This window comes from Lepidothrix coronata, unplaced genomic scaffold, assembly GCF_001604755.1.
Source record: "Lepidothrix coronata isolate B3197 unplaced genomic scaffold, Lepidothrix_coronata-1.0 Scaffold70, whole genome shotgun sequence".
NCBI classification, from domain to species: Eukaryota; Metazoa; Chordata; class Aves; order Passeriformes; family Pipridae; genus Lepidothrix; species Lepidothrix coronata.
The window spans coordinates 4,358,042-4,502,220 of NW_016690250.1; the positions used below are offsets into that span (position 1 = coordinate 4,358,042).

The window sequence follows — 144,179 nt, forward strand, 5'->3', positions numbered from 1 at the left end:
GATTTTGCAGAAGTCTTTCAGCCTTACTGTCCGTGTTGTGGATATATAGTGCACTTATATGAGCTTAGATCAGGCTCCCATTATGGTCAGTGGAGACTTAGGGCTGCATCTAAGTGCCCAGACATGAGCACCTAAGGCCACATGAAGTGCCTAGAAGTATCCCGGCCAACTCCTACTGCCTCTTCAGTGCACTGTGGGTCTCCTGCCTGGGTTGTATCCAGCAGCGCTGTGTGGATAAGCAGATAACCCCAGGCATCTCAGATGGCTTATCTGTCGTGCTGGTTTTGGCTGAGATAGTTAATTTTCTTTATGGTAGCTGGTATGGGTCTATGGTTGCGATTTATGCTGGAAATGGTGTTGGTAACAAAGGGACATTTTAGCTACTGCTGAGTGGTGCTTGCAGAGAGTCAAGGCCTTTTCCGCCTCTCACACCACTCCGCCAGAGAGGAGGCTGGGGGTACACAGGGAGTTGTGAGGGGGCACAACTGGGACAGGTGACCCCAATTGACCACAGAGATATTCTATACCATGTGGCACCATGCTCAGCTGTATTAATTTGGCTTGACTCTCCCACCAAGTCCAAGTTGTTTCCTGCCCCCTCTTGCTCTCCTCAAGCAAGGAAAAAAAAACGAACCACAGGAAAAAAACCTGAAAGAAGTCCAAACGAAACGGGATTATATAAAAGATATATATATTACATATATTTACAATTATATATACAATTTGAATATATTATACACAGTAGGGAGCTCCCAAGGGGGAAAAAGGGAAAAGGGAGAGGGAAATAGGGATAAAAAAACCTAAAAACAAATATCCTCCAAATATACCTGTTAATAGAGAGCTAGTGAATAAATACCAAAAAATGAATTAAATACTTCCCTGAACGGGACAGCAGAACTAACTCCCCACGCCTCCTGAATGGAATGGACATAATGGCAGGTCAGAGCAGGCAGGCTTTGGCCTATACAAACAAAACTGTCTGTGAGAGGGACCTGTCGTCTTCAGCCACCGGAAGAGTGAAGAGGAGCGAACTCTCTTATCTATGCCTTTTTATATGTTGTGTTACGGAAAGGGATGATATGGAATACTTCCTTAGATTTCTGACCCCGTTGCTAAGGAAGGCTTGGAAAATCCAAAAAACCAACCCACTACATCACTTTTACCCTTCTGGGTCTCTCCCTCACTCCAGCGGGGAGAAGTGGGAACGTGGCTGTGGGAGGCTGAGTTCCAGGCTGGGGTTAAACCATGACACATGTAGGCATCTAAATTTAGGTGTCACCCTGAAGCTGGCATTCTGCCAGGAGACGGTTTCAGGTGCCCAGATGTAAGAAGGTTGTTCAGTTTGAGATGCCCAAGGATGTCTGTGATGTCTGTGTAGGGATGGCACATACCTCCCAAGACATGGAGAACCTGCACTCTTTGGGAGAGCATTTGGAGGCTGAGGCAATGCCTGAAAGCATCTCAAATGTTGCTAAACATCTATGTATGGGCAACTGAACTGGTCTCCTAATGACACATCATTGAACTGGCATTTTTAGTAATCACAGAAGAGCTCATCTGACACAAGGGCTACACAGGGCATAATATGTTAATTTTCTAGGTCTTTTAAAAATATGTCTTGTGTGTGTGTGTGTGTGTGTGTGTGTGTGTGTGTGCGCGCGCACCACAGGACTATAAAGCACACACACTTGCTAGCTGAATTACATTTGAGCAGGGGGCCTTAGCAGGCTTCATGCAGTCTCCATTCTCTGTTTTGTTTATCTGTAACCTTATTTTTTCCTAGTCCCATTTCCCCCCTCTACTTATGAAAGAAACTGCTGAAAACACTCTGGGGAAGTGTAAATCATTGTAGCTAGCTTGAATTTGATGAAATTAGAAGAATTTTTATAGGGAAGGATTTTGCCTTTTCATCTTCAGCTGTCATGAATTCCTCCAACTCTCTTTGCTATAAAACCCCAGAGGTGCAAACTTATGTGGTGAAACAGTATTGTGTAGTTTATTCAGATGGTTAAGATTTATCTGTTTATTATAAATGACAGATTTCTGTTCCAAATTTATTAGGCTGAAAGATTTTGAGAAAAAATATTTTCTCTGTGATATTTTGATTAATTCTGATGTGATGTGAAAGTCGTCATGTGTCTTCCACAGAACATGCTGTCATATTAGATGAAAGACTTGGAGAGGAATAATGGGTATGTTGTCTTAGAGTAACTGCACTGATGTGGAAGAATATTCTTTGTGGAACAGAAGCATCACAGCCTTCAAGACATAATTTTTTGTGTACAGAAAATACAAGATCACTTTTTCCTTTTCCATATAATGGACTCTTGTCAGGAATTATGAGGCACAATTTTTCTTTTCCAGGTTTTAACACATTGCTAAAGAAATGGAATTTTTTGTTTATGACAGCAGTAATTGCTAATACTTCACTATGCATGAAAATAACACTAAGATTGGACAAATCTGCAAAAGATTTTGTTAACAGAGCTGACAACAGCAGTTAATCTTAACATTTGTTTTGCAGCCGGTAAACTAAAAGATATTTTCCATGTGTCTATGAGATTCATTGTAGCACTATGGTAAATGGGAAAGAATGAACTCAAAATGGGATGGTATAACCTGAATTGTCTGAAAGGCTCAGGAGAAACCTTCTGGTAGACTGCTCATAAGTTTGTCTTCCAGTGTCTTTAAACTAAGCTTGGTGCGCACATCTTCCAGTAATGTTACTGGGAAACACAGCATGGTGGTAACAGCATCCCAACGTCCATTTTACTGCTGGAATCGTTCCTGCCTTTCCCTGCACGTCCATGGAACCTGCAGCATCACCACTCTTTCTGATAGGAAAGGCAGCCCTTCATTGAATGAGTTTGGGTGACCACTAGTGGAAAGTGTCACTGGTGGGAGATGAGGTACCCAGGCCCTGGACATGACGCCTGAGCACAGCAGGACTCAGCTGCCATGGAGGGACCACAGAACCCTGGGAGGCTGAGGGCTCCTGTGCCGCTACTGCTATGTAGCTGGGTCAGGTTTTGTTTCCTGAAAAATGGAAATGATGAAGGAGGTTGAAACCCACAATTTCTCACTACTGTTTCAGATTATCCTTGAAGATTGGAGTTTTCCCTGCTGCGTCTGTCTGAGATTGTAAGAGAAAGGGAAACCAAAGCATGCAGAATGGGGGAAAAAAGAAAACATGCTTCCCCTGTGATGCTAACCCATTGTATATGTAGTAGCTGTACGAGGGGTCAAAGTCAGTTTTAATCCATTGGGATACACATCTGAAGATGAGACAACAGGGTGAAAACTTGCAGCCAAACACGAACTTAGGAAGACCAAAATGTAACTGCTACAAATCCAACAGAGGATACATGGGGAAGTCTCTCAATTCAGCAAAATTATCACTGCAGTGAAAATAATAAGCAAGAGGTCATTGACTATGAATAGAGTCTGAGAAATATTTCCCCAAGTGCTGTTCTGAACTGGCAAGAATTTGGCCGGAAACACTGATTAATGCTATTGTGCACTGCTGTAGAGACCTTATAAGTTTTTAGCAGCAATGTGGTAGCAAAAAACAGAGGGCCAGAAGCAGACCTATTCTTTGAGGAAGACTTATAAAACTAAAGGTGGAACCACACCAAAAATCTCTCACAGATTTACAATGCTTTAGGAAAAGCTTGGGAGTCTTATGGTAATGTAGGATTATTTACAGCATGAAAGATATTGAAGGGCAACAACGTGCACAAACAGGACTCCATATTTTAGGATCACATGTTGGAAAACAACCTCACAAAATGCTGGCAAAGTCAAGTAATTTCATTTTCGAATTGCCTCCCTTTTGTGATAGATGTGCTTAATTTTTTTTTCCTGGACAAATGACACATTTTCTTCCATTAAATATGAATTTTAGGACATGCATTTCAATGAGGAAAAAAAAAGACATTGAACCCATTATATCTGAGTTTGACCAAAAACCTGAAAACCAGGTTTTGCACAAATAGAAAATGGAAATGAAAAGGCAGAGACCACTGGCATCAATGTTACCATCTACAGTGCAGTTAGTTAAGTCAGAAGAGAGAAAGAAAAAAAAATGAAAGGAAATCAGGTTAATTGTCAGTTGTCAAACTATCTTATAATTAAGTGTGAGGAGACCAAAAGATGTGCAGGTGTTTAAAGGCATTTCTAGTAATAAGATGGGATCAAAAGCTTGGGTTTGTTTTGATCAGAAAGCAAAGAGCTCAGAAAACTCCTTGATAGACTCTTTCATGAATTCAAGTGGTAAAGGAGCAGTAATGCACAGGTATGTACATGGCTCTTTGCACAAAACCATCTTTGAGCATTTCACCTTTTCTCTTTCAAAATGCTGTGCTGCTCAACCTTTCCACAGGCTAGAAAACCATCTCAGATCATCACAGGGGATGAAGACACGCAAGGATTGATTACAGAAGTGCATCCGTTTGGTTGAAAAAACCCATCAGTGGTGGGGTGTCACATTCAAAGAAAACATGATCTTACTCCTCATAATCTTATTTCTTTTTAAATGTTAAATGGCTTCAGTCACTTTCTGCTATGGCTCTTTTATCTTGCAGAGGGTGCAAGGGCTGAAAAGGGTTTTAAGAATGAAGGAAAATGTTTCCTTTTTACAACCACTTCCTCACTTTTCTCCCACCATATCTCTATCCTGGTTGCATCATGAAGACTTGAGAATGATCCTGCCTTTTTTTTTTCTTTTCTATTTCAACAGTAAATTGTACATAAAAGTGTTTGGCTCCAGTTCAAAGGGGATTGTCCACACTTTTGTGGTAAGGTTCAGAGTTCCCAGGACTTGAAATGAGGAGATGCAGCAGGGTGTCAGGATGCCACTTTTCTAATGCTGAGCTTCCCTCAGGGGCAGGGCTGAGAAGGAGATCCTAAGTTAGGAAATCCTGCAGGGCTCCCTAGGGTGAGCTGCTGGCATTGAGCCAGCTGGGGAGCATCCTGAGGACAGGGCACAGGTCCCGGCCCCTTCCCTGTGGCACAGACCCTTTACCGGCCATCCTCTAACATGTGCTCTCACCTGCCCCCTCACTGAGGGTGGCTGTGATAATTAATGACCTGCAGTTCCCAGATTGTTCAAGGACTTAGTTAAATACAGGCACAAAATTAGCAATGGCAGAACTGCCCTAGTAAGGTATACTGAAATATCTCAACAGGTGTTTGAGGGTCCTTTTGTACCATCTATGCTGCGAATTCAAAATTACACTAGTATGAAAATTTCCCTGCTGTTATGGGGTCTGATCTGAAAATTCATTGCCAAAATGGGAAGATTTGCACTTTGTTTTGCTTTGGATGAGGACTGTCTTCTGCTGCCAGTCATTTTTCAGCTTCCAGTACTGAAAACCCTGGGTTGGGGAGATGCTGGGTCACTTTGAGGGATCTCCAAACTTCTCCATTCTGTTGGATTTTGTTTGTTTTAGACCTTGCTGGCTGTGCTTTCCTGAAATGAGAATAGGGAAATGTAGTGCCAGACATACTATTTATGTGTCCGCAAAAGATGCAGTAATGAAAACAGCATGGAGTTTGCAGGAGGAGAAGCCCACATCGTGTCAGGGGGCCTGTGTCTCTAAGACAATTACTGGAACAAGTGGCTGCTGCAGAGGCAAAATCACCATCAGGGCTGAAAGCTCTGTCAGCTGCCCATCTTCCAACATGGAAAGCAGACTTAGACAATGTGTTTTCATTGGCAACTTCAAGGAACAAGATGAAGGAGATGCACAAGAGATGACAGAAGTCTGTGAGGACAGCTTGCCCTGGTGAAATAACGAAGGAAAGGAAAAAACGACAGAAGCTAAACCACAGCTAGTTCCAGCTAGAGGAGCTAATTAAACAGACCAGGAGGAAGTTCAGAGCAGCAGTATGTCTCAGGCACTGGCTGTTTGTTAACTAGCAACACCCAATTCTCACAGAAGCACCTGGAGAGGTGGTTTTCCAGAGCCATAGCTAATGTTCCAAAAGTGTTTCTTTAAAAGCCGACAGCTGGAGTTAGCAACAGATGGTGAAAGCATAGAGAAAGCAGAAATTAAAACCAGAGGGCAAAATGGGAATTGTAATGCTAGTACCAAACATTCCTGTCGGGTGAGATTCAGTCATCCGTGGATAATAAGCATGCTGTTGCAAGTCCCCGTTGCATCCCAGAACTAAAGTTTGAGTGAAACATAGTCCTTTGGAGGGCCATGTATGTGGGAACCATATGTCACCCAAGGAGAACAGCTAGTCTTAAGAAATTGGCTCAAGGGATTTCTGAATTTCTAATAAGTGATCTGGAGCAAAGCAGAGAGAAAATGAAGCAAGATCCCAAGGAAAGGTCTTCCTCTGCATATGTGTGTGTGTGTTAGCCTGCAGCTTGTTTGTTTTGCCATAAGATTTGTAGTGATTCCCACATGCTGAAGCTCCAGGTGATTCAATGAGTAGACAAGGTTAAAAAGCAAGAAGGTCAAAGAATGAAAAATGAGCAGATGTAGTGTGATTAGGAAAGATGAGAACACCTTATGGAGCTCAAAGCAGGTAAAGAAAGTAAGGTATTCCTTAACATGCAACACAGTGTAGAGAGAATGGGATGGGAGAATGAGAAGAGTGAAGCTGCTGCTGTTAAGGGCTCAGAGTCCATAGGAGAATCTCTATGTCAGAAAGTCTTTAGGTTCCTAAGTCTGAAACTATGATTCAGAAAATCCTGTCAACTCATTGCTTCCCTCCATAAATGTCCCTCATGCAAGCCAGAAAGCTCCCTTGGTAGCTAAAGGTCTCCATTGTGCCAAGGGCCTGACCTGAGCAGGACTTTTGCTTTGCGATGAGTGACAGGCCTTGGTCGTTCAGTGGCAGGGGTAGGTTCCTGCCAGCCTTATGCTTTACAGAACAGATGGACAGCTCAAACAAATGAACAAGTAGTAGAATTTTGGTAAGTCCTGGAGGCACTGGGGCTCCCCAGTTTCCTTGCCTTGGCTGCCATTGCTGGTTCAAGGAATCTCTTTGCTTGCTGAGTCTCCATTATCCATAAGTCTCTGTGGGTCCTGGATTGGCAAGCCAAGGAGATCAGCTCCATGTTTCCATCGTAAGGAGAAAGATTCCTGGGAAGCTGGCTTCTAAGCTAAACTAGAATTGTCATCAAAATTTGTGCTAGAGACAAGGATGACATGCTCTCCCAAAAGGCTTGCACAGCCTTCTAGGGCTTGGCAGAAGAGCGATTAGCTTCCCTAGACATCTATTGTCATCTTGAACAGTGGAGAAAAACCCACAAATGCGATGAGTAAGCTAATAAACTTGAAAAAAATAGCTTTGAGTGCAGGACATGTTTATACTTAAAGGAAAAGAAAGGTAGCGCTCCCTTTGCTGAAGCAGGGCAGGTGATCCTCGAGACCTCATGCTTCAAATATATTTCCTGAGTTCCCATGTAAGCCCGTTTTTCTCTGCAGCCAAGACTCACATTACAGGATCAGTCACACAGAATCACAAAGAATCATTTATGTAGGAAAAGACCTCCAAAATCATTGAGTCCAACCTTTGACCAATCACCACCTCATCAACTAGACCATAGCACTAAGTGCTATTCCAGTTGTTTCCTGAACATTTCCGGGGATTGTGACTCCACCACTTCCCCGGGCGTTCCATTCCAATGCTCAACAATCCTTTCCATGAAGAAATTCTTCCTGATGTACAACCTGAACCTCCCCTGATGCAGCTTGAGGTGAGACCCTCTGAATTTTATCATGGCAGCCAGGCAAAAATGATTAACACAAGACTTCTGCCTTGGGACTAGTGTCAGCTGGAAGAATATCAAATCTGGGGACAAAGGAGAAGGAGAAAAGAAATATTTTTTTTCCCCAGAATGATTTATCACCATCTATTTGAGTCTGACCAGATGGCTGCAATGTTAGAAGCTGTCTTGAGGAAGGAGAATTTATTTATTTAAAGAGGTACAAAACCTTTCACAGTGGGCCATATTTGTTAAAGACAAGACTAACTCAGGAGCTGCCAGGCACAGCCTTTAGCTGCTTGGCTGAGTGTTCACCTACGGGTGTGTGCAGCCTGAGCAGACGTCCTCTTCTTGCCTGTTACTCAAAAAAGCAGTTGCCTTTGGTCTGGGACAAGTAGAGGATTTCAAGACCCAGAAAGAAAAAAATAAAAAAAGAGCAATCCCAACCCTGCAGTTTAGTATTTACTAGCAAATGGGAATTTGCTTAGCCCATATTGGCATTTTACATTTACATCACGGGATGAAACAAGATAAGAGTTTTGGATGCTGGGGCCAGAGCCCATGGCATCCCTATGGAGAGCAAGTGGCTGCTGTGTGTTGTCTGTGGTACAACAGCTTATGTTTATCACTGCAGTGTGTGTCACACAGCCAGGGAGGGCTACAGGGTCACTCAACCCCAAACTCCTCTCCCTGGGGAGGGTCCCAGCCATAAGGTTGCTGCATTTGGAAAGGCAAAAAGGGGAAAGCTGTGATTCACAGAGAGCTCTGTCCTGGTAGACTGTTTGTGAAAACGTGCTCTGAGAATGCCTGTTGAATCACATTCCCAAAATACTAAACCAGAGCAAACAGCTAGTACCTAGCCTGAAGTGAGGTGCTGAATTGTCTGAATGGAGTAAACAGCCCAGACAGAAGCTTTACTAAAAGTCCTCAAAGGATTATACAGTCAAGTGGAGATGCCTTGGGCTAACTCTGGTGTGGGATTTAAATGCCAGCTAAGCTGGGTGTATGAATACCTAATTTTAGGAGCTAGGCTTTCCAAAAGATGTCAGAAGTGCCTGCCAGAACTTTATGAGAACAGAGGAAAAGTAAACTTAGATCTCAAAACAGGATTCAGAGTAGCTATCAGGTTAAGCATTAAGTCACAGCAGGTCAAACCATACATGTGAGGCACCTGGAGGGGCTGAAGTCCTGCAGCACCCAGGGCACCCACACCAACATCTATGTCTGAATTCCCCATTCTCTCCCTGGAACAGGGTCTATGTCTGCTCCTGAAAAGGAGGGGCCTCTATTTATCTAGTGACTGGGAAATAACTAACTAATCCTGCAAGTGTTCATCTCAAGTGCTGGGTAACCCATTTCTGTATCTACACTATGGGTAGCCTGTCTCTTCCATGAACTCCTTGGATGGGCACTGCATCTTCTCTTCAGCCTGTCTCTGACCCCATCTCCTCTTGATCCTGTCTGGAGCCCGGGGCTGGACACTGGACCTGGTACACTGCCCATGTCAGGGGTTGTTGATGGCTCCCATTCCCAGCTCCCAGATCTGCCGACCATGGTCCAACCCTGTGGGACTGCACCCATCAGCGAGGGCATGGTCTGTGCTGGTGTCCCCCTTGCTCCCAGATCCCTCATCTAACAACTGAGGCCACTATTGGCTGCCCCAAAGGGAAATTGGGCTGTCCAGAGGAACTCAGCCTTAGCGACCACATCACTTGGCACAGGCTGCAGCTGACATGTAGGATAAGGGAGCTGCTAAACAGAGCACCTATATCTTTCGGGGGACACTGAGATGGGGCAGCACCTGGGCACTGTCCCAGTCTTGGAGGATTCCCCCATTGCTGGAGTCTAGATCCCTGTCAGCCATTTGGTGGTGGCCAAAAGGGAGGCTCAGCTAGAGGCTGCCATGCCTTTTCAGCTGGTTAGAGAGAGCCAACTCTCCTGACCAAAACCTGTCCTCCATTCCAACTCAGCTGCCCTCAGCCACCAATGGAGGCCACTGCTATTGCAACACAATAAAGCCCATCTGCACCACGGCCTTCAGAGCAGGGTGAAGTGGCTGAGGGGTTAAATGATTCAGTCTATCACATCCCTCCTCAAATTACTGGTACATCATCCTCAGCTCCCTAAGTAAGAGCCAAAGAGAGAACTTGCATGGTTCAGTGACTACAGCTAAGCACCAGCCTGATGGCTGTTGTAGGACCTTGGGATGAGCTACATGTCTCAAAAACAGCCTTTGACAGCTGAGGGGAACAGCTCTTCCTTAGGCTTCATAAGCAGGAACTCCATCAGCCTGTGCCTCTGAAAACAAAGATACACAGTTCTTATCCCCATCATCTCCTGAGACGTGACATGTCTGTATTTCCCTGGTGACTGCTCCCCTTTTTTTCAACAGGTCCCGCTACAATGGGTGTCTTGCCCCCCCTCAGTCACTCCGAGGGACTGAAGAGGCCACGACATCCCTCTGCAGTTAATGCTCTGATGGATACTCCCTTGCACCTGATTAGATCAGTAAAGCAGAAACCAGTGTATATTGTTGTTAAACCCTGAGGTACAATAAACATGTTTTCACAGAAAGAATGCCTCTCCAGCATGTCCACCATCAGGGTGATTCTTTCTCTGACCCAGAATTGCTGTCTCTAGTTGGCAGAAAAAGCTGCCCGATTCTCAGCACAGGGAATGTTAGCAGTCAAAGAGGATGGTTACTTGTCTCAAACACTGTTAAGGCCACAGAAGAGAGGAATTTGTGACAGGAGGGTGCTAATTCCAGGTCTGGCAAAGGTAAGATCTGGTTAGCACATCCTGGTTAACACATCTGGACAAAATTCGCCCATTGTGACAGACTCTGAAAAAGATCAACTGCTTATACGCATACCACCAGTCAAAGAAAGATCATCCCAGGCTGTGGGACAGACGGCATCTGTGACCACAAAGAGCAATGGAAGCCCCCTGAATATGGCTCTGTGGATACCCAAAACTTGGACTGTATAAAGGTGGTACTGTTTTCCAGGCGTTAGGAAGATAAATTCCATTATCTCAGACCTAGGGGGGTTAACAAAGCTTGGGGAGAAGGACGTATCGCTATCAGTAGATACAAAGAATACAGCATTTAGGGGCCACAAGGACATCTGGCAGAACTTCCAAGATAAGGAAAAAACTAATAAAACCAACTCAACAACTGTGCTGAAATCAGGTCTGACTGAGTAAAAGATAATTCCGGCAGGGGCAGATGGCAACCACTGACTCATGGCCACTGACTCAAAAGAAGAGAGAGACTGAGCATGCAGACTAATCAGCATCAGAAGCAAGAGAATCATTTAACCAATAGAAGATAGAATACTAATTAATATGAGAACTATGTAACTTGTAGCCAACAAGCATTAATTCCTTTGTTTGCTAAAATGTATCAACAATGAAAAGATTTGATAGTTGGCAGTGGGCTTTGTGGACTTGCTACTGAGCACCCTTTTCTGTGCATAATTACAAACAGGGCCCCCCTCCCTACCACTGAGAAGCCTAGGGTGAAGAAGGGCCACTGGGATGCCGCTGGAGCCACGGGTGATGACTATCTCTCTCTCTCTCCCCCCGCTTCCATCTGCAATTTTCTACTTATTTCTATCTCTCTACATCACATTTATTGTTAAATAAAATCCGTATTGTTGACTTCGATATACGGTCTCGTGAGCCCCTCGATTCGGGCAGAGCCATCTCTCACTCATCAGATCTTAACAGGGAACAAGCACCAAAAATAATGAAAGCAGTCCAAAATCTAATGAAATGGTCACGACAACTGTAGCATTCATTAGATGGAAGCAATTTTGTAACTTTGATACCCCTCCCCCTCAATCGACTTCCTCTGGCAAGAGCAGCAGCCCTGGGAGGCTCCAGCAGGCAGAAAGAATGGGCAGCAGGCCCACAGCAGCAAACTGTTTAATGACTGGGTTGTTGTGCAAGTGACTGTCATCTGTTGAGAGGAGGATGTTTTCCAATTTGTCCTTGGCAGCCAAAGCTTTGCTGGAGGATAACCACATTGCAAATACGAGGAATTTCAAGAATTTCTACTTTTGCTTTTGCGCATTTTGAGTAACGGGTGCTCTTGTGAAGATCAGATTTGGATCTGCATTTCCTTGAAGCTCAAGGAGGGCTAAGCATCTCTAATCAGGAAAAGTAATCTCTTTAATTTAAAAATACAGCTGGAGGTTTGTTTACATAGAGTCAAAAATAGAGGTTTCCCAAGCTCTTCAATTTATAGGCAGTGATTATAAATGGTCATTTCACTTTTTTACTGTAATGCAAAGTTTTCCTAGTACCTGTGTCTACCTGGTGAAACACAAAATGAAACACAAAATTCAAGAGCTGAAGCTTGGGTCCTTGTGAATGGTCATAGGTCTCAGCTTTATGCCATTCATGATGAAAACACAGTTCTCATACTAAGAAGCTTTCAACTAAACCAAGAAGCAGTTTCAGCAGAATGTTAATTATCAACACTAAATATATGAAGTAGGAATTAACAGTATTTAACAGCTTGGCCCAGCTACTGAAAGAGATACCTGCACATACCTACATTAAAAAGCTTGTTCTACTACAGCAGAGCTTCCTCTGAAATACAGCACTACCAAAAAACAGCATATTCTGTTGAGCAGTGACACTGTTTCATTTGAAACAATCAGAAGACAATAAGTTTGAAACAATCAGAAGACAATGGTTTATCTGCTCCTGTTACTGCTCCAAAGGATTCTAAATAGTGAAATGCCTGAGCCCTTTATTCAGTTTCTTTCTCAGGAAGGAAACAAGTCCATGTTACAGCACTCCATCACTTGCTGTCACAATGACATGCTGTTGTTGCACACCAGAAATGGCCTGAAAGCATAAAGCAGCACAGAGAACAGTTTTTCACCAGCTAAGCATTCTCACCCAAACTTCTAAAAATTTGCAATAACTGATGTATAACTAACTGATGAATAAATTCCTCTGTTATTTAGTATGGTCATGGTTGTTCAATGACTGCTAGGTGGCAAAGCAAACATTAATTTTTTTTCTCTTGTTCTTGCCTTCTGACACTCTTGAAGTCCCACAGGAGAAGAGAATATATTATTGATGGCATCATGGAAATGCAATGAATCTTCATGTTTATCTGTTCTTCTGCTGAGGAGACATCAGAGGTTAAGCACAGCTCTTAGCAGGGAAAGAAAAGCAGCATGAAAATTATGGTGCTAAGAACTAAATGGAATTGCCACCTATGAGTTCAGGTGACCCGCTGAATTAAGGCATTTCATGCAGCTCAACCTACAGCTGGTCTGTAGCTTCACTGTGTGCAATCTTACATTGTAATACAATCTTGTTTCCTAAACCCAGGAAATTCCACTCCCCTCCATGTCTGGGAGAATGCTTATTTTGGAGCCCACACAGCGAACATTCACATAGTCTCCTGAAGTACTGAAAGGAGTCAATACAAATGCTACAAACTCAAGACCTTTCTATTGCTTTTATTCTGATTATTTCCCTAGTATTTTGACAGTGAGGATAAGATGAAAATTATAGATAATATTTTGGGCCTAATAATGCCCTGTGTAGATTATAGACAAATATCTAATTTACTGCTTAGTTAGTCCTATCAGATACCTACGTAATATGTGTGTTGTTTACAACCGCATGCGTTTCCATACTTTAGGAGCTTCAAGAATGAGATCTCCTTCCTTTTTTGCACATAGAAGGCATGAGAGGCATTGAAAGTAGTGCATACACACAAATTGTAGTCTTCTGAGCAGCACATGGCAGGCTGGTAATGTCACAATGGCAGGGACATAACTGATACATTGACTCCAGCTGTGGAAGCTGGAAATGTTTAGGGATAGCACCACATATGACTCTTGCTATTCAGACTTTCAGCATTAAGCTTACCCTGCGTTGGTTTAAGGGCATGAGCACCAAGTTTGTTCCTTGTCCCTGCTACTCTTGCTAGAAAGCCAGAGGGATGTCTACAGAACAGAGATTCTCACTGACACGTTACTGCTTAGCTTTGGTTTTAAATGTTGAATTTTCAGCTGCTGTTACAGAAAATTAGGAGAAACAGCCAAATTACAGTCCTCCTAGTCCAGAATTTCAGTTCATTTCTGTGGATGACAGTAGCTAGTCTAGCTTCCACTAAGGGACCCCGCCACAAGGATTTCTCTACCATGAATAAACTGAATACACAAGCTTATTCAGAAATGCCTATTCAGAAATGTTATCTTGAGGACACACTGTAGTTATCTTCAGGGACATGAGAACTGGAAGGCTACCTCACCTCCCCCTCCTGCCAGGGCAAGGCCAAAAAAACGCCCGAGGAATGCTTTTTCTTTTCCTGGCATGCAGTATAGAAAAGTAGAAGTAATTAAAAGAACATATGGAGAAATGTACAAAGTTGCCAAACCTGGCTGTTTAAACAGCATGGCCTATCCAAATCTTGAAAGGTCTGCACAGGGAGACAAATGCACAAAAGCTGTCTACTGCAGATTTTCAAAACAGAAGAGCTTGGCAGAAATTGGGTGCTTGTTATTAGTTTGACTTCCAAGTCCCTCCCTTGGCCCTTCCCCCTAAATCCTACTCAGCTTGGAAAACCCCTTTCACAGGAGAGGCTGTCAGGAAGAGTCTATAAGCAGACCTTTAGGCAATCCTGAGGGGCAACCTCAGGCTAAAAATAAATAAATGACCTGACAACACAGATGTCTGAAAGCTGCTGCTTGCCATAGCAAATCCAAAAGTACTGCTGCTCATGTTACTGCCTTCCTACAGACAGATGGTAAAGTAGAGCCAAGTCAAGAAAATCCTGGTGAAAGAGGAGAAACCCTAGGTGTCAGGAACAGGTGCCTCCAAACTCTGTCTTGAGTGTCCTTTATACTTACATACCCACAGATCAGCTGCCCTTCTTCCACCGCTAGACAAAAAACGCAGCACCCAGCTGAAGTCCGTATATATTTTTTTTTTGCAGCTACCAAAATGTAAATTAACTCTGTTGCAAAGGAATTCAAATATCTCTCTCCATGAAGAATATGAAGACTCTCAGGTTTTAAAAATACTTCTGACCTTTTTCACATAAATCAACTCTGATGCAAATATATACTCATGGGAGCAAAGACAACTAAGATATCTTTACATCAGTTCTGAAGAGTATCAGAAGGAGCAATATGTAAAAAGTTCATTTATTTCCACTTAAAACCGGATTTTACTTCATGTAGCATGAGCCTCTTACAGGATTTTTTCCTTGATCTTGGTGCAAAACATTAGTATCTATTTTCTAAGAAACATGATTTTGAAAAAGCAGATAGTTGTAAGGAGGTTACTTTGCCCAGCTAGTGAATTTTGCTTCAGGTACTGGAAATAAAAGCCACAAAATACAGAGCATCTTCATAAGATAGCAATTCCACTACAGAGAAAAGAACTTAACCTTGAAACTAGACTAACAGAAATTTCATTAAGTTTTATACAGCAGGAACGGTTTGGCTCCAGGTCTATTTAATCCAAGCCCTGAAGGTTTAAATCCCACTATATTACAAGAGCATTACTAGCTCAGACTTAATTACAGATTCCAGTTGGAGCATGACCCTTTCTGCCCCAAAAGCAGCAACTTAGCTAATAAGACAGCTCTGCAACATCACTCTTTTGGCACCAAATCTTGAACTTGGCACACCTGATTATATAAAATAAATGCCAACATTAATACCGTGTTACGGAAATGCCTTCCTGGTACTGATACCAGCATTCTACAAGGGATACTCTTGAACACCTATTTTGTGAGTGGTTCTCCAGAAAGCCAGCTCCACCTTCAATATTACTGATTGTCACTCAATGAGAAATTTTGGTTCCAAACTCTCCAGATTATGTGTCATCTGTCCTGACACTGAGTCATTCAGTGCAGAAGGCTTCAGGAGGAAAAGGAGTTATTTTTAACTTGTGCCAGAAGTTTTGTGTTTGAACAACTGGAGAACAAGGAAAAGCATTTTTAGGAACAAAGACATGGACAGATGACTGAGGTGGCTGTGCCCAAACCACGCACCGACACAGTTGTGTGTCTATTTCTTGAATGTCCATTCTTGAATGACCATTTTTTCCACACACCCTATCCTGCAAAGCTCTGTATCAGACGTGAAGTTCTGCCCTCTTGATGATAACTACAAATTTAATAGAAGGCCACATGCCACAACTGTCAGGTGTTACAAGTGGACATGGCACTGCTTCATGGGCTGTTCTTGCCACGTGGTTAAGCTGTTGAAAATTTTCAGATGACCACAGAGAGCAGTTCACATACCTCTGGGAAAAGGAGGGTGCTGAACCGGAACCCTGTTTTCAGAGCCTGGAGGGGAAAAAGCCACCCCTCCTCCAACTCCCTATTCTGATTGTTTTAATGCAATGCTGTGATCAGAATACATCAGTCCACAGAGAATCTTGTAAACAACTGTTAACACCCACAGATCACAAATAAACCCCAGATCACATACAGGTTTTAGTGTGGTATTTCACAGGAAAGCAGAAAGCCTCTATTATTTTCCTCCTAAAATCAAATTACGTATAATAAGGGCCTGAAGGGGGTGATCCTTCCTGGATTGCAGAGGGAATCAAAAGAAGTCCAGATCATGAGGGAAACACAGAGTGAATCTGATATAAATTTATTTTTAGTTTTGATGATGTTTAGAGCACCTCCTCCTCTTTTAAATACCAGTCCCTCCTCCTTTTGCACTGAGACACTGTTTGCTTAGAGATGAAACTCCCGAGAGATGAGCCTGGAGTTAAAATACAGGCCTTAGACCCTAAGTGTGAATACAATGATAATCATGATTCTGGAAGAATATATCAGTTCATCCAAAACTGAGAAGCAGTGATGTCTTCTGGAAGGGCAATAATAATAATAATAATAATAATAATAATAATCAGTAAAATACTTTTTTCTCTGCAACATCAAACTCTAATTGCTGCAGTGCATCGGAGTTTAGACAGTTAGTAGGCAAATACTCACATCTACTTTATAGCTCTACAGCCTGGATGGGAACAATGGCAGTTCAAATACTGTATCTGTGTCAAATTATTAGGGAGTCTGACTACAAGCTCTTCTCGTTTTGCAGGCAAAACTTGGTTACATATATATGTTCAGATTTTGGCTTGTTAGAGAACCTTCTGAAAAAGGCATCAGGAAAAAGTGAACTTTAAAAATCCAGACAAAGTTGTGGGTTTGAGGTGATTTTTTTGGTTATGTTTTGTGGGTTTTTTTGTTTATTTGTTTAAATCAGTGTCTGGTCTACTCTTCAGAAACAATTAAAGACAGAACTTCTGATGGGTTGTTGAAGAGTATCTATATAGCTTGACTGAGATTACAATGAGAATATAAGAATTCTTCAAGTTTTCCAGCCTCTATAATGGCCTCTTCTGCCATTTATTCCCACACAGAAGACAAAACTGGTGACATTTTGATGTCTCTTTGGAAAGAAAGAACAATTTAGCAACATCATTATTATAGATTGTAACATGTCTATGAACAGCATGTAACAGAAGGTTTTTAATAATATTTTACTTAATCAGATTACTGTCTCTTCAGTACTTCACGCTTATCACTGAACATCTTCAATTTACATTCTAAAATAAATTACCGTGTAAATAAAGTATGCTCACAGTTCTTGTATGTGGACAGTACTTACATTTAATTACAAATGATCTGGATATGTTTGTAGGTGTGAAATACATTAAAATTGTTTACAGAAAATAAACTAGCACTAACTTTGGAATCTAATTTTCACAACAGTACCAAGATTAGCTCAGTTATTTATTTGAACATGCTTTTCAAAATGTATTTTGGAATGCAGTAAAAAAGAAATTCAAAGAAATGCCAAAAAAAGAGAAGCACAGAAGATCAAAACTCCATAGCAGGTCAGATCAATAAAATATTAAACTGCACTTCTTAAATGTAAGTACTACACCAAGTAGTAGTGTGGCTGTTCTTAAATGGTGTTAAAGCCCTTGTTTTCTAAAGGAGACAGTAATATGCATTTTGCCTATTCAATCCAATCAAGATTTAGACATTGTGCTATAAAAGCAAACATATCTGACACTTCTTCTATAACTTTAGCAGTTGGCTTTCCTGCTCCATGCCCAGCCTTGGTGTCAACATGGATGAGAAGTGGATTGGTTTGTTTACGGCTTCGGCCCACAATATATTGCAGAGTAGCGATAAACTTCAGTGAATGCAGAGGGACCACACGATCATCATGATCCGCTGTGAGCAGCAGCATAGAGGGGTACTGGATGCCATCTTCTTCTGGTAGCTTGACATTGTGGAGTGGAGAGTACCTGAGAAAAGCACACAAATGTTTACATATTTTTTTTCTTAAGACCCAAAAAGAAGGATCTCTGGCTCTCAAATGTGAAGCGTGTTTCTTTAATTTCAGAAGACATATGTGTACATCTCACAGAAATGTCCAAAATATCAGGAAGGATAAGAGGGAAACTGCAGCTGAAGCTATCAAGTCCATAGCAGGATCCATCCTGCTGGAAACAGGGAAATTGAGACTTTTCCCCAGCATACATATCCCCAGCAGTCTATGTCTGCATGTGGATGGCTTCATCCCATGCAAATCTGGAAACAGTCTCTGATGGTAAGCCACAAGTGCTGTACAGTTACTAAATTTACTCTCTCCCTCCAATATTTAGGCCACCTTTGAACATACATATATGCTGAGGAAATGCCATGCAGGAAACATAAAGAACTGTAAGTTTTTCTGCTTTCAATAGGTGACTTTGATTCCTAGTTTTTGAGCAATGAATAATCTAACTTTCAAAATCTGCCTTCTTTTCAGGAGAATTTGCATCTCTCAGTCATTGTAACATACCATAAAAGGTGTATCTACAACACAAAGTGGTCTCTAACATTAGAAATAAAACGTTACAAAAAATTCCATCTAACCATTTCATTCTTTATTTAGGCAAAGTTACACCTAAGAAGAATGTTACATTTCTTAAATCATGAGTAGGATGCTGTTTCCCCCCCTATTTCATAACTGGAAGTACAGAAGGAAATTTTGCTTTATTTTTGAATGAACTTTGCCCTTGGAGGAGTACCCATTAAGTAAGTTCAAATTATTTCTAAGAATACATGACAATATTTGAGTGTCTAACCTAACAGATTCCTTGTTTCCTCACTTTCATCTAAGGAACAATGTAAGTATATGTAAAGGCACCATCTAAGCAACATTACATATATATCTTAATTGACAAGAAATTGCCAGCACTTGAAAAGGAGACAAAGGTATATTTCAGGTATTGCCATATGAGATGTTTCTAAAATTGTGCATTTAGATTTTGTGAGTAAGTATGTGAGTAAATAGGTATGGAGTGTTCATGCGGCCCATGTTCTTTTTAATATCTAAACATCTATTTTATATCTTTATATTTAGATATATTTAATATATAAATATCTATTTAATATCTAAAGACCAGTCAAATTGTTTAGTATGTATGAAGCACTTTTCTGGAATGTCAATCTTCATTATTGAAGAGACACAAATGCAGTAACTGAAGATGAGGTTCCACAAAAAATATTTTAAAATGATGGCACTTACTCTAACACACCATGTTAGCCATAGCCAATATGTAGATAATTTCTGTTCCCGCACAGCTGCCTGTCCCATATATTTTTAATTTTTCTTAAAATAATCTTTCTAGACCTCTCAGCAAGGAGTTAAGAAATTAATTAATATCCTGCTATGGTCTACTGCCATTCAATTCCTACAAATACATCCCATCCATATTGTATAACACAATTCACAGTGGTGACTCTCTCTCCCTTACAATAAAAAGTACAATTTATGTCCTGGTTCACTTGAGAATATTCTGTTGTAATAGCCTAAAGGAGTCATTATCCAGAAAGAAAACCTTCTGAGTTGGTAAAATCTGCTAGGAGAACAAGCTCTTTGAAAATATGACCAGTTGACTCAACAGGACTTCGAAGACAGTCTTTAATTCAAAACCAACTTGTAAGGAAATGCAGAACTCCCCAAATTCAGTGGAGGACAGGATGAAATAATTGCTCGAATAGATATTGATCATGACAACCTGAAACTTTTGAGCAGACTGTGCTTTTTAACAACCACAGGAGTACTTAAAGGCACTTACTTGCGCAGCCATTCAAACTGCTCTTTACAGTCGGAGCAACCGTAGTCACTGGTCCAAGCATGGCCAATGGTGTACTTGTGGAACTTGAGCATGTCCATCACTCCCACTTGGGCAATAACACAACCAAATAGGTCAGGGTGTTGATTGGCACAGGCAGCTTCAACAGAAAAACAATTGTATTAGTATTCATATCTCAAAGAATTAAGGTCAGCAGTAAAAGGTCCACTGCCAAGTTCGTGAAAGACCAACTTCCAAAAAGCTTTCATAAACTCAAAGTTTATTAAAAAAAAAAAGAAAGTAAACCTGTTAAAATAATGTGAAAAAATAAGATTACCATATAATACCTGGAGCCAAAAAACCTTAAATATAAAATATCTGATATAAACCAAATCACACTGAGAGAAGAATGCCAGTGAATATGAATTCAAATAGGACTTTCGAGCAAAACTGGAAGCGAATACACAAATGGATAAAAAATGTAACTTCCAAAGATGGTATGTTCAAAGGAGCTTAAGAGCTATTTCTCTGGTCTTCAGGCACCAAACATGCTGTTCTTTGAAAAATGCCTTTCAAACTAGCAAACTGGGTTTGAAGAAGTGAAATTTGAAAATATGTGAGATTTTCAACTACGGAACTGAAGGTGCCTAAACCATTCCCTGTCTAAGCTTTTAATATTAGCATCAAGAAAGAAAAGGATCAAAAGTCCTCCATTTACTGAAGAAAGTTTTCTTCCATAATTATTATTATAAACCCTTACGGAAAGAGTTTTGATAAAAGCAGACTGCTACAAAATCAGAGGAATAACCTCAACTTAACTTGCATTTTCTTGTTTTATGATTTCCATCTTCTTACAAATGGAAGGGACAAGTTCTTTAATAACGCTTGCCTCCGATATTTTAAAAATAACTGCAGTAGGTCCTTCTAGCTCAGTGTTCAATTTATAAGAGTGGCAACTGGCAGATGCTCTGGGAGAAGGCATTAAACAAATACTGGAAGATCTCTCTTGTAAATTATCAGCTTATAAACTAGTTGTTTAAGCTTTCTCTCAGTTGGAGTTCTCTTTATCCACCCTGTTAAACAGCCATCAAAATACTCATCCTCTGTAAACACATCTATTTCCTTTCTTAATGTTTATTCATCTAGTGTTCATCATATCCTGTAGCAGTAAGTTCTTCAATTCCAATTTCTGTTGCTTGATTTAAACCTGGTTTTTCACGATTTTACAAATTCCCTTGCTTTTTTTGAATTTTAAGAAATAAGAGCACTGAAATTTGCACATAACTACTACAATGGATCACAGAATCCGTTTTGTAATTCAGAATTATTCACTGTGCATCCACATGTAGGTATACTCTTTCCCAAATTCTTGTATCTCCTCATTTTTGTCCATTTTGAAAATGGATTGTTTATTCCCATTCTTTGCCTCCTGCAAACCAGGATATTGCTATCCCATGACCTTGCTTCCAGCTCAGGAAGAACTTTCTTTCATAGCCTTATGTGAGGGCCCTTGTCAAAAGCATTTCAAAATCCAAGAATAATTCTTCACCTAGATCACTGTTACAAGCACCATATGCTCCTTCAAAATAGCCTAAACAGATTTGAAAGATGCAACTTCAGCCTGCAAAATTCTTCCTTTTATGTCAGCTATTATTTATTGGTTCCAACTAGTTTGCCCGTTAGAGAAGTCAGATTTACTCATCTGCAGCTTGCGGATCACCATGAACCATTTGAAAACTTGGCATTACACTTGCCCCCTTCTGTTCCTCAGATATTTAGACTTAGTAGCCTGCAATTTCATACTGGAATTCACTTAGGATCTTGCATGTGCACCATCTGGTCCTGGCAACACGCTACTTTTCATTGGATTGATTAATTCCAAAACCTCTTCTGCTGATGCTCCAGTTGGAGTCAGCTCCCCAGAATATTCCTCATGAAAACACAATGGTGCAGGGAACCCCCCACACTCCTCAGGAGGGAACATCAATACAAACAGACCATTTAGTTGTTCTGCTTTGCCATTATATTTCTTTAATGCTCCTTTTACATCTCCTTAAACCTGCAAGTCCCACAGATTCTCGAGCCAGCTTCCTGCCTCTGATGTGCATAGAAAGATTTCGCTGCTAATTTTACATTAGAGGCAATTTGCTCATCAGTCTCCTGTGGTCTGTCAGTCCCTGCCAAGAGTTTATACTTTACCCTATTTTCTTTATTTGAACATGAATTCTGTTTTCTGAAAGATGTGATTTTACTTCTGGTCATCTCTGATATGTAACCATGCTAACTCTTCCTGGTTTGTTCCCAAGACATTTTTGTAAGGTATATATAGTGCCTTAAACAGATGCTATGTAAAAGAGGTTGATGTTTTTAACTGAAGCTTTTGATCAGATCCCTCCCCCTCATGTTATTTCCTTTTATGAACATAAATTATATTCTGGTAGGAAAAAAAGCCAAAACAACTATCACGACATTTCATTTTAATACTCTTTATTTTAGAGTGTCTCTTGAAGCACTGTCTGTTGCTCAGGATTTTGTAAGCAATGGCTGCTTCCTACTTCCTTAAGTAGTTACTTCAGTAAGAAATCACTTGTGGAGATATTCACCCATTCCCACTGCACCCCTCTAATTAGCCACAATACTTAATTAAATGCATTAATAAAGTGTAATCCAGATCAACAATTTATTCATTAATTTTACCCCTCTACATATAAGTTGAGCTTTAAAATTCGGTATGAAAGTAAGCCTTCAAAACATCGGAACTGGTTTTGACTAAGCAAACATGAGGGATCAAACATGGCATTTGCATAAAGGAGGTTTTCAGCTTGCAGCTGTGCTGCTTTGCTCAGTTTGGGGATCACATTGCAGGACAAAAAAGTCTTGTTTTGCGATTGAATGAGGCAAGAGCTCAGGGCTCTGTAGTCCTTAGAGTCACCTCCTGTTAGTCTGACTGAAAGGAAACAGAATTTTGGAAGAGTGACAATACTCTTCCTTGTCAGCTTTTTCTTCTATAAATAAGAACTGAGAAAGTCTGGCAGTGGGTCCTTGCACCTAAAGGATGAGTTATGATCTCTAGTGTTGCATGAACAACTATTGCAAAATTTATTCTTGCTTTGATGAAAAAGCACTTACAAGAATTTTCTAAATTGACCTAATTGCACCCAGTCAAAAAAAATCCCTATCTGGCTCATCAAGAGCATGGAAATCCAGCTGGATTGTAAGTGCAAAGGAAGGTTTCTAAAAAGATTTTTCAGAGCAGGGAGGTCTAGATTCCTAATACCTGTCTCCTGCCAGAATGATGTACGCCCTGCAGATGTGACTTGCTTCCTCTTATCAAAACAAGGAGCCCAGCTGACTCGTTCAGCCAGAAAAACAGGGTATTTTATTACTAAAGCTAGGTAGGATGAATCTCATCCTAACTGAAACTGAAGTCCATATAACCACATATATATATAACAGTATTTTCGGAAGGTATGTAATATGTTGAAAGTTTAACTGCATTTCCAAATATATATCTACACTCACATAAAACTGACTTGTGCAATGCATGCACTCTCAAACGGAGTGCAAACCCTTTAATCCTTTATCATATTCATCCATTTCTATTTTCAATGCACAAATACCTCCTGCCACCTGTTATCGAGAAGAATATAAGCAGAAAGCAAAAATACAACTTTAGATGTACTTGTTACTTTATCTTTAAAACAACTGCTTTTTAAAAATAATAATGCAGGAATAGCCAAGATGGCTTAGACAAAAGACCTACATAATGTCAAATTCTGTTTTCTTATGCTGGATGCTAATACACTGAAAAATAGAATAAAATCAATAGGGCCAGTATTCAGAAGCAGATAAACAGGAAGGAGTACAAAAAGAAGAGCAAGTAAAGAGCGGGTCGTGTAAATCTGCTCATTTTCTATATATCTATGCATTCTATATATCTATGGTTTATGCATTTGAAGTGTCTTTTTTCCCCTTCTCACATAAGTAACTCAAGCTACTGTCACATGCCTTTCATGCTGTTTAAAAAAAGAGGCAGATAAACCCCAATTTCTCATCAGAGACATTCATGATTTTATTTGTGGTCCTATTTTATCTACACAATGAAAGCTGAGTCAACTTGTAATACTCTTCTGTACAAGGGCTTTATTTGCAGAACTGCTATGTTCTCACTCGTTCTCTAAGAACAAGAATGCATGACTACAGAAGGAGTGAATGAGAAACTCAAGATGGAGGATTGCAGGACATGGGCTCCTGGCTTACATTACAGATCACATACAGTTTCCCCAATATGCTACATAATAGAATTCTGGTTCAATAGTAATTTTGTAGTGATTAGCCTTGAGAAAGAAAAATAAAAAAATGCAAATGTTTCTTAAACCATTTTTACTTACTGTGTGATTCTACCACAAGATTAGCTCTTACCACACAAGACTCTAAGTATGGCTTTCATCCTTTGCTAGAGACTGCAGAATCCCAATGTTCCATGCAAACAGCAAATTAAGTACAATTGTATACATTTAACAGCTGTATATATTAATGCATTGACATTCTGGCAACTTTGGACAAGCAGATTTCATAAATTTTTGTCTGGTTACTTGAATAAACCCAGAAGCAAACCCGGGAAATATACGAGCAGTTCTTACCAACTAAGAGGCCCCCATTTGAGCCCCCGTTAATAGTCAGTTTCTTTGGGGATGTGTAGCCTTCCTTGATGAGGTATTTGGCAGCACACTGGAAGTCATCAAAGCAATTTTGTTTGTTGGCCAAGATACCACCTAGCACAGAAACAAAACAAATCAGCTGATGCCATAAAATCCATTTGATACCATCTCTTCAGAAAAAACATGTGTGCAAAAATACCTGGGAACAATTCCAGTTTCATGAACATTTTAATAATTGATGGAGCTCAGAAAGACAGCAAAAATAAAAGATTCTTTCAACACAGAGAGGGTTGAAAGATGGTTCTGTCAATAACCCTGATGCTTTAAGAAATTCTGAATAATATATACCTATACTGGGGAGTGAAAGCCAGGTAATGTTCCAATCACTAAAATGAAAGCTAAAACCTTTGCATAGCAAAATATATACAAAATGACCACATACAGTCCACTTGAGGCTTGATCTAATGGGACTTTGATATCATTAAACTCAGTTACAGTTTCTTAAGGCAATAAAGCTTCAGCTTATAAAATAAGCTATATAAAATAAGCACTTCTAATTTCCTGGACATATAATATGTGGCTGGTAATCTACTTTTTTTCCTATTAGTTTTTTTCAAATCACATGATATATAGCTATGGTGAAAAAGGAACTTCAGAGTTGCATTCTTGGTTTGAAATTTTATTAATTAATTTTCAATACGGAAATGCTTAAGATACCGCCATCCTGTCGAACAGAATTCCAAATGTCCTCAGATGTATGAGGGAATAAATCATGACTGAAAATATAGGTCCAGATGACATCACTGATGAGACTTCCAGTTTGGAAAATAAAAAATTTTGCAGGGTGGGATAGGGAAAGAAAAGCATAGTTTTCCCTACAATTTTCAATCATTTTAATAGAAGAATATCAACCTTGAGAACTCAAAGTTGCCCAAATCTCATAATCTTCCCACTTGTTTGGCGACAGACTAAAACTAGCTCTTCTTCAAAGGTTACCCAACCTTAAGACCATGGTAATCTCAGGCAATTAAATGCTAGTAAGAAATGGGAACTAGGAAGAAAATCCTTGTATTTGTGTAGCAAAGGCTGTGGTCCAGCCAGGTAAAAGGGACTCAAAGGATACAGAAATCTAACTCCAGTTCCTTTTACTTTGTTTAAAGGGTGGATGTTTATTCTAAGTGGATTGCCTAAGGTTCCCACTATGGTCTAGGAACCTCCAGGACAATTAATTTTACCCTAAAATAAGTGAGATGAGCTACATCTCTTTAACTGGAGGTGTCTCTTTAACTCCACTGCCCATCCAGTGATCCTGGACACCCAGTTTACAATGGTTGCTTTATTTCTGTGTTGCAGAAGTTTGGCAAGATAACTCTGACATTTAGTCATACAGATCTTGTAGAACTGGAACCATTACACTTTTTGTATTTTTTTTAACAAATACACATCATTATCACATTAACAACATCATTGTAGAGAGATATACTGGGACAACAGAAAAGTCTTCAAATATGTGGCAATAAAGGAGAAATAAATCTTACTCGTTGCTCAAAATCCTGGGCTGGTCTAAGGTCAGAATCCTATCTATCTAATTAAACCTAAGTAAAAAGACTTTCGTAATTGGTTCTGGAAGTAACAAAGAAGAGATACATATCATATTTGCAACTGCAATAAAAGACTCGGGTCAAAATCAAGCAGGAAATAGGTGGACCAAAGAAGCATTATCATATTAAGATAAATTTTATTAAAATCTATTACAAATCAATCAGCAAATTAAAATTAATGAAGGATACTTCATCTTTAGCAATAATATCCTGTATCTGCAAGCACATACAGCTTCTATTTATGAAGCTATTACATAATTAACTCAATTGTGAGGAAATGACCCAGACAAATAGTTACCACAGATGAAACAGTAAAATCAAGATGCAATGATCTGGAAATACCATTTTGTTTGATAAAAAGTTATTATGGATTACTGCCATGGCAAATTGCTACATCATAAACACCACTGTTTTGGTACATTTGCCTTGCTGACAACATCTCCAGCAACTTATCTTCCAGATTCTTGGATATGAGTAAAGCGTCACTATTAAATAATGATGGGTATGTTACAGAAATAAGTAGGACTTTTCCAAGCTTTTTTCTCTGGTGAAGGGATGCAGACAATTGTCAGCAATAAGGCAAGTGGACAAAGACAATCAAAGGACTAAGACAAAGACTGGATGGGAAAAACATGGACAGAAATAAAGCAAAAATATTAAGAAAAGGGGCAAGGAGATTTATGGAGCTTTGCAGTGAGTGACTTGGTTTCCCTGTAGCACAAAAGTCAGCTTAAAAAAACCTGAAGTTGGATCCCCTATGAGCGTGCAGGGAATCACATGTCACTGTACTTCCAGAGCTGACTGTTTTCATATGAACTTCACTCACAGAATCATAGAATCATTTAGATTGGAAAAGATCTTCAAGCTCAACTGTTAACCCAGCACTGCCATGTCCCTAATGACACACCTACATGTCTTTTAAATGTCTCCTGGGATGGTGACTCAACCACTTCCCTGGGTAGCCAGTTCCAGTGCTTGACAGCCCTTTTGGAGAAGAAGTTTTTCCTATCACATTCATTAAATATCAAAAAAAAGGTCTATTCATAAATTATGCAAAAACAGTCTGGAAGAGTTACATTCTGAACTCAAGCATTCACACCTTCTGTAAGGTTCTGCAAATGATTTTTTTTTGGTATGATACCAAGAGAGTCTAAATAGTCAGTGTTGTTGTCTTGGGGATTTAGAATTGTAGGGCCATGTGCACTTGCAAATTGTGACGGAGGTTTCTGAAATCCAGACAGGTCTTCTGCAATACAGAAAATTTTCTGAAAGTCTAGGGAACTTGATCTTGGCTTAAAAAAAAATATTTTCTTGGAAAATATTGTCTTTGTGCAAAGCTATTTTTAAGAAGTTGCAAAAATTAAAAGAATCTACGAAAACTATCAGATTAACGCTGGACAATGTACAGATCTAACAGGTAAGTAAGGAAAAAAAATTACTTTTCTACAGAACAAATAAAATGAAAAAGGAGATCTGAACATGAAAAAAGGAATGAAGAGAAAATGTTGCAATTTTCATTGCTAAGCCTGCAGTTTTGTTTCCCTGCTTTGACTGACTTACCTTTGTGCCAGGTCTCTCCATATTCACCACCTCCCCTAATGTTTGCCACTGCTAGAACACCTCCTAGGTGTCGCACAAATATAAGTCTCGACACACTGAAAAAGCAAATCGACAGAGGATTATTTTTAATTTCCAATTTTTATACACCTACCACTTCTGTAAAAATACTTTGAGGGAAAGATCTCTCCCAAAATCAATTATGAAATTGTGAATGAAGTCCCCCCTTGATAGCAAACCTGAATAATCTGTAGAGGCAGTAGCTTAACTTAGCAGAAGCTCCAGAAGACCAATCGCACATATGCCAAGGAGATAGGTAAAATATTAAAATTTAACAAGTCTTTTTTTTTCCCCCTCTGGTAGGTTTAAATTTCTTATTTATTTGAAATCTTTGCTCATGCAAGAAACCACTGTTTGCAGAAATTAATTTTGTTCAACCACAAGAAAAAAGATTGGGTCTTGTTACCTTTAAGTCCTACTACTGCTTATCAGAAATGGCTTGAAAGATGGTAGTCCTACAGTGTGTCTCATGTGGACGTAGTATCAAAACAGGTAAAATCTTCCTACCTCCCAAAGCAATTACCTATGTAGTAGCACATGTTCTTAAAAGTATATACTAAGGATTAAGGAAAAAAAAGAAAAGCAGAAGGATAACTGATAAGAGATTTCGGTGTTTTCATAATCCATCAAAGGAAAAACTTTCTACCTAGGCTGGTTATCTGGCCACCAGATTGCTCAGAATGCATGAATTATCTCTGCTTCTGTAAAATCAATACTTAAGTCCGTCACTGTGAATTGCATTTTCCTTAAATTGCTGTGACATGCTGATCAGATGCAAGATTGATATTCTATAAGCACATTGTGCAAACATCAGAGGGAATTATTCTGTCAAACTCCAGGATGCCTAATTTCAACAGGTTGCTGCACTGCTAATGTGGAGTAGCCTGACAGTAGGTTTCCTCATTAGATTGTGGTTCCTTAATTTTTGGTATGTTAGAGTCACAAAACCTCTCAGAATATTCTGTACTTTTTTACTCTGTCTCTGTCTCAAACTTTGGGCCTCTTGGTCCAAAGTTATTTGATTCTCAATAATTAAAGGTAGCAAGTATAAGAAAGTATTACAGGTAAGGCAAGAGCTTGCTACCCAAATTTATTGCCTGAAAATATTTTAAAAATAAAAAATTCTGGAACAGAGTCCGTCTTCTTCCATCTGCTGAAATAAACTGTGCCCACTGAGGGATCACCATATTTAACAAGTGAAGTACCCATGAGCAATGCAAAACCAAAGTGCATCCTATCCTGCCTGTGGACTCCTCTAACAGAGATAGTACTTTGATGATGAATTTTGGAGGGGTCTAAGTAACATACGATCTCATAGGATATGAAGTACTCTTGTTATAGGTAGCCAGTCCCCATTTCCACAAGCAAACTATTTTCCTGATGCACAGACCCTCAACAGGATAAAGTTCAGAGTTTGGTAACAACCACTATACTGCCCAAATTATAAGCAAGGTTAGGCTATGTGTGCTCACTCTCAGTAATACTACTGGGATTTAGGCACTTCAGAACACATTACCCCGTATACCTCAACATAAACAACTAGTCATGTCACTGCCAGTGGTGATTAATTAATACCCACCCCCATATGGTCAGTAGTAAGTTGAGTCAGGACCCTTACTTGACCAATTCTTTGAGGTAAATGTGCCTCAAGCTTAAAACAAGCTTTCCTAAAGGGACTTTAAAGTTCAAGGAACCAGGTTTTATAAGTAGAGAATCAGAATTTATTAACTTTTTTAAAAAGTGAAAATTCCAAGTGATCAGCCAGCACAAAACTCAACTTTCACACACAGCCCTGCTACTGCCTTCTATGTCTTTCCAGGTGTATTCTTGCTTCCAGATTTGATTTCCAGTCAACCTGGTGTCTGAGTCACAGCAAACTGCCCAGTCGCCCTGGATGGCAATGAAATGTCTCATTCTGCAGAGGGAAGTCTGGCTTCCTGCTCTTCCCAACAGTCTCTGTAGCTTTTTGCTCATTATCCCTGTTTTTCCTTCCCTCCTGGGAGCAGAGTAAATGAAAGGGCAAAAGGGTCAGGAAGGAGACAGTAGAGAGAGCAGAAAATCTGCTGTCAAGTATTACAGCTGACAGAGAAATGCAGGCTAGTGCACTGGTGGTGGGAAAAAAGTCCTGAGTCACAGGACTTCGTTGCTTTCCTGGCTTTTGTGGAGCAGAAGGGAGCAGTAACAGAGTAACCGAAAAGAGTAATCTTCCACTCCACACCCAGGGCTGCTATGTTGCTTGACCTTTCTCTGGGCTTACAGTCTCTCCCTGTACCACCTCTTTGCTTTAAAGGCTGGGTACAAACTGCCAGTGAAATGCAATTTCACAGTCTGCTGCACAACCAGCTATATTCCAGGATGCATTAGAAATTGCTTCTCCTGTACCCACACAGGCACATATGGAACAGTGAAGGGGAACATGTTGGTTCCTATAGGGTAATTAGCCAAATCTGAGGCATTAGTGGTAGGTTTGTGATGGCATTTTCCCAGCGGCTCTCTGGGTATTGGTTCCATCAGCCTTCACTTGCACTCACTATGCCAGCTGTATAATTAATGATAATGCTCTGGCAAATACCGTCTTGAAATGTAGCTCTCCAGTCCAGAGAAGCATATGAAAGATGCATGCTTGCATTCAGAAATAAATCCCTACTGTAACTGACTTCATGACTTCAGGCTATCGTTCTTGTAGTTATTTCTGGACCCTGTAACCTGTTGGTTTGTTTCTACTGCTTTCAGTGAAAAGAAATTTATTTTAATTTTTGGTGTTGGAGAAAAAAGAAAGAGGAACACTAGTTTCTGATTTAAGCAGAAATAAGATCCCCAAGTCAGAGAGTTGGCTCATGTTAATGGGAGTGAAATACCAATGAGAAAACATTGTACTGTCTGGAAGAAATACAGGACAGAACTGAACCACCGGAAAGGAGAAAATGAAATGCTTTGTGAAAAGAGCCTTAAGCTTAAATAAAAAAAACCACAGAAATATTTATCCAGTAGTTTTTGTTTTGTTTTTTTTTTTTGTTTTGTTTTAAAGGTAATCTGGCTACCACTTGGTTGCATTTCCATAGCTATGTTTCAGCTCAGCATCAGGTGAATGATGTGGCAAGCCTCAGCCTTGACCATCCTGTGGTTGCTTTCTAGCACTCCTGCCTGTGGTCATCTAAAAAAAAAAGATCAAATCATGGTGTTGGGCTGTGTTTGGAACAGCACTTGGACTGGGGAAGTCCTTGTGGAGTAATGCAGTATATAGTAACAAGGACGTAGTAAAACATTACTGGAATTTACCAGGTAAAGGGTGAACTGGATATTCTGCCTTCCTGGCAAAAATTCTCTCACAATTACCTTTCCCTGATCTTTCTTGCCTACTTTTGGAACATAGTTCCTCGCCAAGTACTCAGTTCTCAAGTTATTAACCATAAAGATGCATTTGAAGGCTTCTGCTATCCTTATTTTTCTTTTAGAAAGAGAAAGCTGACAAAAGGCTATGTTGATAATACAGGGATAGAATTAGGAGGGAGGTATGGGCAATCATGTTTTATTTATATTGTCAGTGGGATAATGTATTTTGAACTGGAGGTCACTGGTAGTTCTCTGTGCACTTAATTTTAAGAGATTGTTACAAATTCATATTCTTATTTTATGAACTGTATAAAAAAGGCTTCATAGGGTTCAGGAAAACATAGGTCACTGCTCACACCTCCCATCTTCATCTCTTCTGACTGTCAGCTGCACCCTCTTGCTGCTGTTTGCTGGACTCCTACGAGAATCAATTTTTAACTTGCCAAAATGGCAGAAAACCACCCACTCCATTTTGCTGGGATAGTTTTATGTCATTCTTGCAATATAAATCAGCTTAGCAAAGGTTCCAACAAGCACCAGGGCCAATGGGAAGTGGAAGTAGGCACTGTGAAATACCTTCTCCTTTTGCTAACAGCCCGCTCGTGTCAGCTCTGCAGAATGTGAAATTTTACCTTAAATCAACAGATACATGATATTTATTTTACATTCTTTAAAAAAGAAAACCTGGTAAGTTCTATCACAGTTTTCAGCATCTACAATAAACTGTAATAAATCTGTGGTTGAACCTAACTAAACAGGAATTTAAAAACTATTTGGATTATATAATTGTGTCTCTCAAAAACCACAGGAAATTAAAAATGTAGCTTTATGAGGCAGATAAAAGGCTTATAAATAATCACAGAACAAAAGATGGGAGGTCCATTGTTTGAAAAAGTATTTGCTATTCGGATGAGAAACTTTAAATGGTAGTCAGAAATACAATCACTGCGACCTGGAAAAGTGAGCACTGCAAAGGATTTCTTGAAATGTGCTGCTTCTAAAGCAAGACTAGTAGTACCTTAGCTTAATAGGATTGTTTCATAGTAGATTATTTTTCTGTTGGTGAGCTCTCTTCTGCTATCTGAAAAACTGCTCTCTATTCAATCCTTTCCCTTTCTGTTTTCCTCTGCCTCACCTAGGAGCCTGTCTTAGGTATTCAGAAAATCGCTGCCTCTCGGCAAGTCTATTCAAATTCCCTTGCTGAAGAAATAAGCCTTTTCTCTAAAAAGATCATCTATTCAATAAAGCTTATGGCTTTTGAGGGCTACAAATCCTGTTTTGCACACAGCATTTTCGATTTACAATGTGTTGCTTTGCATTTGCAGAGATCACATCATTTACTTCTCAAGACAGAATCATCTTTCGTCTTTCCCAATCCTTTGGGACACAGTAGGATTTTGCTTCTGATGTAATCTCCTCTAAAGTATTATATGAAAATGCTGTGAAATTTTAATTATTTACATTAATTTAGACAAACATTTGATCTTCTATAATATGTAGACATAGGTAATTAACTTGGAAAAAAAAAAACTTCCAATGACATTAGTTCAGCAAAGGGTTCAAATATTTGCTTAATATATGTCCATATGCTTTTCCGTTGAGCTCAGTGACAGAGCAGGAAGAAGCCGAGGTATAATCCTAAGGGCAGGGTGCCTGTTGTAAACCTTAGAAGAGCAGAGCACTTCTCTACTCTGACATAAATTTCTTTTGTGAGCCTGGGCAAAACCCTTGAATTCAGAACTAACAAAGCAGACAAATGGCGCCTGGGCACTGATGTGCAGTCCTTATGGCCCTCACCTTGTGTCTCAAGGACCTGAAATGCATCCTGTCAGATCCATCATCCACCCTGCTCTCAGTCTGTGACAGCTGTTAATACCAGATACTTCAGAAGAAGGTATGAAATACCCCGCTTACCTGTAGCTTGGTGTAATTGATATGTTGAAGCCTCCATATCCATACAAAAAGGCAGGATGAGAACCATCTAATTTAATTCCTTTCTTGTGAATAATAAACATAGGGATCTTAGTACCATCTTTGCTAGGGTAGAAAACCTAAGAGGAGAAAAAGAAATCGGTAATGATCTTAAGTGCCGTAACTTTCCACAACTGCTGTTGACAAGAATCAGAGGTGATCCCTTCTAAGGTGTCCTAGGGGTGAAACTTTCCAGGCAATCTGTGCCAATGGCCCAGGTCAGGTTCAGTAATGGCCATCACCTAATTGGTTGCTTAACAGCTCTGGAAAATGTATCAAAATGAGACAGTACAAAGAGTATGACAGTATCATGTTTATGTACCTTATACATTAATTCTACATACAAAAGGGTTAAAGAAAATGTTACAAAAAGAATACAATTCTCTGCAAGGGAAGATTGGCATTGTGAAAACACAAGGGCTGCATGGTCCATCATAGTGAAAGCAGCAAAGACTTGAGCTGGCACAGAGAACAAATAGAACTAAAATCAGATTTCCAATCTAAATTTATAATTTCTAAAATTTCTCCTTTTTAAAAATTCAAACTTCAGACACTAGAGAACAGCAGACAAGAGAAGAAACTCATGCATTGCACTGTTTCACACATGAGAGAGCTGTTAGTACAAATAAATAGGTAAAACTCTCTGAAGATCTGGTCTTGTGCTTCTGAAATCACCGAAAATTCCTTCATATCAGTTGATGCAGCAGTCTTTGCTTGTAAGAACATAAATTTCACCACAAGTTTAAGGCCACAGATATTAAAAAGTCAGAGTATTTTGGTTTTCTTATTAATACGTTAGCATTAATATATTAGCATTAACATTTCTCAGTGGAGTCACTTCACACATGAATTCAAGTGCAAAGATAAAAAACTTTGAATAGCTGAAGACACTGTTTTTTCAGCCTTGTGAAAACAGCAAAAAGCTGACTACTCAACTCTTGCACATGCAGCATGAATTCACCAAAGCAAGTCTGTATCCAGCAAAAGTGGACTCAGCATTGCCCAGTCTTTCACGGTTGTCTGAACGACCAGTTCACCTCACCACGGTGGTAACATAAGCCATATGACAGAAACTTTTGTAGCACTTGGTGAATTCCAGACACTACCAGGCAACTAGAACCAGGAGCCCCAATGTTGCAGAATCTCCAATCCACCCAGCAAGACTTCTGAACTGCCCACTGGCTTTCAGGAAATCAGCTCCCAAAACACCAAGTATCCACATAGCACGTGCTTTCAGATATCTTTCTATTACTGCCACAGCACTGTGTGAAGTTAAAAGCTGAACTCCACGTACACAAACATAGATTGTAGTTGCTTAACACAGTTCTCACATCTTGTTGTTTTGATGTATGTATCTGCCTGCATACTCTAATTTAGAATCCAGCCTGTCATATTTTACCAGTCAAGCAAAACATGTGGGTGTGAATGGAGTTTGCGGGATGTCCTAAAGTTCTGGTTGATTAGTTTTCATTCCTTTGTTTTAGCATCATTAGTTGCAGCTTCAACTCTAATTAGAACAAAAACGTAGTAAATGAAAAATGACACATTCTTATAATTTTGTTGTGTGTTTTTAATTTCTGTGCTTTTAAAGGAAATAGTCCTAGCATGCTTTATAAAGCACACAATCAACAGGATCTATTTTTACAACACATGAACCTCAACAGTAATATGAACCTGCACAACACATTTATTCTGAGCATTGCCTGTAATGTGAAACATGTAAATCCACACGGCACATTGAAAACAAAATAATCACATTTAATTTTAATCATTGCTAATGAAATGCGAGAAATTTCAAACAAAACCACATCTACCTCTGAAGGTTTCACTAAAACCTGTAGACATATTACAGATAAAAATTCAGTATTTCAATATCCAGCAGATGGGAAAAAAAAATCAAAACGAAAGCCTAAGGGCATTTTTACACAGATTAAATCACTGTTTCCAACTACTGCCATAACTGTATCTTTGCTGACAAAGTGCTTGCAGAACAGTAGAATACAAAGAATTTTCACTTTAAGTAATTAGTTGAACACTATAAACAAATAAAGTAAACAATAAACAGGAGAACCATTGAGGTTGGTAATGAGGAGTTCCAGAGACTCTTCCCTAAAATGCCATCCATCAACTCCAGTTGTTGCTGGCAACTCACATGAAGTGAGCACCTGGCCTTTCTACATTTCCGGAAACTTACTGCAATTGGCCAGTCCTTTCCTGATGATTAAAGAATGCCACTAATTTTACTTCTTCTTTCTGAAAAAGGGCCTTTTTTTTTTTTTTAAATAGCTCTCTAAAAACTGACTTCAGTAGGGATTTTATTGTCATCAGTTTAGATAAAATAACATAGCATTAAATGAAAACTAAAAAAAAATAAAAGATGTATGTCAAGATGACATTTGCAATTTAAGAGTTTTCACTCCTATCTTTGCTAAAATAATGATTACCTCTCCCACCAAGATGAACGCACGAAAGTGGGATGGAAATCAATTCAGTGAGACACTAAGATACGTGAAGGTATTTAAGCTTCTCCAAATAGACTATTTTCAGCAACTGATTCAATCTCATCTTTAAATTAGGTGTTATTTTTGAAGCAAGTCCAATGGTTTATTCACATAACCGATAAATGGATGTGCTTCTATCTCAAAGATTAAGGTAAACCACAAAGGGCAAGCCCTAAAAAGAAGAATTTCCCAAGATGGTGTTTCAGCCTAATTTTAGAAGCCCTCAGCTTTTACAGTGGTAAATGCTCATGAAAGGGTACTCCTGTTTTCTGTTTTATCACAGATAGGAGTGATCCACTTGTGCCAGTCACATTATATTACTTCTTGCTCATATATTTTCAAATAAGGACTCATGTCACTATAGTCAGCATATATAAGAGGACAAGTTAGCAAAGTGATTTTGGAGGGAAAAGGATGGAGAAAAACACTTCAGAAACATTATTATGAATGCTGGAACTCACCATTCAAGGGGGGAGATGCCAAAAATAAGTATCTTCAGCCTTTAGGAATGCACCAGCAATGCTGTGTGGTTGACAGGGCACTCCTGCTGCATTCAACCCTTGGTGCTATTCTAGGAGCTGGAGCAGTACAACAGCCCCAAAATAGTTGTAGCTCACTTTGTCTCACACTGAAGTCCCTATCTGTCACATGCCAGAGGGGTCTCAGTGCCAGAAAGAATCACTTTTGATTAAGATGCTGGAACCTGAGGCATAAATTTACAGCCTCTAGTGTACTTATTGTGACTCAGGCAGAAAGCAACACTGCTTGCACAGTTAGTCATTACTACAAACTACATGAAGATTAAGCTATATAAGCTACACAAAAACGAATCTCAGTCATTCTTCCTTCATGCATAGATATATATTTATAGAGTGGTGTGTTATTTTGTTTTTTAAACTTAGCATTTGAAAGCAATTTACATTCCATTTTCATGGACTAAAAAAGTCAATGGAAGTTTACCTCTAAGACAGTTTACAGAGTAAATTTTACACCTAAATACAGTTAATGGTTGTGTGATTGGGCTTCTAAATTTACTTTGGAGTTAAACAGGATTAAAAGGTTCTATACATTCATTCCTGGAAAGGTCTTCATCCTCTTAATTATTATTTGTCTTAAATGTGCAGTATTTATGTTAGGTGAATCTTTACTTAAGGAAGATAGGAACAATCAGCTGGCATTGTAGACAGAGACCTAAATTCAGAAAGACTATGTTTATCCACCTCTGCCTCTGCAGTGACAAGAAGCATCCTCTCCATCTCAGGTCACAAGGAGGCAAAACTAAGTATTTTAAAAAAACTAAGAGAATTTCGAAGTAAGAGGTTGAAGACAAAGATTTTCTTTCATTTGTCTATAGAGATAATACAGACAGACATTTATACTTACACACAGAACTAAAAATAATTTTGGCAATCATCCATTATGCATTTCTTTTGTGAGTAAATATGAAACCAGTATCTATGAATATTAAATGAAATGACGCAATCATCACAACAGATAAATAAACCTAATCTGTCTGAATACTCATATTGTGTCACATAATTAAAAATACTGAAGACTACTGACATTGAATAGAAACTTCCATTTTTAAAAAACTCATCCACTTGTGAGTATTTAGTTTCACTTTTTCTTGCTTTCAGAAATATTTTCTCTGTTTATATAATGGTCAGATTAAAGGATGTAATTATAGCTGTTTGGTGAAGAAAACTGAATGTACATGTGAAATCATCTTGCTTTTACAAAACCTAAAATCCTTCTATGCAAAAACCAACTCCAAAATTGCACACATTTAAAATTAACCTTTTAAGGTGAGATTCAACACAGGTTTTGAAATACTGCTGTAAAACACAAATTCAAGAAATATTATCCATATGGGTCTAATGCATATATTTTTAAACTGTGAATAATATCGGAATGTTTAGAAACATTTTATCATTTTTCTGACTTGCTCATTAATGGCAGAGAATTAAAATCCAGTTAAAAAGTGTTAGTTTGGCTTTTCAGAAAGGATTATTTCCTGCAGATAAAACATGAAATTTACACATGAAAAGAAACTTTGATTTCTGGGACTCGAAAACATCCCCTAAGCCACAGTTGGCTAATTATTCTTAGAAAGCCAGTAGTGATTCTAATAATGTCTCTCCCAAACCCTCTTTCAAGATTAGATATTACATATCAGAAATAGCAATTCTTTCCATGTCTTTGTGTGCTTGATCAAAACCAGGTAAGAGTTACACTTTTCATTAGATTGACATTCATTGTGTAAAATCCCAAAGAATTATACAAAGAGCAACTAAAAAGGCATATAAATCAAGCCTGAATACTCCTTATTAAAAATGCTTGTTCGATAATTTAGGTTTAATAATGCCACAACAATGCCTTTAAAATTAGTTTTGTTCCAAAGTTCCCTATATACTTTCCCTGAGAGAACTTCTTTTCATGTGAAACAAACACAGGATTTAGCAGTCTTGGTGAAATGTAGCAATTGTTTTCTGCTTCTAGATAAGTGTGGTTGCCCCCACACTGCCTTGGCCACCACAAGGTCACAGACAGTGCTGGGGAAGCAAAACACCCTGTTCAGTCTCAGCAGCCACAGGCATGGCTATGCTGAGCAGCCGACTATAGGGAATGCCTACTTCAGTTTTTACTCCTTGGAACTGCATTTCAAGCATCCAGTTTCACACAAAGCATTTCCTTCATTAAGTGAGAGATGAAGACTTCTCATCACACTTTGGTTTTTGTATTCCTATAAACAGCAAGAATCAGAAGTCAGGAGAAATAATAGAGAACTATTACCACTACAGAGCAAATCCACAGGATCTGTGGCTTCCCTTCTTCAGAGGGGAATCCTCATCAGTCTTAAAGTCTATTAAATTAGCTTCAAAGCAATTCTGTGTGGGTTGCAAAGCTTGCTTAACACAGTGCTGGACATGGGCCAAGGTAACTCAGCACAGTAAAAATTCATGCAGGTAAAACTCAGAAAGAAGAACATCTCCTACAGATGTTTGCAAAGGCACTATGAAAATAATCAAGGAACCTTTTAGAAGAAATTGTTTCACCACCTACCCACTAGCACAAAAAGCAGACTCATGCTGACAGAGGCAAAGTGCCAGGAGACGGTCTTTTAGAAGAAATGCCTTGCTAATAAGTTCAGCTGCTGAGATGTATTTGATTGCAGGGAGGTATCTAACAGGATGGGGGGAGGATGTAGGGGAAGACGAGAAAAATACAAGTGAAAAATCAGAAATCCTGTAAGATTGGCATGGCAGATACTTCTTTTAAACCCCACTTTTCTAGATTAGTTAAAAGGCAACATACCCCTTCACATAAAGCCTTAGTGGTAAATGGGATCCAATGAGACCCCCCTCATCCACTTGAAAGACTTCTTGCCTCTTTAGTGGTTAGGGTGCAGGACTCTCACCGCTGCGACCCGGGTTCGATTCCCAGCCCCCCGGGCAGATGGAGCTCATTAGCCCTGTAAGGCAATCCATCTAAGAGAAGGTCACTCTAAACAAACCTACGTTCTGAGGACCTCACTGCCACTGTCCAAGTTTGCTTGGCCCCGGCAGATGAACCTCAGGATTAAAGGGTGGGCTCAGTTCAGCGCAAGCTGTGTCTCACCTAAAAAATCCACTGCGCAGGCTCGAAGGGTTAATGACCTTTCCCAAATCTTCGCTTGCGAAGACTGGGTCGCGAAGACTGGCCATTATTATTATCCTTTCAGTGGGATCTCCAAGCTTCCTGAAGTAGAATAATTAGCATCTGCCACACAGTTATTCCTTGTCTTTCATCAATTTGCCTTGAAGATGACTTGGTGTACAGTGTACATGCAGGCAGATACCAGATAGATAATATTTACCTTTTCATTAAAAATTATGTTGTAGTCATGTTGAATAGAAAAACATCCCAGGAGCCTTTGTAAGTGTCTCAGTCTGAACCGACTAGACTCTTTGCTAAAGAGGATGAGTTATGAGGTAGACTAAACTCCTCTCTCTCTGCAATTGTAATGTCAAATTAAGGGGCTTTACTCGAGGAAAATGTGAAAAAACAGAAGAAATAACAACCCTTTATTGAAAGATATATGTATGTTGGCAAAAGAAACAGTAACAAGAAACAACAACAACAATAACAAGTCTAAATGAATACTCCTCTGAAACTCCCCTCCTCTGTCCTTTAGCACAGTCCTACTTGTGGTCGGCAGGGGCGCTGTTGGATCGCTGGAAGGTGCAGGGTCTGCAGTACCTGGTCGTGGTCGGCAGGGGGTGCTGTGGGCTCCAGCAGTCACCCCGCAGGAAGAGGGGGCTGGGGAGAGAGGTCCCGGACCGCGTGGGGAAGCCGAGAAGGAGATGGGGAGGTCCTTCCCTCCGTGGGGACGAAAAGGAAGGCAGGCAGTACACTCCCACGGGAACTCACCGCTGTCCCAAGTGGTGGTGTCTCAGAAAAAAAAAAACTCCCCCTCCTCTCCCGCGGGCAAGCAAACTCTCCGTTGAGGCACAGCAGCTCCGGGGAGCGGGACAGTCAGGCAGTTCGAAGCCAGCAGGAATGAAAAGTCCAGCTCACCAGGATGAACAGCCAAAAGAAAAACTGGACCTCTGGCCCCCCTCCCCAAAGATGCCTCTGCACCCAGGGAGCCAGCCACGCAGTCTGCCCCTCACCTCCTCGAACAGAACCCACCCCCCACCTCCCTGTCTCCTCTCTCCAAATAGGCCATTAACTAGGCTGGCTACATCTTTTGTAACGCTAATGACCTCCCTCCCCCCCCCCTCCGTTTTTCTCTTGGAGTGGGGCAGGGAGAAGAAAAATTCCTCCAATTTCCTAATCTATAACAGTAAGTTACAGTCTATTTTCTGAATTACCTCTGTCCTTATGTATTCAAGAAATCTAGTACTATGAAGTAGTATAGCATGAGATAAACAAAGGGATGTCTTGATGGAAGTAGCACACCTTTTTGAATAAAAACATAAATAACAGCTGCTGGCTAGTCCAATTTCTGTCATTAAATCAAGCTTTACTTCGTTGAGTAAACTGCCCTGACAGGAGACAGACAACTCACTGTAAGAGTATGTAGGCATTAGAAAGTAAACACTACTTATTTTTACCATGTTGGAAATCAGTTCAAGTTGTAATGAGAAACACTGTAAGAATAAAAATGTAGAGGCAACTTACATGAGGTAGAGCAAGGGAGAGAACTTACCTTCTCCAAACTACTGCACAATAACTATTCTTATTTATTATGCTGTGGTAGGGGCACACATGTAATCCAATGGGCTGAGAAAGAGACACATTCACTCAAACAGTAATTAGCTAATTCAGCTTTTCTGTTTCTGACCCCATCTTGCTCAAAACTTGCTTGGTATCTCCACACAGCCCCACTTCTGAGTGTTTACAAGCTTCAAAAAGATGACACAACCACTGCTGGATTTTCTCCCCAACACAGAGGCATCTACTGAGTTCAGGGTGCTCAAATATCAGGTGTAAACCTGTATTCAAAAATTCCTGCACAGAAAAAACTCAGTTTTGACACTGGTGATGTCATGTACCCAGATTCTGTGAAAAGTCCCAAGAAGACCAATGTATTCCCCTTATATTGCCAAGAAGTTTTGTTTGTGACTTTCCACAGCCAGGCAATTTCAGAGGGCTCTACTCTCTCTTCCTTAGAGAATCATGTTTATAGATGTCAAGTTGGTTACCCAAAATCAGAGGTGCTATAAATCACTAAACACCTACAAAAATTCTGCATGTGGCTAGTATAATAATAGAAAAAATAGTTGATACTCTTCGTTCCTGCTTTTTGGTTTGAGAGGAAACAGAGATCATCTGCACTGGGCAGTGCATGTTTCAAAATCAGTTCCAAATCACTTATCCTGTGCATATTTTTTCTGAAGTACTTACTGACATAAACAGGTCAATATAAGTATTGTGAAGCACTTCCATGTGTGTTTTCTCGCTCAATTTATAGCTACATAAATTTACTTTCTAAAGCTTAAGCCTGAATTTAAAGTTACCCATTTGTGCCCCTACATGATTAAAAAAACACCAAAATGGTAGCAAAGGGAAAAAAGCCCTTGAGAATGGTCAAGGTAAAACTAAAGCTCTAGAAAATATCTGTGGTGCTATCTTCGAAAAAATAATTCTAAGGATCAGATGCTATTGATTTCAACAGTTCTGTCTTGGTGACCACCTCCTTGCCTTGGAGACAGTATTATTGTTTCCAGATTTGCAGTACTCATTTGTACAATGAAGGAAAAATCACTCAGTGAGTAGCAAGAAGCAGAAGAGAATTATGCGGATGTGTTTTCATTCACTGTTGTAACAATACTTCAGGAAAAAAATTAAACCAAATCCAGTATAAAGCAAGCCAGCAAAAAGTTCAATTGCTGGTGTAATTTTCAGACAGATGCCAAAACAAAAACTTTGAAGATAATTCATAACAGAAACACCAAGGAATGTGCTGATGCACCCTTGTAATACTGTTAGAACAGAGCAGAGATAAACAAGTAACAAAAAAGGAATGCTTTTTGGTTTTTTTTTAAGCTCAGGACAGTTTGCAGCAATCTTTTCTTTCTTGGGCAAAATGTGAACAAGACAACAAAATTCAACAAACTTGTTTCATACATAAGGAAATCCACAACTAATAATCAACTACTAATAAGATCAAGTATCTAATGATGTCAAATCAACTCGAGTGAGTGCTAACAGTTCAAAAACCACCAGTAAGCAGAAAGAAAATGTCACAGATGTCATTGTTAATAAAAGATTTCCTGATTTCAGGCATTCTACAATTACGCTTTGAAGCTTTTCTGCATCTTGTCTATTTTTAGCTGTTAGCAGGGATAACTGTGCACTATTACTTTCAAAAGTAATTGACAAATTGGTTGAAAAGCAAGCAGTTCAGGGAGTTGTCAAGGAGAATTTATGTATCAATTTTTCCCTGTCTGTGAGAATGGAAGCCAGAATTAAGGAAATCATCTATTTCTTTATATCATTCATCTACACAGTTGAAAAACTAGTTACTGTGAATAACAATGATAGTTCTTAGAGGCTTCCCTTGTCCCATAAATCTCCTGGGAGATGTCTCAAGGACAGAGCAGAAATTATTAATCTAAGGAAAGATAATATTCTATCACTACTTCTGAGCAGTGTTGATAAAATCAAATCAACGGCTAAATGAAGATGCAAACTAGATTACCCTTAATAAAACTGCACACTGATGAATTTGTGCTGCATCATAAGCAGAAAAAAGTCAAGAGAAAAAAGCTCACATAATTAGTGATTGAACTGTTTCTGAGTAGAAAGTGAAGTGCTATCTTCCTTTCTTTTCCTTTGAAAAAATGTTCTTTCAGAATGCTCCAAGATTTTGTGATTTCTAAGTTTTTACTACTTCAGTTCTTATACTGAAGATGAACAGAGAGGTCTCCTGAACAATCCCACTCACATATGTTCCATTTACACAAGTCTACATCTGCATCTCTGGATACTTATCAAAGCACTTTGCATTTAACTAGTCCTCTCTCTTCAGCAGTGAATGCCAATTAAGAAAAACAACCCACAAAATCTGTTGACACAACTATTAACTAAGAAGATTTTTTAGCTCTTCCTTACCTGTTATTAGTGCAATTTTTTTCTGTTTGGTACAAACAGTGACTACGTCCTTGAAAGTGGCCAGCAACACCAATGTATTATTAAGAGGTGTGATTGTGCCATAGAAAACTGATAGGAGAGGTTCTCCAAAACCTCCTCATTACTATTTATTAAAATTATTTTCTCAGTACAAACTGAACTGCTCATAACTATTATATGTTTATCTTGATTAATATGTATCCTTTTCTACGGTAATCATTTTCACACTGAATGCAAGAGTCATAACTTAAGGTTATAAGATATGCTACAATTTGCTTCCCTTTTTCCCTCTCAACAGCAGAGTCTGCTCCCAGGAGTGGCCACACAGACTCATTTACTTTGCAGAGGCTCTCATCTTACATATGTCTATGTAAAATCTCACCAACATTTGAAATGGCTGTTTTCCACTCTCAACTCTATTCATCTGTTTTCCACCATGATGATGAATGTTAAATTAACAACAACAAAAATCCTAATCCACCAAGTAGTTTTGACCCTGGGTAAAGGCAGTAAGTATAATTTTATTGGGCTGCAGTGATTACGAGTATAATTATAACTCAGAATATCTCTGAGATATACATTATCTCAGAAGTTTATCTGCATTTTTAATTAGCTTTAAATATTAGCAATTCGAATTTGTTTTTATCTCCTTTATGTAGTTAATGTATAACAATCTTTAATAATCTTCCAAACATAATATATCTCTCTGTTCTGCTTCAAGCTGTGGTTGAAGAGCCTTGTGATGGTTTTCATTTCTATGCCATCCACCACACGGTTGAATGTGGTCTGCAACTAAGACTCCAAAGAGCTGCAATAATGCAAGTAAATAAAGGAGCAACAACCTTCTAATTTGTTCTCTGCAGGCTGCTCTACTATCTTAAACATCTTTGTAACAGTTATATGCAAAGCATAATAAATAACTGCATAAAATAGTTATCAACTTGTGTGTGTTTGGAGGCTTGGAGCTCTGAAACACAAACCTCCCAGCTCTGCCAGAGCCATGTCTATTCTGAAAGCACTCCAGTCCCCCGGTAGCCTACAGGGACACCATTCAGAACGAGAGATGCATTCACTGTAAAGTATTTAAATGGAGTATGGAGCTGCGGTGAAGCTTAATTACTAACAGGAAACATTGAGACACTGCAGAAAAGAGGGAGTGCTTTTTTGAAAGAGTAACAAACAGAAGACAAAACTACCTGAAAAGGTAAAACTCAATCCAGCAAGGCCAGAAATGTAACATACTGTACTCTGACAGGTGCAATCACATACACGATAGCAAACAACTGACTAAAAAGTAATTTAGAAAAGTATTTTGGAATTGCAGTGCATGCCAAACTGAACTTGAACAAACAGTGAATCGTTAGAGAAAAGGCAAACTCTACATGGAGACATATAAAGCAGTCTCAACCACAAGACATATGAAATAACCCCTTCTGCTGCATTCAACATTTGCAAAGCCTCAGACAGAATGTCGTGTTTAGTCGAAACCATGGCACACCGTATGTGTGTATGAGCATCTAAACAGATTCCAGGGAGGAGAAAGAAGCGTGACAGAGGCCCAGGAAGTAGAATCCACTAGAAAAACCCAACAGAGTGCAGATTTTTCTTTTGTTTGGTCTGGTATTAGTCTAAAGGAAAATAAAATTGAGGGACACATGGTGACAGTCTCTAAATATACAGAAGCTTGCTGTAACTAGAAGAGAACTACTTGTCTTCCACGTCAGTGAGGGACACAAAGCAGTGCATTTCAGCTGCAACAAGGGAGTTTAGGTGAGACCTTGTGGCATATACCCTGCTCCCTCCAAAAGCTTTTTAACAGTAAATTCAGTGAGAACCTGGGATAGATTGCCTAGGGAGTCTGAAGGCTTTTAAGAATAAGGCAGACAAAGAACCAGTCATGAATGGTACAGGCAGAAGTGGCCTGTCACAATGCCCAGGACAGATCAGCATGCTCCAATTGAGCTTTGAGATTGTTTTTATACAGGTTTTATATGATATCAAGAAGAGAAGCTTCAAAACCAGAAGTGGAGAAGACAGACTCTGAAAGAGAACAAGTGCCTCCATTCTCACTGCCTTTTGCCTTTCACAAAACCACGACTATTCGAGGAACATGAAGGCCATCCAGGGAGTTTACATATGTAACAAAAACTACAGGAGCAGCTGGTGAGAACAGAGATACATTCAAAAATTCACCACTTGAATTATGAATCTGTATTAGTTAAATTTCAGAAAATGGTTTAAATATTTATATATTAAACATTTACATGTTAAAATGAAAGAAAATATTTTTAAAACTTGCCCATACAGAATGGGTAAATACTTATTAACAGAGTGCACAATATTTTATTCTCAAGTAATATAAGCTTCACTAAGAAATAAATGACTATAATTACTATTATTCTGGAAATCTGTTTGAATTTAAAAACCATTCTCTGGCAGAGACAGATACATACCTGTGTAATTAACTCTTACTAAATGTAATTCCCTTCTTCAGAAATCCAATGACTATTAAACAGACTTACATGACACTGCTAGCACAGTACTGAAAAATATAACCAGAAAAGTTGTTATCTTGGTGACCTGGTAAAGGAATTCAATGTGTCTCCCTGCTAGATCAGTGGCTCAAATGCTGGCCCACACTAGTGATGACTGACAACTGCAATCATCTAATGACCTTTTGCCAGCTGTGTGAATAAAACCAACAATTTTTGTCCCAGAGCAATCTGTCCTCAATGAAGCATTATCAGCACAATTTAACAACCCCCCAGCCAGGCTCCATGAGGCAAAGTTACGGGTAGGCAGATGGATAGAAAAATTCCCACACTGAAAAGGAGCACTCTCATTCTGAACAATGCTGGCATGCCAAAATTTGACATTTAGTCTCAAAAAAGTGATCAAGAAAAGAAAAGGAGCAGCTACCACTTCTTACTCTCAGCAGAGGACTATGCAGGCAGTCCTCAGTCTGCCAAAATTTCCCATTTTTATGACTACTTAGTCTGAGCAAGAATTAAACAGCCACAAAGAAGCTTCAGAGCAGTTTTTCTGTAGAAGCATTCTGTATGTCTGATCCTCCACCAGTGATGGTATTGGCCATTCAATCTGCACTACACAAGACACACAAACACCAGAGTGATCAAAAGACAGTGTTTTGTCAGCATTTATTACTATTAGAGATATCAAGATGGTGGCTTTTTATTGATGCTGAAGTTGTATGAACTGCCATTTGTGTAAGATTTTAATAACTGTCTTGATTAAGTTTTCAAACCACACCTGAAGACTCAACTCTGAGGATTAGCAAACCAGTGCTATCAGAACAGCAAAGAATATCCCCTGTGCAACACCTCATCATTGTGCAGCCACGGACAAATTTCATTCTGAATGAAGTTAATAATACTCACTACCTTTGAGAAATAACATTGATAAGCCTATACAAATGGGAGAAGAAAAGTTGAAAGCAGATTCCTACTGAGAAACAATAAACAGAATTTTTATTTATCTTGTGAGTAAGAAAGTTAATTAAAACAGTAATGTGTTCATGCTTAATTATTGGAGGTGCATTCAATCACAGGAGTGAATATGAAAGCTGGAGGAAAAATAGAAGGGAAGAAAATCTTCACTGACTTATTCAGAAAAAGGACAAAACCTAAGCATTTTCACTACAACAACATTATCATTTTAGTATCTCTATATTGGCAAAGAATCTACCTACTGAGATTCCTGAAGGCTCAACAACACATGCTCATTTCAGGTGTCTAAGTGAACAAGTTTTTAAATCATTTTCCTGATGGCGAAAATATATTTTGTAATTTATTGTAAAAATCAAAACTATTTATTTATGATTAACAATGCAATTATTTAAGACACGGGAGGCAATTCTTTTAGCTCTACTACAACTGCTTAAGCTCTTGTTTGAAACTCCTGTGTTTAAAAAGGGATTCTCTACACTGTGTTCAATGGTTACAGGTCTGTTTTAGGCCATGCTATTTTGCCTTGTGTTTTAAGGAATTCTGACAAGGAAATGGAGCATGGAATGCAGCTTGGGTTAAGTAAATCAAGTAACATCTCTATTCACTAGAAAAGTGAAAAACAAATCACTGCAAGTTCAAACAAGAGTTCTACTGAGCAAGGTACAAGAATAATATTTCATAATGAGTTTTAGTTAAACTACTAAGCAATTGCTTCTCTCAAAAGCTTAAAACGAATGCTTTTATAAAGTCTAGAGCATGAAGGTTCTACAGAATCTTACATTTTAAGAAGCTCTCCCATTCCTTGCACACTTAGCAGAAAAAATAAACAATGTACTATTGCAAGCTTGGAACTAGTGAATCACAAAGTCTATATGATGATCCAAATGAACACAGAGAATACTATTTTAGTATTTTAGCATTACTCTCCACATTGTGTGGACTAGCATTGTGTTAATTCTTCCTAAAAGCAGTTTTGTACTCCTCCATCCCAAACCACATTTCCATTGTGCATTCTGCTAAACAAAAGCTCCCAACTTCCTAAACTGTGCATCAATCCCCTGTGGTATAGAAGAAGGGGACAAAGCAAATCCAGACATTTAGACCTTAAACCAGGATTTGAACTGGACTGGTGAAGAAAGCAATGCAAAGTCTATCCCTTCACCCTCTTACTTGAAATAGAGAGATCTTGTTCCTATCCCAGATACTTAAGGAATATCTGAACTGCATTCAATGGAATTGCTCAAATATGAGTGTAGAATCAACTTAAATGGGTATAGAGACAACTGCTACTCTGCTGCTCCAGCATATGGATTTCACAGTTCAAGGACATGTAAGGTCATCATCAGAAATCTTTTACTTGATACTCTTTCTAGACATAAACTCCTTGATTCTGACAATTTCGACCCTTAAAAAGGCGTGTACTGTGGCTGCAAATCCGTAACATATTTAATATACAATCTCTTGGCTTTCAAGAACTATGGGGCCTTAAAACTAGAGCACTACATTTTCAGTTAGTGTTTCTTCACTCACCTCCAATTAGAAGAGGTAGTGGCAGATTAAAGTGGTGTTTGTAACAACCATATGCCAAGGGTGTAAGATGCTAAATTCACATAGGTAAACTGCCAATGCTGTCACAGTTGTCACTATCATTTTGTTGATGTCCTCCAGAGCCAGACTGGTGCCCTGGTGCCAAAACCACAGTCACTGCCAAAACACTAGGTGAGATCAGAGCTGAAGACTTCAGCCCTCTTCTTGGGAGCTCTGAAAGAAGTGGCTCAAAGTTTATTTTCTCCCTGCAAGAGGGCAGGTGTCTACCACACTGTGGTGAGCACTAAAACTGTGGTGCTTGTCACATTCCTTCCTCCCCCCAATATTTCTTCATTTTCTTCCTTACTGCAATATGAAATCCCAAAGAAAATAAAAGGAATAAACCAGAAACAAATAACAATATGCAACTTGTTTTCCTCAAGTATTGATTCTACCCTCCCATCCCATGAGACTAGGGAAGGATTCTAACCTCAAATACTGTTAGAAGAAAGAAAGTCCAACTCTTCAAAAATCAATCCCTTTTTGCTTGTGATGGACTCTTAGGAGAGGGATGAAAATGATGCCAAAATAACTTACTCTTCTGAAGAGGAGAATTATTTGTCTCTGCTGAGAATCCATGTAAAAAGTACATGCCTTTATCCTCTGGCATGAGGGTGCTTTCTCTCAACAGAGAGATTCAAAGCCACTGAATGTTTCTCCAACTTCCAGTGACTATCCATATAGATAGTCACACTCAGAGTTATGGTCAACGGCTTGATGTCCAAGTGGAGAGCAGTGATGAGTGGAGTTTCTCAGGTGTTGGCATTTGGGCTGGCGCTGCATAACATCTTTGTCAGCAACACAGTCAGTGGGATTGAGTGCACCCTCAGCAAGTCTGCCTATGACACCAAGCTGTGTGGTGCAGTTGATGCACTGGAGGGAAGGGATGCCACTCAGTGGGACCATGACAGGAAGTTCAACATGGCCAAGTGCAAGGTCCTGCACATAGGTCAGGAAAACACCAAGCACAAATATAGGCTGGGTGGAGAATGAACTGAGAGCAGCCCTGAGGAGAAAGACTTGAGGGTCTTGGTTGACAAGAAGGTCAACATGACCCAGCAATATGCACTCGCAGCTCAGAAAGCCAATTGTGTTCTGGGCTGCATCAAAAGAAGCATTGCCAGCAGGTCACCACTGGTGATGCCCCACCTGGAGTGCTGTACTCAGCTCTGGGGCCCCCACCATATGCAGGACACAGACCTCTTTCAGTGGGTCCAGAGGAGAGACATGAAGATGATCAGAGGGCTGGAGCTCCTCTTCTATGAAGACAGGCGAAGAGAGCTGGGATTGTTCAGCCTGGAGAAGAGAAGGCTCTGGGGTGACCTAATTGTGGCCTTCCAGTAGCTAAAGAGGGTCTGTAAGAGAGCTGCAGAGGTACCTTTTACAAGGGCATGTTGTAATAGAACAAGGTGAAATGGCTTTAAACTGAAAGAGGGCAGGTTTAAATTAGATATTAGGAAGAAATTCTTTACTGTGAGGGTGGTGAGGCACTGCAACAGGTTGCCCCAGAGAAGCTGTGGATGTGCCATCCCTGGAACTGTTCAAGGTCAGGCTGAATGGGGCTTTAAGTAACTTGGTCTAGTGGAAGATGTCTCTGCCCATGGCAGCAGGGTTGGAACTAGGTGATCTTTGAAGTCCCTTCCAACTCAAACCATTCTTTAATTGTATGATATATTTGTGCATAAGGAAAAGAAACAACATTAAGACCATCTCTATAACCATACCAAAAAAATGAGAGCTGATTATATCATCAGCTCTTGCATTGCTTAGCAGGTCGAGCTTACTACAGTTTTCAGAGGACACTGCTTTCCTCTGCTTCTCTCTGTTATTTTTTATACTAATGAGGGAATCTAATGCTCATGGAATGACACCACTGGCAGTGGTAAGATCCAGGAATAGCATGGGCAGGTGCTGTAACACAAGTTTCTCCCACAGCTCTGCCAATCAACCCCAAGCCTGACTCATCTTCTCTCAGTATTGTATTTTCCTGAAGCAGAGAATAACGACTGTGACAAACTGTATAGTGTCAAGTTCCGCTTGGAATGAGAATGACTATAGACAAATTTTCCCTATCAATGCCTCATAACTTGAAATCAGTGCTGTAAGGGCTTGAAGATGCGAGTGAAAGACTGAAAAAGAAAACAAACTCAGGAAAATTACTTCACCTAGAAAACTTCCTGCAAAAGAAATCGGAAGAAATTCATCCCAGCCCCAAGATGAGAAATATCCTTTTAAAGACTTGTCCTTCTTTCATTTCTGCAACAATATCTAAATGGCAGCTGCTTTTAAATCAAACTAAGTTGTAAAAGCAAGTTGCATTATTAAATTCCATCTTTCTTCTGCAAGAGCTAATCCAAAGTCCATCTGTCAATAGCAACATCTATTTTTGGTTCATCTCAAACTATTTTAAGGACAGTACTAGAAGGTATTCAAAGAATGGCAAAAGGAGCCAAACAACAATTTTGTTGCTGCAATTTTAACACTTATAAGCCTACATATCAGCCTAGAAGTAGGTGAGCTGTGAGCCAGACCAGAAGACTCTTTATCCATGATTAAGTGTCACTGTGAGGTGCTAATATGGAGAGGCATATAAGAACTTAGTTGGCAACTTTGTAAGGATAAAATAAAGGCTTTTTATTTAAAACAACAGTTGAGTTAATGCAGTAAACACCTTAGAGCAAGTGCTGTTTTTAAGTCCTTGCAAAAGTATTTCTTCCTTCTGTAAAACCCACCCCAGGCTATTTCCTGAAAAAGTCTGTCATTATGATAGATGGAAGTAAGCAGGGAAGCAAAAACAAATCTCAAGAAGTGCTTGGCAGCAGAAAAGTTATTAATGCAACTTAATGTATCATTCAACAAGACTAGCCAGGATAAATTTTTGATGTGTGGCAAGCATTTTAATCAGTTTGACTTTTTCATGAAGGTCACAGAGTCTTTCAAGGTAAGGGCATATGTACAAGCTACAGCACAGTTAGGCTATGTACTTGCAGGGAGTCATATAGAGCCAACAACTTACAGGCATGCTCTTACCCTGGTTGTGTCAAGTATATTGAAACAGCTCTCCCTTCAGTGCAAGGTAAGGTGGGTAATTTGTTCTTCCTTTGGGCTGTCAAAGTGTAAGATCTTAAACTTAGGTACAACACTGCAGCTGCTCTACCACAAATTTTCTTAGTGTAGTAATTTTTATCACTGGTCCACCCCTGCACTGTACAACATCTGTGTAATAAATCTTTGAAAAGCAAAAGACAGGCATTGTGGCATTTTCCAATTGCCATTAATTCAGGTTTCATATACATGACACCTTACATTTCAGTTCAAATCTTGACTCAGTTATATTCAAAGACTGCTAAAGAACAACAACTCATTAAAGTTCCGTGTATGTTACATAGCAAAGCTAGAAAGATTGCTAGTATTAGTAGGTATTTCTTCAGGTATATGAGAATAAAGGAAGAACCTTGGCAGGATACCTGCCTTTCATTAAGGACACGGATCAGGACAGATTTTTCTTTACTACTTAGTAATTCTGACAGAAATTAAAACTATTCAATAAATTCTGCAGCACTGTTCATTCTCCTATAGTCATCAGTTTTTGCCTACTCTCAGTATACTTCTTGTATTCCTAATTTTGAGGTTTTGTCACAATTCCCTGCAATGTTGCCCAGGTTTTGGAATGGCTGTGCAAAGGTTTCATCTAGGCTGATAGCCATTTATACACTGCTTCGATAAGCTTCCATCTCCCCTTCCCTCCTCCAAGCAGAAGTACCATCAAGGCTCTAAGTGGGACTCCACAAATGGAAATGAGGACTGCAGTCTGGCTGAAGTGTGTAGCACTGACAGGCTGAGTTACCACAACAGTGACCATGCAGTCTCAGTCCTGGCTCTTACAAATAGTCTTTTTCACAGTTCAGCTGAGATTTCTCCATGTATTTGAATGAAAGCTATCAGAAACTAATTTCCAAGATGTTGCCATATCGAGATAATTTGTTGGTAAAAGGCAAAACTGGATGATTGGTGAGCCAAGAGTACTCCTTAGAAGCACTGATCCCAGTGTAACTACACAGGTCACGTTTCCCTAGAGCTGGAACTGAGCAGAAGTAAGTAAGGAGAAAACCAGAATCAGTGATACTGACTTCCATGCTATTACAGCCTAGCATTGAAGCTCTGCCAGTGCTTTGCAAACTGAAGGTTTACCAGGCCATAGCAACAGCATGCTTCCTCCTTGAATTATTTGTATTACTGCTCTACTTTACCTTAATTTAGCATGTAATTGATTTAAATATAAAACGAGATTTTGTTTTTTTGGACATTTATTTTATAAAATTATATTTACTAAAAAAATACATTATTTCTAATTCACAGCAACATCTTCTATACCCTTTCTAATTACATGGGTATTTGTGTTCCATTATTATACTTTTGGGTTTGATGGCAGTATTATAATTGCAGCAAGTTCTTTCCTAAAGAGAATGCAGTTTTCTTTCTTTTATTCAGCTTACTATGCCCTGAAGTTATCCTGCAAAGTCCATTTATGAATTTAAGTGAAGCAGTAAAAACACATTTTCTGCCCTGTGCATGTGCCAGAGGTAAAATTAAAAGTAAGATATTAAGAAAAATATCTAATCTCCTTTCAAAGACTCCAAGCCATGCTGTCACATTGCTGCTCATCTTCTACGTAATTTCACTTTTTTCCAGGCTAAGTTTATTTAAATTCCACTTTTGGCACTAGATCCTGTTATACCTTTGTCTATAGAAGAAAAAGCTTCTATTCTACTCTTACTCTTCAGATGAAAAATCCTACATAGAAAATAATGAATCTACCTTCCCATATTTTTTCTATAAATTTTAGATATTAAATATGTTAAGCATCACAATATAATGACTGTTTTTCTAGATCCCTAATTATTTTGGTTGAGTCACCATCCCTGGAGGTTTTTAAAAGACATGCAGATGGGGCACTTAGGGGCACGATTTAGTGATGGAGTTGGCAATCTTAGGTTTATGGTTGGACTCCATGATCTTAAAAGGTCATCAAGTCCAGCCTTTGACTGATCATCACCTTGTCAATTAGACCATAGCACTAAGTGCCACATCCAGTCGTTTCTTGAACACTTCCAGGAATGCTGAACTCTATCACCTCCCTGGGCAGCCTGTTCCAATGCTTGACAATCCTTTCCATGAAGAAATTCTTCCTGAATAACAGTAAAAATTCTTAGACATTTATAATAACTGCTTCATGGAGTTTTATATTAGAAATTATAATTACATATATGTATGTATTTTAAACTCCTTTCATCTTTTGCTCCTTGTTCTAGTCCTCCCAGCACTGTAAACAAAGGGTCTAATCCTGTTCTTAGGATAACCAAAGTGAGTTGCTCCATGTCTAACTGCACTGATGCATTAATGAACAAAATGCTATGGCACTCCTTGGTAAGGTGAACAGAATGGGAAATTCTTACATAACATGAATTAATATGATTTTTGTTCACATCACTAGATATTTTCTTACTTTCTGTCCTAGTAAGACCTTTCATAGTTCTATGGCAGATTTTATATTTGATACAAGTTAAAAATTAATCAATGCATTTCCTTCTTTCTTCTCAGTTTCTTCCTGAGGTCTTAATAGCGATCCACAGCATGAACTTGTGGCAAAAATTATCACTATTTTTATACAAGAGTGGTGAAGACTGAAGTGTTTTATCTATTGTTGTCACTTCCCACGATGGGCCACGGAATACTGTGGAAGTGCTGAGAAGACAACAGGTTATTCCAAGTTTCCTCTATTTTTCCACTGCCTTTTAAATCTTATCCTATCACTTGCCTATGGGAGCCATATCAAGTTGTCCTGATGGAAGAGATACATAAACATGAAAAGAATACCGTAACATGCAAAAAAAATTAAAGAACATATTGCCTCCTAATATAAGATGATGGGAGTACTGAGTCTGTCCTGGTTACTTGCAGTGGCATCTTTCAGTTTCTCTGTCAAGACTTGGTGGGATTCCTTCAGCATGCACATAGACCTGAATTCAGGAGCTAATCAGAGCCCTCTCACTCACAGTCAAGCACAAATTTAAACTCTTGCATAAGTGATTAGAGCAAGACAGCAGGGTTCATGTTTATTACCTGAACTGTCTGATAAACCGAAGGATCAAATCCTTTCACTGTCACCTCTCGGAAAACTCTTGGCTCCAGTTCCTCTTTGGTCAGATCACAGTGATATATAATACCTAAAATACAAAATACAGTGCAAGTTTATCAATTTAGTATATATCCACCATTAAAAGGATGCCAGTTTACACACTGTGACACAGTAATGAATGAATGGTAAAGGTAACTTGGCAAGGTGAAAAACAGTAGCTTCTGACATTTTTTCATTTATTATATAATTTAACACATTTGAGTACGTGCCATACAGTGCGACTATCATGTTTGCACACTGGTTAACATACTACAAAACCCTAATATTCATGGCTACACTAGAGATACATATGATCCATAAACAAACTTGATTGCTAATTATTCTATGTTTTTCTCCTTTACAGCAAGCTGGTCCCTGCAAAATTAGAAACATATATTAGGGAAAATAATACTAAAAGTTAAGGCAACAAGTATTCTACTAGGATCCTCAAGGTAATAAAACTAACCAATGTGGACAGGACTTGACTGAAATAATGCCATATTGTATTGTGTACATTTTAGATACTTTCAGGAAACCAGATGTAATTAATACAAAGGTTACAGTTATAAAAATTTATACTGAAACATGAAATGATGAGGAAACATATCTGATACAAGGGAATTGCCTCATTAAATCGCTTTTATAGACTGTGGAAGATCAGGAAGTTACAGATTGGCAAAGAATACAGATATAAATCAACATTTCTAATAACTGATAAAGGCTTTTTCTATAATGGTGAATTAATAGGAGACTAAAAGTAGGACTACCCTAATCTGCTGGGATTTTTTTTTTTTCATTTATCACAAAATGACTAGCAAACCTAATCAGGGTGACAGATGCAAACAAGCATTAAAGCAGTGTTTCCCTTAAAGATTAGGATCCAGAAAATGATGTGAAAGAGCAATGTAAAGCACTGGAGGCAGTAACAGGCAGAGCAGCCAACTGACATAAATGCAGCTGCCCAAGCTGGATAAGGTACTGGCAAATATTACACACAGAGCAGGCAGAATAGCTGAATCTTAGTAAACCACATGATGAAGTATAAGCACAGTCACAGACTGCATTTCAGGAGCCAATCAGCCTAATGTTACAGTAACGTGAAATTCAGCCCCTGGTACTGAATCTTTTCTTCTATTTTTAGTGTCACAGCAGTTATATCAAGAAACATTGTAATATTGGGGCCTGCGTTCTTTTTCAGTGTTCTAAATAAATAAAAATACCAGAGTGGTCACCTAAATGTCTGATTGGAGTGGACAGCAGGGATAACCATATTTTTCAGGGAATAACGAAAATTATTTTTATGGTATCAACATCTATGGTTTTAGAACTACTTTATTCATTATTTCATATATATGTTTACTATTACTTTTGCTGTAAGTATTAAACACCAGTATGTTAATTTGTTTCTCATTAGAAAAAAAAAATTGTACAAGTGCAAATTGTATTGATTTCTAACAGTAAAGTAGAAAGATCTAGGTTAATCAAGGATCAGCCCCATACCCTTTGTCAGACTATTCCAGTGATTGGGTGAATGGAGGTTGCATGCAAATTAAAAAATATCCATACACCTTCCTAAAAATTACCTCTCTGCTCTGCTTTCCTCACCCGTTCCTTATTCCCATACAGTCTGCCTCCATTTCTTACCTTCCATTTTAATTCTAGGTTCCAGGTCACTCTGCCCCAGTTAACAGAGCTATGCCATGGCGAATTCTTTGTAGATGCTAAGCAAACGAATCAAAAGGAGAAAAAAATTCTGCCTAAGCAACCAGCAGGCAGTGAGAGCAGCCATTGCTGACTGGTTGGCAAGCCATGGGCTCAAACAGATCTCCGGGCTCTTCCCCTACGCGTTTAGCAGCCACAGAGACTCTACTGGCTCAGCTGAAATGAACAGTGGAGGTTTGTAAGACTGGCCCATGAGGCAGGACATGAGCAAGTGAACTATCTGCACCATCAAGCTGGATGAAGTCAGAAGTAAATGCTAGAGTGTCAAGCTACTATCCAGCTGCAATGATCTGAATGTTGTTTAAAAGACGAACTGAAAACATAAGGTACCTTATTCCTGGTTATGTAAACAGTAAGATAACAGGAAATTAATCACACTTCTTGTAGAGAAGCAAGATTCAGGATGGGAACAGTTCCAGGCATGGAGAAAAGCATACAGCAATTGGCAGGACTTTCATATGGACTTTACTGTTATTATGTGGTTTCATTGTATTCATGCTACACAGTGCACAACTGCACATGCCCAGGCTTCCTCCTCCCCCTTTTGCCTGTGCCCTATTCTGATTTGCTCCCCCGTTTGCCTGTCTGATAGCCCACCCTATGTTCTGCCCCCTTTCCCTGGCGGGACGGTTAAGAATCGGGCGCACACCTGAATAAACAACTCTGCTTGCACCCTTCCTTGTGTCCTGTCCCCCCTTCGGACCACGACAACTTCTTATCTGCTAAGAAAGATAATTTTGATAATTTCACATGATCCTTTCTAGCAAAACCAGCAAACCTATCAAAACTGCAATATGGCCATTTTGAAATGTAATGTTGCTGTGCTCTAACTGAAACAGAGCAAAAATATATGTCAGATACTATAAGAACGTTTTTGATTATCTTATGATTCCCAACCTTGGAAGAAGATAAAGATCCTGAAGCCTATCTCCCCCTCCATATTTGAATCCTGTCTTTTATTAGCTATTGAAGAAGAGGAATTAAAAAGAGTGAACAGCAAACACATTTTCTTGTCATATACTAGCTAGACTATTGCGTAGAAACTCCCTTCCTATGCAGAATTCTAGAACATTTATTGGTGTGCCACATATGCATTACATAATGCTTTGGACATCTCCGGCTTTGCAGGATTGTAGAAGACAGATTTCTACAGCAATCCAACAACAGCAAGTGCTGTAAGGACACATAGTAAGGTTGCTCTAATGAGCTATGCATAAATGAATCACTAAACTTTCAGAGAAAGAATTTCTGTGACTTTTATTAATGTTCTTTAAAATTTTGATAAAAATCACATTAAATACATTAACAATCGTCTTCAACAGCATTTGTCAACTTATATCTTGCTGTATAAAGCAAGAATTGTGAGAATGCTACAATTTCATCTCCACTACAAGTCTGTCTTGACTAATTTCTTAACGCAGGCCTCTAAAATACTAGTAGGCATATTATTTAGGCTTGATGGATGAAGGACTGGTACGTTTTGAAATGCACAACCACTGCTTACACTACATGGGGAAGGGTGAAGCAGTTTTATCTGCATCTTAAACATACCAAATAACAACTAAACAACAGAAAAAGAGACAGATGTTGTTCACAGGAAAAAGAAAAACAATATGAAAGAAAAAAGTCTTACCTGGAGACAAAAAGGAAGTAAACTGATAGAATATTTCAGTGTCCTTCTTTCGGCCACTATATCCCACAATACTGCCAACCTCTAGGGGGAAAGTCTTGAGATGTGCACCAGTGGCGAGGTCATGAAGTTGCAGGATATTCTTCACGTCGTGCAGATAGCACAAAACTAGCAAATTGGACCTCACACAATCAACCCATTCTGCACAATTAAAAAATGTAAGAAAGCAAACAATCAGAACTCTTAAATCTTTGTAAGTCACCTGCCTTCTGAAACAAAAAAGTGAACCCAAAATCAAGTCTGACATTCTCTAGAAATGCACTAACCATGCCACTTGTAGCTAATTTATGCAGACATAGGAATAAAGAATTGTCTAATCAATATGCTTATGCATTTGGGATGTTTATAGATCAAAATTGCTCTTAAATATCACATATTTCAATGCAAAACCCAAGCAAAACATTTATCTTTTCCAGCAATACTTACAGAAATTCATGAAAATCAAAACAATCATTATGATTTATACTCAAACTAAACTAATGAAAAAAGACATGTGATCCTATATTGCATTGAAGTACAGAACCTAAAGGTTACTATTTGTCTTGGTTTTACTGCTTAAGTAATCAGGAGGCTATTCTTGTAAGTAAGCTCTACTGGGTGTAAGAAAAGGGCTATTCTGGAGTGATATTCTCAACAGGCCATTAAAAATACCCCACATGCTAATTCAAGGAGCTAATGTTGCTAAACATCATTCTTGAGACTGTAAAATAGGAGGAGGAGGATGCAGCACGGTGAATACAATCCACCAAAAGGACCCAGAAACAAATAACTGCAGAGGTTCATTGCCTTTATGCCTCTCCTGGCAGTCCTGGGCTTCTGCAGACCTGCCCACTTTGTCTGTGCAGCTGTGCAGGAATGAGAGCTTCTGCTTCACAGAAGACAGTAGAACTGTCACATTCTGAGTTTGTTCCTCAGAATAGTTACTAGAGATATGTGAACTTTTTCTTCACAGCATGCTAATTTTTTTAATTACAATAAAAAATCTGGGCTGGTAATTTCTAAAAAAAATCTCTGTAGTCCTACTGACCATCTCACTTCAATCTCTATCTTTGTATCCTTCAGAGCTCTGACTCAGCCAGAATATATCACGTAACATAGTCACTCCTGTCTCCTGTGCCGCTGGTTTTACTCTTTAGTGACAAATCTGTTTACTCATGCAAACAAGAAAAAGACTAAAACCTCTCAATCTCACTCAGTATTTCTGTCATATAAGAAACTACTTTGCAACAAAAGTATTTCAACTTCTCCTTAACTCACAAATCAAATACAAACAAGAAAAAAGACAAAAAAAGTTAAAAGTTAAGAAAAAGCATACTGAAGAAGGTAATGAGGGCATTTTTTTTTTGTTTGTAGGACTAGGTAAGGAGCTGATTCTTATTCTCTTTCAACTACGTATGTGCAACTTCTTCCCTGACAAGTCAGACTGGAACTCTAAATCATGGGCAAGGTACCAGCACTGGACAATGTCTTTTCTTATCTGCTGGAAGCAAAAAATGAGGACATGGAACCAAATGAGAAAACTCCCAAGCGTGTAAGCCTATGAGTACTCTGAAAAACACCATAGGGTTAACTGAGCACACAAGCTTCCTGATGGCTGAGATGAGCATGAAAGATTACTAACATCCATGCATTCTTGTCATTCAGGATCAAGGATCTCATGGTGCTCATTCTGACTTTCCCTCCTGTCTTCACTACAGTGCCAAAAGATAAACTTCAGTTGCAGTAACTCCCCTCCCTATCTCTTAACCATTTATGAATTAGCTAGCAGGTATGAAGGTTAAAGGTATGAAGAAAAATACCATTTTTCACTTGGGAGTGCACATTCTAGCTGAGGGAAGGGAAGCATTCTACACGCACTGAGTTTAGGTGTGCAGATGTGTAGGTACAGTGAGGTACAGGGAGCAATTGCTAGCTTTGCCTCTGCTTGTTAAATGGTGAATTGAGATTCAAGGAACTGATCAAGATCACACTCACATCTATGACACGTTCATGAACTTGTTTTATTTCTTACTCAGGAGATCTATGCTGCTTTTCTTTACATTGTCACAAGTAAAGGGCTAGATACTAACTGCTACTCTCAAGTTGCCCTGCTCTACCAGTATTGGGCATTTTGCAGGGGCGGGGAGATGGGGGCTGTCACAGTTCTCAAAATTAATCCTTTAACCTTCTAAAACCAGTAGGTTTATCCTACGTCTTAGGTTGCAGTGTCTATAATGATCAGTCTGCATTTACAGTTTCAAAGCTGCCTTTCAACCAATTCAGCACACCTACTTGAAGCTATGTGGTCACTTAAAGCATAAGTTCAGTGCTAGATGTGAATGTCTCTTATGGTTTTATTTTAGACTCTCTGAAAATGAGAAATAACTCTTTATAAACAAACTCCAAAGGGGAGGAAATGAGTCTCATCACACTACAATATGTTCTGAGACGCCCTCTTCAATTTCATTTTAAAATAGCTGTCATTCTTTCTTCCCCTCAGCTTACAGAGTAGAGATCTAAATTTACCTCAACTCTGTGTGAAATTCATGCTGACAGTTGTAAAATGAGGTGTGTGTACAACCCCTTTGCGGTAATGTGCTTGGTTTTTTCCCAGTATTTCCCAAATTATCTCCTTTATAAACAGTTCTTGAAAAAAAAAGGTCAAAGATAATAAAAAGTCTATCTTAATATGTTGAAGAAACTAAATGACATTCACACCACCTTGTAGGCATGTGTATTTCTTGGTTAAATTATATTAGCTATAGAATCTTCCGAAGAATGCATTATGATACTTTGTAGAACATTTCTTTATGCCATTGATGGACACTGGCAGGGATTCATAATTCTTAATCCTGAATTTATTATTTGTAGATAAACCTATTTCTATATGTGCAAGTGCAGCTTTGATGAAATTTAATTTAAGTTAACACATAGAAATGAAGCAGGCTATGGCTTTCAGGCAGATCACAACAGAGCAGGAAACTTAAACCAAGGATCAATATATCCAAGTAAAACATATTTGTGAGCTATGGCATCACTAACTATAATGTTTATAAAGAAATACTGATACAGCTAAACTACATCTTGTTAAGGAGTCACTCCTACACATATGCACAACTGGATAAGTAGCAATACTCATTTACCCTTGGAACCACTGCTGTCCTAGCTTTTGCAGAAGGTGTTCATCACATTGTCATCTCTGGATCACACAAAATCAAATTCACTTGACTACACGGTTTTCAAGACAATGAATTATTAACTGTCTTTGCTATAATTATGTCTTCCTTAACAAATCTTAGAATGATTCGAAAAGGATGACATGGAGACTGGCTTGCTTACTGGTTTCATCAAGTGAAGGAGTGGGTTTTTTTTATTTATTCAGGACTACAGCTTCCTGAAAGTGAGAAAACTCCTATACCTTGGTGCTAAGGACACAGTAATTCTTTGTCCACCACAAAGAAGCAACCGAACAATTCAAACTTACTTTCCTGTAAGATCTGCTACAAATCTACTAAGATCTACTTAAAACTCATCTTCTTATGGAGACACTTTCATTTGTTAGTTAATCCAATTCCTTTATATACCACTCCAAAAAGCTAGAGAGAGAAGTGGACGTTTGACTACCTCCTCTGGCTTCACATTCAAATACAGTAGAAGACTAATGACACACAACAGACTTCTGAAAGTCACTCTGATGGTTTTATATGATAGATTATGTTTGCTTTCAAGTGTTTAAGAGCTGAATGCCTGTTGGTTTGTTTTAGTGAGGAAAGACAGATGTTACTGTAAATATGCATATCAAATCATATACACAAAGAGAATTCTACTCATTCTACAAAGCAACTCTTCACTAGAAAAGTGGCAAACATGAAGGAGTTTGTATAAAAAATTATTAATAAAAAAGGAGTGTATTTTTTAATAACTAATATTGGTCAGATAAATCGAATTGTACCTTGTACTGTATGGAGAACAAACTACATAAATGTACACTAAGCATCTGTCAAAAAACAGCTCAGAAGAGGTTTTTCTGCATTATCTGAAACTAATTTTAGCTTTCATAGAACTTTCTGCAAAATGACAGCATTAAAAAAATGCCTTTTTTTAATTGTATCAAAACCAAAGATTTATGCTTTGAACTTGCTTTTACACTTAAGAGACCTCCACACCCTTCAACTTTCCTGAGGCTTTTTTTTGAAGTATTGTTTACTCCTCTTATTCCAGGAACAACAAAAAATCCTGTCTCAAATTCTGTTCAAAGTGTGCTACACTACTGCCAGATTTGCTCTTTTCCTTCTTTCTGCTTACAAAGTCCCTCTTGCTGTAATCCCTGACTGTCTAGTAAACATTTATTACACTGACATAAAGCAGGAAAATACTTTCCCCTCATTTCCTACAAACACACAATTAAACCAAGGACAGATGAAGCAACTTCACTATGGCCACACAGGATGTAAGAGAGAGAGAAGGAGAGAGAGATTGATTCTGGCAGCCAGAAGGGCCAACTGTGTCTTGGGGGGCATCAGGCAAAGCATCACCAGCCGGTTGAGGGAGGGGATTGTCCCGCTGTGCTCTGCACTGCTGCAGCCTCACCTTTAATATTGTGTGCAGTTTTGGGCACCACGATATAAGAAAGATATTAAGCTGTTAGAGAGTGCCCAAAGGAGGGCAATGAAGATGACGAAGGGCCTTGAGGGGAAGCTGTATGAGGAGTGGCTGAGATCACTTGGTCTGCTCAGCCTAGAGAAGAGGAGACTGAGGGGAGACCTCGTTGCAGTTACAACTTCCTCGTGAGCGGAAGAGGAGGAGCAGGCACTGATCTCTTCTCTGTGGTGACCAGTGACAGGACCCAAGGGAATGGCCTGAAGTTGTGTCAGGGGAGGTTTAGACTGGATATTAGGAAAAGGTTCTTCTCCCAGAGAGTGGCTGGGTACTTGAACAGGCTCCCCAGGGAAGTGGTTACCAAGCCTGACAGAGTTCAAGAAGCATTTGGATAATACTCTCGGGGTCATGGTGTGACTCTTGGGAATGCTACTGTGCAGGGCTAAGGATTGGACTCAATGATCCTTTGGGTCCCTTCCAACTCAGCATATTCTGTGATTCTAAATGTCTTGTATCTCAGGAAACCTTTTAATTGCAAATCCTATACAAAGTTTAAACATAGGAAAAAATTAAGAAGGCCTGTAAAAGATCATTCAATAGACTAATTACTGAATTAATTTGAAAAAAGCAGAATAGGAATTCTTTAACTTGACTTGAACTCTTACCTAGAACATCTTTTTCATGTTCAGGGACGAGAACTTTCCATTTGGATTCCTCTGGATCACTGAAGTCAATGTTGATTAACTGGTAATTTGGAGAATGGCGGTTTGTCTTGAAAGTGAACACTGTTCCTTCATTGGTGACATACTCATACTCAGCCTCAAAGTTATCTATCAGTTTCACCCAGTGAAGAATTCCTGAAAGATAAAACATCGAATATAAATTCTTCTGAAACAAAACATTTTAACACCGGAGGGCAAGGCCTTCCTGACAATTGTTGTAGGCTCTTTCTTGAACAACAGCAGTGACCAGAAGCAGTACAGCTATGGAAAGGCCAAAATGTCTACTAAGCATTAAGAACTTCCCAAGAATTCTCCAGATTGATAGGCTGCGGTGGAAAAATGCCAGTTCATGGACATGTTAACATAACTGGTTTTGAGGAATTTCTAAGGAAATACATGCAGAATACTGACAGGATTATGGCTAGTGTTTTACCAGCTTTCCTAAGGGGCTGTTGGAAAGCTCAGATGTTTGCTACAGAAGTGCTTCTACCACACTGAATGCCGTGAAGTCAACGCCTTTGAGCACATCGGGTTCTTGTCAACGGAACTCACAAGTCCCCACTTCTACAGACTTCTTAGAATGAGGAGTCACAGCTGAGTCAAAAGGCTGCACTAAGCTTTCAAGCTCCATTTTATTTCAAATAGCTTTTCTAAAATTATTATATAATTATAAAGAAATGTTGCTGGGTTGTTTTTTTCTTTCTGGAAAAAAAAACAACTTTGAATGGAAAGTTTTCCATTCTTCCTAAAAGCCCAGAACTTCCCACAGAATAGAAATTATGCTATTTGAATGAGTACAATAAACTTCACATAAGGAATTTCCCTTTCAACTCAAGAAACAACATTCCTGAAATGTTGTTCGGCAGAAGCTTGTCACCACCTATAAGGACAACCACAGTTAGCTAAAATGTTAACATCTGGGTATTTCAAGAACGAAACTGCATTCTCCTTATCAACCTTCTAGAATATCACACTCAGGAACAGAAGTGGAGTTCTCTCAAACATGAATTGCCTCAGTTTCAGACTGTGATACAGAGTGAATAGTATTGACTCAACCGGTAGTTGGGATTTTAAGACTTCACTACTTTTTATTCACATTTTATTGTTTTGTAATAGGTCAAAAGGCTAGTAGAAAGGAAAAGCAGCAGGACTAGATAAGATATGCAATATACTTGTTATATCCACAACACAGCCTATCATCCAAACTTTCTGTTATAAGTATCAAAAATTAGCTGTGCTGAAAAATCAAAACCCTTACTGATATATGATATCTTAAATTGATCAACTCCTGTTGATATGTACTTATATCTTAAAATAACATTTGGTGCACTCTCTGCCTCTTTCCCAAAACTAAAGGTTGGGTCTTTGCTTTTAAGTATAAACAAATAAACTGTTTATAAATCTGTTTGTAAAACTCTATAACTCAATGTTTGCATCAATAAAAAGCATTTCAGCTTATTTTATAATATTAAAAGCTGAGCAGAATAATGAGAGTAGATCACAGCTGAGCTATAACTACTGGAAGTTTAAAAAAAGGAAAGAATAATTGAGGAAGCAGTATGAGTAAGGTCATTTTAAACCCATTAGATGTAATAACAGAGTATAATTAGGCCCAGTACATTCATAAAGTTCTTAATTGCCATTTTGGTTTAAGAAAAACTTCCCTGTCTCTTCATGCAAAGTGATAGATTAGCCAATTAAATTCTACTTTGTATACTGCTGTAATATAAACTTAGTATCCTGTCTCTGAATGAATACATTGCCTGTTAAACCTTGATTTTTGCTGTGAGGTCCAAAGTTTTGATTTGATCTTGAAGAAAAATCCTGCTAACTCACTCCAGTTCCTGTGAGTTCTACAGAGAAAACCTTCTTTGATGCCTAGTAAAACAAAGAAAATCCAACTACAGTGAACTCTAATAAACACCAGTGAAACTGTTTTAAGATCCCAAGTCGCACGCACAAACATTTTAGTAAATAAAAACACTAACTGCAGTGTAACACCATAACAATATTGGAACATTTGTATTTTAGTATCTAATAGAATGAAACCATCCTACTAAAGAACAAGACTTCATAAAAAGCAATCACCAGACTGTTGAAAAAATCCACTTTTTTAATGCTAAATGTTCACAATAGTTGTAGTCTCCTTAAGTGCAACAGGACTTGGATTCCATGAAGAAAAAGGACAATAATGTGATATTAGGGATTTACATTGCTTCCTTGCAAGTCATTCATCCACTCTCAAATGAACAGGTAGTAAAAAAGCAAGAGGGTTGATGTTCTACAGGGGTACGCTTAGTTGTTATTATACAAAAATAAAAATAATTCATCTTATTAAAGTGGATGTGATATAGTCCTTAGAAGACAAATATTGCAGATTAATTACCTCTAAACCACTGTCTCACTGAAGTGGTTAAATAAGCCAGTACCTAATCTAAGATCGGAGACAGTAAAGAGGCACCTACAGGGAGCTGAAAGAGACAATTACATCAGGTACATTACTGTACAGAGTATGTGCTGTAGTTTTCCAGTGAGAGGAAGAAACCCTTTGCAATGACACAGATATCAGATGTAAGAGGATGCTTCTTTATGGCCAGTTCCAGGTGACCTAGTTGCGGCTGTGACTGAAAGGGATATTCTAGCATTGCCTTAGATTCTCTTGCTTAGCTCTCTCTTTTGGGCTAGGAATAACAACCTGGTGACAAACACAGCCAGTTCACTGGTCACTAATATGGCTGAAAACTGATGGGGACACACACATCATTTATCCCCAGGTTATTCCAGTGGCAGCATAAGGAAGGGGCAGGCCCATGCAGCTCACTACTATGGCTCTGCCCCCCTGTCAAGCACCCTCAGTAACAAAAAGAACAGTATATCTATAACTTATGACTTCAAGAAATGCTCAAAAAACAAGGTGAAGGATGGGCACTCAGTTCATTCTTTGTTAAAAGAAAGGAGGGGAGGGAGGAATTGAAGAACTAGATCTTGATAAGACATTTACAGGTTTAACCAGTAGCCCATGAGAACATGAATCTTTGAGGAGAGTCACTGAGAAGTGGCATTTGTAGTCCAGGCTGTTCTTAACACCTGGACCACTCAAGTTTAATCCATATAAGGTTACAATGAGATAGATTTATTATATATAAGAAAAGCATGACAGTTTACTGTATGCTGCCCCTATAACCTAATCCCTTCCCCTGCCAGCCCTTACATTAAAACACATTGCTGAAAACATACAGATATACAGATGGTTTTGCCTCTATACCTTATACCAGCCAGTTATCCATCATCAAATAATTGCAGTAGAAGAGGAACTGCAGGTAGAAGACCTATAATCTTTATTCAGTGGACAATAAAGCCATACCACACAACAGAAAATCATAATCTTACAGAGCTAGCCCTTCTGCAAAGGACAAAAGAAACATTCAGTGAATAGATAGAATTTTTTTTAAAAAAATTTTGGATCCACAGAAGATCAAAAGGGAAATTGTATCAGTAAGCATAATGGAATAAGCCCTTGATCTTGTACTGGTCTCTGAACATAGTAAAAGATTCACTGGTTTGCTGAGAGCTCTGTGTGATGAAGCAAGTCTGTAAGTGAATGATGACAGCTACAGGAGAAGGAGAAGCTGATGTGAACAAACTGATAACAGCATGAATGATCACAGAGTCTGTTACCAACGGTCTTTAGACAGAAAGGATAAAGCAGCTGAGAGTCACTGATCATCATTTCACAAAATGTTCTCAATACTTCCTTCCATATTTCATGTTTCATGGAAAGGCCAAACAATCAATTCACGGCAAATAACCTCTTGACTGTGCTTGCTGGAGAGACAGGGCTTAGTAATCAAGTAGGGCTATCTGATGTTGTGAAAAAAAGTTTTGAAAAGGCAAACATTGGCATTTGGCTTTTTTCATATACTCTAGCAGTCAAAATAATCAGGTAAAGATATAAATGTTCATCTCCATAAATTTATATTCCATTCTGACTTGTCATTTTTATTTTTTGCAAGACAGTTTTTCTGGAAATCAGTTTGTGCTGAGAATGCTCAGAAAATGAATGAAGAGGTTTGGCTCATAACAATAGGAAGGCTTTCTAACTAAAAAAGCCATACCACATTTCATTGTGGTACCTGCATTAAGCAGATAAACTTCTACTCAAGGAAAGATCCTGATTTTTCAACTCTTAGATTTTCATAGAATCATAAAGTGATTTGTGTTGGAAGGGATCTTAAAGGTTGTCTAGTTCCAACGTTCCTACCATGGACAGGGACACCTACCAGATCAAGTTGCTCAAAGCCCCATCCAACCTGGACTCGAACACCTCCAGGGATGGGGCATCCACAATCTCTCTAGGCAACCTATTATAGTGTTTCACCACCCTCACAGTAAGGAATTTCTTCCTAATATCTAATTTAAACCTGCTCTGTTTCAGTTTAAGGCCATTCCCCCTTGTCCCATCACACGTGCCCCTGCAAAAAGTCCCTCTCCATCTCTCTTGCAGGCCCCCTTTAGGTACTGGAAGGCCGCGACTAGGTCACCCTGGAGCTGTCTCTTCTCCAGACTGAACAGCCCCAGCTCCACTCCAGTTGTACAAGTCATCCCTGCTAGTGGATTATTATTTTTTTCTCAGTCTCAGGAAAGTGGATTAAAGCCACTCTTTTTCTCATAATTTCTGCTTTTTATGTTTCTCACTAAAGAAACGGCTCTTAAACACCAAATTTTATTTTCTTAAAGAATCCTCTGCATCCTTTAGAGATTCCATTTTCCAGTACTAACTAATCTACATAGCCTATAGTATACTTAAAAAGCCTTAAAATTTATAATACACATGTGTGTATATATATAGACACGTTAAGTTTGCTATAGCAGAGAGATATCTTTTGCACTTGGGTTGTCAATTACTAACCGAAAAATTCTTTCACTTGCTAGAGGTCTATTCCATCTCTGCAGACCTTAATCACAGGATACATAAAGCCTTCCATCACAGGGGAAAAAATCCCCAGCACAAATCTCATGGTGTAATTTAAATTTTGTCTAGTAGTAACATCTCCTTTTAGTATTCTCCCATTTGCATTTTCTCTTTTCCTTTCCTAGATTTATCCTATACAGCTTAACAGGCAGTGTTCAACTGCTACATGTCACTGGGCCACAATTCACTCTCACTGTATTTCTCATCACATCAGAGAGCTGCATATTTTCATTGCTGAATACTGGCTCACTAAAGCAAGTTAGATCTATCAGACTTATTCAAGATATGTACACTCAAAGGCTTCCAAATTTCAAGTATTCTCTACAAGAGGATATTTTGAAAACTGGGCATTTACTTTGGAGTTTGTCACAGTACTAATCCAAACTAGTTTTTACGTTCGATAGAAGACAGATAATCTCATGGTACACAGCATGCTTCAAATTGAAAGAGACTGTTTCAGGGCCCTCATGGTACATTCATAACATATTCTGGGAAGTGAATGGCAAAGCAAAGCCCTTCGCTCAGACATCTACTTCCACATCAGAATCTAACTTCTTTTTAAATCATGCAATACTCAGCTTGCTCTCAAGCTTTTGGTCTGAGTCAGGCAACTGTGTGAAAGAACTCAGGGTTTTTTTTCCCTTCTTTCTTCTTCAAAGCCACAAATGTTTAATTAAGTGTCTCACTCTGGTCTCCAAAGGGCAAGAGAGATTTTCAAACAATTTGGACTCTCTTTGAAAGCCAGATCTCTTTATCTCTTGGGACCTGACTTCACTTACGAAGGTCTGAAGGGGGGAAGACTGGAGAGGCGATATTAAGATGTCTCTGAAAGGAACGCAAGTTCATTGGGTTTGTATTGAAAGGGTTCTCAGTACCACTCAAGTTGCAGATAATGGATGACAGCTACTCAATGAGCATGCAAAGTTAATGTATTTGCCATCTAAAAATAAATAAATGGAAACAGGCATTATTTATTCCTTTGAGTTAAATAAGTTCGGACATGTCAACCAAAGATTAATCCAGAAAAAACAAATCAAGCACTTTTATGGGCAGACATTTCTCGATCAGCTTCAAGGTTTCTATTTTACCTCCATTGGGATAATCACTCAAAAGACAGGACAAGAGAATATGCTTTGTTTTGAGAGAGTTATAGCTTATGTCCTCAGGTAGAAGAACATAGCAACAAAAGAACAGGCATCAAAGGTAACCTCTCTCTCACACCACACTTCTCTAATATACACAAAGAAAAGCACAAATACCTAATCTAAAAAATAACTTCATTATGAATACTATTTATAAATGTAATGTCCAGTTAGACAGTGGCAGCATGAAGATCTCCTTGCTCAAATTAACAGCAAGCTATTTAATTTCATAGAATCATAGAATAGTTTGGGTTGAAAGGACCTTTGAAGGTCACCCAGTCTGACCTCCTTGCAATGAGCAGGGACATCTTCAACTAGATGAAAAGCCCCATGCAACCTGAACTTGAATGTTTCCAGGGATAGGGCATCTATTACCTCTCTGGGCAACCTTAGTGTTTTATCACACTCATTGTAAAAAACTTCTTCCTTATATCTAATCTAAACCTACTCTTTTTTAGTTTAAAACCATTACCGCTGGCAACTGGCTCTGCTAAAAAGTTTGTCCCCGTCTTTCTTATAGGCTTCCTTTAAGTACTGAGAGTCAGCAGTCTCCCTGAAGCCTTCTCCTCTCCAGGCATGTCTAGTTCTGGGCTCCTCAGTACAAGAAACACAAGGAGCTACTGGAGAGGGTCCAGCAGAGGGCCACAAAGATGATGAGGGGTCTGAAGCCAATTCCTTAACCAATGAACAGTCCACTCATGAAATCCATATCTGTCCAATTTAGAGAGAAGGATGTTGTAGGGGACAATGTCAAAGGCCTTACAGAAATTCAGACAGATGACATATGCAGCTCTTTTTTTGTTGCTAATTTTATTTATTTTTATTACTAATAATTTGGTTCCAATTAAAAAAATACACTGAAAGCAAAACTCTTTGGAATTGCCATTTAAAGGATATGAAACATTTTTCTTAAAGACTATTGTTGAGGCTTTCACATATGTTTCAAGACAACTGATTTTTTTCTCCCCATTTGTTAGGGACTAGGATATAATGGCCTTGTTTTGATGTTGACTTTTGAAACTTTTTTTTTTAAAGTTACTTCAATCACAAAAAGTCTTTCAAAAAAGGAAGAGTTTTCTCCCACCACATTCCACTTTATAGCTGATGTCTACTGTCTCCTCAGTATCCCTTGTTTATTTTCATTACAAAGGTTTTGATTCATTTTTTCAGGCTACCCAGCACATAGTGACTCAGCCCTTTGATGTAACTGTATATAGCACTGTTCGTTGCTTATTTATTTATTTTTAAGAGAGCCTGATAAATTGCAAGGCTAAACTCAGACACAAAAGGCCAAAGAATCCTATTTTCAACAGGAACTGGACAAACATTACCTTTTCTTTTCCACCTGCCCTCAAGTCACGTACATGCTTTCTTCAGTGAGGGGGAAAAAAAGAACAACCTTCTAAACAAAGAAGCAAAATAGAAATTCTTGAGGCTGACAGTCCTGCTCTCAAATTCCTTCTTGCAACCTCTCTCTACCAGTCTAGTACAAAGCAGTTCCAGCTGACAATGACTAAGCAACCAGCAAGCTGTGAACTTCTGTTTGCTCAATTTTTATCTCATCTTTCCAAGGCAGTGGTTCTCATATATTTTACACTAGCTTCTATGTGTCCTCCTACTACCTCACACTGTTCCCATCACACACAAACTACCAATCTCCAAGCAGCCCGGCACCCAAGCATAAAAGCCCCTACCACTGTCCTCTCTCCACAAAGCCCTTGTACCTCCTGCTTAGACGAACCTGCGTTTAGTCTCCCTTCCAGGTCAACAACTCAGGCTGTGCTTTCCAATTAGCCAACCCTTTCAACTTTTTGCATTCCAGAGTCACAGCAGCCTTTCACAGTTTCTATGTTCCCAGAGGTTATAACAAGAGCTACCTCTTTTGCTCCTCACACTGCCTTATATCCCTTCTTTTCCCCCTCTATTCTCACGCTTCAGCTCCCCCCAAGAGAGCAAAGTGGGGCTCTGCCCAGGGCTCTGCGTCAGTGACTCATAAAACAGTTCTGTGGTGCTCACAAGAGGATCCCGATTTCTTTATTAGGCTTCATAGTGGCTACCATAACACAAAATAAAGAAAAAGGTCAATATTAAGGACAACTTCAGCAAGACCAACAGGCTATGTTATGCTGGTTTAAGTTCATAGCCAAGGGTGATTAAACAGCTTTCATTTGTCTCTTGTTCCACACCAACAGATTGGTGCTAAATTCTTTCTTCGCTGCACCAAACCACATATTCAAAAGAATAAACAGTAAAGCCTGACAATCTAATAGAAAAGAAACAAACTCATTTCTCAAGAAAAGGGAAGAACAAAATTATTATCAGGCACAGAAACAGGAAGAGACATGCTACAGAAAAAAAAAAACTGGTTTTGGTTTTTTTGAAGTCATTGGTTGGTTGGGGGGTTTTGTGGGATTTTTTTGGCAAGGTGCACAACAAGGTTGCTTATATATAATCGCTTGATTACTGTGTATCCAGTTGTTTGGCTACTATGAGACATTTTCAGATATCCCAAAAACAGTTAAGCAAAGTGATTAATGAGAGAATTTTCTTGTTTGACTGGTTCAACATACAAGCAAACCTGAGTGCTGTCTGTGTTCTGGAAGGCAAGTTTGGTAAAATAGTTACTAAAAATCGTGCCTTATAGTGCTCAGATACTGGGTAAATATGTGTGTTTTTTTAAAGAAATACTTAGTATTTGATCACTTTTAAATGTTTGTTACAAGAGTCAAGGGTTGAAAAGCCTACCAGCAGTTTGGCAAGATAAGCAGGGAAATCTGGAGCCCTGAATGAGGGATAACCTTCTGTACATGAACCTACAGTGCTGTCCTTCCTGACCCAACACACAGCTACTGAAATTTCATAAAGCAAAATTAAACTGTGTGAGTTGGTTCAGTGGCTGACAAAGAGTGGTCAAATCCCAACAAGAATCCCATAATTTTAATTTTGCCTGATCTTTCTAAAAAGCTCACCCCACAAGCAACCAAAGCAGCAAGCATGAAGGGAAGAGTTCCCATATCCACAGCTACCTGAAGCAGAGTACAGCAAGTGAGTTACCCCAAGAGCAGCCCTCTTGTTTTCTCCCAGTGATGTCTCCTCACTATTGCCTTACCACAATACTGTGAATTATGACCACAGATATCCAGTCTTGAGAAATGGAATATTTGTAAAGCACCAATATCAGATAATAAAAGCTTTTTTTAAAAAGTGGGTTTAGTTAAGTTAGCTGTAAACACAAAACTCCAATTGGTAAACCTAGTCACTTCTAACACAAAGAGTTTTGTCTTAAAAACTACACCACAAACTGGCTTTACCTGGTGGGATTCACGAGAGGCCCGGGGTAGTAGAAAAGCAGGGGAAAGTTATCCCCCAAACCTCTTACCTTTTCAGACTAATTTAAAATTCCCATTTAAAAAAAAAAGCTATTATGTATTTGTCATAGGTTACTTATCACGGTGATTTTCTATTCTAAAAAGGACCATTCTTGGCACAAATAGCTCACAATGGCTCACTTGAAAACCTAGCAAACAACCTGAACATTTGAAGAGGAAAATGACTCAGTCTGTATACAGCAGAAACATTGTGAAAGGGGGAAGGGAAGCACTCTGGGAAGCAGAAAAGATGTTCAGATGCTCCCTGTACTATTCATGGAAAGAAACAGAAACAGTAGTGTAGATTACCTTCTGGGGAATACAATTTGACAAGAATTATTACAGAAGATTGCACTGCAAGTTCAATTAATCTATAGCTCTTGACAAAAATATCATGAGTAATCATATACAGTAAAGGGGGAAGTCCTATCTGACACACTTAATTTTTCAAATGTAGAAATAAACAAGTCGAACTCTTTTAAGTTTCCTAAACATTTAGAAATAGTCTACTCTCATTTATTAGATGTGATTTCCATTCAGAGACAAGGTAATTTCCTGCTAAACACAGGACAAGTTAACTACCATTAGTCCATAGCCTGAGAAATACATCAAGAATCAATAAAGGCACAGAACACATCTGCCCTCAGTACAGCAGATCTAGTCAATGTAATGCTTGCATAGAGTCTTTAATGATATCATTATCACCTCACTTATTTAAAGGGAGTATGCAAAAAGAAGCAACAACTCATGCTGTGCAAGAAGTTAATGAAATGCATTTACTCACCATTACTAAAGCAACAATGAAATGGCAAATATTGGGTAAACCATGTTTCATAACAAGATAACTTGTGGGAAAGTAAAGTCAGAGGTTTCCTCCACATCAAAGCAATTTACTTTGGATTGGTTGGCACCTAGAATATTGTCCTGAAATGCACAGAAGTGACTGAGGTACCAGTAGATGATTTTCACAAGAACAGATTTTCCACAAGTACTTAGGTAATATCCAAGCTAAGAAGCTCATCTTAGGGCAAAGTATGGAGTGAATACAGTCTCATCCCAAGAGACAACATCCATAGTCAAAGCAAAGACACAGTATGTGTTCTCCACGCTATGCCATTACAGGAAAAACACCAACCCCTTGTATATTTTGTGATACCTCAGAAAGGTAGTTACCTATTAAACATGGAGTATCTACATCCCATGTAGTTTGAACTTTGCCCCTCACCCCTCAACACTGCCTACTTCCCCATTTCAACAGCTCCATAGGTAGGTTTTCCTGCATCCTTTTCTGTGGTCCCTATCTCTTTGAATTTTATAGAATGGAAATGTAGCTCAGGACTGCATGAACCATGGAGTAGCAGAGAATCTGAAAGATAAATATTGAAATATTTCAGTGTTGCAATGTCCAGATCATGTCACAGATCTATCCAATATGGGACAAACCAGGAAAATATACTTTATGTTCCTTATTTGTAAGGCCCATTATTCTTTCTTCACTAGCAAGACTGAAGATGACCTGTCTTCTTGCAGGAGAAAGCAACACATTCTGTGAAAAAATGAAAATTATTCAGAACAACAAAAATAACTAATGGTAACTCAATTAAAACCTACGCCAGACACCTCAAACCAACAAGACATTTTGATTTAGCACCACTGCCTAACTCTCAGTCAGAAAACAAGACCAATGTGGTAAAGAAAAGCTTAAAGGAACTGCAAAAAACCCCAACAACATCTAGGATGAGAAACAGAGGAAGAACTACAATATTATTGTCACTTTGGAAAGAAAGGTATTACTCTGACTACTTATAGATTGTTAGCAAAATCATTCTGTTCCATTTCTTACTCATTCTTGTGGAACAATCTGGATCTTCCTTTTCAGCCTCTCAGATCGAAAATTTACTGCAAATTTACTTTTTTATTTGTATTGTCTAGACAGCCAGTAAAAATGGGACAGGCATGTAACTGAACATAAATATTGGAAAAGTTCACAATTTAAGAAGGCAAAAAAAGGTTTTACAGCTTAATTTTTTCAACTGGATGTGCTTATTCTATTGGATTAATATTTTCAAAGCAGCCAGAAATTGTTGAGTTTAATTTGAAATTTAAAAAGGAAATAATTTTCTTGCTATAAAATCATGCCATATATAAATAAGAGTAAAAAGCAAAGACTACACGTTCCTTTCACCTGCTGGGGAAAGAAATCTCTGAGCTCCTGTAAGCCTGTTATGGGCTATATTGTGTTGCTTAATGATTCCCACAGTAGCTGACTCATCCCTGAATTCACAGCCATCTTCTGAGTTCTACAAGGCAGATATTTGTTAAGTGTTTTCCATTTCCACGCATGAAATATATTGTTTCATTTTGCACTCCTGTTTCTTCTCTCTCTTTTCCCAAGATGGATCCCCCCTTTTCACCCCACTTCTCCATTCTAGCCTGCAAAATAGTTCAATCAGATACTGTGCTCTTTGACGGAAAACAATTTTTTTCCGTCTTTCAGACAAACAAAACTTTACTCTGAGCAAGCGGGTCTTTTAATATACAGGTAAAAATGTTCCAAAAAATTGTACCATGTCATTAATCTACAGTAAGTTAGAAACAAAGCCCACAAATGAGCTAGTCAACCTCAATTCTTACGACCCCTAAGTACAGCATATTTACTCTATTGGCATTTATCTTTCTAAACTGACTTTACAAAACAAGTCAGTTCAGAACTATGAGAAATTTGTTGACACCAGACTTGAAATATTTCATAACAGTATAACCCACTTCCATATGTCCATCTGTGTGCTGAAGTTCACTAGTTCAGCTAAATCAAAAAAGCCCCCAAAGATGAATATAATGAAAAACTGTATCAACAATCTCTATACATGACAGAGAAAACTTAAGAGTTGTATGAGATCATATGAAATCTGCCACCTCCCCACCTCTGTATATCCAGTGCATGGATTGCCAGAGAGAAGGAGAGATGGAGACCACCTTTTCAGTTTACTTTTACCTTAAGACAACTTCATTATTACAGTCATTACCATCATAGCAATTACTATCATTCTCATTCTGCGACCACTGCTTCCTAAAGGAACATAACTTTCACGCAGGCAAATTGCAACTGTGTTGCTTCCTTTCCTCACTTACATCCATCATCTCAGCTCTTGAATAGTTCATCTGGAAACACATCATGACAGGGAGTTTTTAATCAAGGTCAGGTAATTCACATCTCACTGCACAAGAAATTAACACAAAACAGGCTGCCATGTGAAATCAACCTGGTTTTATATATAGGTGAGACACAGGCTCCAGCTTCTGCACTGTTTAATGACTACCATATCCCCCCTCACATTTTTAGTCTCTGCCAATTAACAGACAACATGCAATCACAGTTTGGGGGACAGTATTTGCCAAAACCATTCCCAACAGGCAACTTGGATATAGTAATGATATCTCGGAGAAAGAGAGCTTTGACACATGGAGGTGAGGTGGCACACTCCTTAGTTTCAGAGTCAGAATACAGGCTGTGGCCAACCTGTCACTGTATGGATACAGTCTCTAAGTTACAGAGGCAGTGTATGCCATCCCTACAATGAAGCAGTGGGAAGCCTGAATCATAGAATCGACTGGGTTGGAAAAGACCTCTGAGATTATCAAGTCCAACCCTTGATCCAACACTGCTGTGGTTACTAGACCGTGGCACTAAGTGCCACATCCAGTCTCATCTTAAAAACCTCCAGGGACGGTGAATCCATCACCTCCCTGGGCAGCCCATTCCAATGTCTGATTACTCTCTCTGTAAAAAAATTTTCTCCTAATATTCAACCTAAACCTCCCCTGGCACAGCTTAAGACCATGCCCCCTTGTCCTATCCTGGTTGCCTGGGAGAAGAGACACACGTCCACCTGGCTATAACCTCCTTTCAGGTAGTTGCAGAGAGTGAGGAGGTCTCCCCTGAGCTTGCTCCGGGCTAAACAACCGCAGCTCCCTCAGCCTCTCCTCATAGGACCTGTGCTTGAGTCCCTTCACCAGCCTTGTTGCTCTTCTCCGGACCTGCTCCAGCACTTCAACATCTCTCCTGAACTGAGAGGCCCAGAACTGGACACACTACTCTAGGTGTGGCCTCACCAGTGCCGAGAACAGGGGAAGAATAACTTCCCTGGTCCTGCTGGCCACACTGTTCCTGATCCAGCTCAGGATGCCATTGGCCTTCTTGGCCACCTGGGCACACTGCTGGCTCACACTGCTGGTTCAGCTTCCTGTCAGTCCAGACTCCTAGGTCTCTTTCTGCCTGGCTGCTCTCCAGCTACTCTGTCCCCAGCCTGTAGCGCTGCAGGCGGTTGTTGCGGCCAAAGTGGAGGACCCGGCACTTGGCCTTGTTGAACCTCATCCTGCTGGAATCAGACCATCTCTCCAGCTTGTCCAGGTCCCTCTGAAGAGCCCTCCTGCTTTCCAGCAGATCAACACGCCCCCCATCTTGGTGTCATTTGCTAATGGTACACTCAATCCCCTCATCCAGATCATCAATAAAGGTATTAAACAGAACTGGGCCCAACACTGATCCCTGGGGGACACCACTAGTGACCGGCCGCCAACTGGATGCAGCACCGTTCACCACCACTCTCTGAGCCCGGCTCTCCAGCCAGTTCCTAACCCAGCACAGAGTGCCCCTGTCCAAGCCGTGGGCTGCCAGCTTTTTCAGGAGAGTGCTATGGGAGATGGTGTCAAAGGCTTTGCTGAAGTCCAGATAGACCACATCCACAGCCTTCCCTTCCTCCACCAGGCGGGTCACCTGATCACAAAACAAGATCAGGTTGGTCAGACAGAACCTGCCCCTCCTAAACCATGCTGGCTGAACACATGCTTCAAACTGCCATCATCTGAAAGGCTTGGGAATTCCAGCACAAGGACAGTATTGAGAACATCACAAATACACCTATGGCTACATTACTCCATCCAAACTTCTGTTTGCAAATTCTGTGCCAGGTCTCTGTTTCAGCAATAGCAATACAGAGTAGAGACTATGTTGACAGGGACCTTCGCAGAGGGGAGCCAAGTATCTCAGACTTATCTTCTCCTTTCAGATAATACAATATAAAAGGTACAAATTATAAACTGATGTAAGATGGGAGTTGACTTTTTGCTGCCTTCAGTTCATTTTTTAACCTATAAGGACAGCAATAATTAATTATGTTGCTTGTTCATAAGACTTTATCAAGATAATCAGTTCATTAATTGCATTTGGAAGTGTTCTTAGGATAAGTGGAACCTACTGGCCCTAGAAACTGGATTTTTGTCAGATTTGGAGATCACTACTGATTAAGAGGCACACTATGAAAACATTCCACACCATTCTTTGAAGAGGCCAAATATATTTTCCTCTGTTCTCTTACAGTTCCCTAGTGTCGTGGGTTTCAGTTTGTATTTTCATTCTCCACAAAACAAGAATGAAGACACTGCAATTAGAAAAGATCGAATAATTTAGACAAATTATTCCCAATTACTTTTCTTAAGTCACGAAATATGGATATATTTCCAGCAAAAATACAAGTTTATCTTGGAAATGAACTATTGATCTATATCCATAAGGAATTGCATTTCGATAGACATTCCTGCAGTTTTCCTGCAGATGACCACCTGGCATTTTGGCAGTCAGTACTAATGCTGCCACACTGAACTTCTTGAGTTCTTCACAGTCATTTGTTTGCGAAGTGGCCAAATAAGAAGCTTTTATCATTGCAACCATCATCTCTAAGAAACAGTAACAGAACTGCAGTAATTCCACAAGGCCTCAGTGTATTAGAAGGAAAACAAATTCACTTTTCAGTGGATGGTTTTGTTGACTATGAGAACATGGTCTTTTTAACGAAAATTCTTTAAACGATGAAGATATTTGATTTCTTCCTGTCAAAGGAAAACAAATCACAACTAGCAATCAAAAATCAAGAAAGGTGTCCCTGATGTAGTTAACATAACACTTTGAAACAGGTTTTTTAGTTAATAAGTCACAGATGAGAATCCGTTCTTTGCATTTTTGTGCAAGTCTAAGTAACCGAAGATTTCTTCACTCCTGGTTTTTTCATATGTAGCATTTCAAATTACACAGTGATATGTTTACCTTGGGACACAAAATATTTTAAAAAAGATAAATCCATGATTACATGATTGAAACATTATTTTATAAACCATATATGCTACAGAGGAGCACTGAAAACAATCTGTTGAAGGATGTCATTCTATAATTAGGGTTTTGCCACAGACTTCATAAGAATTTGAATGTCACCCATTAGCTTTTGCTTAGAAGTTGCTTTTACTTCCTTACAAAGAAACATGTGGTATAACTAATGGATTCTATGTAAAATATAACTGTTACCTTTCGAAAAGGCCTCATTGTTTTTTGTGTTTGATTGTCTAAGTCTAAAGAGGTTTGAGACTTAAAAGATCTATAGCATAAAGAGAAAATTTTCTAAAGAAGTAGAGTATTCTTGGACAACCTGGATTAAAAGAGCAAATAGGGAAAAAAAATGTGCTTGAAAATCTAATTATTTATCTATATCAAGTACCACCAAGGAGACTGGAAAAGCACTAGGTATCCTATTTTTTTCTTCCTTTGTATTTTTTTTTTTTTCAAAACTAAGATGTGGTATTCTGAACACTAGAATGGCTTCTTGAACAAATATATAATTGTAAACAATTCAAGTAAAAAGTCATAGATTAAACATTCAATAGTTCTGAAGGCAAGAACTATCTTAGATGTCACCAAAGGTATGAGATCTACTCATAAATAAAGTCTGTTCCAAAAGACAGAAGGATCGTGTAACATGTTTTAAAAGTAGAGATACTTTTCAAAGTCACTTGATTCTCCTAAATTTTCATAACGAGGTATAGTGTGATACTTACGCAGATCCTTGTACTAACACTGCATTCCAAAGATAGCGTAGCAAGAGCCAGTATTTTTGTACCTCATGGTTTTGTTAAGAATATGCTTCTGTTATACGTAATTCTCTAAGCATCACTTAACCCATCTGAACATATCTTGATATATTACTGAGCAGCCTGTACCACCAGCAGTTAAATGCAAGTCTTAAGAAACAGATTTGCCATTTAACTCCACTACTCCAGAGCTGCTCATTTACTTGTCTAGAACAGCTTAACTGAAATTTGGCATTAATTTCTCCTAACTTCACAAGCAACCTGTTCTACACTTGCTGTCTCAGAAAATTAAAAGTTGAACTGAAATTACACCTCTTGTGGGCTAGATTGATAAAGCCAAAATTTAAGCTTACATATATTACTGCTTGCTCAACTTATTGCCTTTGGCCACCAAAAGCTGAAGGTTCAGCATATTTACAGTTCCACAGAAGATCAACTTTAGGAAGTATCCCAGACATTTACTGTTAAGCCTGTGCTCACTAACATGGAGGTAAAAAGACATGGGTAAAGAAGAGTCTTTGTACTGAAAGTGCACTTGGCAACTTAGTGAGACAGATCTGGAGAGTTCCTAACTTTATAGACTAGGGAATTTGTGCAAGCAAATGGTTACAGCTAGATCTTCCCTTTTATAGGTAAAAAGGGAGAATTTCGAAGGATTGCATAACTCCTACCCAACGACAAACAAGTAGCAAGGCAAATCAAAGACTGGTTCAGAGAAAACACTTTTTTAAAGAAGCATTTTCAAGCCTGGAAAAGGTTAAACTGTAGGTTTACCTTATACCAGGTAGTACAAAATAGATGCTTCGTTATCTCATCCATGGTCATTTCAAGGCTTGATGATAGTATTCTCTTCAAAGTTGTCCAGTGTCTCTATAAATGGGAGGGTGAATATGGGAGGAGAGCTATGCTTTTCGTGTATTCTGTCTCCAGCTGAAGAGTGTCAACTTGAATGACAATGCAATTTATCATTTACAAAAATGCTTCACTATACTAAACAGTTTATCTACACAATTTTATGTTTGAAATATAGTTGCATAGAAAGCACGTAATGACTTTGATTAGGCCTGCAACTTCCTGCATTCAAGAGGGCATTAAACAACTACAGCAGTTGAAGACAAGTTTAGAAGTAATTAAGAAATATCCTTTATAAAATGAGTGTGTGACATGCCTCAAAAAATAACTCCCAGAAAGGAGTATAATACTGTTAACTATCATCAATAACACCAAACTCACCAAAATGCAAAATATTGTACTAAGACTTGTTGATGAACTAAGGGAAGAACACAACTACCACCTAGTGCAATAAAGGCAGGGTGAAACAGAACTATACACTCCACATTGCAAAGCTGCTATCAGTCCTAATCACACTCCTAAGCCTAGAATATTCTGTTAATAAACAAAAGAAGAAGTTTCTTGAGATCCAATATTTAACAAAAACAAAGTTGCAAAGAATCGAAAAAAGCTGAGTTGTGTTGTATGCAAAGCATATATCGAAGATGACATTTCAATAATCCAATACTCTGGAAATACAAAACCACCAATCAATAAAACAGCTAACTATGCCAACCATCAACAACAGCCATATGGAGCAAAGTGCCATACTTTCATCCCATACCATTGAGGCTAAAAAGCCAAACACTAATCCAACTGGAAAGCAAGCAAGGAACAGTCCATGAAAGTGTATTCGAAGTATGAGCAGATACTGCTACTGTAATAACAATGTTGCTACAAAACAAAATCAGAATATTTTTGTTCATTTCCTAGTACTATATGAAGAAAAAAATGTTATCTATAAAGCAGCTATGTTTTTTTGAAAAAGGCTATTAGTGCTTGAAGGGAGACATGAATTATTTTAAATTATTAAATTAAATTATTTTAAAATACAAAAAAGAAATTAAACATGGAAAAGTACTAGTGGGGTAGAATGAAATGAAACATACACTGGGTAAGGTTGCCTATATTACATCGATTTTTCATTGAGACCTTTTAAACAAACCACAGAACTATGAACAGAGTTTTCCATCTACTGATATATAACAGAAAATGGAATACTAGCAGAAGGAAGCAGTGCTTATTTTTTCTCATAACCTCTGCATTAAGGAGGTTAAGCAATAGGCATATTGAAATACATATATTTAAACAAAGTAATTCAAGTCATACATTGCCTTAAAATGAAGCAAAACTTAGAAAGCAAGAAAACACATACCGGATATACCCTGAGATTCTCTTTGTAGATCACAGTACCACAGTCTGTTCACTGGATCACAGCCTTCTCTAATAGACAGCAAGACATATCGACCATCATCCGACACCTATAAGAAGTTATAGAAAAACCAAAGACAATTCATTCTCTGGAGAAAAAAAAAGTCTAACTTGAGAAGTTACTACCTAAACCCCGAGGAAAAAATGAATTGTTTCTACAGTTAGTTGAGTAAACAGACACGCATGGAATATGAGAACTCACCAAGAACCCACATTTATCACTTACATCAATAAATAAAGTAAGTACAGTCTGCTAACATTTCAGGAGATCAAAACCAAAAAAATCTGTTTATTTCCACCACGAATTAAAACAAAGAAAGTTTATTATTATTAAATGTATTCCAGCTAAACAGGTGTCTAAATAAGTCACAGCAGATATCTCCTCCACTGTGGACCTCCGTAGGCTGCAGGGGCACAGCCTGCTTCACCGTGGTCTTCAGCAGAGTCTGCAGGGCAATCTCTACTCCAGCACCTGGAGCACCTCCTCGCCCTTGCTTTGCCTACTGTGGCAAACTAAATGACACTCAGAATTTTGATTTTTGACCTTTTCATTACGTTTACACACACAAAAATCTAGTGCTGCTGTTAAATGAGCATTAAGTTATAAATTTTCTGAAGCTTCTCGTTCACTTTTGCACATGCATAACACATGATAAAATTTTCAAAATGAATCCTTCTTGCTACTTGGGCTTTGCAAACATACTCTGTTTCCTGGCAAAGCTTTTGAAAAGTGCAAGCCCAACAAGGAAAGGCAGAAAGTAACAAGAAGTCATCAACTTAAAGTTTCCCTCTCCTGATCGAGCTGTTTTGAGCATATTCCATAAGTACCATAGATGTTTAATGAACTGAGCTGACACAGGCCATGTCCTGTCCATATTGTCCTTATATGACAGTATCTAATGGAAATTTAAACCCCTAATCAAAAAATACGAATCTGGTTTGGTTTTTTTTTTCCACTTGGCCCTAAACACATCTTCAAAGGATTCTTATTCATACATTGTCACTTCTTAGACATATTTTGGTTAATATTTGTAACATTAGTTGTGCAAAATATCTGTAGAATGAGTTAAGGAAAATAAATTTCCAAAGAATTAGGTTCTAACGACACTGCTATTCAAACAAATCCACAGTTCTGAAAACACAAGAAGAGGACCTAGTAGAATAGAGACAAATGTCAGTGTATGAAAGCTGACAAAAAAGCCCCAACAACCAAAGAGTCCTCAAAACAAAAACAAACCCCAAATTAGTGTTTCCAAGTTGTATTTTTTACAGGCATTTTGTTAACAACTAATTATATGACTAAAAAATGTCTACAGAGCTGAAATCTCACAACACAAATAGAAAAGAACACCTAAGATTCCTACTGGACCAAAAAAAAGCCCCATTATATGCAACAGCAAAGATAGCTTTAATAGGGCAATCTGCAAAATTGAGACATTGTTTCCTCCTTCCTAGAAGGGAGTCTATCCAGAAAAGGAAGCCAAAATTAGGTGATCTTTCTTGAAAGAAGTATCGTAAGTGTTTTATTAGAGAGACAATAACTGAAGGTGTCAGTTGTAATTAAGAAAATTACTGCAATACACTGCTTAAACATCCGTCCATACCTGTAAAAGCACCAACTTTCCTCCTCTTCCTCCCAAACTCAAAAAACATATCTAGTAATTTAAGTGGTATATAGAAATATAAATTTCAGTTAAACTTCAGAGTATGACACACAAAATTCTTTCAGTCACAGTCAGAACCTGTGTAAATCTGTTCTTTGATACTGTGAATTAAACAGTTAAGAGAAGACCGATTGCTTTCCCCAAGAAAGAACACTGACTTGCAAATTTCTGATGTTGTTACAAAGGCAATTCAGAACCTCTGATGACAGCAAATCTGAGTACATCTAATGAGTTTTTCCTTCATTATTCCCAGCTGGACTGGTTAAGAGTTGATAGCAGTTTATGTTTAATTTGAAGTAGGAACTCCCAATGCATCTTGCTGGTGGGATACCAATTATGTCTGTCTAAAGCTATTCTTACATCAGTGCGTTCTATAACCCAAAGGAATTTGACAGAAACAGGACAAGATATAGTTGACTGCAGCATGCTAAAATGTTTAGCATTATACCGCAGATTTAGACATTCACGTTGCAAAGTTACAGTTTGGTGAGCAAATCTTGGCAGCAGTATCAGCTTAGGAGGTCTCCACCTCTAGCTCTTTCTACTGCTATGCACTTGCTTGTATCCATGTAAGTTCAATCCCCATGTCATGTCAGTACAAGCATCTGCCATTTGTGAAGTAAACCAGTCTGGGGAACTGATCCAGCTGAAAAAATAGCATGTTAAACAAAAAAAAAATAAAAAAAAATCCGAAATAAACAAAACAAAGAATCCAGGAGGGGAAGGAGGAAATTAAAAAAAAAGACTAAACACAATAAAAAAAGAAAAATAATAAAAGAAGTCCCTCTGCCATATTACTATCTTGGTCCATTCATTGTGCAGTTGCACAAATGGCCAAGCTAACACACTGCACCAAGCAGCTGGAAACATGAATAATAGGGGCAGAGATTGCTTAAGGCAGCTCAGATTGCAGCACTGACGAATGTGGAATCACAGCCTGAATGCCACTGACTCTATACTGTAAACAGACAGTATCCTGGGTTTCAGGATGGCAAAAGGAAATAGGATTTACCAACTATCATTTGGGTTATTCTTATACTGCTACATCATCTTCATGAGCTGAACTGCAATCCTTATTCTTGGCTCACAAATTTATGAACTGAAATTTCACACTAACATCTCAGTCAAATCTTAGAATGCATTCATGGTTCAGCATAAGGGAGACAGCTGTAATGTCAGGCCTGGTTTCCTCCATCTAAACTGAAAAGGAAACACATTTCAATAATTTCTGAAGGAGCTCTGGAATGCCACTCAGTGCACATTTCTCTCATTAAAATAATTACTATCATTTCGAACAACACCCACTGGTAAAAGTAAGGAAGTTATAAAGCAATTGCAACTCTCAAAACAACATTTAGGATCTGTCAAAGCAGGACAGAAAAGATCCTGTAGCCTTTCAATTAGAGCTTTGAAAAACCTTCAGCATAACAATGATTTTAGCAGCATAACACAGCATAACACATAATCCCTAACTTGGCACTAGTAAAGGAAGGATTATTTCAAAGAGCTGACATTGGTACATAGCTTTTAGTTTCACTACTGCCATTCAGTCACTCGGCAATTTTGAATTTGTTATATCTATTATTTCTTAAACATTCGTTATGACCATCATTACACCATACCAACATGCACAGCAGTATCATTAAGACAGCTGTGCTCCCAAGTACTATTTTATTTAATCTTTCAAGCACCAAACTCTTTAAAGTAAAACCTTTATAGAGGAGTTTTAGTTTCTAGTGGAGTATTTTCTGTGAATTATTTTTTTTCCCTTAGCAATTTTGTTTCAATGCTACCTGTTTTTCTTCAGTTTGATGAAAAGTAAGCACAGTTTAGGTAAGCATTAAGAGATGAAGTGATTTACCTGCAATTTCAATAAATCAATGATTATCAAAATAAGAAAAATTATTTAAAGCCCAATTAGTAAAAGGAATCTTGTAATCACTTAAATATTTTCTTTCATTACAAAATCCAATTGATTCATCATACAAGCCATATAAGGAACGTCAAAGCTTTATTAGGATCCACAGCAAAAGCAAAGTTAAATATTTTGTCTAGTAGCAGAACATTTGAGACCAAAAATTCATACATAATTAAACAAACAACAACAACAAAAAGAATGAACAGGAGAAGGCAGGTGGTTTTCAGACTTCCTGGCTTTATGTATTACCCCTCAACTAAAATGTCAATAGGACAGACATCAGAGTGCTCTACTTCCAAGTAATGTGCATGCCAGCAACCCCAGTGACTATTAACGCAAGTTCTTTAAACACTACCTGGAAAATCACCACTGCCAGATTTAGGACAAGGAAGAGTTCTTTATATTTAGTTCACAAATAGGGGCCCTTTGAGTACATAGTATCATACTAAGGCATTCCTTTTTAAGATGATAAACTACAAGTTTTACTGCCTTTCCCCTTTTTATTTTCAAGGTGGGAAAAAACTCTACTGCATAATTTGTTTCTGCATAACAATGTACTAAAAATTAAAAAAGTAAAATTCAGTTAATAGATAATATGCCTGTATATAGGAAAAGATAAACTCTCTTCTTTCACTGCAGACATTAACACCATGATAATCTACAGTCTGATCTTCATCCGTGGTTATTTGACAAACTACTGTTCTTCATGCACTAGTGCCCTTTGCATTGCTATCTAACGCATTTCCAATGAAATACATCAAATCAATCTCATAGAAAAAAATACACATTGAAGTTCACAAAAATCACAAACAGAATCAAAACTTTCAAACAGAGCCAAAAGGTCAAATTACTAACTGGACTCTATGTATCCAGCCACGGAAGATGAAAGCATCCACAGAAAGAAAGATGGGTGGCAAGAGAGATGCAACTGTGCAATGCATGGCTTTAATAACTAGGAACTAAAAACTCATTGCATCAATAAGCTGCATTTTAACATTGCCACAATTTTCACTATATGCTATGGATGTAACAGCTTAAAAACACAGAGTGACTGACTAGATTTTTTTTTTTTAAATCTACATTTAGGGATGTACCTAGTCACCACAATAAAACAGAGTCATAACATCAGTTACTTCCTTAAATTTACATATATACTGCACTTTTGCATAACACTGACCCTGAATATGACTCAACTAAGAAGAATTCACATACAAGAAAAATTTCACTTGATGCAGAAATTACCTATCTGTTCTTCTTTAAGAAAAAAACCAAAAAGCACATGGCTTCTACAGAGAAAAAAATTTCTGTAGAATTTGCTAAAACATTTGATCAGTAAAGAGCAATTATGCTGTCTGAACAGCCTCAAGTGTTCTAATATCACAGATGTGCACATGTTCCCATGCCACAAAGATCTGCCTGCATGATCACAAAGAACCCCCACTGTAATCTCTCAGTCTTTCAAACTCCACTTTTATTTTCTAAATTTTTTCATTAGATAAAATGATTGTGAAGGGTTGGAGTTTTTTTGGTTGTTTTTTTTTTTTCTTGGGGAGGGAAGAGGTGTAGTTTGTTTTTTTTTTTTAATGAAAGGAACATAAAGCTATGTTTTGATATTATCTTTGCAGTGGTTCCAGTAAGTCACTGAAGTTTGCACATACCTCCTGTCACATTTTATGTTCTATCAGTTTTTTGAGACTTTGAGGACTGGGGCAAGAACTCCCTTTCAAATAGCGACCTCTTGGGACCATCTGAACAATCCAAGCCATCCGAAGCTGGTACTCTCAGGCTGCAAAGGCTTTGTTTTGTTTTCTATTTGCAGAGTACTGGCTTAATCGACTAGATTTCAGAAGCCGTTATGATGGGTGATCACAGGATTGCATAATTTCAGGATCAGGTCCAACAGAAACTACTTACTACATTCTGAGAGCAGACCCAACATACCTTATGCAGGACATGGATATGGTCATATATAAATGACAGTCTGATATGTTTTATCCACCCACTTCCCTGGTTAGAAAACTTGCCCTTGCATTAATTTAAATTCCTTATTCCAGCTGGGTTTTTCTTCTGGGATTTTAGATATCATGTGCTGGTATAAAGAGCCTTTCTATTCTGACCATATTCTTCTGAGCCTCTGCTAGGTTTGAGGTTGAAGGAGCCCTACCAGAACCACAGAAGTGGGATTTTGACCCTAGATCATTGGGCTGACAACTGTTTCAATTCCAACAGAACACCAGGCAGCCCTGTTCAGAAGAGGACCCCAGCAATATGTACATGCATATTTACATCCACTCTCTTTCTTAAGTCTAGCCAGAATAAAATCAGTAATCTTCTGATGTCAGAAACATCACACACAACTTTTACCATGGCCTTCAGCTTATAGTAAAATAAATAAATAATAAAACTACTACCTGGCTGTTTCTTGATAGTAAAATTCTCCAGACCTATTGCCAGGGCTGCAGGAAGATAGTCATAGTAGGCTTCTATTCCAGATCCAGGTTTGACAAAGATAAGTGTAAGGCTTTAGAAAAATTCCCACAGCCCTGTTTGAGCCATCAGTATGTCTCACTTGAGCAAGCTGACAACGTTTTCAGCCCTTCCCCTCCATGCTACTCACTCTTCCCCTGAGCATGCTGCACGTCAATGTTCCTGCAGTGAAAACACACCACAGCCAGCACACTTTCTCCTAGCACAGCTTACCCCTCTGTGCTCTGAATTTCATTTGCAAGATCACCTCCCTAGTTAAGAGCCACTGATGTTAAGTGACAACTCTAAATACAAAATAAAAAATTAAAAAAAAAAGTCAATTCAGAGGCAGTGCTTGTTAAACAACAACATGAAAAATTGTACTTGTTTTACTGCTGGTAGAATTGGGCTAGGAGAGTTCCCCTCGCCCCCTCCTTTCTCTCCTGTTTACTTTCCTGCCAGTACCATAGGGACTTTTAACACTACCAGCCATCAAAGACTCTTATATAACTTATTGTTTAACTTTGAGAATAACAGCCTGTCTGTGAAAGAGAGATATGCTCAGTCAGTCTGGAGAAGAAGCAAGAACATACCACTTAAACAGAGAAGCATGGGATGTTCCTTTTTCCAGAGTAGCTAAGACATTGCAAAGGTTTTAAAAATCTTCATAGCAGACTGCCCTCTACTGGGATGTTTATTCAATTAAACTCCATCCCTGCTCTTCCCAACTCCCCCACCATCCTAGAATCTGTACCAGAATTGCACATGCTTTCTCTAAACTAAAAGAAAAGGTTTCATAGGTTCTTTTTCAAAACTTATATATATGACTAAAAATAAACAGATAAACATGCAATCCCTTCAAGTGAAGAACTGGAAATATATATATATTTCTCTGCCAATACCATTTTCAGCACCACAGATTTTGTTTAAATCAAGCATACTTGGGGCTGGTGTTGAATGCGTAATGAGGAAAAAAACCCTGAAGCTATTTTCTTGCATATTGTCTTGTACATATATTAAGCTGACAGAATTTTATACAAGCCTCTTTTGTCCTCATCAGTGACCTAGTTTCTTCTCTCCATTAAGAATACACACCACTCTGACTTCCTACAGTACCTGAGATTACTCATTTTTTCTGAAGTATCGTGGCAACATTATTACTGCTGCAGTCTCTGAAGGATCTCCTTCTCAGTGCTTTTCACTTGCAAGCTTGGAATTTCTATTTCTCTTTCTTGGCCCAGTGGTTGCGAGACCTGCAAATTCTGCTCTGAGTATGAAAGTTTCAACTCTACCCCCACCATAGAGAAAGGTTTGGTAGTTGAGATTAGAACTCCTACACCATAATCCAACTGTTTTCATTGAAGCTTGTGTAAAACATAAAAAGAATCCAATTTATAGAGGGCTCTGCCTATTTGGACCAGTAAGGCTGCTAAAATTAAAACATTTATTTATTTATCTGATAGGAATGCATGAAAGCATTCATTTCACAGCATGTTGAGCTGTGTATTTTAAAATCTATGGCAGCATATCGACACCAAGGAAGCACCAAAAAGCAATATAATTTGATTTTTACTAACAATATTTTAACTTTTCCCCCATTACTTTGTGGTCTTCCATGTTCTCAAACACTTTAAAAAATTCACCAGAAAACTTGTTGGAATGGCCTGAAAAGAAGATTTTTTGACCTACTGCACAAGGATGAAACCACATCTTGCAATTGCACTGTTTAATTTGGTTTTGGGTTTTTTTATTGCAGAATATTTTTTTCTCCTGGCCATTAAAACCCATTTTTTCATTAGTATCACTATAACAGAGCCATATTTTACAGCTGGAGCTCACAGCACAACCTCGAATATCAACTGTTTCAAAGTACTCTCACTTAGATAAGTTCATGATTATTTACTGAGGTGGATCTCTGTTTTATCACTCCTTAAAACAGCATTTATGGAACATCTCTGGACATTTATGCCTCCTAGAGGTCAAGAAAACAGTCATAAGCAGCCATAACATTCTACGATATAAATTTATTAAACAAGAACCCACAGGAGGGAGGTGTTATCTCTATTCACCGCCCTCCCCACCTTCCCAAGAGTTATGGGGCTGTTTCAACTCCAGTGGTTTCAGAACTCATAGCTGCACCATATTCTTTCATCTTCCCCTTCTACAGCAAGAGCCTAATGAATCAGACTGCAACAGTCCTCCCCCATGGAAAATGAATTTGCCTTCACAACAACATGTGGAGCTTAGCTCATGACACTGAAAAGAAATAATAATAATAATAATGAACATCACTCATGTGAATCAGTGGATACATCACTACAAGACATCTGTCACCAAGAGAAAGTCCATTTATTTATGGAACTAGGGGAAAATAAGGATAATGATTTCTAAATTCCATTTTATTGTCAGTTAAACTCAACAGAATTGACTAGTTTTTGAAAATTAAAAAAAAAAAAAATCCAAAGCCCTGTTTGCAAGTTTACACTGATATTCAGGTCAGTTGTTAAATGTACGTTTCATGAATACATCAGATTGTGTAAAAAAGGTTCTTGTTATTCACAAAACCTACAGATAAATCTGATTTGTATAGAGAAAGCTCAGTGTCATCACTTTGCTGGGAAGCCCTTCATGTTCTCACTCACTGTCTTATTTTAAATCTCACTGTTCAAATTCTCTGAAAGGATCTGTTTTCTTGCAGCCCACAGAAAAGACTCCCACCAACATTTTCATGGGTTAATGTGCTGAAAAGTGACACAGACTGATGATCAAATTTTTTAAGAGGGACACTCTCAGGGAAAAGTAGCCTAGGACCCAAATCAGAGTAAAACCACTTCATATTTATCAAAAGCATCAGACCAAAAAAGACCCTATATAGAAACAAAATGTATTGATTAAACATAGTAGCTAGGAGAATGCAAGGTATTACAATGGGTATTCATCCACTGGAAAAACATCCGTTCCTTGATAAACAGAATGACCAACACTCCATTCCAACAGCACTTAGTACACTCAATTGAGCACTGTTAAACCTAATATGAAGAATGAACCACATATTAATTACAAAACCTTTGCACTATATAGTAGTAGTTCAACAAAATAAGCATAAGAAATCAATTCCAGCAGCAGTCACTGGTTCCATTTCCAACAACACAGTCTGTACTCTATTTGTGTTGATAAAACTTTTTGCAGGGAAATCTAGAATTCTCCAGTTGTGCACACAGTATTAACAGATTTTGACCTGTATGTCTCCATTCTTTAATTAAGCAGAATAGACATATTTATTTTTCAGGAAAGACACAACGAAAATAAACAAAATAAATATATGGCAGGGAATATCCAGATATGCTGATTATTGGAACAAGCTTTTTGCTAAACATCGGGCTAAACATCGACGAAGAAGAAACAAGAACAGTGACACATTATCTCTCAAAAGATCCTTCTCTGTCTTGGAATGTGTATCAGGCAGAATGACCTCAATGAAGAAAAAGCATATGAGATTGTGTCATTACAGGCTGGAGGATTGATTTAAAGCAAACTAGGCAGCCTTATTTTTGGGAATTCTTAATCAATGATTCTTAGTTCAACTGTCACCTCTACAACACTAATAAAACATGTTCTTTTAATAAAATGTTTTCCATTTAACACCTACTATCAGTTAGAATCTGAAACACAGAACATGACAATGACAAGCTGCAGGATGTTTACCATACCTCAGCTCCACCCATCCATTTTGGTTCATCAGGAAATTCAGCACATAGGATATCTTCTGACTGGTTAGTTCCTAATACGTGATAATACAACTTTTGGTGCAAATTAGTAGAGGTCTCAGTGCCTAGTGAAATGCAGATATTTAAACCAATTAGTTCTCAAAGAAATCCAACAATAACCATATGCAACCCTTAGAAACATCCATATCCCTTTGCATATGAAAGAGAAATTCAGCAGAAAGAACTAGGAATGGTTCCAAACTATAGCCATTCCCCTCCAAATAAACACTCTCCTCCAAAACAAAACAAAACTTCACACTGCAAACCTCTTCAAACAGTTACCCTTTCCTTTTATTGCTGATAATATGTTCTTCACATTTAATATTTATCATTTCAAGCTTTGTTTTCTAGAAATACAAGCAAGCAAAGCAAGGAAAAACAACCCCTCTAATGATGTTTTCACTCCCATTTTACCCTGAGCAACTAAGGGGAGATTTACTGCTAATTAACATTTCTAAAAACCTTCATATTTCCATTTGTTGAAAATATAAAAGTGGTGTATTTTAAAGCACTGAGGAGTAACAACTTTTTTTAAATTTTCTTCCTGCAATGTTTTCCAACACTCCAGCTTCTGAACTACAAATATGAGGTAAAAAAACCCCAACAAAAAAAAGGTGGGTCTCTATCTTGCAAGTTTGGCAAAATGATAGGCTTCAAGAGCAAATACAGAGGCAAAATTCAGGTTCTCTCCAGTTTAACAAAGAGAACAGCTCCAGAAAACTTTTCAGTAGTTCTGCCTTATAGTAAGAGCTGCTAAATTCCTTTCCTGCTGACGCTTCTCAGCAGTTTATTCCACTTTGTGTGCTGCTCCTTGACTTTTGCTAGCATAAACATTTTGTGTTGTTGTACTGTGAACCACAGATGAATTAATCTGGTCGAATAACAAAAGCCTTATGCGTCAGATTGCTATTCATCAGGTCAGCATCCCAAACCAGCTCATCTATGCCCACACAAATGTATAAGGGGAAAGATCTAAGTAGGTTGTCACCAGACATCTAATTCTACCCAATAGAACCCTGTATGAAAGCTAAGTAAATCATTCCAGACAAAAAGAAAAGGAATATCAAACTTTTAAAAGAAAAACAGGAGCAGACAAGAAGATACTCACAGTAACTGAGCACAGGCTTTGGCCATACAAGGCGTAGTTTGATCTCTAACTGTATAAACTAGTACAGCTAATTATTTCAGTATAAACTGAAACATTTGTTGCACCAATGTAGTGCAAAGGTCATTTTGCTTCCACATAGCATGCAATTAGCACACTCATACTTACCATCACTTTTCCCATCTTGTTTTGGATAGCAGTTATAGAATATGCCTCTTCCATCATGGGTCCATACCATGCAACTGAATTTAACTCTCTCCAGTGTATCTGGAAGATCCTCAGGACCTTCTACTTTCATAAACTTGATAGTAACCCAATCAGAGCCACTAGAACTCAGGCCATATGCGAAGTATTCACCGTCTTCACTGAATGCATAACCTAGGAAATTGGAAAGAAACAAGATGAAGTGAAAAGCAGCACAAGTAAACAGTATTTTCAAAAAAGTGCTTGTTATTTTGCCACACATCTTTTTATCATCTACTACATGCTAGACAAATCCCAATGGAAAACAGATGAAATTGGGATACTAGTTAAAAGAACTCTGTTCACCAAACACTGAGAGAAGACGGTTTATTTTCTAAAAGACAGTGCAAGCAACTACATCTGCTATGACTTGGGATTCACAGCACTTTTATCAATTTGTTCACAGATCCAAGTTTAGGCAAGGATATTCAGTAAGTATTCATGTTCAGTAGCATAACTTATGCTCAACATCTGAATTATGATTTGAGTCATATTTCTTCTACTTTCTTGAGTCTGGGGGGAAGAGTTGGAAAATGAAAATGGACACAAGTAGAGAACTTAAAAGTGGTATTTTCAGAGAGAAACAGTACCAAAGAAGCCCACAGAAACTGCGATGCAAGGAATGTATCCTCAAATAATGTAAATACCACTTAAAAAATGGAGTCCCTGAAAACTAGATGCTGCAAAACCACGAAAACTGAAGTAACTGGAAAGCTCTGCCACTAGTACACAAATGTATTAATCACCAGTATTCTCAGATAAGACCTCTGATATTTCCTCACTTTATCCAAACTGTGAGGAAAGCACTATTCTGAAAAAAATTCAGAAGAGCTTCTGTCATAGTTGATAAGGATGGAATTCACTACTTGCAAACCAATTCAAGTCAAGGACTGAATTATCATAGGTCTGTATGGACCTGAAAGTATTCACCAAAAAATGACCAAAAAACAGTCGTATTTCAAAGACATCATAGGTTTGAGAGGTACTACTGTGCACTCGCTATTCTCCCTATAAGAACATAGGAGTGGCCACTGATTCAGAGTAAAATTCCACTTAGCTGTCCTCAGGAGTAACCACAATGTGACGCCTACATGAATAGGAACAATCTTATAATCATAGAATGGTTTGGGTTGGAAGGGACCCTCAAGATAATCTAGTTTCTAGTCCCATGCTGTAGACAGGGGCACCTTCCACAAGAAAAAGGTTACTCAAAGCCCTGTAGAGTTTGTTCTTGAACACTCCCAGGGATGGGGCATCCACAACTTTTCTGGGCAATCTGTTGCAATGCTTCACCACCCTCACAGTAAAGAACTTCTTTCTAATATCCAATCTAAACCTACTCTCAGTTTAAAGTCATTTTCTTCTGTTTGCTTTGGACTCAACTCCCATTGCCTTCATTTGATATCCCCTCATTCTCATAATAGAGAAAACAACTAATCAACTCCTATTTCCTCTGTCCGTGCTCCATGCCACAAATGATTCTGTAGACCTCTATTATATTTTTCCTAAATTGTCCCTTTTCCAAGCTGATTGATCCAGGCAGACTCAGTTTTTTCTGACCTTTGCTCCATACCCTTGATCGTTCCTACTGCTCTCCTCCAAATAGTATTTCAGAGCCCATTTTGAGCTGAGGAGTCTGGAACCATATTTAGTATTCCATAGAACGGTATAAAGTCCTGGGTTGCTAATGAAATGATGTCTTCTGTTCTGTATTCTATTTCATAGAATCATAGAATCATTAAGGTTGGAAAAGACTTCCAAGATCACCAAGTTGTACTGAACACCATCTTGTCAACTAAAGCATAGCACTAAGTGCCACATCCAGTTGTTCCTTGAACACTTCCAGGGATTAATTTCTCGCTGACAAATAAATTGGTATTTGATGTGCTTGTTTGGCTTCTACCGAGAAGCAGGCTGACACTTTCATGGAACTATGTATTACAGTCTAAGCATTGGCGATCACGTGATCATAGCAGCTCGAGAGTTCATTCTATCCATTCCTCTACAAATCAGATTAGGACTGTTTGCCCCCTGTGCATCACTTAATTATCTGCACACAGACCTCTACCTGACAATTTATTGCCCACTCACTATTATTAAGGTTTTCCTGTAGCTCTTCAGCCATTCCTCAGCCTTTACCTGGAATAACTTTGTATTGTCACCAAACTCTGCAACCTCAAGGCTCACTCCTTTTTCTAATATGTACTGAACACTGTAAGTCCTAGCATAGTCCCTAACAGAACTTTACTGATGATTTCCACTTTGACAGCCCATCAGTAATTCCCTTCCCTGCCCTTAAATCAATCATTTATCCACGCCATGAGTTTTCCCTTTGGTTACACGGTTGTTGGTTTTCTAAAATGCATTTGGAAGAAGACTTTGCCATAAGACTTTTAAAAACATATGAACCCAATTCCTTACATCTATAGTTCAAGGCAGGACTGCTCACTAAAAAAAGCCACATTGATTCTTTTCAACTAGGTCACACTTAGAGACGCATTCACTATTTCCATCCTCTGTTTTTATTAACTGGCCTTGAACAGACTTATAGGACTTCTAGATACAAGAATCTTGCTTTTACATTAAGTCACTAGCAAGTGGGAAAGGGGACAGCTAACAGAAATTACAGCCCTAGTGAAAACAAGAAATTTTGTGATTCTCATAAAACTTAATGCCATATTCCTTCACAGTCTCTTACTTTTTTAACTTGGTGGCTTGTGTTAAACATGTAAAATACAATTTTAAGACAACTTGTCAATAAAAATACATAAACGTTTTGTCCTTTCTATGGACAGCCTCAAGACCTGTTCATATTTCAGTGGAAGGCTGCTACAGAGTTGCAGAAAAAAGCACAATGAAACTGAACCAAGCTAATTGTTGATACAGTGTAGACTTAGAAGTGTTCTTCTGAAACACTATATAAATCCCCATATGGTTATTGTGATTACTTTGATTAAATTTCCAATGTCTGCTGAAGACTGAGAACCGCGGTCTCACTAACCTCGTAAAGCCACAGTGCCATCATCAGAAAGCTTATTTGGATCAAGAAAAACTTTGGGATCAGCATCCAAGGAGTCCTGTACATATAAAACTCGCTGGTTCTGCAGTCCTGTATTGTAAAAGTGAAAATACCTAAAAGAACACAAGAGGGGAAAATAAGCAGGAAAACTCTTGATTTTCAGTTAGGCAAGCACAAAAAAACTTGTATGAGATTGTCATGAAGAAAATAAAAGCAGATAAATATATAAGGGAAACACGAGCTCCGCAGCAGAGTAGGAATCATGGCTAGACACCGTAGGATGCATCCAAACCATTTTTTAAAAATAAATAGCTGCATTTGCCACAGTGCATTTCAAAGAATGCCTAGTATACTATAAACTTGACATAACTGTCTGTGTTAAACATCTCTGGTAGCCACAGCATTTCCCTGTGACAAGAACTGGCACAAGTTCCCATTCCTTAAGTTCTCAACTTTGTCATTCATATAGCTGCTTTCAATCCATATTGGGTGGTAGACTTACGTTCAAATGAAACAGAACCAAAACTATTTCATCTGTATTTACCAATGTCCCTAAAACAGTGTTTGAAAGAGTTGTAGGAACTACAGAATTGTCTTTAGCGAGCTATACTCTTCACATCACAAAACACTACAGACCTCAAAGAAATTAATACTCATATTCTACACAAGACAGAGGTACCACACTTTTCTTCCTTCTCAGAACTTTACTATACAAACCTGTGACTTAATAAATCAAATAGCAGCCTCACCTGGGGGAACAGGGGAACTTATGGGGCAATATTCAAATCTAAAAATAAGTTAATCTATCCCCTAAGACCAATCAGTACTTGGATAACAGCATGGGAACCTGGTAAAGCCAAGAAGGGGAAACTGTACTCACAAAGGCCTGGCTAACAGTCTGAGCTAGTAATATGCTCAAGTAGTAACAGTAATGTTCAGCAAGTGCAAAACTGAAAGATTCAAAAAAATAGAAGGAAAAGAAAAGTAATTTTCAGTTTGACCAGGCATTTTCTTGTCTGTTTCCCCTCTGCAATGCTGGGCAACAAGACAGGAAGCAAACCTCAAACAATGTGACAGGCACAGCACCTCCCAGTACTCCTGTATGCAGATTCTGCAGAACTCTTGAGACACTGTCCTTTATCAGCTGTTCTTCAGCACTAAACCAGAGTAACTAAATTTCAGAATTTTTAAGTGTCATGGGAAGTTTGGATGGTTCTTCAAACAGAACAGTTCCTTCCCTCACCCCTTACTTAGTGTTACTTAACTTGGTAAAGCCCTCTTGATTGCCTCAAACACCATAATATAGGGGGGTTTTGTATTATTTTTAAATTGCTCTGATTAAACTTCAGCACATGCCAAGAAATAGAGTATCACTCAGAAAGACCAAAGAGACATCTGTTACAATCAGAGTAAAGTGTCCTAAATCATAAGCACATTAAGCTCCTGGCATAAGTGTTCTTCCTGGAGGACAGTCAGCTGCATCAAATTAAGACTTTGTATCTTGTAGTGAAGACTACTGCCATGAGCACTTCTGCAACATCAAGCCTTAACAGCATTGAAGGTAACCACATCCAGACATGTTTGCACTGCAGAGAATCCAGAGCAGTCATTGACCAGGCCTGCTCTAGAATCTGCTTCAGCATAGCTACAGCTGGATGCATCACATACAAACTAATAAGCTTTGCCTGACTCTCTCAATAAGGCATACTTCCCTGGATGCAGCATTGTCCTAAAAATCTCCACTGATTCTGGGCTTAAACCTGACACCTCTATACACTGACATGCTGAGCCACATCTGTGACAACTGAAATCAACATCAACTTGGGTTCACTGCCCACATTATTCTTTCACAAAACCCCATATAGTACAGAATTTCTCTCTCTATCTATATCTACACCTTCCCCACAGCACAGATAACTAAAGCAAATTTCCCTCAATATCTGTGCAGAAATCTTAAGACAATGAGACATCCTCTGCTCTTTCTCATGATCCACGGATGATGGTGAAAACATACCTGGCATACCACTCAACCAGGATCAAACAAATCGAAAATATTGAAAAACCTTATTTGTGTTTCCCACAATTAAGAATGGCTGCTTGTTCCCTCTACCTTTTTCAATTGCTAAAACAATCTTCAGATGTTACTAAGTTAACAAGCGTTTCATCCCTTTACTCCCTTTCTTTAGAAGCCTGATAGTGTTTCTAACAGAAGTCACACTAAATTCAGCAGCAGCTGCAGTCTCGTAATCTTCGGTAAGCCACAGAAGCACCATCTCTCTACCTAGCCACAGAATTAAAACAGGGATACAAGCAGACTAGACATTGGAACATGGCAGGATTTGTTTGTTCCTTAAAAAACAGATCTTTTTGCATCAGTACTCTTAAATCCTCCAAATTATTTTTCCCTTATCATCATACAAATAAAGAAGTAGTTTTTCACAAGGGAATTCCCACTGCTTTTCGCTGGCTATGACTAAACAAAAGAAACCTACCAGCTGCTAAAAGAATGACCAACATAAGAGCAGTATTTTAGCAAATATTTGGAACAACATGACAGACTTATGCTGTTTCCAGGATGACCAGGCCTGAAAGGAACTCCTCAAAGCCTTACTTTTACTACAATTATTCTACAAAGTTGTCTGAGTTCTGATAAACTCACAATTCTTCCTACAGAAAGAAAAGACAACAAAAGAACAAGAAGAGGACAGTCAAGCATCTTGTGCTCAGCATCATGCAACTGCACTTGTTAACATTGGCTTACTTTTCCTACTTCTGAACTATAAAAGAATAAATACAAATATAATTTATGATTTGTTTTCCCAATTAGTAGTTGCTTCTGACTTGCTTCACATTCATCACCAAGACATTCCTCACATACCTTTTTCCTCTCTTGAAGTGGCAACCGTACTTAGGATAATCGTAGAGTTCAGTCATTCGTTCTTTGAACAGTCCTCTGACAGGACACTTTTCGAGAAAGGGTACTGTAAGCTTGTTCTGAGCATCCACAAATGCCTGAAAGAAAATAATCCCCCCCCAAAAAATATGAACTCAAGTAGAAATGCACATTTTCTACAGGAAATGTTTTCAGAAGCAATGCATCACAGATATCTTTCTGCCCACATAGGTTGTGCAGTATCATACCTGACGAATCTTACATGCTTATTTGCATTATACCACAATTCTGTAATAAGACCGAACTTATATCTTGAATAATGTCTCTCCAGGGCATGCACAGGGGTAACCAGTCAAAAGACAAGACATTCCTGCCATTCTCCTTAAAAACAAAAAAACCCAAATCCCAACTACCAAAGAAACCCCAAACTAATAAAAAACAATCAAGTAAAACAAAAACAGACAAACAAAACAAAAATCCAAAAACACAACCCAAAAAAACACCCCATGCTTTTAAAAACTCTCTTTATATTTGCCTATATGGTTAATATTGCCCACAGACTGCACTATCATTTCAGGAGCTGGGAAGAGGATACAAAATCTCACACGCATCATCTGTTCATATTATTAACATAAGACACAGAATTAGTCCCAGCCAGTATTTCCAGAGAAGGCCAAAGTGCTGTACACAGATCAATTCTTAGTTACAAAAGGCAAAAATATGCAATTTCTGAAAGCTTTGAGAAGTCTGGTTTCTTTAAAACATTCCAACTCCCTGTCACAAACACTTAAGGACAGTGGTCAAAACCATTACCACACCAGCTGTTTGCTAGAGGTTGCCACTCCCATGGCATGCATAGAAAATGGGGTACTCTACTGGTGTTTCGCCATCCCTATTTATAGCATGGTACATTAACATAAAATTAATAGCTAAGCATCTTAAGGTGAATCACAGCTGCTAACAAGCAGGCCTTTCTGAATCCAACATGAAGTAGGTAGGATAGGACACTGCGTGGCTGTAACACACAGCCAAATGCCGCAGTGACAGCAGCAGTATCGCTCTTGGACTCCAGCCTCTTGCCTAGAGCATGAAACCCTGTCTATTCACCTCCTGCATACACAGGTCTCTTTCTCAGTTGCTTTGAAAGAGGCTACTGTTTCTACCTGTCCCAAATTTGTCACACAGCAATCAGATCAATGCACTGTAACATCTGAGTTACGCTTCATCGCAGGACAGGAACTACAGGACAGTAGGGCTACAAATGTGTTTTGCAGTTCTTCAGAAAAGCCAGCTGCTGTCAGAGAGAATACCTGGCACACATATACCAATTGCTATCAATGTTTAGTCATTTATTAATTCTTCAGGTGAAGAATTAATATGTGCACAGCACATCCCAGTGGTAAGTCAAAACAGCGTGCAGCCTCCACATTGCAGTGCTATAACTGTTCTCCCCATCAGATAATGAAAGAATTTAACCAAATCTACCTAAGAATTATGTGTCTCTGAATTTGTTTTCTCTAAATGGAAACACATGAATTTCAAAGACTACATACACAAAAATCTAGACAGCGGATCCTACACAAATAAACTAACTTCTCCAAGGGCTGTGACATTTTCAGAGAAAAAATGGCTTATAAAAACATGAATACAACCATCCATTGTACTGGATGGGCAAAAACACTTTTCGATTGCATTCAGTGGACAGAAACTGGCACACATATTTTTTTCATCTATCAATAACACAACCGAAATTACAACACCACTGCAAGGGTACACTGGAACATTACTCACTTTTAACTGCAGACACACCTTACCACATTTGCTTTCATTACTGGTATTCAAGGAGGAGACACAAACTTTTTCTTACAAGCCTTCATTGCATAAGAGCATGGTTACATACTAATTATTGCACTCACAACTGAATCATTAGTAATTTTGCTTTTACTTGACGTATTTTTCTCATTTCCTCTTAATATGCACCAAATATTCCAAGATTATATGAAAAAGGGACTGCCACTGCTGTCTGAAAAAGGAGGAAGGAATTACAGGGTTTTGAAAGAGTTCCACTGAGAAGAATCCGGTCCAGTTTGGCAACTTTCTGTTCTTGCACCTTTGAGCATGAGGTTGCACTCATGTTCAAAAAGCAATACCTAATTGAAATATTTTTCCAGGTGAGGTACAGGAACATATGTCACCAGAAACTCTCACAGTAAACAACTCCATCCACCATGGTGAGCAAAACATGTGCCACTCATGCTACAGGGCTAACAGTAACTGTACATCTTCATGAACCTAAAGAGAAAGATTTTTATTATACCTGCATCTGACAGTCTGTCATAAGGTTTGAACCAGGACAGAATTTGCTAGCAGAAGAAAGAGCAGAGTAAGGGTCTAAAGCACTGTACTAAGAGTAGAGATGCTCTACTTGAGGCTGAAGTGTTTGGCCATTACTCGAGCAGGCCAATTGTTGTTTTTGTTTTTTTTAAAAAGTGTAATTAAATTTCATCTAAGAAACACAAGCTTTTTTTGACCATGCCATTTTAAAACCTATCAGCTTTCTACATTCCACTAAGACACTCTCTCAAGAAAATGATTTCCACTCACAGCATACTTTCCATGGAGAAGTCTCAGAATACAAACTGTTTTAACACTACTAATCTTTGTTATTTGTCTGCAAAGTATTTACAGTTCATATATACATTCTCAGTAAAAGGTAGTTCAGTGCAACTCCTACAAGAGGGCACATACCTTTGTTAAGTATTACAAATTAAAACTAATCAGACTTCTTGTGGGTTGCCTCTTGGAATTTACTTTTTTGGTATTTACAAAGAAAAATTAAGTGCAATTAGAAATGTATCAAAATGTGAACTAAACACTGGTCTATAGTAACTAAAAATCCACTTAATTGTATTTTTGAGTTTTGATTCTAGTCTTAATCCAAGCATACACGTGTTCATAATAGTACAACCTGACCTTACACGATCCCTGCTTTCTCATCCCTTGTCCATCCCTTATCTCTGGAACTAGCTGCTACACCATCCGTGAGTTAGGGTGCTATGTATGACTGACATAGTAGCAAAAGACTTTGCTGCAGTCTAAAAAAGAGCTTATCTCCCAGCTTATTTCCCACAAAGTGTTAAAACAAACCAAGAAGTTGAAAAGTCCAGCCAAGCCAAACCTAAAACAACAGTGAAAGCGTGGTTTTGCAGTTGTGGCTTATATCATTACCAGAAGCATTTTACCAGTGTAACAGATTTTAACTATGCCAGGGATGTTTTCTCATTTTGTCTTAAAAGTCAGTGGCTGAACAGTAGCAGAGCATGAACCCACATTCTACACTTCCTTTCTCCAAAGTCTAATAGGAACTTCCCCATCTGCCCAGGGGTTAATTTTCATTTGTGAATCTGGAGAAGGGAGTTTTGCTTGCTTATAGTTGCCCTTGGTTGCTCCAACCAAGCACACACAGGGGAAAAAAAAGGGATGTAGTAAAGAACATAGACTGTTAATATGAAAGTCCATACTTCTTGAATAACAGCTTTTGCACAAAAGACTGAGGATGTGACTTGATGATTGGCTTAATCGACTCTTAAGACTGCGCATTTGACAAGAAACAGTCCTGCTTAGCCACCTGTAGATTTCAATAACCTCCTTTTTGTAGCAGATAAATGCACCGCATACAGAATAAGATCATCCTGGTGACCTGGCTGAAAAATTTCTAGATCTATTTGACTTTCACCTAATTAAAAGTAGAGTGTGGGTGGCTAGAAAAGGAAAGATCCCCTTCTTGAAACATCTTAGATCCAACTATCATGTGGCCTTGGGGTGACCTATATGAAGCATGTATGTCAATAGAAAACTAATCCATTAAAGTCTTCCCTCCCAAAATATCACCTTGTGATGTCTGTACCCATGCAATGGAGGGACAGAAGCATTCACGTCAGCACAAGAATGAGAGGGAGGGCAACTACGCAGCCACTTGGCTTAATGGAAACATTCAAACTACAATTGAACAGGTACAGCACAATCTGCACTCTACTCTTGCTGCAAAAATACCTGATTAAGCCAATTACAAAAAAATTCTACCCTTCTGTGTCCACTTGTTTGTAAACTGCTAACTATCAAGGTCCACAAGATAATTTGGACTAGCTGAAGCAAAAGCCAAATATGACTTTTTTATACTCATAACTATTCTAATTTCCTTCAGTCTTAGCTACAGTGAACATCAGGTGAAACTACCATGAACATTTCAGAGCTAAAACCAATCTCACCTGCTTATTTCCCCATGCTTCAGGGAATAGCAAACTTTATGTTTCACTGACTCAGAACAGAAACTAAGTGAAGCCTATTCATTTATTTTCTGTGAGCACACCAATAGTTGACACAACTATTTCTGCTACACGTAGAAAAGTAGAATTCCAACATATTTTTGTATGTATTTGACAGCACGCATTCAAATAATTTTGATTGTTCGCATATGAGAAAAGATTCTAACTTAATAAATGAATGATGTTCATTCTTCCCTCTTGGCATAAATCAAGTTACACCTACTCAAATCAAGCAAGTATGTTGTAAACGGGAACTGAATAGGGGCTCTTTCACTACAGATGAGCATAAATGTCCAAGGAATTCTTCTTCTAGTTCAGTACTTAATATGTAGAAAATTAAAGGTAGCATAATGTTGGAGGTGTACACAGGGTATATTTGCTTTTCCAAAAAACAAATGCAGATTTGGGACATAAAGGACTATATAAGGACAGAGAGAGTGACTTGGAAGAAGAATGAGAAGGACAAGTGTCTCAAGGTCAGTGACATGAAGGTCTGAAAAGCCTACAAAGCACGCTCCATATTCTCTCTGAAGCCCAGACGATCATTCAACTGTCTCTATAGCAGTGTCTGGTTATTTTTTGATCTGGTAGGTTCAGAATGGCTGTTCTGCAGGAGTCCTGCAAACTACCTCAAGAACTTGGAGATAAAACTATTAAAAGCTAGCAAGAAAGAGTGGTCATCAGCAACCTCTGCTGCAGAGCACAAAAAAGTGAGTGATAAAGGAGATCCAAGGAGTTTAGCACTTCAAGACCATTGTTTTCTGACCTCTTTTAAGAAAGAAGTAAAACAGCAAAATACTTTTAGTCCCTTTTGTTCTGTAACTCCTGAAACTTTGGAATAAGATGATATCCTTGCATACTTACACATACAGGAACTCTCTCCACTCTGTGTCATACTACTACTGCACTGCCAAGGCATGCGTTTTTTTAGTGTAGGCAAGTAAGATATAACAAGATCTTCATTCCACCAATACGACATCTTGTGTCTGGGCTGCTGCACTGTTATGAGGATATTCTAATCCCTCATTCCTTATTTTGCCTCCTATATAAACTACAGCCTCTGGAGAATGCGCTTCACTGTCCTCCAGCTGTTCTCACCCAACCTGTTCACAGTATGTGGCTACAGTATTGAACACAGGGACACAAAAATCATGTCTTGGCATTTTCACAATCACAGTTCTTTCACAGCATCCCAAAAACCACTTTAATAGGTATCTGTAAGGCCTCCATGAAAAAAAAGATGTAACCATACCTCCCACACATATATCCCCCTCAATTTAGCACAAGACTATTCCATGTTCACTGTTTCTTAAAGATATCAGAATTAAAAATCAAAATTCTCCCAACTTCCTAAATATATAATTTTCAGTATTAACATCCATGGCAGAGTTTTTCACTAAAACCAGATCCCAAACCAAGTTTTTTAATCCCATGAGTCTTTAAATACGCTAACAGATTTATAAGTAGGGGATGAGTTCCTAACTGTAAACATTTTATTTTTTCTTGACAGTTACAATAAGTTCAATTTGACCAACCTCAGGCTCATCAAGGTGTATTAAGTAAGCACATACATGACAGAACCTAGAAGGAATCTCACTAATGGAAAGCTACACTGTGGGATATTTTTGAAGGGAGATCCTGCCCTCTATCATCTTCCTGACAAAATCATGCATACTGGATAGACACCAGTGTTTTAGATCTGGAACTACAATTATCACAAAGTTACTAGCCATTACAGAGGAAACCTCTTCCACAAGGTCACCTACCACTTTCAGGCCACCACCCCTGTTAAGTCCCTATGCCATTAATATCAGAGGACCTAGCTCACAGTCATTCCTATCACTTTTCAGGATTCTCTCTCAGCGAAAGACCGATTCCAAGAGCACAGTCTAGCTATACCAGACTGCAGGCTGAAAACACCGCAACACCTGCAATCTGTAATAGCAGACACTAAAAAAGCCTAACTTCAGGAAGGAAAATGTTTTTGGTTTTATTTTGCTTTTAAGAAGGATTAAACAAAAAAATATACTCACACACTTGATCACTGTATAAAAAGCAAGCCAAAGAAGTTTTCTTTCTACCCTTTCCTAACTATTTTATTATGGCAATTTTAGATGTACTTAGAACAGTGGATAAAGCACTCTAAAATCTGAGTGTTTCTCTTCAGTGTGACAACACCACTTTGAGCATTCAAATTGTCTAAGAAAAATGGGTGCAAGATAAACAAGGCCTTAATTTTGCAAATTCTGTGATCTAGGTTATACAAAGTGTTCCAGTCTTTCATAGAACCACAGAATGGTTTGGGTTAGAATGGACCTTAAAAATCATCTAGTTCCAAGCCCCCTGCCAGTGCAGGGACACTTTCCAGTAGTCCAGGTTGCTCCAAGCCCCATCCGACCTTTCTCCCACTAAAATACAGGGACAAAGTAACAGCACTGCTCTTGGCACCATGAGTATCACATGAACTACACTTCCATTCACTATGATTCACTATGTAACTTTTCAGAAAGTACTGGCAGGTTCTTCAAAACAGAGTCTGTAAAGGAGAATCATGTGAAAACAGTTATTCTCATACAAAGAAAGGTTACCTTTGTCTGTTCGCTATCGGGATCTTCAAGCCAGCAGTATGGGTCGCTTATTTTACATCCATGGTAATCCTGGACCTGAATTCATAAAAGACAATAATTTTTAAAGAGACATACTCGCAAGCAAACTCGGTCCATCAAGGAATGATAGTCATCACGATGAAGGGTATTCGGAATTTCACGAAAACATACAGTGCTAAGGAGCAAAGAAAGAGAAAAGCAACACATTGCTCCCAGGTGAGTTGCTAATATAACCATTCTTTGGTGGTGGCACTAAGGCAGCAGAGTAGTCCTCAGAAAAAACACAGAGCACCAGAAAAAGGGTGAAATGAACATTCAGTCCTACCACAAGATAGATTAGTAAGTAAAAAATATGCCCCACTAAACCAATATCCCTAAAAAAAAATCAAACAACCTAAAGCTTACTCCAAATCCAGGTGTTGGAGCCAAATTATCAAACCTGATTACTGGATGTACCCCAAAAGTGGTTCCTGGTTACACGAACTGTCTCTAGTTTAGCCCTCCCTACTATTGTTGCCCCCAAACATGTGCATAATGTACATATATAAATAATAATTAAAAAAACCTCCAACCAAAAACCCACCCCCAAAACAACAAGCAAGCAAAAAAACCCACAAAAGACTAATCCACGTGGTTGAATTAACCTGCTTCCTTCCTTCAGTATACAAAACAGGACTAGATACCTCCTGTTAGGACTTGCACAGTTCAGCCTTTTAGCCAACTACGAAAATAAATACTTTAGCTTTTACAGCTTTGGCTCATGCCGGCAAACATTTTGGTTTAAATGCGATGTTAGTTCTGTAAATAATTACCGGGCCGGTGCCCAAAGCAGAGCGCTTTGCAGAAGGGAAAAAAAACCGAACCCGTTTTACTCAAACTAACACCGTAATCCTTGTGTATCCAGTTACGGTCGGAACACGAGGAGATAGGACTATGTTACAGATGTGCCATCCTATATAAATAGACTATTTGTTCCTCTGCTGACGCTACTCCAGCCCCGGCGGAGGCCTGGGCTTTCCCTGCCACATGCAGCGGTGCCGAAGCCCCGGGATCCGCCGTGGGCTCGGCTGCTCCTGCGGCCCCGGCCGGCCCCGCACACGCGGGACGTGCCCGGGGGCACCGGCGCCAGGCCCCGAATCCCGCCCCAACTAGCCCCCGGCAGCCGCCGCGGCCCGCAGGCGTGACAAGCCCGAGACCTCCGCACGGAGCAGGCTGGAGCCGAACAAAGCCCCGAGAGCCGGGGCAGCAACACCCGCCCCCAGGGCGACCCGGGGCGGGCCGGCCAGCGGAGAGCCCCGCGTCCAGGCCCGGCGGCCGCCGCACGCCGGGGGCTGCCCCGGCCAGTGCCGTACTCACGGCGGTCTCGTCGCGGTACACCTCGGGGTACTGGAAGGCCTGCATGGCGGGCGGCGGCGGAGAGCGGCGAGAAGAACAGGAGGAGGAGGAGGAGGAAGAGAAGGAGGATGAGAAGGAGGCTGAGGTGGAGGAGGAGGCGGAGAGGCGCGGAGGCGGCGGCGGGGCCGGGGCCGTGGCTGTGGCTGTGGCTCGGGCCGTGGCGGCAGCAGCCGGCAGCAGGCACGCAGCGCGGCACAGGCGGAGCGCCGCCGCCATACGTCGCGCCCCCTGCCGGGCACGCGCCGCACCGGCGGCGCAGAAGGGGCCGGGCCGAGGGGCCGTCCCGCCCGTCACTGCTGCCCCTGGCCGCCGCTAACCCCCCCTGCTCACCGAGCTCCGGCGGAGTTGTGTGTCGGGCACCACTCGGGTCTCGTCCTCCTTGTAATAAACGTTTCCAAAATAATAATAATAATAATAATAAAAATTTAAAACTTAGATTTTCATTCTTTTTCCTTTCAGTTCCTGAGCGTTGGCAGAGGGTCTGACCTGCAGAGCTGCCTCGGAAACAGCAGCTGATTCCTGGGTAGGGGCTCGGAAGCTCGAAGCCGAGGCACAGAATCACAGAATCGACTATGTTGGAAAAGACCTCTGAGATCATCGAGTCTAACTTATGACCAAATACCACCATGTCAACTAGACCACTGCACTAAGTGCCACGTCCAGTCTTTCCTTGAACACCTTCAGGGACAGTGACTCCACCACCAACCGGGCCAACCCATTCCAATGTCTAATCACCCTTTCTGTGAAGAAATTCTTCCTAATGTTCAATCTAAATCTCTCCTGGCTCAGCTTAAGACTCTGTTCTCTTTTCCTATTGCTAGTGGAAGAGCCCAACTCCCACCTGGTTACAACCTCCTTTCAGGTAGTTGTAGAGGGTGGTAAGGTCACCCCTGAGCCTCCTCCAGGCTAAACCTGGCTTGGTCCACCCAAACCTTTAGAACATTTCCATCCAACACACTTCTGCAAGTTGCCAGAGACTCCCCTTCACCCTAAAAACAAAGGACAAGTTGGCCACCCAGTCCCAGTGAAGATGGCCACTCCAAGTTCACAGCCCTGGTGGCTGGTGCTCATCCCCCTCACTCCCGCTGTCAGGGGCTACAGTCTGGCGCCACTGCAGGCTCTGGCCTGTGCAGCAGGTCTGGATGAACGTGCATCCGGTAAAGGTGTTGCAAGTGGGTGACCTCAGGCTCATCCACATGCTGGTTATTCTACAATAGGGTTTCCTGGGTCAGAAAACTTGCAAACATTTTACATCCAAGGAAGGGACCCAGTGCACTCCTCCCATACACCAGAAACATGCAGGGGGCAGATGATGGTTTGGCTAGTAAGATGGATGAACTGCTTTTCCTCCAAATGAAGTTGCTGCCAGGAGCCCTTGCCATGCTGTCCTGTCAGCCTGGGGAGGACTTTACCCCAGCTTCTCATCCAGGGTAAACTCGTGTGTACATGTGGTGCATGGCACCAGCTGGAGACATGGAGGTTTGCGTGTGGTGGTGTTTAAAGTCTGATCAACCCCAAAAATGCTCATGGTTGCAAATAAAGTAACTGCCTGAAATGACAATGATCTAAAGCATTTCCAAAATGGCATGAAACCTTTATAATTACCAGCTCAGAACTGTGCCTCGATTGCCTACTCTTAATGGAAAGAGTTACTGTCTCTAATTGGACATCCTGTGGGGAGGCTGAGGGTTGTGTAAATATGAGGAAATATGCCAGGAAATAATGATAACTCTTACTAAGTGACATAACTATGTTCATCAGCTCTGCTTACATACTAAACAACACCTACATGGCTTCTTGTCTCTCATCCCTTCTCTTTTGGCCACTTCTCCTTCTGAACTTTTTTCTCTGCTCATCTTCTCCCTTTGCAAGGCAGCAGGACAGCTGCCAACTACACCTTTTGTTCCAGAGCTCAAGAACATGCCACCAGCAAGGTGGTTAGTGGCAATGCCTTGATGTGCCCAATGCTCATAAAAGCTTGTTAATTGTCTAAGCAACTTGCTCAGGTAAATACTGGCAGGCAAAGGCTGTTTCTGACTAAAGCTTCCCAGACGGAATTATATATGCACAGAAATTTGCATCATATGGAGAATTATTAGTTCAATACCTCTGTCAAGCATTCAACTTGCCTGTGGGCTACACAAACAAGCTGTATGTGCACAGTACATCTGGGAGTTTTGAGCAGTCTCGACTACAACTTCACAAGCAGCGAAGACCTTGCATCTGATTCAGAGCTGCAGTTTGTCTGATGAAAATGTCTTTTTCAGCCTCAAGGTGTTGTCCTAGATGAATGTATTTTATGTTTGTCCAGAATATCTGGATGTTTAGCAGCTCAGTCAAGGCTTGTGAGTAGCTCTGACTAAGCAGCTGTACGTCCCAATATCTTGGGCATTCCTGCAACATCAGCGCAGATGAGCTTTATGCTGTAAAAGCAGCCAGTCTGAGGTGTATTGGAAGTTTTGAGCAGCTGTGCTTCACACAGCTGCAGAGTCCTGAGCTGGCGGGAGAGGGCAGTCTGGTTGCACGCTGCTGCACAGCTGGCAGCTGGCACATGGCAGTGCCGGTGGTTTTTCAGGCTTCAGCAGCCCTTTCAGTGCAGAGCAGGGTAATTCCTGAATGGGCTGGCAAGCGTCCAGGAAGCGCAGCAATCATCCATTATGATACCTTCCAATTCACCCTGGATACAGAGAAGGAGGGAATGTACAAAGAAACCCAAGTACACAGTTGTCCAAGATAAGATCTTTGGACCTGTATTTTACAAGCAGTAATTTTCTTCTAAAGGTGAGCACCAGGGACAGAAAGTGAATTTTCTCATTAGTGTAAATTTCTCCTTTGTTTCTTGTGGGGAGAGGAGGGGGGATGAAGTGGGGCTCGAGAAGGAAAGAAGGATCACACATGAACAACAGTAAAAGGAGCAAATCTACATTGTCTGATCTTTTCTTATCAGAAAAGCAGTTAATACAGATTTACATAGTGTCTAAAACACTGCCCAAAACATGTTTTTCTTACCTGACACCATGCACTCCCTATTCAGATAAAAGGGAGTGTACTGTGCAGTCTAGTAACAAAAATTCTTATAATGAAAGCTATAGCGATCTTCTCCCTTTTACAGTGTGTTTGCTTAACACAAAGTTAAAATTGATTCATGTTAGGACTGTGCTGTAACTGAAAATTTGAAGTCTATCTTAATTGTTTAGTATTGTAGCAAAAAGTTTCTACTAAAATTTTCCCTTTTCTTGGGCCTAACCAAAACCAGCAGAGTTCAGATATGATATTTACTGAGTTTTGAGGATAAGCTGCTGAGTAAGCCAAAAACAATCTTCCTATATTTAAAACAGAAAGTTTGAAAATCTCTCAGTAGTGTATGTCATCACACTCCCATGTTAGCATGATTCTGATAATTTGAAAAACAGATACTGGTCTCTGCTGATATTAATTATACTTCTGCTGATCATCCAGTCATTAGCAAATCTCTTTCAGCTTAGTCAGCCTCTCCACAATGACTAACTGCAAGTAGTATATTGACTCAGTAGGAAGTGACTTCATTATCCTGTCAGATCTGACAGAAAGTCTAGCAGCAAATTTTGTTTTTACCTTTCCTTTTTGTCCTTTCCTCAACCTCACTCCCATTATAACTTAGCAATGACTGGAAACTTTTCTGTTATAGAATGAAGACAGGTCTGTACCTTTACTCCTGTTTTCTTACATGTTTTTTATTTCATTTACCTAATTGTAAGACAGCAGTTCTGCTGTTCAGACATTTATCAATAGGTGTCAGCAGAACCTCAGTCTTATGCTACTATGAACATGTGCTGAGGTGTGCAAATAATTCGAGTTTCAGAGGAATGTGACTCTCAAAATATCTGCCCTGATGAGTTGCTATTTTGGAAGCACTGACTTAAGAGCCCAAATCCTGTTGATTTTCACTGAATCTTTGATTCTTAAATTATGTTAATCTACCGCACACATTAATTACGATCATTGTATATTGTTTATGGATAATTAAAGGGTTGCTTGTTTTTTGAGCTGAATTACGAAGTGGCTTACGTGACAAAATATGGTTTTGTTATCTCAGTTACAGAAACTACTACATGACATAGGTCTGGCCAATATTTGAATGTATGACCAAGCAAAGCAATATTTCATTGTGGTAAACTGCTCTGTACATCGTGGAATAGGAGGGGTGCATTAAAGTCAGTGTCATGCTGCAGAATCATACTCTAGCATGCCCTGGGGCTGTGCATTGGTGTGCTTACACTGCAGGTCCTGTGAAGTCAGTTAAGTGATGTAGTGATGTCTGTGAAGCGTTAGTATGGAATAGCAATTGCAAAGTAGTATTAAATAGTATTTCGTCAGCTAGGCAATCTAAGCCATATTTATGGTATGATAAACTTACCTAAATTGATGTATGAGGATGAACACACAGATCATAGTATCGGTACACCTAATTAAAAATAACTTTTCTTTAAAGGAATTTTTCGTTCTGCAGTGACTTTTCTTGTGAGGTGAAGAATGAACAAAATTGTAATCCTAGAAGAGACTGATGACCAAATTTTTTTAGTTACACCTTTTTTTTTAATTCTTAAATTTGTATCAGATAATTTGCCATTAAAATAAGGATTTGCCAAAAACCAGAGATCACATAGTAAAATCTGCGCTCTCGTGTCGCTGGGTAGATACCCAGTCTCAGCTCTTACTGAATTTGATGAGCTTGTGTCATTTAATAAGTTATCACAGAGATCTCCAGTGTTTGCGAGGTTTGTAGGTCTGGTGCCTACTTATGCACCAAATCACTGTGTATTCTTGACACCTACATTATACTTACTTAAGTATTTCTGGAAATTTATCCTAATCTTATACAATTCAGATGGGACTCCACGGCTCATGCATTTTGCTGTCCTTCTTAAGAAGGCTCTTGCAGAAACGTTAGAAGGATTTGAACTTTTATTCCTACACAGTATTTAACAGGGGAGAAGAGTGTGACATAAAGTCCAACAAAGTCAATAGAAGTTTTCATGTCTACTTTTTTCCCCCATTTCACTGATCCTTGAATCAGCCCTTCCTCCTGACAAAACCTCCTCCCACCAAACATCGCTCTGCAAAAAGAACTATCTTTAGAAGTATAATTTTCTATATAAAGAAATTACATTAATTCTTTTGTGTAGAAAGGTAGCAAATCCATATTAATAAAATGGAAAGATAGGCGTTTACTTTTCTGCATTTGCTTTTGCCTTTGTGAAGAATCTTTTATTGTTGTTGCATGCTGTAAAACACTTCATAAGCTGATTCCCATCTTCAGGCATCAAAATCAACTAAGATAAACTTTCTATTGAAAATGATGACGGTATAATTAATTCTTGCATGGCAGTATCTGAAAATGGAGATAAGTATGAATTGGAAGGAGGCTTTTAATTATTTTCAGTTCTGAAAACTTAAGGATAATAATTTTCTTGCTTTGGATGAAATCTTTTGCCTATTGAAGTCAAAGGAGGTTTTGCCACTGATTTCAAGAGGGTAGAAATGTCATCCCTAATCTTGGCAGTGAGAAGAACAGAAGGCAGCTTCCTGTTACCAGCTTATAACTTGTTGACAGAATTTGAAATAAACTAAACATAGGGAAACTGATATATTTTTCTTGGAAAGAAAAACAATTTTAACTCCTTTTAAAAGACTCCACATCTAGAAATATTTTCTTCTGCAGTCATCATCTACCAATATTTAATACTTTTTGAATATATGTGTTCAAATAGCTTAGAAATAGAACTTTCTGTTATGCCTCAGAAAATATTTGGTTTGGATTATAGCACTTTAGCAACTATAGATCCCTGTAGAAATGTACTTCCAAGAGAGACTTGCATGTGTCTTTGAGAAGAACATCTCAATACATGGGAATAGAAAAATAAAGAAAAGTGTATGCAATTCAGTGACCACCAAATTTGAAATTCAAACTGCATTGGAGAGTGTGCAAGGTTATCACATACAGTAGTGCTCTAGTCACCCTGGATAATCATTCATTTAAAGTATTGCTACAATTCTACAATGAAGGCAAAACTAAGAAGAATTAAAGAAAATCCAATTTCAGAAGTGCCTTTAAGAAAGGTGTCTGATTTTGGTAGACACTAAATAATTATATTTGTAAATAATTCATGGGGACTTTTTAACATTTAGCATCTTTTTTAACTTTAGCCTCTTCTCTAAAGGAGAATGACTCAAACCTAGTCCTGAAATTGAATAATGCATTCCAAAGATCTGTATAGCTGAATATGAAATCTTTGTATTTCTAGTACTGCAGAGTCTGTGTAATTCAGATGTAGACCAGGGCCATTGTACTGTGCCATTTTCCACACAGGCCCAAGTGGTAGCGAAACTCCATGCATTTATGATCTAATGCTTTCAATTCAAAAAACAAAATGCAAATCAACAGGTGGCTACATTCAGAGACGTGGAGGAAAATAATATGATGTTACTGGTCACTGTGCATGTAATACTTGCAGATTGCCAACCACCCATTTTTTGCAGACTGTGAAAAAGGAAAGCTCACGGGGAAATGTTGAAGGTGCGTAGTGGTAGAGTGCTGTATATTTTTACAGAGAGCTTCTCCCTGATTGGCAGAGCAGTGTAGGAAGAGGACATTACTGATGTGATGAGGTTTACAACTGTGTGATGACAGCTGGTGCCATGGGTTGTCCAAGATGGCAGTGCAATCTACATAGACGAGAATTATGTTGTGCTTGATGACAAGGGAGCTGATGGAAAGATGGGAGAAGACAGGAAATTTGCTTACATCTTTGGGCATGGAGGAACAAGCAGGAAATAGACTCTGTCAAAACCAGGGAGAAGCATCTTGTGGTGGAAGGGTGAAAGGTGGACTGGTAATTTTAGGTGTGTGTAAGTATGAGGAAGGTCAAAGGTTTAAATTTTTGTGTGTCAAAATTTACACAGAGCCTTCATACGAGAAGCTGAGGTGGAGAAAATCCTAGATTGAAGGTATTGGGCAAATTCAAGGCCCAGGCAACAGATGAGCCAATGATGTTAGCCACAGACTGGAAAAAGCAGTAGCAGTGAGAGCTTAGAAGACAGATTAAGAGCTCTGGTGAGCTGTACTGAGCTTGAGCCGGTGGCGAGACATTCAGAAAGAAGCGGGCTGATCTTTGGGCTGGGACAGAAGGGAGCAGACAAGTGGATTTGAGTCCTCCGCAGTTGAGCTTGTGTTTACAGACAACCTTCCCCAGAGAGGAGGTGCCCTCTCCAAGGGGAGGAGGGAAGGTGGTCAAGGAGAGAGCCCTTTGGAGCTCACAGAAATCTGGAGAAAAATGAGAGCATATTGTTCTCCTGCTCCAACATGTAATTTGTTGATAATAAATGCTTTTAATAACTAATTTTAAACTGTACTACAAAAACTTTTAGAGACATTCTAATGTTGTCTGGGGCTGGAACAGAATCTCTACGTGGTTTACTCAGTATATAGTCACTTTTGTAAATGAATTTTAGGTTTGTCAAGTTACAAAAATATTACTGAAGAGGAATGCCTGTTATTCATTTTGTTATTTCCCTCTCCTGGAGGAGTGTGCAGGAATTTCAAAGATCTAATATATATTAGAACTAGTTTTATATTTTTCTTCATCTGGAAATTTTAATTGACTTTTTATAAACTTTTTTTTTCAAATTTTCTATCCATACGGTTTCAAATTCTGACAGAAAATGTGGGGAAGGAGAAATGGAGATAAATTTCATGAAAATAAATTCCTCTCCTGAATATTTTTATTAGATAGTCTCTCTTTGCCTTCAGTCTAGACAGAAAAAGGATCCTTTTCAGTGACCGGAACAGGTTCTTGAGTGCAGACAGGAAACATGGAGCAAGTCAGAGAAATTGCAGAAGTAAATATGACGCATTTGGGTGGAAGAAAATTCTTCCATGTAGAAAAAAAAATCCTCAAAAATGTCCCTCTAATTCATTGCATCTAATTAATCTACTTAATTTTTACCTCTTGGCAGGTTTCCTATTCTAAACTCTGCACATGCCTGAGAGTCATCAAAAGGCACAGGACTAGGCCAAGGTAGAACAAGGCCTCTGCCCTATAACTTCATAGACCAACCATTTCAAAGCACTGCTGAAATTACCCAGGTCAGAAGGACCCTTTATGTACCTTGAGAAAAAAATTCAAACAAGCATATGTGCTAAATAACAGTGATGTTATTTAGCTCCCCCTTGCCCTGTTGCTCTCATATGAAGTGGGATTGTGAAGTCAGGATTCTTCAGCCTTTTCTGATGTTTAGCTTCTGTAGAACCAACAGACAACTGCTGCATATTATTTGATCCCTTACAAAAATTATTTAATTACCTATGGTTAAATATTCTAGAGGAAATAAAAGTACTTGAGAAAAAAATTAAAGGAGAGAAAAGCAAGAATTAAAGACTAGGAGACCACATCTTCTTCTGCAAGAAGGGTCTTGCTTGCCTGGTAGAGTTTCTTTGATCTCTAATTATGTTAAATTTTTTGTTGGTGGTGTTAGTGCTGTAAATACTCCCTCTCTGAATTCACTAATTAAATCTTTTAATATTATCCATTCCCTCCTACCAAAACTTAGTTCAGTAATTAAAAATATCATGGTAATTTATTCTGGCCATATGACTCTTTTGTCAGATACTTATTTAAATAATTGTATTTTACTACTACCTCACAAGGATTCATCCTCATCACTTAATTAGAGATATACATGAAAAGCCAAGAGGTATTTGGAGTTAAGCTGTGTTTGTTCACTTTATTTATGCGCTTACTCTTGTGAACTCTAGGGTATTTACAAAGATATAAAGGGTAACAGTTGTTACCACACCAAGTAAAACTTGCAAAATATCTCCGTTTGCCTCATGATAAGCATGTTATCTAAATCTTGTAAGCACTAAAGAGATCAGAGAAAGAAATGTACCTTTCTCTTGTGTAATGCTATCTGGATTTTCTTTTTGTCTTGTAGGAGACTGGCATGTTGCTGTAAAGCAGCCTCCTTAATCACTTTTGCACTCACTGCCCTGAACTGATACCACTGCTGCGCTCACATGGAGATACACAGAGCTCTCAGGATTTCTCTTTTACCAGAGCCAGCTGAAGGTGGCTGTCTATGTAAGGTCTTTGCTCACGGTGGCTGGTCATGGTTCGAGCTGGCAGATTTCAGCCAAAGACACACTGGGGCATTAGGGAATAACAGACTTGTTCCAAGGCTCAAACCTTTGGATAAAGCACAGTAAATTTAGTAACCATGTCCCTACACCTACTAAAGAAACTGAAACTGTCTTCTAGCTTAAGGACAATAAACCTAACAACCTCATTTCCTGGAGGGTGCTGAAAATAAATTAAGCCAGACCCCTTGTTCCAAGGAATGGAAAAGTTGGCAATCAGTCTTCTCTAAGGGAAATCAAACAGAATTAGTCCCTTGGTCCAAAACACAGGACAGCCTTCCCTTTTCCCTTTGCTGAACACAGAGCTGAAACCATGGTTGTGTGAGTTAAAATAACCCTTTTTTTCCTTCCCTTGTGTCTGCCTGATATGCAAGAAAGATGCTGTGCCAACCACCACTCTGGAACAGGTGGTTTGCCTGCTGAGTCATCCACTTCCCACAGCCCACCACAGCCAGTTAACTCCTGTTAACTTCTCCTTTTCAGGAGGTTTTGCTCACCAGTGGAGAGAGGGACCCAGTGACCACAGGGTCTGAGCCTGAACCTTCACACGTCACAAAAAGAAAGAGATTTATCCGTGTCTTCCCCACTGTCATTCAACCACTCCAATCCCCCTCATAATCTATTCCTGAATGGGCAAGATCAGGTTTGGAAGGACAGTGAGGAAATGAGGAGAGCCTTAATTCCCCAGCTCCCTGGGAGTCTGCCTTAGAAACCACTCAAACAGTCCATGACTCTCATGGCTGCAGTAGTCTAACTGGTGGGCTCATGCCTTCTGTGGTACCTCATGGTTCAGTCCCTGCACCAGTTCCTCGCCTTTCCTCAAGTACATCAAAGGACATCTTCACCATACGTGACAAGAAACCTCATGTTACCTTATACCGTGTTGAGTAAACTACTGGAAGGTCCTTCTCCAGTGACTCAGGGAGGACCCCACCTCATATGTGAAAACAGGGAATTCTGGAATGGCATCACTGGAGGGCCATGAGCCCATCTGTTACCCAACCTACACCTACAAAGCAGGTGATGAGTTACTAGCAGGAGCGAACACATAACCAAGTTTCCAGCCATACACCTAAACCTTTCTGCCAACATCCAACTTAACTGTGCAGTGGAGACATCTCGCGTTGTTTTACTACAAATCTTGCAGAATCTCATACTGTTCGAAATGCATGCTCTGAAAGCTTATTTACCAGCACCTACTATGCTGTCTAGTAGGGTAAAAAATACCCAGTCCGTGGACTCAGGTCCCCTCCTCCTTTCCCCTGCCCTTGCATACCTGCACACTCAGCACTTCCCTTACATAAAGCATGATCTTCCTCTAGGCTTGCTTATCATAGTCTCAAGAGTTAGTACTATGCAAAGTTAAAATCTGTTGAGCACAAGGGCATCTGACCATAACCTGCTGATCCTTTAACAAACAATTAAGACATTCCATGTGTGACTAAATTTGAAAGCAAACCCAAGAATTAATCTGCTTGTTTTAAATAGGGATATAAATAAGAACCAGCCCAGCTATTGCCCAAGAGATAGGCCAATACTTTGAGGTTCAATAAAAGTTCAGTCACTTCCGTAAGTTGGGTCTTTAGGGAACAAGATCTTAATTTAGGGAAAAGGACTTTATTTAGGGTTTTTAGGGAACACAATGTCCCCCTGAAACTTGGAGTATATGTCTCATTTCTATTTGAGTAACAGTTTCCTCTGGGTATGGATGGTACTAAAGGAAAATAATGAAGCCAAATCCATTCTTGCCTAGCACAAATATTTCTGTGGAACTTCTAGTTCTAGTGTGCAGTAGCAACAAACAAAATAGTTATAAAAGTATCTGCATAGCTCTGCACTGTGTGTCTATCCCATGGCTTGTGAGGAGAAGAAAATGTGGTAAAAAAACCTCTCAGCACTTAAATCAGGCTTAACATAGAAACTAGTCTGGTATAATATAGATTAGCTTTTAAAAAGATACTAACAAAAAACCCCTCAAATTTTACAGTTAGTGGCACCTTGCTTGATCGAGTTTGTTAAATGGTAAGGATCTTCTATAAGATGGTGTATTAGGCCCTTGAATAAGCTAAGTAAAATACATCTTCTAGATGTTCATATTTTTATGTGTTACAGTTTTGGATCATATAATTTAGGAAAACAGAAAATAGTTTCAATGTCTATCTAGGTAAAAAATGCTGTAACAAAACCGTGTGTATCAGGAGAACTATTAAAGTAGCTTTTTAGCATCAAAACTTTCTGTTTGGCAGGAAAAATAGATGTAAGGAGAACTTTTGTTCAGCTTAATAGCTTGAAGTTAACAAAATCAGTAATAAAGTTACGAGATCATGGAAAGTGACTATGCCTTCATATTTTTGAGGCGATATGGAGTGCAGAGAGTTTGTTTTTCAGGGTTTGTAGATTGAAGATTACATATTAACCAGTAACCTAACTGATAACTTTATGGACAGAGTCCGTTCTTCTATGTAATATGGCCTCACTTGTCCCGTGCATAATGTTTTATGAGAGCTCTAAAATTTATGCTTGCAGTGTTTTCTTGCAAATTATTTTCCATGTAGGTCAATAGAGCCTTTCCTAAAGGATTTAGCAAAATATCTGAGGGTTTTCATGTAGATAAAATGAAACCTTACATGAAAACTGCTCTAAAGAGGAGTTTTACTTCGGAATACCAATATGATCAATTATTCCTATTACTGTTGAATTGAATTTGGAAAAGCACTGCTGTTTGCCTAAGAATTTCACACTACAGCCTGTCACTGCAGTGTAAAGCTTAAATGCTTCAAGGTATTTAAGTACCTAAGAAGTATAATTTCAAAGAGATTGGGTGCATGAGCATCTTTGAAATCTTAGTGCCCTCTACATAAAATCAAGGGCAGTAGCAAGGTCAAGGGGTTTTCATGATGTTTCTGACACTTCTGCTTTTTGTGAGAGACTTGCTCTGAGCATCAGAGAAATTGTTAATTTATCTGAAGTTGCTAGTTTAATACTCTGTTTTATTAGGAGAGGAAGGTAAGAACACTGTTACAGCAATTCTTAAAATAGTAAGATATTTTTTTTGTAAGGAAGGAAGTTTTCCCGAAATATTTTAAAGCGATGTTTCGTGGTAATATCAGGGCTATCCAATGAAAGTCAGAAGATCCATTTGTTCTGTAAAACACAGGAAAAAATAAACATACAATGGTATAATTTTCTTTCTAATTAAAATCTTTATTGTCTCATGCTACAAGTGACCTAAAATCATGTAGCCATTATAGTAAGTTAACATTCAAATGCAACACAGTGGTATCAATATTGAATTCTATTGCACTCTAGGTCCTTTGTGATGGTTTTTTTGCAACCTTATGTAAATCGAGTGAACACATAAGATTCACTAACAAGTACATAATTTTCTTTCTGCATTTGTGACATTAACAAAACGTTCATTTTCAACTTCATAATTTTTTGTCTCTTTTTTCACAGACATGCTACAAAAGTGTTTCAAGAACCATGATGTTGAGTTTCTCTATTATTGGTAAAAAATAATTATAACTCTTTTGTTGAAATCAAAAGGATTCAGAGCATTTCAATGACTGTATTTGCAAGATAAATGTTATACTGAATCTTTTGACTTACGCATTTGTTCCCACTTCACCATCCTAATCAATTTTCATTACGTGACATATTTTATTAGCCATACACATTATATGTGCTTACCATTTAAAATCTACTAACTAATACTGTGATATTTCACCAGTATTTTAAAAACAAATCAGTGCAAAGATTTTGATTGCTTCCCTACAAATTTCTGTTTTTCCAAGAAATTTCAAATTGACAGCTTTTCCACAATAAAAAACAAATGTCAAAGTCTAAAAAAATATGCCCAAAAAGAAGTGTTGCTTTATAACTAGCGAAGCTAATTTTCCTTTGGAGTCACTTAAAAAATACATTTCTTCTCTGTAAGGTGTAATAAATTAAGTTTTCACTCAACCAAGGCAACAGTTGCTTTTTTGAAAGGCTTCAAACCTCAAAATATTTTAATATTTTTATGTTTTAATTAACTTCAGAGAAATCATATATTTTTTATTTCCTGAAGACTCACTTAAAAAGGCAGATAGTATTTTCTTGTTTGATTTTTGCCTCTTTTGGGGAGCTTCTTAAAGATCAGAAAGTTTAGAGGTCAACAAGATGATCTGACCCTTAGTAAGTGACCCCCTAATTATTCCAAGCAATTGAGGCACTGGGGATCTGGGATATCCATTATTCTCTGAAATGCAGTGTTTCTACTGAGCTCTGTTGAGAGATCCCTTTCCTCAAACAGCTCTTTGCCTGCCCAGCAATTTTATACTTTACATTCTTGTTTTACAGAAAACATAAAATCTGTGAAATTAAATATAAACTTGATCTTTGCTATCATTTTTTTTTACCACAAATGATGTAGTGCACATTATACAATTTTAAAATAGCTCTAGAAACTATTATATTCTGCTTCCAAAAATGAGGTTGTCTGAAGCCCTTACACACTGGCAATGTCTTTCGAAAACCTTCAGGAGCTTGATCCAAAGCCAGCTCAAGCTAATGAGACATTTTCTACTGACTTAAGAACGTGATTCCTCAGCGTGCAATACATGTTGCATGTTATGAAGAAATAGGTGCATTTCACTTTCAGACTTTTTAGAGAGTTGTGATGTGGAGTTTTTTTTAAACAATCAATTTAAAGGCTAACTCCAAAGTCCACTGGTCTCAGAAGGCTGAATTAAGCTGAAAACTCTGTTCCGTGAGTGTTAAATATTTCACCAAGGTAAAATTCAGCTCGTAAATACACCCATCTCTTACTCAGCTGACAAGTTTCTTCCTCATCCTGCTTTGCCCCTCTGTTGAATATAAACTGAGTGGTGCCCATGTTTGCAAAGAAAGACCCTTGTACTGAGACAAATTGTTTATAGTTAGATTTAAGGACTGTGACCTGTACTCCTAAACTGTAATGATTAATATTACGATTACACAAAGGTTTCAGGCTCTAGACCTACTTTTCTTTGGGTCTTATATGAACAAAAGAACAAAATATTTTCTGACCCATATTCTGAGAGATGCCCATTATTTTAAGGTGTTTTATGAACACACATAAACCCTGTCAAAAACAGGTTAGAGCTGGGGAATTCATTCAGTAAAAATAGTGACTGACCAGGAGTGAGCTTTGGTCGGGAGCTCTACTTGAGTTAAGTACGGTATTATTTTACTTCTGCACTGCCATACATCTCAGTGAAATGGGTTAGCCTTATAAATAAACAGGTAGGTTTTTGTCTTTCACCCATTTTAATTGGAGGTTCCTGTCTTTTAACTTCAATTTGTATGGCTGCACTGTCTGCTGTGTGCTGGTGTCCCCACAGGACCCTTTGTTTCCTACCTTTGAAAACATTCAAAACAAACAAGACCCTTTCTCTTCCCATAGACAGCACACGTAATATTAATGGTTATCTACCTGTGATAAGCAGAGCAGTATCATTTTACATGACTTGAAAGGGTCATCCATATCGTCAAGCACAATTAACTTGTCTTACTCTCACAAAATGGGCTGGGGGAGGTAACTAAGAGGCCATACTTCTTCACATACCTCAGAAAACAGTTCCAGGACAAGGGGACAATGAAAAGACACAAAAAGTTTCTAACGACAAGCACAACAGGATTTCTATTGAGAAACGAAGATGTACTGCACCTTCTTGATGTGATACCTTCTGCAGTGCCTCTGTATGTATTCACTGGAGATGATCAATTGCATACAAGTTTGAACAAGTCTAGCTGCAGAATTTAACTTCATATTTATCCCACTTTTGAAGAAAACAAACTATCTAAAACATTTCTGGAAAACAGTGAAAGTTGTTTTGAGGATATATCCAGACTTCAATAAAAAGTGTATTGAAATCTCACAGAGCTTGCACCATTTCTCTATTTTCAGTTTTGTTTTGCAGCCTACCTAGATCAGAAGAGCAAACTAAGAATGAAGAGTAACTTTAGCTCTCTGAAGGAGACTTTCACACTCTACATACTAGCCTTTCTGTTTTCAAAACTAATAAGTTTAACAAGAATCCTGCTTTGAGGAGGAAATGTCCAAGTAACCACTGTGTAGAGAACAATGTTTACAATTTAGCATGTTAGCATATCCCCTTTGAATCAGCACTGAATCTGTGTCCCAGCTGATGTTTAGGGTAGTGCTATACTGTTGAAGGCCATCATTCAAATAAAATGGTGCTGACCACTTGGGCTGTTTAGAATTGCATAGCATTTGTCACAATAACACAGCTATTAAATGTGTGAAGTGATCAAATGCCCTATCAAAGTACTGCTCTATCCACATACATTATTCCTGCAATTAAATGAAATATATTTCACTTCCTGTCTTAAATAACTGGGTAGTATTGTTGCCAAGAAGGGGCTGAGTTTCAACAGAAGAATGACTGACTATAAATAGCACATCCTTTCTCCTTCAGAGTTTTTTTCTAAAATGCTTTAGGATCCTATCAAAGGAAGTATCTTGGTTAATGTAAATTTTTTCATTATTAAGAAAATTACAACTTTGAATCTGCCATTTTCTTTTTATTACTAATGGAAAAATCTTTACAATGCCAATCATGTTGTGTCTTTTCTTGGTTTAATATGCATATATAGGGAGAGATGGCCAGAAGAAAGTTAAGCTTTGTTACTCAGATAAAATTTCAAATAGAGAAGCAATGGAGCAATGCCCGTTTTCCATAATTTAAAAAAAAAAAAAAGCATAAAATATGTGGACTTATTTTCTTCAGTCAAAAAAATGTCTTGAAAGGAAAGTGAAAGTCTTTCCAATTAATTTCTGTCCATTTTAAGTTATTTCTTGATGATAGAATCATTTCTATGTGCATTTTCATCTTGATAAGAAAAGGGAAGTTGGAAACACTTCAGACTTTCATTTTTACTTCTTTGACAATGATTAAACTGGTATGTTTTGGTGAAGAAATCAAACCATCCTTTCCTCCTCTTATCCTGTGGTGTGAAGTTTTTGCCAGCCCTATGCTGAGCGAACACAGCCTGCATGAGTAATTGGGAGGTTCACAGAGGTTAAAAATAAAATAAGCTGTAGAGGGTGAATTTTGTCCTTAAGGGAGAGAGGAGTCAAGACGAGGCAGTGAGGGGCTGTCTCAGGGTACCACTGAGGATGGACCAACTCTGTCGGTGCTTGCAGCCAATGGCTGGGTAACATGAAGCTCATGAAAGGTCAGCGGCGGTGCTCTGTAGTCTGCTCTCTGCCTATCTGTGCCATCTCTTGAAATAACAGTGACTTCCATGACTCCTTCACCTTCTTCCCTCTCAGGCCCCGACATCCCCTCCCAGTTCTTCTCTGTCACACATCCTTCAGCACCACTCTCTTTTCTTCCTAGAGCTCTTCCTGTTGTCATCACAAAGACCTCTATGTCCTTTATTGTACTGTGTCCTCTCGTTGCCTGACTCAAAGACTATCTCTGGCTCCAGAGATAAAGTCTGTGCTAAGAAAAGGATGGAGATTTCATTTAGGAAAAAACCCAACACTATAAAGGGTTAAGAAAAAGCAATATGCTGGTGCCCTGTTTGGGGGACAAGTCCACTGCCTCTGTAACTCAGTCAGATAGGGAAATTCAGAATTCGCCTTTAGTTATCTATTTTCTCATTATCATACCCAAACTTTGTGAATTTCCTGAACAATCTATTTATGACCTGTACCCTTGAAACTTGGAAGCAGTTCATTTGAAAGAAGCTTCCATATTACTCTGCCAAGAGAATTACCAAAATAGACCTGCAGCATTGTTATTTTTGAGGATTCGTGACCCTTCATTTGTTTGTTTATTTTAAAAGGATTTTTTTGTTTGAAGCCATTTTGCCTTCATGACAATGAAAACTGAAAGGGGTGTTTTAGGTAATCATGAAGTTATTGTTTATGTTATATGGTAGATCAGGTACTAAAAAATATGCTCTGTACTAAGAAACTTCATTAACCTGGAACTGGAACTTAGATCAGAAAAGTAATTTCTTACATGCTTTTAGGACATAAAGCCCTCCCTGCTTAAATTTTCTTCTGAAATGAGGAAAGCGTCCCTACTAGAAGAGCTCTACCTGGGTCTGCAGGGCCACATGCTGCTCTTCTTCCCAGGTGTTTGTCACAGATGTGCCAGCAGTGAGTCCTTTGCTGCTGGGAGTGTTTGTCACTAGCAGGGCCTCCTCAACACCTACTCAGGTAGGGCATCAGCCTGGTAACTGGCAGTGGAGGGGGAGACAGCCTTTGCTGTTCACAGACATCAATTCTGTGCAAATTAAACAGCTGTCTGCAGAGACATGCATTGGTGAGAACCTGAGTTCCTTTTATCCATGTACATGTAGCATCCAAAGTGCCCTGTGCTCTGTCACACCGCTTTGCTGATGGTATTGAGGAGTAAGAGCAAATTCTTCTCTTCCTAGCATTGCTAAATTGTTTTCCTGCTATACAGCACAAGAACAAGGAAAAACCTGTGTCATCCAAATCGTGTTCCTACCATAAGAATATTTCACATTTGAGAAAAGCAAGTAAGCAAACCAGGCGAAGATTATTAACATAATAGAAATATCGTGAGCAGTGTGCAGAATTTTACAGTCTTTGTTATTAACTTTTCCCCAGTGTCTGTTGAAATACTGGACCAGGCTCTCAAAGGAAATTCAGTTGTGATTAAATAAAGAAGACAATAGGGCCTATTTAAAAGGAAGGTATCTGTAGTAATATATCTTGAAAATATTCCTAGGCCTGACAGATTATTTCTAAAAACTTCCATGCACTTTGCCACAATGCTGTTCATGGTTTCAAAAAGACATGTAAGGTTACACAGACAGAGGAATCAAAATAAACTCTGATTGCTGAAGCTACATTACAATTTAGGAGCATCCTTATACTCACTCTACTGAAGATAAAAAATATCTTCCTCAATCATGAGTACCTGCAGCCTGTTTCAGGACCAATCATTTACAGAGTGCTCTAAACACACATATAAGCATATTTCTAAAAAATACTGTCCACATACATGTTGCCTTCTCAAACATTATGGTACTTATTAATCAGTGGTTCATTTGCATTGCTCGTTCTTTAATTTAGTTTTGTAGCTCCTAACACCGGAGGCAAATCTCATCTCAGGACTTACAGACATGGTAGATCCTTCCTGATTTGTGAACAAAAGTTCCACTGGGAGACCTCTGGTCTGAAATTCCCATTATTTCACTCAGAGAACAAGTATTCTTTGCCCTTAATAAATGCATAGACATCTGACTATACCATTGTCAAATACCATTAGATAAACACCCCACTCATACATCTGGTGAAATTATATGCCATTTACAAGAACATCTACTTAAAAGTAATATTTTAGATCCTTTTAAAACTACTTTTTCAAATGGTAATTTGTTAAAATGATGAATTATTCCATAATTCCAATGAATAGGGATACCTAAAGGGATATGCATGCATTTCTGTCCCTCAAACCCTGTGTTTATCTTTTAGAAATGATGACCAAGACATTGTTGTCTCCATTGAGATAGCAAGATTTCAGGTCAATGAATTAAAATTATATGCCACTGGAGGAAGTCCTAATCTTTACATCTCTTATATCTTTATTTCATACTATTGCTACCAAAATAGCCCATTTATTTGACAGATAAAATTATGGTGAAGAGTGACTGATCTGAAATAAAGTCATAACAAACATTGTGTGAGTGGATGGTAGTGTGTATTTGGTGACTTTGTAGCCATAGTGAATAGTTCTCTTGGCTTTGATAGGTTCATTTGGATTGCAATCTAGAAATATTGTTATAAGTCCCCCTCATCCTACATGACATCACAGCTGCCACTTTTCTGTCATCTCTGGCCAGTGAAGAGTTTTCGTCTAATCTCGGTAAATGATTACCTGGCTTTGCTCATTTATGTCCTTTCTCTGGGGTGCAGCAATGTGATATATACAGGCTTTTGAAGCTGAAGAAACTTCAAAAGGCACAGGACACTACAACATATAGGTGGTGTTTAGATAGGTTATCTAAAGCTGTTGAAAAGTTTTTCTTTTTCAGCTTCTACAAACCATTATGTGTGCAAACCAAGAGCTCCTCAAGCTCTTGGGTGAGGACCATGGCCAGCAAAAGCCTTCCTCTGCTGTAATGAAACTTAGTGTAATAAGGATGATGATCTTTGCAGAAAACAAATAGTCAGTCTTATGATTTAACTGTTTTCTAAAGAATATAATAAATTTCATCAAGTGCCTTGCACACTGGGATCCATTTCTTGGATCTTGCTTGCCTTACAGTAATAATATTTAGAACAGAAATTAGAAAACATTTTTCATTATTGAAACAATGGGTTCTGGAATAGCTAAGAGAGTTGTGGGAGAGAGAATATGAAATTACTTCAAAGATAAATTTACAGATGGGATTAAATGGCAAAATACAATTAACCCAGCATAAAGTTTAATGTTTGAACCATTGGTCTTTTTCAGTTTCATGTTTGGACCTTCTGATCAGCACTAAAAGTAGATGTGATCCCAGTTCATGAGATAAGTTGTGTCACATTAACAAAAGGCTGCATGTTTCTGCTAGCCACTTGCAGAGATGAAAGATTTTTTTTCTCTGTTCTTTGATATCAAACTTGACTCCCAATTTATTTTGTTGGGATTTTTTGTGGTTTTTTTTGTTTTGTTTTGTTTTTTTAAGATAATTTCTTCTTGCTCCCTTCTGCAGCAATAAATTATCTACAGTAAGAACAAAGATATCACATAGGATTTGCTGGGACTCCTCTCTGCCGTCTTGGGTTCATAAAGTAATCACCAGATTTGGGATCAGGAACACATTTTCTCTCATGCCCCTTTTGCTGAGGCCCATGGCTGTCTAGAAGACAGTGAGGGCTTCTTTACAGAGGCGCAAATAAATAATTTCCTATGACCGTGTGAGCAAGCCAAATAGCAAATGTAAACAGTGTTTATTGCCAGTGATCTTGATTTCTCTTGCTCCCTTCTTGTGCCACTACACAATCCCACAAGAATCTTCACAAATCTTTTTTTCTGGTAGTATGCTGGGAATTATATGGCTTGTGGTAGATGGAGACGTGGAATACATGTGCTTAGCATCCTTTTAAGTATGTTCTCTGTATCCCAGTCTGTGTGATAGTCTTAGATTCCACAGTATATTATAAAGAAAAGAAAAGAATGCAGAGAAAAAAATCCAGAACTCTATACGAAACCCAAACAATTCACTGCATGCCTCTCCTCTTGGGAAGAAGACAAGAAAACAAACATTTTATGTGTATGTGATACTTAATTCGTTAATGACAATTACTTGCAAACTTCTGGTGATTGAGCTGTAAGACACTAATAGACTGGAATAACATAAGGGAAAGTAATACGGGTAGGTAGAGATTTCAATGTGTAACACCATAAATATTTTTAGTATGCTAAGTATAAATTTTCTTCAATTATATAGATGGGGAACACAAAGGTAAATGTAATTTTTAATTTTCATAGTGTGTGTATCTAAAATATGTTATTATTGAACATTTATACTATGAGTAAATGTACTTGAAGACACTTTAAAGTGTTACTGCCTGCTAAATATCTCTTCACTTAATGTTTGCAGAGTCCTGAGTGGTTTGCAAGTCAATTAAACCACTGATGGAACACAGACAAACACTTCCTATTGAGAAATGTCACATCAGTCTTTCTGCTTCACTTCATTGTGTCATTTAATGCACTGAATGGCATTCAAGTGACACAGCACCAGCTATGATATCATGGCGTAGGCTATAGAACGTGTTGAGCCACGTGCAGATTGGTAAACAGTATTGTAGTTGCACCTACTGGCACAGAGGGTAGAGAGAAGCTGTTGTATTTACTTTTAGGGCACATTAACCTGCAACGGGAGTCTTGATAAATTAATTTTCTCCCATGCATTACTCTCTAAGCAGCATCATGTAAGCATATGCAATTTAGAACCACTAGCTCTTCCTTCCTTGAAAATTAAGAAGTGTGGCAACCAGTGTTGTTAGGATTTTTTTAGGATTGGGTTTCCTCTTGCTTTCTACAAATGGGAATGTCAGCAAACACTATCACTCTGGTTTACTTGCTACATCACGCACACTGTTCAGGATAGTAGATAAAGCACCGGAGTTTCAGGAGTGCTGATGAGTTGCACTTCAGTTAGTGCTTGCAATTTTTCAAACAAATGAAATATCTACCTATTATAAACTGTCTTTATGAAGAGCTTAAGAGGCCTTGATTTCTTAAGAGTTGTATAGTTACGATGAAGGTAAAAGCATGCCTGGTGAGCATAGAAACCATATGTCCCTATTTTAATATGACGTCCTGTGAATTTGGTTTTAAAATACTTGAAAGTTTCCAGATTTTTATTTCATTGTTGAGATTCTCTACTACTGTTTCTATCACATTGTTTAATAACAGCAAAATATATGTTCAGAGTTGACTTAGAATTCATTGCTATATGGACACTACATTTCATTCAAGTCTAAATAGTGGAAAAAATATTAAGTAGTACTTAGAAGTATTTTGTGAATACAGAAAAAAAAGAGAAGATAGATCAATGCACTTGGAAATTAGATTTGGTCTTGTACTTCAAGTTAATATTGGTGATGCTTAATGATAAATTAATGCGACACACTGAAATAGAAACAAATAAAACTCCAGTTCTCAGAAACATGCTTGCATTACTGTTGAATCAGAGCTTGGCATCAGTACCAATGGAACACATGAAGGAAGTGTCCTTTTTTCTTCTACAGGAATATTTTTGAAACTGTGTTCTGAAAATACTGTAGAGCTTGTAGCTGCAGCAAACCAAAGAGTGATAGATAGCCAATATAGTCATGAATGAAACTTACTGTGTTTCGTAGTCAAAGCAGTGACACAATATTTTCTCTGTTCCTCTTGACAGCTAGTGGTGCTCAACCTCCTTCCTACTGCCAATGAACGATGATTCCAGCAGTGGGTGTGTCAGATGGAAGAGAGACATAGGTGTTCCTCTTTTCCATCCATGCCTCTGCTCACAAAGAGCATCTCAATTTGACCTTGATTGTTTTTATATATTCATGGCGCTTTTTTGTGATGCCTTTTAAAAACAAAATGAGAAATTAAATTGGAATCAGGAAAATGTGGTTAAAAAGAACTGTAGACTTCAGTGCACTTTTTGGTTTTGGGAAAGCAACAAGACATGAAACTATAAAAAGAGAAATATGTATAGAAAACCAAAGTCAGGGGTTTATGTATATTTGTTACCCTACTGTATACAAAGGAAAGTCATTAAGGTTACAAGTCATGACAGTTCTTCTTGATGATAAAATTGCTTTTCAACAAAAGGGCTAAGTATATAAATATATATCATCTCCTGCTCTTTCTGTCTATATATTATATGCTTGCTCATTTGAGTATAACAAACCCCTAAAATTTAGAGCTTTTTCTACAATTTTTATGTAAAGTTACCTGAACAGAGATTTTACTTGGAAAAGAAAACAAAACCCACTACAGTGTTTACAACTGAAATGCATCTGCTTTGGAGTCAGTTCTGTGAACAGAAACGGAAGGTTCTCAGTGAACCACTGCTGCTGTGAGTCTATGCTATGGGACCGTGTACCTAAGACTCTTTGGCAGATGGGAACATCCCATCTCCCCTGCTGTGTGTCCTCCTCAGGAGAGAACAGTATCAGGTATTTAGTTATTTACTCTCCTTTTGGACTTTTTGCTTGACCTGTCATAGCTCACCCTGACTCACTGCCAGCAGGAAGGGTGCAGGCTTATCTCTCCCAGAAGAACTGACCTGGTGTAGGGTTCTTCTGTGTTGTGGGAATTTTGGAGTCAAACTCTTTAAGGCTGAGGATACAAGTCAGATTTCCTGCTTCCTGGATGAAGGGACTATGGCATCATGCACAACACAAGCATGGGTACTTTCTTTTTCATCCAAGCTTGTGGAAATACAGGGCATAACATTGCTTCCCTGAGCACAGAAAACCATTTGAAGCTCTGAAGCCCAGTTTCACAAGGGTACCAAAGCCAAGCAAGAGAAAAATATTTGTGACTCCTCTTTTTTTCAGTGCTTATTGTAGTTTGATTTGAAAGTGCTGTCATGCTGAATAGAGCACTCAGATGGGAATTTATTCTTGGGTGCTCACCTCTCTCCATTCAGCCTCCTAGGTAACTCACCCAGCATCACGAAGTCCTCCTCCACAGCTCCAGCCTGTGATGTGGGTTATTGCAAGGCTGAAATTCCTTCTGGTCCCTTGACCTTAACAAGGTTCTTCTTCTGTAACAGATGCTTAGCATTGATGTGGGCCAACTGCTTCAGTACATTCTCATTCTGTCATGAACACATGCTGTCAAGTGCTGAAGGTCACCAGGAAGTCACCTAGGAGGGCATTTGGGTATGAATGAGTCCAGCTATGGATGCAGATGGCCACAGAGCTCTAGCGAGAGACTCTTAGATCTGCAGTAACCAGAATCCAATTCAAAGTCTATAGGACAGGCTGTCTTTCACTGTGATATTGATGTCTTTCAGTGTTAAGGAGCTACTCCATTAGCTGCATGAAAAAAAAATGAGCTCTTCTTTCCAGCACAGGCCAGCTATACAAAGGCAACATTAAACCACTACACTGTTAACAATTTAGAATAGACTAACATGAAAATTGTTATGAAATCAGATTAAATTCTTTAGGAATGGTTTAAAGTGGAGACAGTACACTACACTAAACATAGAGATAAGAACACACTTGAAAAGAAATTATCAGAGAGCTTTGATAAAATATGAAGTATTATATCACCTTGGAATAGGCAGCATCTGCCAAGATTTTCACCAAGAGCCTGGATTTTTTGTCTGGGGGAAAACGGAAGTGTGAAATAAAATCAGAGCAAACTGATAAATATAATACTGCAACAAGCCAGTCCTTGGGCAGCATCTCAAACTGCATCTAGTGAGCCCAGATGCATTGCCCCTGCAGAGTGTGTGACACAGAACACACATGATGAGCTGCCCTTTCACACCTTGAATTTTGTCCATCTTAACCTTCTAAATTGTGACAATGGTCCTATCACAGCCTAAAATATATCTTTCCCAGTTGCTTATGAGTGTTGCTCTGAGAGTTACTCTTAATGCTAGTGGAAAGCAGGAAGTTAGGTGCTGTTATTTTTTTCCGTGTGTATGTAAAGCTTAATAGACTAAACTAGAAGGATCAACAATAGACAAAATTAAAACAGTTCTAAAAATGAACTAGACAAGAGGAAACAATTATAGGGCTGTTATTTGGAGGAAACAAGCGCTGGGTGGTTCAGTCGCTAACACAATGAAGGAGACAGCCCATGATGGTGCTTCTAAACCCTTCCTGGTCTGATATTCCCAAACTGTCCAGTGTTGTTTACTTGCCTGGAATGCTGCCACAGACACATCCTGATAGGTCAGGAGTGATCCTCAGCAATTGCTGTGAGAAATAGGAAGCGGGCAAAGAGGGCAGCAGTAAGTGACGTGAGCTCCTTTGAGGAGCAGAGAGCACTTTCCTCTCCCTGAGTTATCTGAGGCAACGCCTTTGGTCAAAAAAATAACTCCAGGAGGTATCATGGGCTGCAGAAAGCATCTTCAGATAATTTTCATGATTGCTTAGGTCTGCTTTTAGGACGTCAAAATGTTTGGTAGAATTCTTGCTGCCATCCCTCAAATCATTAAAGCAATATTAATAGGTGGGGAACGAAAAAAACTTGACCTTAAGCCAAATGCACTGACTGGGAACTTAGAGGCCTTGTCCTGGCCTTTGTGTTGACACAGACTTACACTGCATCCTTGGATGTCTCAGCAGTGACTGGTGTTGCTTTTTTTTCCTTGTCCTTTCAATGATACATTCAGCTGTGCAGGGTTTGTGGCAGGTACTGTCTCATGTTGGGTGTAGGTACTGTGTGTGGCACAGCAATGGGAGGTTTCAGGCTGCCATAATAATAAGAGAGAGAGACTCCTGAGTCCATTTGCCTTACTGATAATTAATGAATTTATCTGTGAAGCTATAGATCTGTAGAATAATCAGTTTCTTTTTTGGTGATGGACATTTGCCAGGCTCACTGATTTCTAGATGAAAGTCAATGATTAAAACAAAAGGCCTTAGTTGAAGGCACAGAAATGTCAGAAATGGAAAGCACTGAGAGCCCAATAGATATACTATGCAAATATCCATTGATCAAGCAGGACAAAGATAAGAGAGAGTTTCTCTGCAGTGTCATTTTTTTACATCCCTCCTAAAATGCTTCTAGTAAGTGAAGGTAATCTAAAAACTTTTATTCAAGAGGCTAAATAGAAAAAAAAAAGTGAAGTGCTTTCAAACCTCTGCTCTGGAGAATCTGTGGAAGGCATTGTATATAGATGCTCTTGTCTGTCAGGTTTTACAATGTGATATGAGCGTGGTGGGGTTTTTTAATCCAGAAAGAAATGCAGACCACAGCTATATCATCAGAAACTTACCATATAGTTATTCCTTTTTTTCTGCAAACGTTTTAATTGCATCTGCAAGAGATTTGAAAAATCCTGCCTGATAAGTGTGCTTTACTGCTTTAAAAATACAATGGAAAGCTAGCAAGCATACACAAAATTAAATGCTAGGGATTATCTCTAAAGGTAAGTGAATATAAAAGGCAGATGGATATAATGAAAGTAGGACATTATCCCATTAAGATTTGTTCTGTTACTGCACCCACTTTGCTGTAGGTTCTCATTAGTATCCTACCAGAAAGCTACAGGCTAGCTGATAACCCCAGCACCTCTATGTAGCCAGCCACTCCTTCAGAATGAAGGAAGGTGCCAATGGCTCCATGTCAGTCAGGGCAGTCATACGCCATAGAAAAGTGCAAGCTGCAGGTGAGGCTGCAGACAGGTGGCCGATCCGCCCTCCTCAACAAAGCCAAATGCCGTCAGGTCCTGCCAAAAAAGTGTATGTTCTTTCCATGTTTCATTGCCTCACACCACCTGATCAGCTGCTAATGATAGTCCTACTGAAAAGTGATTTAGCACAATGCACGTGTCCCAGAGCACACACAACACATCCAGACCTTTCTTTAATAGCTAGGAACTCAATGCACTCTCTAAATACAGGCTGACATCAAGGGTGGTGTAGAGCGCCATTGGCCTTGAGGCAGCTCAGGGAAGGGAGACAGGAGAGGTGAGGATCCTCCCACAAATCCCAGGCTACAGGAGGGGCCAAGGGTGACCCGGTGGGGGCTGCAGCTCTGTCCTTTCACTCCAGCTGCACTGGTCTTCCCAAGCAGAAAAGTCAAAGGGAAAGATGGCAATAGGAAGACTCTGCCATCTCCCTGGCTCTGTTCTCCAGAGTCTCCCAGGAACAGGAGAAAGATATTTGGCTGCTCTTTGAGGTTTTTTTTCTGGAGAATCCAGGTCATGGTGGAGGGAGAACAAAAGCCACTGGGAGCTAGTTCTTGGGGCTTTTTTCAGGAGACCGAGTTAGACCTCTCCTTTTCTAGAATTTGAAACCACACTCCCGCAAGCTTTGGTTGACCTTGTTTGTTCATCTGGTTAAGCACAAACTTTCCTTCCCCCTGCAGAAGATGAGGAAGAAGATCTAGAGGAAAAAAGCTTCCAGAGAAGAGTCCTTAGGATGTCCCCAAGATGGCAACACTTATTACATGACAGTAGAATTAGCAGGAAAATTGGGACACTGTAATTGACTGACAGACAATTCACTGCAGCTTCTTCCAGCCAATGCCCTCACTACTTTTATCTCCTTCCCTACTTCTCTTTCCCTTGCCGTTGGAGTTTCTCCTCTGATTCCTCTCCCTTCCTTGTCTTTCCATGTAACTTATCTCCTCCTAATTAAACTCTATCCCAAGAACTAAACTCCTAAATCAATTAATCACTACTCTCCCTGCTTTTATATTTTAATTTTCCTTTACCTCATCTCTAGTTTGTTTACATACATAAAAAACCCACTTAACTGTTGAGGTGGGGAAAGCCCATTATTCCCTGTTTCTGCGAAGTCTCTTCCACCTCTTTCTTTCCTTCCCTCATCCCCTAACTGCCCCCAAGGCCCTGAGTCCTATAAATACAATTGCATTTGACTTTGAAGTACATGTCAGCCCCAAAAAATAAGATGCCCTACAGAGCATACCTATAGGCCATGCTTCATTTTTTAAACTATTTTCCTTCCTCTTTTCTGCTCCTGTTTTCATTGTCTCTCTGTTTTTGTTTGTCTCCTCTGCCCCATTTTTAATCCCAGACCTCCCTCTTCTTCACCCCACCCTCACAGCCTCACCTTGGAGGAATGCAAACCAAATAACCATTCAAGACTGGTGAACTTTAAAACCCATTACATTCAAGGGGGTTGGAAATTAGACAAAACAATTTCGCCCATCCCTTATTTAGGACCCTGATGAACAGCTTGCTGTAGCTCCTTGGTTAGTGTGCAGAAGGATGTGCTGCTGCATGTCTCCCTTTCATAAGGGAAACACTGGAATGTGGCCGGGTACCAAAAAGCCTGTTGTAACACGGTTTGTTAGAAGGACACCCTGGATTCCCCACACACATCTCATATTCAGGGTTTTTCAGCTCACCTTCTTTGATAGTGAGCACATGGAAATGGCAGGATGAGTCTTGTTGATTGCCTAAGTGGAGTAATTTTTTACAGTAGAGAATAGACTAGTTGGCAAATCTACTTAGCCCCAAACAACTGAATAGGGCTTTGTTTTCTTGATGGAGAAAACAAAATTAGAAAGAGTCCCTAGTTTTTATTTTCTTGCTTTTTACAAATTATTTCTCAAGGTTGCCTAAGAAAGGTGCGCACAATCCCTTTATTGTCTCCAAATATTACTTCCAAGCTGGGTCAAAAATGTATTTGATTTACTTAGTAAGTCATTTAAACATGTAAGTGTAAGTAAGAGCAAAGTCAGTGTGCTGGGGTCTGAGGCATCAGGAGGAGGTACTTTCCCCTGTGCCCCCAGAGTGGCAGGGCTGTAGGCAGCAGTGCGAGACCCTCCACGTGGGGACTCCCATGCAGAGGGGAGCATCAGTGTGTTCACAGGCCGACAGGGTTCCTGTCCATGGCACAGGGAGGGGACAGATGTTCAGGCACAGGTGCCAGAAGGGTCAGTGCTATACCGCTGCATGCAAGAGCAGCAAAAGTCCAACCCTAATCCAAAAACCTGATCCAAAATCTGCTAAAGCCAATGGAAAGACTCCCACTGTCTTTCAACGGGCTTTGGGTCAGGCCCTAATTAGTCTTGGGCAAACCAATAAACTCAAATATTCAAATTGTTGTATGTTGAGTCTCAAACCACACTTTGTTTTCATTCTAAGTTTACTAGAAAAGCTATGAATAACTTACATACCTTCATTTAGGAAAATTTAACTGAATTAGTTTATGTAAAAAACCCCCAACAAGTTATAAACCTACCCTGGGAATACTATAGGTATATCCTCTTAAGAAAGAATAGGAAAAGCGTAAAATCTTTCCATAGACACAATGCACATTTCAAACATGGCAAAAAGCATACCCAGAATTCTTCCTTCAACAGAGTTTTTGTATTCACTATGACAGTCTGCTGTATGTCTACCTGTACCACAGCAGCTGATATATGTGTGATATATAAAAGTGTGTGTACACAAGGATGCATATTAAATATAGCTATAAGCAACTGTGAGTTTTATTAATGTAAATAAACTACACTTGCTAAAGGATATTTTTTTGTTGATATATCTACATCGGGGTTCTTTTGGCATGACTATATGCTTCAGGTGAATTTTTCACACATCATAGCAAAGCTGGCAAGACTTTTTACAGTTATTAAGTTGCAGATTGGATAAGATTTTAGTTGGCAAGGCATAGGTTTCTTGACTTGCTCTGCATTAATGTGATACAGTAGAATTTGCCTAATGAGCACACTGGAGAAGGCACTTTGTTCAGATGGTTAAATCAAAATCCTGAATCCATAACAGATCCAGTGCCAATCACAAGTTTTTATAAAGACTAAACAATGCAGAAAAGGTACACAAACAAGTGCAGACAGCTGGCTTTTCACTCTATAATTAGAGCAGAGAGTACACTACCTAGCTTACTTTGCTCCAGAAGTCAGGTAGCCACTTTATTATTGCCACATACACTTCCAGCAATGTAGTTAATTAGTCTGGGCTTGCTGCCATGATAGCACAGTCACATGATTCTCAAAGTAGACCTGGTGTTTGTCTGACTAGCTTGGAACAGAGTCATGTAGGAATCTGCTGCCTCGCTATATTGACTGGGACTTCTGGTCCAAAATTAGATGTCTACCAAGTACATGTCTATGTCTGAGTTAGTTCTCAAGGCTCTTTTTAGAAGCAGTGAAGAGAAATGGGCACATCTGGGGTTCAGTTCCTTTCATTTGGAGGTATGTGTCTAAAGTAAGCCAGAGCAACTATATGTCCAGGTGTGCAAACTTTAGGTGGGGTGATTTCCAGCCACCTTCATAAGTGGAGATCTGTGGAGATAAGAAGTGGAGATATGTGCCTACAGATAGTAAGGCCTAGTATTTTCAAGGACATTACTACAAAATTCTGTTTTGGAGACAGATCAAATCATTATGTTGTTCAGTATTTGCTATATGCATCTCCTGCTCCAATTTATTGAGGGCTGCTGGAAGAACAACCAGGAAGATAGTGCAATGCTGTCCCAGATAAGAGCATCTCCAAACAAACTTGAAAAATAATGAGGGAGATTAAGTGAACTAAGTGGCCTTTAAAAGACGCTGTCTGTGAAACTGGAGAAGAAGATGAATTTTCAATTTAGAGAAGAGACCATGAGATGAGATTTACTAATCTGGATAGGAAGACACAGTCCATGAAGACTATCATGAGGAAGGTGACTAGACAGCCAGTAAGCCTGAAGATAGTTGTCTGTTGTGGTTTAGGAATGGTACTCTCCAATTTAGTTCTTCCACTGAGACTCCCAAACTACGATGCATCTCGCTTACTCCCCTTCCTCCTTACCCTGTGGGTGGCCGGAGAGGACAACTGGAGGCACAAAAGGCAGAGATTAGGGGTTTCAATACAAACAATTTACTGGAAACAGCAATGAGATAAGAAAGCAAACAGTAACAGAAACAGTATTAATAACAATGTACCAGAGAGAGTGATTCACATGCAAAATGCTCACCAAGCCTGACCCCACCTGACCTGAGCCACGCCACCCCACTGCTCCCTCCAGCTTGGAACTGGTGCCACCCAACCCCTCCCTCTGGCTCAGGACCAGCACTATGCTTACTCAAGCAGAAGGAACCCATTCTCCTTGGAAGAGAGTCCCTTTCTCCCGCCTCTACCAATGGTGTGAGGTCGTATTGAATAACCTTCTTGTCCTAGCCGTGCTACCTCCTGGCTACTGCAAAAATTAACCTTGTCCTGACAGGGACTAGGACACTGTCTAATTTTAATGTGGTGGGGTTTTCTTTTCCATATTACCTTTGTTCTAAATAAATGCTTAACTTTATTTTGGTGCTGCTGCCCTTGTATCAGTACAGGAGTAACTAGATTAGCAATGGTAGGGGTTGGTTTGATGACTGCTTTCACATGGTGAAACTGTATGGTTACAATCCTGTGTCAACCTACGGGCTCTCAAGCCATCTGCACGCAAACAGGTACTTCTGCGGATGGCAGGGCAGTATAGTGTCAGTCTTGCTTCTCAGTGGCACTGGATGAGCCCAGCCACTGTGCTCTGAGCACAGCCCTCTGCTCCTAGAGAGGTTTCATGTATCACCAGCTCAGCAATTGTCACCTGGGGGCTGCAAATACAACTCCAGAGACTTTCAGTGGCCGGAAGGACAGATCCTGAAATTTACTGGCCTAAGCGCTATTGACGCCTGTTTGCCTTATGTTTATATGCTATAAGGGGACAGACTAAAGCAGCATACACAGGCATGGTATTAACAAGCCAGTGGTGTTCAGTTTCTCCTAAATCATAGAATTGCAGAATCATAGAATATGCTGAGTTGGAAGGGACCCATCAGGATCACAGAGTCCAACTCTTGGCCTTGCACAGGACACTCCAAGAATCACACCACGTGCCTGAGGGCATTGTCTAAATGATTCTTGAACTCAGACAGGCTTGGTGCTGTGACCACTTCCCTAGGGAGCCTGTTCCAGCACTCAACCACTCTCTGAGCTCTCTGAGTTTTTCACCCTCTGAGGGAAAAACTTTTTCCTAATATCTAAATTAAACCTCCCCTGACTCAGTTTTGTGCTGTTTCTTCGAGTCCTGTCACTGGTCACAAGAGTAATGAGTGAGAGTAATGGCAAAGGAAAATAATACTCTAAGTGATGAAGAGGTCCCAGATACTGAGGTCTCCTCCCTTCTTGGAGCTCCAATGAAATGGAGGATGGCTGTGTGAGCAGCCAAGATGTCTTAATCAGATCATTTGCAGGAAAATGACCAGCACAACCTTAGGTTAGAAAATGTTTGCAGGCTTTCAGCAGCTATCTAGCATGAGATTTAAAGCTTCCAAATGAATAAACTGATTATGGTGCGTCAGACACTTTCTCACTTCTCAAGTTTGAAAGAATAATATTTTAAAAACCTGTTCACACTGCATAGTTCCATATGTCCCATCTAGTAATTAGCACATCTCTTCTGTGAAACACCCTGTTATGTAAATTCATTTGATCTACAGCACTTCTTGACAATGGTTCAGACAAGTAAACCCAGTGCAGCTTTTTAAAGGACTAAATCTGCTGAAAGAGGGGTTTATTTTATTCTGAGGGAATACTTTTAGCAGATCTCAGCTGCATGGAAGTGAACCAATGAGTGGCCTTAGAAGATGCCAGCACCAGTCATATAGCCTTTGGTCTCTATTTGATTTTTGCACAAATCTTCATGTTGTAAAGGTACCTTCTATTTCCCTTTACATGGACAACAGGGTTTTCATGTGGAATCCTTCATGCTGACTGATGACCAGATAATCCTAATACCCAGCATATTTTAAAGTTGGGTTTTTTTATCTGTCAGTGTTAAAGTCTGCTTAACAAATCTCTCTCATTACAAATATAAAGGGTCAAAGAAGGTTATTCAAATACATTTGAAAGAGGTGTGTTACTCAATAGTCTCTCCTGTCTTCTTTGACTTCCTGGATAACCACCATCAGAGTATGTGCTCATAAAAGTAATCGAATCCGAACCAGCAGCCTGCCTCCATCTATGATTTATTTCATTCACCTGTGGAAGGACTTTTCAAAACTCTCACAATTCAGCCTTTTAATGGAAACAGCAGATTATTTTCCTGGTGAAGAGGGATAACACCCCAGGTTTTTCAGACTGGCAGTGCATAGCTAGAAGAACTCTAAGCACGAGATACAACATCTACACTTTCACCAGAGGCTTTTTATCAGAAACAATTTCCTCTTCTCTATAGGAGACATTTTTCCCCTTCATTGATTCTCCCTCCTAAGGCCACTTTATGTATGTCCCTGGATATACCCAACTTTTTCATATCAGTCCTGCAGTTTCTGAACAACCTTTCATCAGTGTAGCAAGTAAAAAAAAGTAAATAAATCAAAGACTACAATTTCATGTCATTTAAGATGGTGTAACTCTCCATGATGTTCTTCTTCAGGCTCTTTGTAACCTCCCTGTTCAGATCCATACGGACAATTTCTTTCCTTCAGACATTTTTTCATCCTGCTCTGAAAGAACAGCTAGAAACTTAGCCCTGGGGGCAAAACTAACAAATTGTTGACCCAGCAACATACGAATAAGCTAGTGTTTACTCTTTGCTTGACAGCTTGGCAAGAAATTTCACTCCTGATTTCCCCAAATCCTTCAGAATAAGTTGCATTTATTTTGACAGCCCTTGTTTAGCTACATATAGTATGTCCTAGCAGATCAAACCAAAGCTTCTTCAGGTAAATGAATGCTGTGAGACACAGGTCAGGGGATGATTAAAGGCTGTATGTCTGCTCCTGGAATGCCAGGGTGTGAGTGTCACGCAGTGCCATGTTGTTCTCAGGGCAGCTCAATATCCAGGCACCCTGCCCTCCCCAGAGGACCTGACTGCCTATGACATGAGCCTTTCCATTGCGGAGTATGCTCTGTTTGGCTTTTCCAAGCAGGGCTGTTCGATAGTGCTGTAAGGCACTCTGGGACTGGAGGTAGAAGCCCACGCTGAACCTGCTGGGCCTTTTTCGTGCTGCGAATGCAGTGGCTGTGAGGGGGGCACATGGGGCGCACCCTCCTCTGCCTCCCAGAGCAGGTTTGCTCAAGGCTCTCACAGGATCCCCCTGTTGCCATCAAAATGCTTGGGCCACTGTTCAAAAGGCCTTATAAGGGCTCAAATCAGGGCAAGGTCAACATGAAGCATTATCAGCCAATTGTTTTGTGACTTTGGCCTCACACTTTTTTGTCTAGAATACTGGAAACCCTTTGCTCAACCTTTGGTCAAAGGCCAGGCTGGGCTCAGCTGTCACCAAGAGGGGTGGTGGGGAACTCCGATCAATGTACAGTGTCTTTCTTGACTTCAATATATCCACATGAAAATGAAACAGTGTTGTTAATGCTTGGATCTAGTATTTCCAGAATTTGATCTCAGTGGGCAATTAGTCACTGGAAAATGAAAAAAATACTTGCCTGGAAAAGGGACCTCGGGAGATGAGTCAGCACATCAGCTTCTGCTCTCTCCCCTAACAGGCAAATCCTTACTCAAATGCTAGTCATCAGAGCAATTAGAGTATTCTATAAAGTGGTAATCTAGGCAGAAGTTTTGTAATGGCGTGAAGTAAGAAGAAAGGATATTAAATGTTTTACCCATCCACTCATCACTAGTGTGAGGAGCTAAGTTCCAGCTCTCCGAGAGATGTATGCCAAAGTTCACATAATGTTGTGTTAGTGTTCATCAGTTGTATTCATAAAATAAACTTATGGCACATTTATTATTAGAATTTAAAAGAATGAGTGAAGCAATGTTTTCCCCATGGAAATTTCTTGACACAAGTTCTTGGATACTTTCAAACATGATTTTTGAAATATCTTCCTAAAAAGCGGAAAGTCAATGCATATTTACTTGGCCTCAGCTATAGATAGATTTTCATTCTCTGGCTGAAAACAAAAGAGCTTCTCTGTAAGTGAAAGGAGATTTATTTGTTGTGAATTCATGGCCAAGATGCTATTGAGCTCATGTCTACCATTGTCTATTTTCATCTGTACAGACTTTGTCCCTGTTGTTCTGTTACAGGGTCCCTGTCATTCCGTTACAGGGTCCCTATCAGCACCCCAGAAACCACTGTCACCCTGACAGGACCCTTTATTTCTTGCACCCCCAGTTTCATCCCAGAGGCAATCTGTTTAGGGGTAGGGCTCTTCTCACCCTCACTGCCATTCAGCTGCACAGCTACAGAGACTACTTTTCTCCTGGACCCTGGTTTGCAAAGATACCCTGACACCCTACTGCAGCAGCCCCAGGCTTTCAGTGTTTGATGAGCCACTGGCCACATCAGGATGGAGATGAGGATGACCCTCTTGGGGTGCCTGTGCATTGGTGCAGCTACACTAGCATGGGCTGGTCAGGCACACTCCTCCATCCCCTGCTCACACCCAGCAGAAGCTGGTCCCATCAGCCCTGTGTTCTGAGTGGGCACTGCTTACAGCCACTGTGTGCAAGCAGGCAGACAGCAAACAAAAAGCATAAAAAGGTGCGGTCTTTCTTCGGATGCAAAATATGTGCGCTGAGGTATGGATTTTGGGACATGTGGTGCCCTGACTTGCTAGTTGTCCTGACTTGCTGTTTCTCTTCCCTCCAGCTCATCCCCAGAATAGCAGCAAGAATGGTATAGAGAGAGATGAGACAACTTTTGTCCACACTTGTGTGCTCCAGCCTGATTGTCCAGCTCCTGAGAGTCAACCATTTGTCATAAACACATCCCAGAGCACTCTGACCTGACACCATCACTCCTTGCCAGACAGCACAAGACCTCTTCAGTCTTTTTCCCCCAGGTCTGGCCAAACATGCCTAGGTAGCGGTTCCCCTTTCTACCTCCTGCATTCTCAACCAGCCAGCCAAGACCAGCTGTATTGGATCAGATAGATTCTAGCACTTCGGCAAAAGCAAGCTGTGAAGCTGTCTGTGCTGCAGAGAGACAGAGAGCTGGTCAGGAGAACAACTTCCAGGGAGTGGGGCAGGGTGCTGCAGATGGCTCCTGGCTTGCAATGCTTGCACCTGGGTAGTCATAGTGTAGACATCAGCCTTGCCAAGGCTGGCAGGTAATGAAGTGGCAAAAGTGATGCTGATGTTTCTGGAAAGGCCCTGCCAGGGCTGAAGTAGGTTTGAGGCTTATCTCAAGAGAGGTGAACTACAAGACAACTGGCCTCCTGCCACCAGTATGGGGGGGGCTAGTCTCAGCTCCTCCTAAAACTCACAGCATGCTGGGGCACATATCTTGTGATCAGAGGTAGGGAGGGTCTAAAAAGACCAAGAAGTATGCTCCAGAATTGCTGTAACCTTTGTAGGCAGATAGTCTGGACCTATTTTTTGCTTCCTTGCTGGCCTTACCTTTCTTCCCACTTCTTCCACTTCTTAAAATTACAACCAAAACACTCCCCACACATCTTCATCTGAACTGCTCTTTCCCAGGGCCTCTAAGGGCCTCTAACCTGCTCAGGCTGCTGTGTTGGCAAGAGAAGGAGTAATGCTTCTGTGCTCTTCTGGTTTCTAGTAGACATCTCTTTGGAGACATACTGAGAGATGCCTTGGGAAGTTGTCTTAGAACAACCATACCCAGGGAACACCCTGGGAATTTCATCCATTCCACCACTGTTTCTACTTGCAACAAATGTCACCCAGGGTGTCCTGGGAATAATTTAAATGATTACCGATTTTGTTCTGCAGTGTGTCTGAGTTGTTCCCAGAGCTGCCTCAGACCACCTGCAAATTGTGTTTCTTTGTGCACCCAGTTCTTTGATGGGCTAGGAGCTTGAGCTAGTCAGGAGACCCACGTTCAACAACATAAGCCACAGGGAGGACTCGGAGGTACTATTTTTTGAAGAAGGTTTTTGTATTTAAAGATGCATTGCCTAATGCCTTTTTTTCCAGGTCTGCTGGCTAAATTGCCAGTCCTGATTTGAAGACTGGCCTGAGCTAGTGCTAAACTAAATGCTATTGGTGCAGTTGGCACATTGCAGCATGGAAGAACAATTTCTCTTGCCTATCCTCTGCAGCACTCTCCTGTGAAGGTCCAGGAAGCTGAAGGCAATTTCCCCCTTTCTGAGTATTTTTGTATATCCTGGAGGACTGCAAAGGATCACTCACAAATGTCCTGACCCACAAGGACAGGCTACAAACCCAGCTCGTTGCTCCCAGCCTGCATTACTTGAGAAAACACGTGTTTTACAGGTTTTGCCTCTGAGTTATGAAGCTATGTCACGTTACTGACCTGCATCTTATCTCCCAGCTTGGTGAGGTGGGAAAGGATGAATCACAATTCCTCTCATGTCAAGGTGAGTGCAGTCCCAGTGAGGACTACCACCACCAATCAGTGATGACAAAAGGGAGCCCACGCTCATGCATTCTGGCTCTGAAGTCTGGAGGGAAGAAAAGGGAGAAGCCTTCTCAGTGCATGTAGGCAACCAGACGGGCCAACTGTGTGTGGGTGGAATCTGGCTGCCATGTCCTCTGTGGGCTGCTGGGCAGAGGCACAGACAGCCCTGGGGAAAGGGCGCAAAGGCGGCAGGCCCAGAACTCTCTTGTCTGGACAGCATTTTTTCCCTATCCCCTGCTTTTGCTAGAAGGTACTGGTGGATAATGTGATGACTCAGGCAGTGCTTATGTGGTCTGTTGCATTTCTGCTGGGGACTATAGGTGTTTTGATTT

The 144,179-nt window shown here is 39.3% G+C and overlaps 1 protein-coding gene and 1 long non-coding RNA gene across 2 annotated transcripts; one reads left to right on the forward strand and one right to left on the reverse strand.

Moving 5' to 3' along the window:
* Positions 1 to 7,676: 7,676 nt before the first annotated feature.
* Positions 7,677 to 10,267, forward strand: LOC108499153. The gene is made up of 3 exons (XR_001875450.1): positions 7,677 to 7,714; positions 7,855 to 7,943; positions 10,116 to 10,267. It is a non-coding gene; the product is annotated as an uncharacterized LOC108499153 (long non-coding RNA).
* A 4,620-nt stretch (positions 10,268 to 14,887) lies between these two features.
* PREP (prolyl endopeptidase) lies at positions 14,888 to 107,256 on the reverse strand. The gene is made up of 15 exons (XM_017818716.1): positions 107,125 to 107,256; positions 105,751 to 105,825; positions 98,823 to 98,956; positions 95,927 to 96,057; positions 92,851 to 93,060; positions 91,521 to 91,642; positions 81,707 to 81,812; positions 63,044 to 63,235; positions 57,744 to 57,941; positions 54,334 to 54,437; positions 32,982 to 33,118; positions 27,678 to 27,772; positions 24,499 to 24,630; positions 19,859 to 20,015; positions 14,888 to 18,037 (listed from the first exon to the last, which is right to left on the reverse strand). The coding sequence occupies exons 1-15, from the start codon at positions 107,167 to 107,169 to the stop codon at positions 17,743 to 17,745; spliced, it is 2,133 nt and encodes a 710-aa protein (XP_017674205.1). The 5' UTR covers positions 107,170 to 107,256; the 3' UTR covers positions 14,888 to 17,742.
* Between the last annotated feature and the right edge of the window lie 36,923 nt (positions 107,257 to 144,179).

Coding starts and splice junctions, on each gene's coding strand:
- PREP (XM_017818716.1), bottom strand. CDS start 107,169: ATGCAGGCCTTCCAGTACCCCGAGGTGTACCGCGACGAGACCGCC. Junction 20,016..24,498: donor AAATGGGGGCCTCTTAGTTG/GTAAGAACTGCT, acceptor TTTCTGTTGAAG/CTGCCTGTGCCAATCAACAC. Junction 18,038..19,858: donor CAGTTTGAATGGCTGCGCAA/GTAAGTGCCTTT, acceptor TGCTTTTCTCAG/GTACTCTCCACTCCACAATG.